At 40.3% G+C, this 106,889-nt stretch overlaps 3 protein-coding genes and 1 long non-coding RNA gene across 5 annotated transcripts; 3 read left to right on the forward strand and 1 right to left on the reverse strand.

Annotated features, from left to right (window-relative positions):
- Positions 1-19,888: 19,888 nt before the first annotated feature.
- Positions 19,889-31,888, forward strand: LOC131222569 (DNA-directed RNA polymerases II, IV and V subunit 11). Its single transcript, XM_058217699.1, has 5 exons — positions 19,889-20,046; positions 20,133-20,222; positions 20,341-20,419; positions 20,518-20,613; positions 31,592-31,888. Exons 1-5 carry the CDS (start codon positions 19,994-19,996, stop codon positions 31,631-31,633), a joined length of 360 nt encoding a protein of 119 aa, XP_058073682.1. The 5' UTR covers positions 19,889-19,993; the 3' UTR covers positions 31,634-31,888.
- Positions 31,889-38,758: 6,870 nt separating this feature from the next.
- LOC131222570 (zinc finger AN1 and C2H2 domain-containing stress-associated protein 16-like) lies at positions 38,759-59,124 on the forward strand. Of its 2 annotated transcripts, XR_009160110.1 has the most exons (4): positions 38,759-39,042; positions 56,911-57,678; positions 58,532-58,583; positions 58,721-59,124. XR_009160110.1 is itself a non-coding variant. In XM_058217700.1 (3 exons), the coding sequence occupies exons 1-2, from the start codon at positions 38,944-38,946 to the stop codon at positions 57,673-57,675; spliced, it is 864 nt and encodes a 287-aa protein (XP_058073683.1). In that variant the 5' UTR covers positions 38,760-38,943; the 3' UTR covers positions 57,676-57,678; positions 58,721-59,124. The 2 variants fall into 2 exon arrangements, 1 of the variants encoding a protein (XP_058073683.1); XM_058217700.1 differs by lacking the exon at positions 58,532-58,583 and having other exon boundaries at positions 38,760-39,042.
- A 9,262-nt stretch (positions 59,125-68,386) lies between these two features.
- LOC131224045 (uncharacterized) lies at positions 68,387-70,873 on the reverse strand. Its single transcript, XR_009160808.1, has 3 exons — positions 70,812-70,873; positions 68,686-68,956; positions 68,387-68,502 (listed from the first exon to the last, which is right to left on the reverse strand). It is a non-coding gene; the product is annotated as an uncharacterized LOC131224045 (long non-coding RNA).
- Positions 70,874-86,811: 15,938 nt separating this feature from the next.
- LOC131222571 (uncharacterized) lies at positions 86,812-92,296 on the forward strand. Its single transcript, XM_058217701.1, has 5 exons — positions 86,812-87,441; positions 87,533-87,838; positions 88,059-88,217; positions 90,113-90,310; positions 91,667-92,296. The coding sequence occupies exons 1-5, from the start codon at positions 87,004-87,006 to the stop codon at positions 92,078-92,080; spliced, it is 1,515 nt and encodes a 504-aa protein (XP_058073684.1). The 5' UTR covers positions 86,812-87,003; the 3' UTR covers positions 92,081-92,296.
- The last annotated feature ends 14,593 nt before the right edge of the window (positions 92,297-106,889 follow it).

The raw sequence follows: 106,889 nt of genomic DNA on the forward strand, positions 1-106,889 counted from the left end.
AAATGGAGTATCTGCAAACTCAGGAGGCTAACCCTATAAGAAACAACCAATTAACAGAAGTTAGCAAAGTCAATAGTAGAGTTGGAATTATGAATATCCAGCTATTCCTTTTGCATCAAAATGGTGTTAGATCTCCATTGTCCTCTTCACATCTCAGTCAAACTTGGATTGCGCTCCAACTCCACACGTTCCCAACTTAACTATAACATCAACTTGTACTTTATTTTATACTTCATACATTCCTTTACTTTGTTGCATTTACTTGCCCGGATTTTAAACTTATAAAACAAAGTTGGGTTTGTATTTCCTTCTCACATATTAAGCTTTCATTTTATTCTGCATAATATGTGCCTATATGGGGTCATTTGACTCTGCGAAGTAAGGCTCTATATATATATATATATATATATATATATATATATATATAGAATCTCCAAACCAAGAAGGTCTCCGAAAAGTTTGAAGCCACTGGATATTAGATTTATACTCTTATATGTAGATGTTCCCTTGTATGATCCTCGTTGGTCAATGGAGTATCTAACCCTTAGATGTATCATGGCATTCACCCGAGTGGTATGGTCTAGATAACTCAATTCCTGATCATAGGAGTGTGATTGATACCTAAAATTGATACATTATCGAAGATGGGTTAGATCCGTTACATTAAGATCTCATATTCTTTTAATCCCAATGGAACCATGACCATCAGATTGGATCACCCAGTAGGGGTATAATCAATGATCTCTCTCTCTCTCTCTCTCTCTCTCTCTCTCTCTCCTTGATAAGTGGTCTGGAGTTGCTTGATACTAATCCGTTATTGGTTTGATCATATCATTATTCGAGCCCCTTTGCATTCTCGATATCCTGATCAGGGCGTGGCTTTGAACCCAAGCAAACTGATATGTTTGTTTCTCCTAACTTAGGCTAGGTTTGCTTGGGCATTGGTCCGATATTCAGATCTTTGAAATCTTATCAAACTATACAACTTCTCCAAATGTCATCAGGGAGATCTTCAAAATTGAAATGACTATGAGAGACAATCTTACTAAGAATATCATAATTAAATATGTAATAGATCTATTTTCTCAATGGATCTCTTATAATCATATTAAGCATATTGTTTCATTAATAAGCACAATAAACATAACTATGTGGCATGTGCTGATTTATTTTCTAAAGACCCAATAAAAAGGCTCGTTTGGGAGCATGGATTTGGAACCCCCTGGATTTGAAAATCTTCTTAATTGTGTTTAACACCCCGGATTGAGAATCAACTTTAATCCAAAAGTAGTTATGCATGGTATATTTACAAGGGCTTGAATTTAACTACTAAATCAACTTTAATATCTCTAATTAGTGAACGTTTATAATATTTGACACAATGGTCGTTTTAAGCCCGCTGAAATATATGTTTTGCCCAAAAATAATAAAATTCCAAGTCTTGAATGGGCCACAAGCACAAAATCATGTCCAAGTGACTAACCAACGATTTTTAACCGTTGATTTACATGGGCAATGTTTGGACGGTGCTGAACATCATATTAAAGTAATTATAGTGATGCAATTGATAAATCTAGTCATTTAGGGACATCATTAGCGGGCCACGTGCCCAATAGAATAATAGTCCAATGACATACATTTACACATGCAACTCTTTAGAAGGATTTTAGATGTAATCAAAGATGTCAAAGTGGATTTCAAACCCCGCTTTGAGGGACACGGATTCAGATTCCCTACTGAACTTGAAGTGTGTACTTAAGTGACGTCACCATGATATGTGGACCTCACCATGAAGTATGTGTTGTATCCACACCATCCATACATTTGGAGAGATTATTCTAGGGCATGATCAAAAGCTCAAGTGGACCCCACCATAGAAAAAAGTGGGGACAATGATGCCCACCATTGAAAACTTCATAGGGCCGACCATGATGTTTATTTGAGATCCAACCTGTTTATAAGTTAACACAGACATGTAATAAGGGAAAATACAAACACGCTTGATTGAAAACTTATTTGGCCCAAGAAATTTTTAATGGTAAGCGTTCAATCCCCACATTTTTTTGTCATGGTGTTACTCGAGCCTTGGATCTACCTCATTCTTTGGATCATGCCGTAAAATGATCTCTCCAAATGTATGGACAGGGTGGATACAACACATCATGGCAGGGCCACAGAACGCGGTGACATCAATTAGGCTCACTACTGTAAGGTTCAATAGCTAACCTGCATCCCTCTTTAAGGGCGTGTTTGATTTTCAAAAGCAGTTGTAAATACCAGGTAAATGGATAATTATTACCCTTTAAAATTCTTGAATTTCGACTTGGGAAACGGTTTCAAAAAGGTTAGTTTAAAATTTTAAACTTCAAGGTGACGTATAAGGTACATCTATTCCGTCCATCCGTTTTTCCACAACATTTCAAGGCATGAGCCGAAAATTGAGATAGATCCAACATTAAATTGGCCCACACTAAAAGAAATAATTGCTCCAGGAAGTTTTTAATGGTAAGTGTTCGATTTCCTTTTTCCTGTGGCGTGATCTACTTGAGCTTTGGATATGCCTCATTTTTTGGCTCATGCCATAAATTTGGCTGGCATAATGAATGAACGGTTTGGATAAGCGATATGCATCATGGTGGGACTCACAAAAATTTTACAAGATTTCGATTTTTAAGTGTAAAAAGGTAGCCGGTAAATTTGAAAAATCCTTGGGGAATTAATTATTACTATATTTATTGGGAATTAAAAAAATCCAACAAGCCCTCGGGGTATTTGAAACCCGATACTTTACCATGCAAGACAACAAGGGCCTGTTTGGCCGGGCAGATTGGATAGGTTTGGATGGTATTAGAGTGGATTGCACGGATTTCAAGGTAATGATCGTTGCGTCAGTGGATTGGTGCAAGATATATGAATATGGGATTGTTGTACCCCGGGATTGCTATATCGGGTCTGTTTGGCACGCCCGGCCAATCCCAGGATTAAACCTTTCAATCCCTTTCAATCCCTCGAACCAAACATGTCTCATGCAATTTTGAAGGGAATAGGGTGGATTGGATGGGATTTGAAGGTAATGATGGTGATATCAGTGGATTGTCTTAAGATCCATGGGATTGCTATATCCCCCCATGTCTGTTTGGCATGCTTGGCCAATCCCGGGATCTATCTTCCAATCCCTTCCAATCTGCCCGATCAAATAGGCCCCATGGGTATTTGAAATCCCCTCAAATCCCTCATATCCATGGTGTTGTACGGATGAGTGCCTTTTCATTTACAAGGAAATATGCAGTGCGAAGGAAGTGTAGAGAATGCAAATGAGGGCAGGTTTGTGCAGACGCAAAATGCGTACTACCCCCGCCCGTCCCTAGCTCCGAACGGGCAGTTCTGTGGGCGGGTCCACCGTGATGTATCTGTACATTCAAACTGTCTATCCCTTTATCAAATTATTTAAGGGCATGTTTGTACGGGCGGCTTTGTAACGCCCCGACTTTTCAAGACCCGAGTACATGACCCGTGTCCCGAAAACCCGAGTGTTAACCTTAAAGGATGGTCAGGTATAATATTTTTCTTTCATCAGAGTAAGCAAATGAGCGTAGAGTGGACAAGTAGCATAAAGGGAAATTTCAAATTTCATTTAGAATATACAAGTGCTGCCTAAAATGACTTATACAAACCAATGTCTCCAACATTAACAAATACAAGAATTACATGATCTAATACATGAGAAATAATAGAAAGCATATAAATATGAGCCGCAAGATCACACAGCTCCTCTAAGCATACAGTCATGCATTCCTGGTGATCGTATCCTGCTCCTTATCAAGTCTGAACATGCATATCACTTAAGCCACCTGTACTACCTGTACGGTTTTATATTTGATGGATGAGTGGCCAACTCAGTGTGAATTCCCCTCAAGATTACACACCGCCGCATTAGGTAAGAAATAGTATAAAAACATATAGACAACCAAAACAGAGTAAATGCAGTCTTGTTAGATGCATGGATGCATGAATGTAATGATCGACCCGGGTAAAACATCCAGACGGTCTGTGCCCCGGGTAAAACATCCAGACGGGCAATGTCCCGGGAAAAACATCCGGACGGACATTGGGGTCGTCACCCAGGGATAAGACTGGTCATCAGCGCAACATTCAGCGTAATCGCAGGGCATGATAATCCGAGTCAATATCATCAACGAATGACTGGTCATAAGCGCAACATTCAGCGTAATCGCAGGGCAAAGTGATCCAAGTCAATATCGTCATTGAATGACTGGTCATAAGCGCAACATTCAGCGTAATCGCAGGGCAAAGTGATCCAACTCATCAAAATATGCCATGTATGCATGATTAGCCAAGTCATTATTAATCCATTTACAACCAGCCAATTTAGGTAAGCTCAAAGGTCACTACGGGGAGCACATGGCCCAGCGTAGGCCGACGGCTCGGGCATAGTGTCCCATTGCCACCATCCCCGGCCCATGAGACTACCACCTTAGGATGTTTAATGGAACCCCATCGACTAGTGACCAATCACATTACAATATATGGGGCTTACCATCGCATGGTTGTACAGAATAAAACATCGAACCCATATAGGGAAATACTAGAACAAAGCCACATAGGGCGATATCAAAGTAGGCCACATAGGGCGAGTATCAGAACTGTGCGATAAAAGACCATCCTTGAAAGCCATTGGACACAACAACCTTGGATGGTAGGCCCACATCAATGGTCCATCTAGACCACCGCTCAATAACCACCAAGTCGAAGGTCCATTACGATCACAACTTGTCAAGTTACATCCCAAGTATGGGTGTACATTCATATGTGGGAATTTTTCACTAATGTACCAGTTTAAGTTCCATAAGCAATCCATAAGCATGAACAGTTACACAGGATAATCATAAAGCATATAATACAATAATTCAATTTTCACTAGCTAACACATGTGATTATAAAGAGAGATATTAATCATGAATTTAAATAACAACTATAACTTAAGCTAATGAGAAGATGGAAAGCTCAAAGGGAAGAATCATCACTAGTCAATTCGTAGAATGCTCCTGGGGGCAAGTTTCCTTGGGGGGATGGTGCACTTACACCACTCATGTGACTCCCTGCAATTTATTTATAATAAATAATGAGTCACCAATTTGATCAGATAAGAATAGGTGGAGGGTAGGAAGACCCTAAACCGAGGTTGTCTTAGGCTGTACTTAAAGCAATCAAACTCATTAAGCACAAACCCTTGTTTTTAATTAAACTGGGTCCAGTCAGGGCCCACTTGTTCACTAGATCAGCCTCATCCTTCTCCTTAGATCCTTAGGACGGGTTCATCACGTAATATACATGTATACATTACATACGTAGCACATAGCATATATATATATGCATACCTTATATATCTGAGGTATGTATCCATGGCATATAATGTATACACCAAATACATAACATCTCACGTGGTATACATGTACACACTGTATACAGTACATATGCATCACACAATGTATCCCTATATCAGTTATGTATATGATATTGCAACCTACAGTACGTACGTACATATATATGTGTACTATACATGTATCACACGAGTTTTGTGTGGACGGTGTGGATGTGTGTCCAGGCACACCACATTCAGACCCGGGACGGTCTGTATCCAGCGTGTACAAAAGTGGGCCCCACACACATGTAGGACTCACCATGCAAATATGAATATACGTGTGTTCCTTCACACTTGTGACATGGGTTCTGAATCCAAACGGTCCATAAGATGTGGAATCCTAAGAAACCCTAGGAGGTAAATTTTCATCATGATCTAAGATTCTGGTGGGCCATAGCAAAGATAAATGCACTTTCAAGGGAAGAAACTGTTTGCGTTAACCATGGCCCACTTAAGTTTTGGTTCAACGTAAAAATGGGAACCAGGGGGTTTTATGAGGTTCTGCTCCAAGTGGACCATTTAGATTTTCCAGATTCATCAGTCATGGGGAGATCTCGAAATTTTGCAGTGGCTTACATGAACTTACATATCTTCACTCCCTGGCGCATGCATGCACAGCCAATTCACTTCACGTGTGGGTACTGCGTAAACATGGGTGTCAAATCCGAACGGTCCATAAGATGTAGAATCCCAAGAAACCTAAGGGCATGAGTTTTCACCATGACCCAAGATTCTGGTGGGCCATAGCAAGAATAATTTCAATTTAAAGGAAGAAACTATTTTCATTCCTTGCGGCCCACCGAAGTTTCGGTTTAAAGTAAAATTTGAAATCAAGGGGTTTTATGAGGTGCTGCTTCATGTGGACCATTCGGATTTCCCAGACTCATCATAGCTGATGAGATCTCATCTTTTTGCAAATCAGTTTACGTGAACTGATTGGCAGAGGAGCGTTCGGCGTCCTCTGCTTCAACGTCCTGGTGCATACATGCACCGTTATTTCACTTCATAGGTGGGACCCACCACATATCTATGTATACTATCAGATATATATTCATATACGTATGTATATATATACATATAAATATATAAAATAAAGAAGGAAAGAAACAAAAGAAATTTCCCCGTACTGGATGTCCGGCACAGGGCCCACATTTGGACCATCGTCCCTGATGGACGGTTCATACATAAATGGCCCATGGTGGCCAAGCACTAGAGCAATCCACCGGCATTTGGTGGGGCCCACGGCCGATGCAGGGCTCACATTTAGGGTCGGCCCACTGACGTTGGACGAGGCCCACCTGCATTTTGCAGGGCCCAGACCGTCAGTCAGCCCACCAACCCTCACGTAATGTGCGTCGACTCTGTTCCCAACAGAGGTTCCGTTTCTTCGTTGTAGGCCACCATCATGGAGTAAATGGTGGATCTGAACCGTTCATCAGGTAGAGGGAGGAAAACCATTCAAAACCACGTTGATCTTTCTAGGCCACTCACATTCACGAGGTCTCTACGGCGGTCGAAAGAAGACCGTTCGGCTACTTTTGAGGCTTGATTACCTAGGTGGGCCACATCATCAGATGATCAAAGCTCGCCCTTCATGGTCAAAATTTCAAGAGGAAGATGGTGGACGGTGTGGATATGCAGCAAGGTGGCCCAGGGTATTCGTACAGGGCCCACCAGCCTTTTAACGTGATTCAGTCCCGAACAGGTCCCTACCTTTTATCCGAGTTTGGCCTGAAAACTAGCCATTATTTGGCATAGTTTGGCCTGGAATATCGTTACCACTGCCCTAGAGTTTGCATCCTAGCAAGGCTTCAGTTGAAACAGCCCTTAGCTCTGAACAGAGCTTTAGTTGAGTCAGTTTTTCAGCCCGGAACAGGGCCATGGATTGGCTCAGTTCTAGTCCGAACAGGGACCCAACGACAGTCTCAACAGTCCGCCTATTGCCACTGATTGGCTTGCCCTCCGAGCTAGTTTCGAAACTCTACAGAGAGCTCAAAACAGACTCGTCATGAGGCCTGTAATGTGGTCTGAAACGGCCATTGTTTGGCTCGTCCCGACGTTACTGTGGCTGGACCGAACCCAACCATTTGCTTGGCATGGTTCCGGTTCAGAGACATATGACATGAAGCTATAAGGAAGAAGAAGAAGAATAAAAAAACGAAAGAGAAGACGGTTCTCTGGGTTTCCTCTCCGCACTCTCTCCTTCTCACTTGGTGCGAATTCAAGGGCTACACTGACCTCATTTTATAGTCAGCGAGAGAGAGATGGACGGCTGTGATCGTCCTTACCGTGGACGGCCGAGCTTAGCCCTTCCCAAAGGGGAAGTCGGTTTCTCTCTCTCTCTCTCCACTGCAGGGTCGGGCTGTTTTTAGGCTAAGATGGACGGTGGCGTTCAATCTCCCTCCTCCGCTTACGAATGGTCGAACGACTATACCGTTTTGATCGTGTGGGTCCCATGAAGGATTTGAACGGTTTACAAAGCTCGGAAAGCGATCATGGTGGCCCACTTATAGGGTTGAAGTAGGTCGGTTTAAAATAGAGAGAGAAAGGCGGGAGATATTTCTTGTTTGCAAAAGGCTTGGTCCAGTGTGGCTCGTGTACCAGCGTCTTTAGTGCACATGCACCGTGTAGGGACCCACTGAGATGTCAGTATCATAATCCATACCGTCCATTGGCATTAGGAACCCTTCATAGGGCCCCTGTCCCATTTCGAGTCGATGGTGAGACCCAGGTGGGCCATGCCAACCAGATCTTGACCCTTAACGGATGATTATAATTGTTATGGTGGTCAGATTTACCCCATATCAATCGTCAACAGTTAAAGTGGCCCTATGAGTTGTCTACCTCTTCAAGATTTCTTACTGCCCATATAATGCTTATAATTTTATTTTATTTCATTTATTTTGTTATGTGTATACATGTATTTATATCATTTTTATATTTATTATTATTATTGTCTGCACACTATATATATAATTCATGATGTGGGTCACACTGTAGGTCATTAGGAGTTAGGACCATTATAAACCAATCCAACGATTGGATTGCCTAGTATTTTATTATTAATAACCCTAGGGGTCCTAATGAATGTTTTAGGTGAGATTTGGGAGTTGAATAGAAAGGATCTTTCTACGGGGCGTTGTAAACTGATGAATGGTGGATCTTGTGATTTTGATCCCTACATTGGTTTCATACAGATCGATTGTACTAAGTAGGTGTATGATGAGATGTCATCACACTTAAGATTATACAAATAAGATTTTCATTTATTTAAATACAGTTTAACTTGTGATAGTCAAATGGACAGATTGATTCCAAATCTTATTATGATGTTGTGAGTTATCATAGTCTAAAATCTAAGGGTTTAAGATGGATATATAGTTTGAGAGTTGTTGGATAGTGATGTGTAAAATAAATTATATGGGTAATTGCATATATGTAAGCTAATTTGGATCTACGTGGTGACACCCGAGTACTAAAAGTATGGGGTGTTACAGGCTTGGATGGGATTGGGTTGTATTAGGGTGGATTGCACGCCTTTCAAGACAGTGTCAGTGGATTACATGCAATCCGACTACATTGCTGTATCCAACGGCCCAGCTATGGCGCGTTTGGATGGGCGGACGACCATCGCAACCCAATGGAGTGATTGTGTTTGAACGGGCGTGGGATTGCTTGCCATCCATGGGATTCATCTACAGTAGCTAACGTTACTTGCAAATTTATGGTTATAACTGCCTCCTGCCAATAGACGGATTGCACTGGGGAAACAGATTGGCTACTCCCCCTGACACCAGCCAATGGCTGGTGGTCGGTGCTCCGTGGGACCCCCCATGATGTATGTGTCTCATCCATGCCGTCCATCTAATTTAACAAATCATTTTACGATCTGAGAACAAAAATAAGTTATATCCCAATCTTAAATGGACCACATTACAGGAAACAGTATTGAATGAGTGTCGACCTTTAAATAACAATTTGGGGCCATAAAAGTTTTGGATCAAGCTCATTTTTGTTTTTTCCCTTCATCTGGGGCTGTACGACTTAATCAATCTATTAGATGTCAAAAAAACAATATAGTGGGCCTTACCAGGATTTTAAAGATGGGTCTCCAATCAATATTGTTTTCATGTGGTGTGGTCCACCTGAAATGTATATACCTCTCATTTTTTAGATCAAGCCATAAAATGGTCTGTAAAAATGGATGAACGGAAAGGATGAAACACATACATCATGGTTTCCAAAGAGCAACGACCACCAGTTTTGAAACTAGTGTTAGGGGGAGTAGCCAATCTGTTCCCTTGCATTGGTGTCCTGCCATCAACAGCATGGCAGGGGAGTCCATGCTCTCTGCGTATTTATTTATTTATTTGTTTGGGTTAGATTGTTAGTACACACCCCATGTCAGTAGACACACTCCATGTTAGCCATCCCCACTAGGGATCGATACTGTGACCTCAGGTGTTGAAATGAGTTATCTCCACTCAACCTGCCGGTTGAGATATGGATCTAGGTGTTCATGGCTACCTTCATCATACTATAACGTATACATCTCTAGTTTATGTGTCAGTCCAAAAGAACAGTCTATAATCAGCAGAAGAAAGACTAAATGTCCATTTAAATTTCCAAAGAAATCATTATGACAAGAACAATAAAAAAATATCCACTTTATGCAACCCAAACAGACACCAAATGAGGACGGTTCAGAGATTTTCACAATTGTTGATCAAAATGTGAGAATAGAAATTCGACAGAACCTAATTTCCAGGCATTTGTTTGATAAAAGTATAATTACATGTATAGATATAAACGAAAATAAAAAAGATAACATTGATCAAATTGTCGTCTATACATGTACTTTAGGCATGAGAAATACATAACTGGAATACAAGGTGAACAGTCTATTCTCAGAAGAACACAACTAGAAAATAAAAATAAAAAATCATAACTATCATCTATACATTGATCAAACTATTGTGTATACATATACTTTATGTAAGAAAAATTCATGACTGGATTCGAAGGAGAACAGTCTATTATCAGAAGAACAGTGTCAAATTAAACAGCTTGCATCTATGCATTCATGGAATTGTCATCTAAACATGAACTAAAAAACACAAAATTTCATTACTGGATTGCAAGGCATACAGTCTATTTCCAGAACAATCCTTCATAATCCATATGACTCGTCTATCCACTTATCAAACTATTATCTATACATGTAAAATAGATTAGCAGAATGTGATTTTTGATAACAGGATTATGATGTCCAAGTGCAAAATCCAGCGACAGCAAATCCATCTGAGATATAGCAACAACAGACAAATCCAGCAATTGATATACCAACACAACAAACCATCTGAGATAATACTAGGAAATCCATGTGACATGTACCAGAAAACCATCTGAGATATATTAGAAAACCATCTTATTATAAAATAAGAGGATACCATAGACTTAATCAAAACAAGAGAAGGAAAAGATTTACAGAAAATGGAAAAAAAACAAAAGTCAACATTCAAGCCAACATAAGAACATCTGAAATATTTTTTTCACAGCAGAGAAAATAAGATCGGAAAATGACTAAATATACTAAGTACCACATTTTACAAGGAGTTAGCTACCTAGATGAAAAATTCATAATTTGATTCCAAGCAGAACATATTATTCCCAGATGAAGGGAAAAATCCATAACTGTCTCGGCTACCGAGGTCATACTATAATGTATACGTCTCTACTTTCTATGAAATTCCAAAAGAACAGTCTATTTTCAGCAGAACAGAAACTAAATGTCCATTTTATTTTCCAAAGAAATCTGTATCTTGTCAGACAGTTTAAAAATAACCACTTTATGCAACCCAAACAGACACTAACTGAGGACGGTTCACAGATTTTCACAATTGTCAAACACAATATGATCCCAGAAATTCCACAGAATCTGATTTTTAGGCATTTGATTGATGAAAGTAACTGGAGTAAAAAACGATGACATTGATCAAACTGTCATCTATACATGTACTTTAGGCATGAGAAATATATAACTGAAATATAAGGAGAACAGTCTATTCTCATGAGAACCAAAGAACGAAAAAAAATATTTCATAACTATCATATATTCACTGATCAACAATTCATATATACATGTACTTTATATTTAAAAAACTTATAACTGGCTTCCAAGGAGAACGGTCTATACTCAGGAGAACGGTGTCAAATTAAACAGCTTGCATCTATACATTGATAGAACTGTCATATAAACATGTACTAAAAAACACAAAATTTCATAACTGGACACCAAGGCATACAGTTTATTCCCAGAACAATCCTTCAAAATCCATAATTGTCATCTATACACTGATCAAACTTTCATTGATACATGTACATTTCATCAGCAGAACATGATTATTGATAACAGGATTATGATGTGCCAGTGTAAAATCCTGCAACAGAAAATTCATCTGATATATAGAAACAATAGAGAAATCCAACAATTGATATACCAACACAATAAACCATCTGAGATAATCCTGGTAAATCCATGTGACTTATACCAAAAAACCATCTAAGTTATACCAGAAAACCATCTCATTATAAATGAAGAAGATACCATAAACTCAATGAAAATAAGAAAAGGAAAAGATTTACAGGAAATGGAGAAAAACAAAAGACAAAAATAACACTAAGCATAAGAACATCTAAAATATATTCTTCTTAGCAAAGAAAATAAGATCGAAAAATAGCTAAGTAGACTAAGTAACGCAATTTGCAAGGAGTTAGCTACCCATAAGCAGGAAAAAGCAAGAATATTCACGTACTACTATAGGCTACAAGAAGCACATGCACAAATCTATAACAATGTGATATTATAATACTTAAAAAACATAAAACAAAGTCGTTGAAATCTGATGACATGTTGGAAATACATCTGAGATATACCAACATATGTAAATTTCATCCAAGATATAGCAACAATAGACAAATCCATCAATAGATATACCAACAATAGAAAATCATCTGAGATATACAAAAAAAACCATCTCAAAGATATCGACATCTATATAAGCCATCTTATAAAATTTGTCATAAGAAAATACAACAATATATATACCCAAGAGAGAAAAATCTATCTGAGATTTAGCAGTGCAAATCCATGTGACATATACCAACATGTATACCATCCATATGAAAGATACACAATGAAAATCCAGCATTAGATATACCAACAATAGAAAATCCACCTCAGATATATCAGAGAATCCATCTCAGATATTCCAACAACAGAAAATTCCTCTAAGATATACCCACAACAAAAAATTAAGCAATAGATATACCAACAACAGAAAACTCATCTGAGATATACCAACAACAGAAAATTCATCAAGAAGGCTTACTTAATCAGATGTATGCAATGAAAGGCGACAACAATAGGAAGCGAAACATCAGGGTATATGTGTTATTGTTTGAAAATCCACCTACGCTTAAATCAGAATGTCAAACATTGCCGTCACAGCCAACGATAAAGGCCGACTCCATATCGGAGGGCCTGTCTTGCCTGTGACGGAGCCGTATACATCACATGCATGCAAAACCACCTCATCCCTCTCAGCCACAACACAGATCAGGCCATACTGGTACATGCAATGAAAATCGAAGTTTACTCATAGCATTTGGGCGAGGAAGAGGACCTACCTCCGCTCGAGAAGACCGTCAGTTCACGATGGCAGCGTCGCCTCAGTTGGTGATGGCCATCGCGACTTGAAACGACTTCTCATAACCCCATTTTCGCGCCAACAGTAATCATCTCCCGCCACCATCTCTTCCTGACCCTCCCGCCAAATCCCAGCACCTGAAAACTAATTCGGATTTCAGCCGTACGATGGACATCGGGAAGGAGAATGGTAGGGAGGAAAAACTCCTATCCAGTGTCGAATCCCGCAGGATTGCATCGTACCACTGAAAACCCCCACAATCCAGTGACCAAATCCCTCGTAATCCAGGGGATTTTATTACCAGTCACGAATCCACCTCTCGTCCAAACAGACGGCTATTCTGACGCTGTGTGATTCGAGTACCCTATCCCACCTAATACGGGCTACTCCAACGCACACTGCCCGTCTAAACACACCCTTAAGCATTAAAACAAAAATGAGGCAAATCCAACGATCAAGCAGACCACACCAAATAATAAACTTGGTTGCATTAAAATTCACAAAGCATTAAATGTTAGTTGCATTAAATGCAAGAGTCATCTATGGTGTGGTCCATCTGATCGTTGGATCTGCCTCATTTTTTGTTTTGATGCCTTAAAATAATCTGAGAAAAGGGATAGATGGTTTGGATGTAGAGAGGCAGGTACATGGCTTAAGTGGACCACAAAGTGGGTTTGAACTTTCACCATTAAAAACTTCTTAGGAGTTGGAGAAGTTTCCGATCAAGCTGATGTTTGTTTTTTCACTTCATCCACGCCTATGTGACCTTATGAATAGGTTGTATGGTAAAATCTATTCACGGTGGACCTTAGAAAGGTTTCAACGGTGGGTGTCATTATCACGGTAGATTCCTTTGGTGTGGTCCACCGGAGCTGTGGACCTTCTTCATTTCTTTGCCTCGTATCTTAAAATGATATGGAAAAAATGATGAAAGGCGTGGATAAAATACTTACATCACGGTAGGCCCCACAGAGTCTTGCCCGGACAGATTACCGGTAGGACGCAATCCGCATCCCTCTGACACCAGCCCCGGAGCTGGTGGTTGGTGCTCTGTGGGCCCCACCATGATGTATGTGTTTCATTAAATATCATTTTATGTCTTTATCCCATAAATGAGAGGGATATAAATCTCAAGTGGATCACACCACAGGAAAACAATAGTGATTGGATATCCATCATTTAAATCCTCCTAAGGCCTGTTGTATTGTTTATTTGACATCCAATCTGTTGATTAGATCATAAAGACCCAGATGAAGGGATGGAACAAAGATCAACTTGATCCAATAGTTTTATGGCCCCCAAAAAGTTTTTAACAGTCGAAGTCCAGTCAACACTGTTTCCTGTGATGTGTTCCACTTGAGACTGGGATAAACCTCATTTTTTGTGTATTATCATAAATGACCTAGAAAAATAGATGGACGGAATGGATGAAAAACATACATCATGGTGGGCCCACAAAGCACCGACCACCAGCTCCGAGGCCGGTGTCAGGGGGAGTAGCCAATCTGTTTTCGTGCCAACTACGGTGACGTGGCTTTAACAAGGGAAGGACGGATTAGATACTCCCCTGCGGCTAGTGGTCGATGCTTTGTGAGAACCACCATGATGTATGTGTTTCATTTATGCCATCAATCTATTTTTCTATTTCATTTTATGCTACAAGCCCAAAAATGAGATATATACCAATCTCAAGTGGACCACATTACAGTAAACAGTGTTGATTGAACGTCCATCATTAAAAACTTTTTGGGGCCATAAAGTTTTGGATCAAGCTGGTTTTTGTTTTTGTTTTTTGTTTTTTTTCTTGTTTTCCCTTCACTTAGGTATGTATAACATAATCAACATATTGGATGTCAAATAAACAGTACAGTGGGCCTTAGGAGGACTTTAATGGTGGATATCTAATCAATATTATTTTCCTATGGTGTGGTCCACCTAAGATTTATATACCTCTCATTTATGGGATCAAGCCCTAAAATGATATGTGAAAATGGATGAACGGCATGGATAAAAGACATACTTTATAAATGGGCCTGCAGAACACCAACCACTAGCTATGGGATAGCCGCAAGCGAGTAGCCAATCCGTGTCGGACATCGGGGCGGTCTATGAGGAAACGGATGGGCTACTCTCCCTGCCGCGCAATAGTTGGTGATCGGTGCTCTGTGGCCCTTACCATAATGTATGTGTTTCATCCATGTCGTCCATCTATTTTTCTAGATCATTTTATTGAATGAGAAAAAAAATGAGGTATATCCCAATCTCAAGTGGACCACATTACAGGAAACAGTGTTGAATGAATTTCGACCATTAAAAACTTTTTGGGGGCCATAAAAGTTTTGGATCAAGCTGATCTTTGTTTTCCGTATGACCTAATCAACATATTGGATGTCAAATAAACAGTAGAGTGGGCCTTACTAGGATTTTAACGGTGGATATCCAATCACTATTGTTTTTGTATGGTGTGGTCCACCTAAGATTTATATTATTATCATTTTCTTATCAAGCATTGAAATGACATGTAAAAATGAATGAACGGAATAGATGAAGCACATACGATATGGTGGGGCCCGCGGAGCACTGAACACCACCCACGGGGCTGGTGGTAGGGGGAGCAGCCAATCCGTTCCCGGTCTTTGATGGGCCCAAGTCAGGACGCTGAAAATGAGTAAAGATACATGCGACGAGAGCGGATTGGATATTGAATGCTTCAATAGCCAAAAGGCTACTGAAGTGACGTGGCAAAATGACATTAGGGGATACCAATTGTCTGTTTCCTTCTAATAAATGCTCTTCCAATAACTCATGTGCAATTTGCGGACGACATCCTTATTTTATCGGAAGCAAAGATAGAAACTGTTGCCAATTTGCGAACAGCTATCCGGTGTTTTGAAACAGTAGCAGGGTTGAAGGTGAATATGGTTAAGTCCAAAATTTATGGAATCAACTTAGATAGTCAGGAGGTTAGGGACTTCACAGAAATAATGGGGTGCTGCCCGGGATCTTTTCCAACTTCTTTCCTTGGTCTCCCATTATGTGTTGGCTTGCCCAAATCTCATAAGTGGGATAAGGTCCTTTAGATATTCCATAACCACCTATCTGGGTGGAAAAGCCGGTATCTTTCCATTGGAGGCCGCCTCACTCTGATAAATGTAGCGCTTTCTAATCTTCCCACTTACTTCATGTCCCTGTTTCGCTGCCCCACTAAGGTCCTCAAGGCAATCGACACCCTCAGACGCAGCTTTCTATAGCAGGGTAAGGAAGATAAAAAGAAATACAACCTCACACAGTGGAGACAGGTATGTAAGCATATTAAAAATGGAGGAGCTGGTATAAAGGACTTGAAAGTGATGAATCAAGCCCTTTTAGGGAAATGGATTTGGCGATTAGGCACTGAAAAAGATTGCCTGTGGAACAAGCTAATCAAAGGTAAATATGGGAGTTCAGAAGGGTGGTGGTGGACTAGAAAATCATCCCTATATAGGGCTTTTGCAATATGGAAAGGTATATGGCGCATGCATCGTGAGATGTTCAAAAGGATTGGGTTCGAAGCTGGCAAGGGAGACTGCATCAGATTCTGTATGGATACCTGGTTAGGTGATATTCCTCTGAAAGACAAATTTCCTCACAATTTTCGGTTGGTGAATAACAAAAATAGCTCCATTGAGGATAATTATTCTATTCTAGCAGATAAAGTAGTTTGGAACATTCAATGCAGAAGAACTCTCAAAGATTGGGAAATTAACGAATTTGTGGAGCTAATGTATTGCATCCAACACGCTCTCCTCTCTCAAAACCGTAAGGACAACATTATCTGGAAAGTAGACAAATCATCTGCTTTATCAGTTAGATCTTTCTTCAAGTAGCTATTGGCCTCTAACATTGACACCCCTATATAGCATCCTCACTTTATTTAGAAGTATGCCATCCCCCCTAAGCTGCATGTGTTTGGGTGGTTGGCTGGCAAGAGTTGAATCCTCACCGTGGACAACCTCAAGAAAAAAAGAATGATCCTTCATAATGTTTACTTATGCTGCATGTCCACTGAAGAAACTGTGGATCATTTACTGATCCATTATCCCTTTGCCAACTCAATTTGGACAGTCATTCTATCTTGTTTCAAAATTAATTGGTGCTTCCCTAAAGACGTGGATACGTTACTCAAGGCCTGACATGGTGTTCGACTAGGCAAACCCCTATCTCGATAATGGCGTATGGCGATTTTGGCGACTTGGTGGGCTGTTTGGATCGAAAGGAACAATCACTACTTTTGGAATGAGGCGAAGCCCCCTCACCTAGTGTGCGCCTTTGTCAAGTGTTTCATTACTTAATGGGCTTCTTATATGGATGGGTTTAATGTTGATCTAGCTTTTTTTCAGGTTTCTTAGGAATTGCTATCTGAGCTGTTCCCTTCCTCCTGTTTTTCTTTCCCTTTTAATACAAGTTATCTTTCTAAAAAAAATAAAAAATGCTCTTCCAACGGAGATCCATTAGCGGATGTTTTTCCGTTTTCTGTTTAGGCCACTTGGACACGCACAGGTAATTGTTTATCTTAAGAAAAAAAGTACGCGGATTTACTGTGAAAGAGCTGGGAACCCAGGCAGGGCCCACTATGATGTTTGTGAGAAATCCTACCCGTCCATCCACTTTTTGAGTTCAATTCAGGACATGAAGCCAAAAATGAACCGTTTCTAGGGCTCAAGTGGGCCAAAAACATGATAATTGAACGCCTACAGTTGAAATATTCATGGGCCACAGAAGTTTTAAGTCATGCTAATATTTGTGATTTCAGTTCATCGCAGTAGGAATAAAGTTATTAACAGTATGGATGGCTTGTAAACATCACCGTCGAACCCAGGTAGATTTTAATGGTAGGAATTTCCCAAACCACACTTTCCTTTAGTACGGCCTACTTGAGCTTTGGATACAGTTCATTTTTGTCATCATGTCCTGAAATGAACTCAAAAAATGGATGGAAAGGGAGGATTTCTCACAATGAGCCCCACCTGGAAGAAATCCACTTCCAGAAAAAAGGTACGTGAAGTTTACTGGTATGTGGCCAAGGGAAGCCGACTGCGTACTGAGTAAACTCTGCGGGGCACCTTAATTTATGTATATTATCCCGTCTAGCCATCCATTTTACAAGATAATTTTAAGGCCTTAACTCAAAACCTAAGCACATAAAAGGCTAAAATCAATCACACCAAAGGAAACAGTGTGAATTGAATTTATATTGTTGAAAAATTCTTAGGGTTCACAGAAGTTTTGAATCAAGATTATATTTGTTTTTTACTTTCATCCATGTTTTTTGATCCTTTGAACAGTTTGGATGAAAAATAAACATCACTGTGGGGTCCGGAAAGGTTTCAACGGTAGAAATCATTATTTACACTGTTTCCTGTGGTATGGTCCACTTGAAATTTTTATAAACTTCAATTTTAGGCTCAATGCCTAAAATTAGTTAGAAAAACAGATAGAAGGTGTGGATAAATCACAAAAATTAATGGTAGGCCCATCTAACTTTTCTCCGTATGACAATTCGATTTCGTGGCCGAGTGGGTTCACGGTGGAAACGGAGAAAGATCAGTTAGGGCCTATTTGGGCGGTGGGATTAGAAGGGATTAGGTGGGATGAAATTAAAAAAATATATAATTATTACTCATAGCATGGGCCTAAAAATGAGGTAGATCCAAAACTTATGTGGCCAGAGAAGTTTTCAACGGTGAGTATTCAATCCTCGTTGCTTTCTATGGTGGGGTCCACTTGAGCTTTAGATTTACCTTATTTTTTGGCCCATGCTCTAAAATAATCTTAATAAATGGGTGGACAATGTGGATATAGCCCACACATTATGGTGGTACCTACACAACTTGCTAACATTGAGTGAAATTGGCAAAGGACCCGATGTAATTCCATTTAATGTAATTCCAAGCTTTTCGATTTCTTCCCGAACATCAATGGAATTGGCACGGAACCAGATGAATCCCATCCCACCTAATCCCTTCAAATCCCACCACCCAAGGATTTGAAGGGATTAGGTGGGATGGGATTCAAAAAAAACATAATTATTATCCATGGTGGGGATTGTCCCCTGCTGCCATGGGATGAGTTTAATGCAATGCTTTGTTAGTAATACGGCGGTACATTGAATGGATATACCCACTATCATTTGAAATTACTGAGAATAACACACGTGTTATATCTAAACCGTTCATTTGTTTTGTAACCTCATTTTATGGCATGGGCCTAAAAATGAGGTAGATCCAAAACTTATGTGGCCCCAAAGAAGTTTTTAACAGTAAGTATTCAATCCTCATTGCTTTCTATGGTGGGGTCCACTTGAGCTTTAGATTTACTTGATTTTTTGGCCCATCCTCTCCATTCTTCCCAAACATGAAGGGGAATTGGCACAGGACCAATGAACCCCATCGCACCTAATCCCATCTAATCCCACTGCCCAAGCACGGATCTAACGGAGCAGCATTTATACCAAGGGAACATGCCATTGGTATCTAACCACTGACCAATACGGAAGTGTTCAGTATCCAATCCGCTCCCACATGCGACTGACTGATGCATTCAAATCTAGATTTTCAATGGCTAGCATTTAAATCTAGCAATCGAAGGTTAGGATCATCGCTGAAGTGTGACTATAGCTAAATAGCTTATTTTCATCAGAAACGGGAATATGGACGGTTCAGATCACATGAACATCGGGCACCAACTGCTGGCGACAGACGCTGGATGCTGATTCGCGACGGAGGGAAAGCGAAATCGCATTATAACAAGAAAGGGCAGAAGACAGAGGAAGAGGGAAACCGCTGGAAGGCAGAGAAGAACCATGAACGCTCCCGATCGTTACGAGCGCTTTGTCGTTCCCGAAGGGACCAAAAAGTAATTTCCATTTAAAAACTTCCCCAACAGCCGATTTTTCCCATTTTCCCCACATTTTTAAAATCTTTTGTTTCCCCTTTCTACAGAGTATCATACGAGAGAGACACCAAAATCATCAACGCCGCTTCATTCACTATCGAGAGGGAAGATCATACCGTTGGAAACGTCTTACGCATGTAGCTTACCTCAATCTCAACCATCCATTTTATTTCCCCATTTTATTTTTAATTTTCAATTTTTATTCACAGCTAAACAGGATTTCATTTTTTATTTTTTCATGTTTTTGTTTTGCAGGCAGCTGCACAGGGACCCAAATGTCCTTTTCGCTGGTTACAAGCTTCCGCACCCTCTCCAATACAAAATCATCGTCAGGGTTAGTTTCGGAATTAGAAATATTGCAGTTCGTGGTTTTGGATTTCTAGGGTTAGGGTTTTGAAGGAATTGATGGTTGCTTACTTCTTATTTTCGCAGATTCACACGACGAGCCAATCGTCACCAATGCAGGCGTATGATCAAGCAATCAAAGATCTAGACAAGGAGCTCGATCACCTGAAGTCTGCATTCGAGGTTTGATTCTGTTTCTCACTGTGTTTTCCCCTTTTTTATGAGCTTCCAAATTCGACTGTTTGGGTGTGATTGAAATATCGCTTTCCAAAATGGGGCTTTTCAATTCATACTCTCGAGTAGTTAAAAAACAGAAAACGCGAAATGGGGCTTGTCTATATTGTATCGGAAAGAAATAGCTCTTTTGTAATAGCAGCAGAAGCTGCAAAAATTGCCAAATGCAGCGTGATATTCATAATGATCTTCTACAATTATAATAACTTTGCTTGGTGAAGTTTTTTAGGCAGTGTTTGCATGTTACCAAATAGAGTTTTGTCGCATATCTAAGCGGGATGGTCCTGTATCCATTCTGCTAGGTCTTGGAGGAAGACCCCAAAAAATAGAATCTGCTTCTTGATTCCCCAAGTCGTGGAGGAGCTAAAAATTGGTACTGTGCCTGTTTTTGTCTCGCCAGAAAATTGGGCAGGCAGAAATGGTGCACTTTCACGAGCCTTTTTGGCTATTTCCAAACATTCTCAGCATTTGAATTTAGTCCAAAGCTATAGAATGAGCGTGGGATCATGAGTCAGATTGGAGCTTACAGCTTTGGAAATTGGAATAGCTCAAATTGACTTTTTGATCTTGGGTCAAGAGTTTCAGAACTCTTTCTTTTAAAATTTACTTGGCTTTATTCCTTATTCTGCAAGTGGAGTTCTGCATGCACTCCCACTGCTGGTCCAAAATCCTTGATAAAGGACAGTTGCGTCAGTTTGCATCTGACGCCAAACTTTGGCTACGAAATTTTCCATGATCTTTACAATCTAACATCCCCAATTAGTTGTATAAGGCTTAGATGGAAACGACGATGACGAATAGGCTTCATCCTGTCACTCTCTCTCTCTCTCATGGTTTTGAATATCAGTAGAAACCAAGTCCACTTGGTATTGATGGGGAAGGAAACAAATCATTGGGCTAGTCACACTTTGAGATCAGTATGAGTTGGAACAATTTTCTGTTAATGCATAAGAAATATGGGCCGTATATCTGTATGGCCCACCTAATGGATACCTAGCATCTTCTCTTGCTTATTCTTTATATAAATTGTATTGGGACTCTAGGTTAGGACTTAAAAGGGAATGTTTTCTTTTGTTACTTTCGGCTGTTTCTGCCTTTTTCCACTTACTATTGATACAAATAGGAGGAGAGGGAACGTCTAGCCCTATCTTTCCTCTTTTCCTTCCTTGTCACAACTCTCCTCTCTTCCCTTCTTTTCTTCTACTTCTAGTTTACGAACTTACATAATATCAAAGCATCTTTTGTCTTGATTTAATCCATTTTCTGCTCTTCTCTACATTTTCTTCCTTCTTCTTGCACTTTCTCATCAATCTTATGCTAAAACTTCTTTAAGAAACCTAGGGTTTTGTTTGTGTTCCTTTTTTTTTTTTAAAATAAATAAATAAATAAATGTGCCAGGTCTTCGTAATGGCCCGTGCATGAGTAGGTGAATGATGTTTACATGATCATCACCTCTTGTGTGGTTATTTGAAGCGTATGGGCCAGGTGCCCTCGTTGGATTTTGTGTTTGTGATCATCATCCCTGCGTGGTCGCTTGCAAAGTGTGGACATGTGGGTTGATTGCCCTCTCCAAGCGTGGTGTGCGCATTGTGCGAATTGTGCAAGTGTAACATTCACCGATTGTTATAGGTCAGCCCGTGTGTGTATGCAAGCCTAATGTTATTCCTCTTTCACTCGTTTTAATGGAGATGAAAAGTGATTTGAAGATTGAATTAATAATTCCATGTGATTTTTTAGGGGTTTAGATAAATTAAATGGAACAGACTATCTCCATTGGTTTAAGTCCATTCAAGTAGTTTTAATGGCAAAGGGAAAATTAAAATACTTGACTGTGGAGAAACTTGATGAGAGTTCCTGAACATATGAACAATAGATCTAATAGAATGCTCTAATTATGACATGGCCGTGGAGTGGTACGGAATCATCCATCAGTGCTAACGTAATGTTTTTGGATACTGCAAATGAAGTGTGGTATGCATTATGAGAGATGTTTTCATTTGGAAAAAAACCTCTCGTATGTACCAATTTTTTAGAGAGATTTGGATTTCAACAAGGAACAAACCTCTCACTACGGATTTGGAAAAGCAACGCTAGTAACGTGAGGAATTTCGGGTGGCTAAATTTTTGTCTGGTTTAAAGTTCGAGTACGAATCGGTTTGTGCACAAAGTTTAGGTGGCAAGGATGTGCCATCTCCTAATGAGGTATATGCACACCTCCAACATGTATCCATGAGGTCTACAAGTAGAGCCAATGATAGCTTGGCTTTTGCGTCATTTATTGGACGAGGTAGAAGCGAGGGTTGCGGCGGCAGGGGTAATTAAGGTGGTCGTAGTGAAGTGAGAGGATATTGTTGTAGAGGTCATGGACATAGGAAGTGCACCTATTGTGGGCTTACGAATTATTCAGTTGGAAAATGTTGGGATCTTCATGGAAAACCAGCATCGGCATGGGCTAATCAGGCATCTTACATCAGAGAGAGTAGTGAGTCTCATTTGGCTAGTTCCACTTCTACAACGCTAAAATCACGTTCCAACCACTAACAATAGTCACGCATGATTAAGATCATTTAACAATGGTCGATGGGCCAATTTGGAAATGCGCATGGTTAAGATTGCCTAACGAGTAACGACACACCTCACATTCTTTAGATCATCTATCTGTCCAATATGGAACACGGTTATGATTAGCTAACAATCGGTCCCACATGGTTAGGATTTAGGATTACCGGATGATTGGCCCAATATGGAAGTATAGATGGGTATGATCAATTAGTGATGTGATCGACATGGTCAAGATCATCTATTGATGGGCCCGACATTGAAATACCCATGGATATGATTGACGAACAATGGGCCACATATGGTTACTAAGATTAGCAACTATGGGCCCTATATGAAAATACAAGTGTTTAGGTTTGACTAAGGATGGGCCTCACATGGTTAAGATTATCTCATAGAGTCACGGTAGACTTTATGGAAATACTGGTGGTTAGGATTGTCTAAGGTTATGCTTAAGATGGGGAAGGAGAAGGAAAATGAACTTTCCTCTCAAGTGAGGAAATTCTATTTCTTAGATCTTAAAATGGAAATTGAAAAAGGCCATTTTCGTGGAACATGAAAAAATGGATATTGATTTTTTTTTTTTTTTTATTTTATTTTTTGAACATTTGAAAAATAGAAAAAACAAAATTGTCAAAATTTTATGTGAAAAATTAATTTCCATAAAAATGTCTTTAGTAATTTGTGTTCTTTTGTACCTTTTCTCGAGTCTAGAATTATGTTGGAAAAAGCAACATTTGGTTCGATTGATGGGTGAAAAAGATATCTTGATTTAATTGATTTGGGTTTTTGAAAATCAAAACCTACCAAGGAGCAAGCAAGGTGTAGTGGTGGGAAGATGTTTTTCGCTCCATGGTGACTTAGTTGTTTGGGCTCCTCCTTGTAGGAGGAATTTATATGAGGATGAGGTGGAGTTGTTGAGACTATTGGAGTTGTTTAGTAAGGTTCGCTCAATGATATCACATAGCGATTCGATGAGGTGGTTAGATGAAAAGTCCGGTAGGTTCTTAGTAAAATCTGTCTACTGAAGATTTAGTGGCGAGTCAAATGGGGTCCAAGGTTAGCCATACAACTTTTGTTTGGACATATGGAGCTCCGCCGAAGGTGGCCTGCCTTTGCTTGGCTTGTGGGTGGAAACAAGGTACTTACAATGGACACGTTAAAGGGGGATGATTCTCTCAAATGTATGTCTTATGTGTAACAAAGCCGAAGAATCGGTGAATCATCTTTTCATCCATTGCAAGTTTGCGTTGAAGATTTGGGAGGAGTTCATTGGTAAACTTGGCTTTCATTGGGTAATGCTAGGTTCCATTGAGGCATTATTCACATCTTGGCATGGTGGAGGAAAAGGGGAGATTGGAAGGAAAGTATGGTGTTTCTGTCTCCCTACTGGAATATGGGTGATGTGGCTTGAAAGAAACAATCGATATTTTTGGAATCAGACGAAGTCCATGGAAATTGGCAAGATGTCTATGGAGCTGGTTAAGGAATGGGTGATTGAAGCTAGGATTATTGGGGCTGATCAATTTTCTAATATTTGGGTGCTTGTCTTTTTGTTTTTGGTTTGTTATATTATTTAGGCCTTAGCCTTTCATCAATAAAATTTTAAAAAAGAAAAAGAAAATAAAAACCCGCCAATCTACCACCCCCCTCTAGACCAAAAATGATGATTTTTTAATAAGAGAGGGCCTTTTACATGATTTAAATGCAAAAGATTAAAAAAGCAGGAAGGAAAATGAATAAAAAAATTCTTTTTATAGTAATTATAGGCCCTGTTAACCGTATGATTCTTGCAGATAGGCAATTTTGGGCTATGATTTGCATCATATATACGTGTGCAATACCTTCGAATTATAAGTTGTGCGATTTTGATGACCTTGCTTATATACAATTTTTGCTAGGAAGCACCTTGCTAGGCAAGCACATGGTCTTAAGGAATTCTTTCCCGAGGGACAATCTATAAGAAGTCGGGGAAGAAGCAACCATGTGTAATGAGATTGACACAAAAGGCATGCATCCAAGGGTTATAGTTGCTTGAGTCCCAAGTGATGGCGTATCTTTTTAATTTTTGTCCACCATGAGTGGCCCTTCATAAGATGGGAGGAAAACATTTACCACTTTAATAGCCATACAAAAAGAAGAAGAAGAGATGTATTCAAGGTGTGCCTAATTGGTACGTAACGGTAAAGGCCTAGGTTGATACGTAACGGCCATGGCCCAAGCCATTATGCGATATGGGGTTAAAACGGCCTAACTGAAAAAAATGAACTGTTGCAGGGCCTAACAGCTGTTACAACTGAGTGTAATGGCCTTGGGATGTTAAACATAGTAACTGGGGGTGTCAATGGCTAGGTTAGGGTCGGGCCGAGCTTTTGTCGAAGCCCCACTCGCATTGTCGAACGTAGGACCAAGCCCAGCCCGTGCCTGTGACGAGCTGAAAGAGTCCAAACTGCATGTTTATGCCGAGCCCGAGCCCGAAAACTCATCTTCTTCTTCTTTTAAAAAAACACGATCTTCCAAAAAAATAAAAATAAAAACCCATCTTCCAAAAAAAAGAAAAAAAATCTTCTTTTATTAATAACCCGTCTACTCATCTGATTACCTGGGCTTGAAGTTCCAGTGGTGCCTAGGCTCTTAGTCGCTTTAACTGGAGTCCCCTCAACAATTCCTCATCTCTTTCTTTTCTCTCCATCTTTCTTCTACAAACATGGCGCTTGAAGTTCTAAAATGCTACATGTACATTCGGGGCATGGTTGTGCCATATCCCATTTCATCTAGCTCTACAGAGCTGTTTAAAATTTGAATTTTTTGAAAAGATAGCAGGCCAGACTGGGCCGATGAGCTTTTGGACAACTAAGTCCAAGTGTGGCCTGCTTGAGAAACGGGCTTGAATTTTAACCCCGAACCAGCCTTTGGGCTTGATATTCCAGCCCAAGTCCGGCCCAAGGCGGGCTAGGCCGGGAAGCCTGTCAGGCCAGCCCGACCCATTGACAGCCCTAGCAAGTACTTTGTTTTGTTATTTCTTCTATTCTTTCTTGTATTTGGTCTCGTAGTAATCCTGCACTTGTCAAAAGTGAATGTATTCTGTTGAAAGAAGATGTAGGTCAAGTGTAATTTCATCTAATGGGATTTCAAAGAAAACTAACACAAAACTCCTAACATCCACTAGTCACAAGATTCATAAGCAAAACTAACTATAATGTGATAGCCCATGCACTAAAAATCTAATAAACGAAAATTTTTAATCATTCATTTGTTTGGCAAGCGGATGGACAAGCCTGGTGTTATCTTCGTAGTTAAAGCCTATTGTCGAAAGACTTGACCTATGGTCTAATTGAAGTTATGGCCTTTGATAGAGTGGAGTGGCTGGAAAGGATTCATGTAGCCCAACCCAAGTTGTTGGGATAAGGCTTAGATGATGATGAGTTCAGCCCATTGTCTAGACAGCTCAGATGTTGTACGCATATGACAGATTGGCACATGCCACCAATGGCTTGTAGCTTAACCTAACCCACCACCATTTGCTGGCGACCATTGCTCGAGGAGAAATGCTAATTGTGCACTTGCGTTACATGTTCATTGCCACACTCACGTAGGGTTAATCTTATTTCTTAATTTGATGTCTACCAATTGCAAGTTTCAAATCATTACAATATTCAATTTCTACGATGTGTGGTCCAATCCTCTTACCTTCAGGTCACCTTGCGGAAGCACCCTCACCTTTCCCTTCCCACTGGTTTCCTTTGCCACCCCGATACAATATAGGCATGGCACAATGGTGGTTTTTATGAATGACTGGATAATTACGCATTGTTTCTAGTTTTACTGGAAATTCAGACTAGCATTTTACTCCATGAAGCCTTGGCTTAATCCAAGTCATGAAGTCATAGGCGAGCATGTGGCGCTCTTAAATTGTATTCAAAATGTCAAGATAGATTCGGAAAATGAAGACAAGTTAGTTTGGATCAAACACAAATCAGAAAAGTTCTCGGTAAAATCGTTCTACAGGTGCATTGATAAAGGGCGGATAAGAAAGAAGAGACCTACACCAATAAGATATGGAAGTACAAAGCTCCTCCAAAGATAATAGGGTTTACTTGGTTAGTGGGCAAGAATAGAGTCCTCACAATTGGTAACTTAAGAAAAAGAGGGATGATCCTCCCTAACATATGTCTTTGTTGTATGTCTAGTGAGGAAACGGCGAATCACCTATTTATTCACTGTTCCTTCATTAGTCACATCTGGAAAGATATCCTTTCTCGCTTTGAAATGAACTGGACAGCCCCTCCCTCGACTGGTACTTTTCTAAAGGCTTGGCATGGCATTTCTTTTGACAAGAAGAAGTTGGCTCTTTGGAGAATGGCGATTCTCGCTGTCTGGTGGGCTGTTTGGGAAGAAAGAACTGATAGGTGCTTCAATGGGATATCCAAATCAGCTGTCTTTGTCGCTTCCAAAGCCAGATTTCTAGTCGCTGAATGGGCTGTTAACGTAGAAAAATTAAAGGGCTGTAATTTGATGTTTTTAGGGTCTTAGTAGCCTGTGTAGCTCCCTCAGCAGTGCAGGCTGCTTTCTTTGTTGTTCCCCTCCTTTAATATAGTATGTGACTTTTCAAAAATAAAATAAAATAGGTGAGCATCTACTGGAAATCTTGGTATAAACCCTTACAACCATTTTTTGGAGCCTTGGTTCGAATGGTCCGGGCTTGATCCAAGTCAAGTCATCTTTGGGCCAGATCTGGGCTGAGCCTTTAGGCTTACAGTTTGGATGGATCCACTGCCTTTGAGGCTCATAATTAATCAGCTGGACTCATACTTTAAAAAAAGAAAAAAGAAAAAGAAAAAAAGAGGCTTTACTCGTGCTTCAGTATTGCTGAGAGCCCCAGCAAGCTACCCCACCAGCCTTCTTATTTGACAATAGTGGGGCCGAGTATTTGAATTGGGGGCTGGCTTTGTTCGAGCCAAATGTCTTAGGTAATGGGTGCCTGGCCTAGGGCCCTTTGTTACAATTCTAAATTATATCACCCTCTAAGGGGAATGGAATCACATCCTCTCATATACACTTCAACAATCTACCATGCATGACCCATAGCTCAAGAAGCTTTTCCCAACTCTAAGCCTCAATGATACAGCACTCTACTCATACACACATCAATATACACATGCACATCCATCACCATTCTACTCATAGTTTTGCCTATGAGCCTTGTGATTAGGGGATGTTAGGAGTTTTGTGTTGGTTTTCTTTGAAGCCACATTTGGCGAAATTACAATTGGCCTGCATTTTCTTGCAACAGAATACTTTCAGTTTTGACAAGTGCAGACTCACTATGAGACTTGAATGAGTACAAGAAAATTGGTAGAAATAGCAACAGACAATATTCTCCCCTTCTCTTAGAAATCATAGATACTAGCAGCACTTAGTCAAATGTTTTTGTTCATTATGTTCAAATGTACATTGTTCTTGTGGATATGGAACGGCATTTCGCAATATACTTCATGAGCAAATGCCTTCAACAATTTTGAAATAGCAAAGTGGAGTAGTATTTTCAACTATACAAGGGACGTGATCATTGGTCAGTTCATGTTATATGCAAGAATTAGGATACCCTCAGAAATCAGCTATCATATTCTACTAAAAGTACAGTTTTTAAATTTCTTTTGTTTTTGAAATGGAATTACATGATATATTATATACATTTCTAATATATTTTATTTCAAATAAAATGTGTCGGCATTTCATTTTGTATCATGCCAACAACATAAATGCAAGATTCGATCAGTCCATTTGTGGGTCATATGTTTGATGTTTTATCTGGAGAAGTAGGTAGGTTCACTGATCAAGTGGGTCCATTTGGCATTGCTTCGAAGAAGTGCATAATTGATCAACATTTAACAATAAACAATTTCCTTAAGATTGTTTATTGAGAATTGCTCGTTAAAAAATAAACATGTTTGACACCCATTAAAAAAGATAATGATTGGCTTATTCCAACCATAATATGCCCACAAATAAAAATTTATGACCATTTCAACAAAAAAAGCGTCTACAATTGGAGGTTATGATTGTTCATACCTGAAAAACAATTGTCCCATTTTAGCAAAAATGTCCGCAAAATCAGATGTTAGGTCATTTCAACAAAAAAGTGTCCACAAAGCAACGGTGAGGAGTGTTCAACCAATTTCATTTAGCATTGTGACTTAGGGATGGTGGGTTACATAATCTTGCGGCTTAGTTTTAGCTGATGTATGCAGCATGTGCTACTTCTGAGTGCTTGCATATCAAGTGTAATACTGTTTAGTATCTAATAAATACCCCTAGATCGAAGAGGAAAGGAACACATTTCAGAGATTGGGCGGACAATACCACATGTGCAACTTTCAAGCGCTTGTGTATGAAGTGTAATACCCTGCTAGAGTAGCAAGAAGATGTGCCAAAGATCGGGTAGACGATGCATGTCAGGGACCTAGGCCATTATTTGGCATGGTATACCTTGAACATGTGGACCAAAAATAGTGTTGGTCTGTTGATCATGTAGGCCAAACTTGTATCGAAAAATGGGCCTTCAGAAAAATGTCCAAAAGTCCGGATTCAATGTGCACGTGTGGCTCACTTGATGAGCGTGCTATCCTGACTGGTAGATGGCATGCTCAAAGTGTGCCCAACATGATGAATGGTCCGGATCTTGGACATGTGTGCTGTTCGCACATAGATCTGACAGTGTTTCACCCCCCTCGAATGAGGTTCGCCTGTTTAGCACAAAAACACTCTTGAAAATGTCTCCAAGCCGCTTCCAAGAAAGGCATTCTTTTATTAATGTCTCCAAGCCACTTCTTAAGAAGCAATTAATGCTTGTCCCTAACCAAATATGCTTAACAATTAATTTACTGGTTACTAACAACAAAGGTTTTGGTAATTAGAATTGCCCAAAATGGTTTTTTTAAGCAACGCGGCGTAAGGCATCAAGTTGTAGGGGTTTCTAAGCACTAGAATTGGAATGCATCATAGGAATTGAGAACTTGATTCATTCTACAAAATCATCAATCATCCGTCATCTCATATGTATGGCTATCCATTTACTGCCATCACACATGATTTCTAGTTAAAGTAAAAAAGCTAAGGACAACCCTATTGGTTACATAATTAATGCAAAAACCAACATGCTAATTCTACAGGTCCACTTGAGTGGCCTAAATTTTTTTTTTTTTTTTTTTTTGGGCCAATGCATTACTGGTCTAAATACTAATTAAAGTAATTAAAAGGAAGCAACTAAATAAAGGTTGAAATAAAGGGCTCGTTTGGGAGCTTGTAATTGGAGGCAAATGAATTGGGAGTAAATGGGTTACATAGTTGTGTTTGGATGGGAGTAAATGAAATGCTTTTGAAATCCAAATATTCTGTTTGGATGGGAGTAAATGGGAGAAATTGGAATGCATTTGAATTTTTTGATATATTCACAGGAATATATGCGACATCCCAAATCAACTTTAATATCCCAACTTAGTGTACATATGCGATATTTAATAGAATGATTGTAATAAGCCCGTTGAAATATATACTTTAGCAAAAAATTAGGAAATTTTGAGCCTCGGGTAAGCCACAAATGTAGATCGCAAACAAGCAACTTGCCAACTTTTTTAACCGTCCATTTATATGGCCATCCTTTGGATGGTTTGGATCATTCTTTTGGTGAGATTTTAGTGATGTAGCCAATCATTGGACTATTTCAAAGTATCATTAACATGGCACATGTGTGGCAGACATGTGCGTAGCGGCACCTTTGTTTACACGTGTGACTCTCCAAGGGAGCTCCAAAAGACATTTCACCCCATTTACTTCCAAATCCTCTCTCGTAGAGAGGATTTCATTTACATGCACATTTACTCCCATTTTATTCCATTTACATGCATTTACTGCCATCCAAACACACCTCAATTACCATTTACCTTCATTTACTCCAAATTATACCTATTTACCTCCATTTACTCCTATGCAAACGACCCCAAAGAGTTGAAACTAGTTCCAACTCTCTATCATAGTTCAAAAAACCCGAAAACTCGACTTGATGTTCATGTTTCATACCTGATGGGATGGTGCTCAATTTCCCACCAGCAGCAAACATGGCAGATGCTTCTTTTGTCGCTTTCATGTTTCATACCCAAAAATAGAAAATAGCTCTATTTTACATCATCAATTGCTATATTAGCTAGTGTTAGATGAGCTACTTTGCCAAATCATCACTACCATTTAAAAGCTGCTTGTAAACTCACCATTGCGTTGCGAATGTATTTTTTAGCTATTTCCAAATCTGTCTATCCTAGATGTGAATTACATGTTGGTTTATTTTATTTTTATCCATTCTGACTCGCAGGATGAAGTGAAGAAGCATTCAAGTGTTCCCAGGGAATACTGAACACTAAGCTGGCAGCATGACTGGAATGACATCTATGAAGCAGATATGGGCCCTTTCTAGTCTATCAGTTGCTGTGAGCCTTGTGAATATAGGACACTTACGTTTCAATTGAAATCCTTTTACAGTTTTTGGTGGATGCTGAAAACCATGATATGGTGATGAAAACTCGAGAACGATGTAGGGGTCTTGTGGTGGTCTGTTGAACGGGCCATTGCAAGGACACGTTTAAAGTTTAAACGTCTTTTCTTGTGTGCAGGTCTTGGTCGATGAAAGTACATCTTATTTGCCATTTCTTGAGCCTTGAGTCCTTGACTTCTGGGCAAGTAGGTCCCATGAATTGGTGATCCATGCGTGATTCTGGTGGGTCTCGCCATTTATGTGAATTCCCCAAAATCCTGTTGATTGAGCAATTCTAAGTTTCTAACTCTTCTAGAAGTTATAAGAAGGGGAGGGGAAAAAAAGAGAGGATGATTCCCATTGGACCAAAACGGCCAAATAGTGGATGATCATTAGCTATGAATCAGGAGGATTTTTGAGGCATGGTCTGTCCATGTCATGGCCCATTGGATCAATGGTCTGGATCACAGAGACTTGGTGCCCATTTTTCCATAGTCATTGTTAAAAGATTTGTCAGGCTTGGAAGACTCGTTCAGTAGTGAGTTGAGCTGGGACTCACCCGAGTCAGGGTTAAATTGACCTGACTTGCTTGAGTTGGGGTGACTTAATCTAACGTACTGGATTGGGGTCCAACCAAGTTCGAGTCGACTTAAGCAAGTTGCCCTGGAGCTGTCCGAGTCTTAAGACCATGCTCACAACAGAGTCACCGTCAGAAATGTTGCAGCATGGGTCACTATCATCTTCGTGGTCAGTTTACCATTTTGCCTGTGCATTTGGGTACCTTGCACTGATTTCTTTTGAGCATGCTGGCTTGGTTGATACCACCTGGCCCAATGAGTAGATGCAACGGTACATCCACGCACGCCTTAGTGGGATTTCACCACCTGTGGGTATCGAACCCAATACCTCGTGTTGAAACCCCTGAGGGCCCGTTTGGCCGGGCGGATTGAAAGGGATTGGATGGTATTAGAAGGGATTGAAAGTTAAATCCCGGGATTGGCAGGCGTGCCAAACAGACTAAGTGACCTGACCTCGGGAAAGAGCAATCCCATGGATCTTAAGACAATCCACTGACAACTTACCAAGGATGTGTTTGGTTAGAGGGCTTGGAAGGGATGGGAAGGTTTAATCCCGGCATTGGCAGGGCATGCCAAACAGACTCGTTATAGTAATCCCGGGATATAGCAATCCCATGGATCTTAAGACAACCACCGACAACACCATCATTACCTTGAAATCCATGCCATCCACCCTAATACCATTCAATCCCTTCCAATCCACCCGGCCAAACGGGCCCTGAGAGTCTACCACTGAGGTAAGGACTGGAACCCTCTTGTTGGTTCTTATCCTTGCCTATTCCCTGGAACTTCTCATCCTTTCAACGGACCCTTGGACCCTAATCAATGTTCCACTTCTCATTAGAGTTGTCTTTGCCATAAGATTATGAATATCCATATCGTGGTATACGGGTGCCTGTCAACTATATCGGGAGCATTTCGGCTGGGCCTAAAAATGAAATGACATGATGTGTTTGGATCTGTGTCAACCACACAAGCCTATATTGGCTGATTTTTTTCCAAAAAGTAAAAAAAAAAACATTGAAAGCTAATCAAGAAAATAGGTAAAAAATGTGCAATATCGAGTTTTATACCAATTGTTTTATACTGTTAACATGTATTAAGTGTTGCATCATAGCGACTTATGGAAAGTTGGTTATATACACACTAATCGAACGCAAAAATCAAGAGCGATTTGGTGGGTTAGGGCTTAATTGCATTAAAATATAACAAAACTAAAATGGAAAAAAGAAGAAGAGAAATTTGAAAAAAGAATGAAAGCTGCATCTATGCCCACATTGGTGATAAAAAGAATGAAAGTGGCGTCTATGCCTGCACGATATGGTCCAATTTTTATTTTTATTTTTAGATCGACCGTGTAAGTGACCCATAAAGTTACAATATAGTCGTAATTGGTTTTTAGAATATTCGTCTTTGGTTTTTGTAGTATAAGGCTTTACACATGGTTTTAAAGGACCGCACTTTTTTTTTTTTTTTTTCACACGCGCACACACCCCACACATGCACGCCGTGGGATTTCACCACTGTGGTACTCGAACCCTTGACCCGGTGTTGAAACTCTGGGGAGTCTACCACCCGGGTATGAGCAAGGACCCAGGAATCCCATGAACATGCCACCCGTGATTCGGAGAGTCCTGACTCGACTCAAGATTGGATGAGTCAATCTGAGATGTCAGGTCTTTCTTTAACCACGGGTCAACCATCTTAATTTACTTTTTAGCACTTTGTGTTATATTTTGTTTTAAAATAATATTAAAATTTGAATTTTCAAATTTTCGGTGATTTCCCTCCATATTTGAAAAGCTTTGGTACTTTTGTGTTGTGGGTTTTGTCCCACATCGGATTTGAAAAGGTAAACTATCTTGTATATAAGATAATTTTTTTGCCTAGGGCTTGAGCCTCTTTCAGGGGGCATGTGAATTTGGTCCTGTGAAGGGGCTATGCCAATAGCTCTAATCTATGCCATTCATCACACGCGCGCGCGCGCCGCGCCGAGCCGAGTCCGAGTCCTTGTGCGCGACGCGACGGGACGAGATGAACTGGGTTGGGGTGCGGGCGCGGGTACGGTGTGTGTGTACTCGCGTGGGTGTGTGTATGGGTACTCGCAGGACTGTATGTGCGAGAGTGTACTTGCACATGCGCTTTTTCGTTTTAAACCAGAGAGATGCGTCCCTTCCAGTTTGTAGAGGGTGCTTATGCACCACTTCAGAGTCTATATAAAGACAACCGATTCCAGTTTCAAATATACGAAAAATTCTTCTCTTATAAAACGCTCTCTGATATTCGGTTTTAAGCATTTTTCTACTGAGTTCATCGTTGAGTCAACTCAGCACTTTCGGATTAAACTGCAAGTGGTTCGAGCCCGTGTATAGTGAGTGCACCGTTGAGACCGGGTCATAGTCGTTGTATCCTGGAGGTCGATTGCTTTGGAAACCTGTTGCATCTGGGACGCTGTCCAAGGGGAGCAAATTCGATTTCAAGCCGAGTGACTCAGTCACGCCTCGACTCAATTCAATAAGTTCTTCTTTCTCAAAATTTTCTTTTTTTGGTTCTCGATTTTTAATAGTCTATTTAATTCAACCAAATATTCCAACACTTTGTCCAGAGAACCATGTCAATGGCACTTGAGGAAATAATGCCGTGACTTCAGTAACAAAAATGCTTCCCTATGTTTTGATAGACGCATCAATCTTAAAATCATCAGATATTCCTGTCCACCATAAGAGCTTGTTTGAAATGAAAAGTTTAAAAATCAATTCCCTTTGATTAGATGTTTACGTTTGGACTACTCTCTGTCATATAATATAGTTTTTATCTTCACTTCTCCACTTCGTCCGCCTAACTCTAAATCTATTTAAAATCTTTAAAATAAAACTAAAATCTTCTCTACTTCGTTGGCCTAATTTTAAATCTATTTAAAATCCTTAAAATAAAACTAAAAATAAATTACAGCCTATTTTTAATAAATAAATAAATAAATGAAATGAGAAATACTAATATTAAAAAGAATTATTAATTTTGACAAATGGGTTGGTCCGTTGGGCCCCACTGTAGATGGACCACGTCCTGATTAAAGGGCTAGGATCTTCCAATCTAGGAATTTAGAGCACATTCGATATCAACAGTTTGGGTGGCCCTGCTTGTGCCAACTGAAAACCCGAGCGTATGGTAGACTCTATTGCCCCTACATACTGAATTGCCCGTGACTATATGGACGGTCACGATTGATGCGTCATCTTACCACTTGTATCATTCGGTTGCCTGAGTGCATTACACGGGAAGTTATTTTATTTTAAATTAAAAATAAGGTATTTATGCACCACAAATGATCAGGTACCGCCCTTGTACCATAAGCTTACCGTACTGCACAAAATTTCCCAGCAATATGTCAGATGTGTAGAATATCCGAGCCTTTCAAAAGGTTGGTAATTGTATAATTGTATAAATATCACCTGACATTAACAGGTCAATACAAGCATCATGTGGGCCATGCCATCAAAACCAATGAACAGCCGACGATCTCTTACAGCAAACAGTTTAGTCTACCTCATGAATGGATCAGCCAGATTTTCACGACAGGAAATATCATGATGGGCCCCACCTTTTGCACGGATCTGATTTCCTACCCAAGTGAAATATTGGCGGGAAAATTCTGCAGTACGGTAAGCTTATGGCAATGGGCAGTAGTACCTGATCATTTTTTTATGCACCCGAATAAAGTCAATCAATAAAATAAGAAAAAAAGAAAAAAAGAAAAAACCAGCGTATTATGCAATCCAGCATTAAATAATAGGAAATGACATTTACACCCGCTTTTCTTAATCATTCACCCTTTCCTTTGTGATGAACTAGTTTTGGTAGAAAAGAAGAAATGGAAAAGTACCAAATTACATTGGAAAGAGGGTGTTTTTTATTGAGGTGGGCCCATAAAATCAGGCCGGTATGATCATCAGGCGGTCCACCTTACAGGGGAATATTGCTGGTTTAAATCAGAACCGTCAATGTTGTGGCTCGCCCGATTCTGATTTTCAAAGCCCGTGATGTTCGTAGTGGGGCCCACAAATTTCATGGTTCACGTGTCATTAAACATCTCACGTGTAGGCAAATGCGATGAGTTGTCCATATAACCTACATCTAACTGCCAGGAGAGGTTTAAGAGGTGATTCGGGTGATAACCCATCACTTGTGATAGATCCATGCCATTTACCAGGTGGGGCCTGAGTTGAACGATTCCTGTTCCGAAAACCAGGCTGGCCGACTCATCATGCTAACCACGAGTGTAAATTGAGTGCGGGTTCTTTCTAACCATCCGTTTTTCTCCAGCAACTGTGGCTCACCTTATGAGTGAGTTGGCCTGATTTGTGGGTAGTGTATGTCCCAGATCTCTCACACGTGCTCCATGTTGGAACGTGTACCGTAATTCTCCTCCAAGATCTCTATCGCTGTAGCTATCAACGTAGAAAACTAGAACCCAAGGAAAAATCATCTCGGCATTTGCGGAATTTGTCTTGGAGCTTACTCTACACGTGCTGCCCGTGGGGCCCACCATGGGTGTGTATGGCATCCAACCCATGCTGAAGGGTCACCCCACCATAAAATTTGGACGGCTTAAAAATCAGGCCGATCACCATATATGGGCCACCACGTGAATTTGGAAAGTTTTGGATGGCTGTCCAGCCATGTGATCAGTTGCTTTCAAAGCAACGGCTAAAAACAAAAATGTTAACCCGTCAAGGTTCAGTCAAGGAAAATTGAAGAAAGGTGATGGCTCCGGCTGTCTGTCGGATACGTCTGACTTCACAAAATGGTCCATCCATGATATAGGGACCACTAGATTATCAAAACGCCCCCCTTTCCATACATGTGGTCCACTTTATGATTTCTGCGATATAGAATGCATTGTGATTATCATGCATTTGAGATGAGTGGAGCCCACACGCACGCGATGTTTACGTAGAATCTGAACCGTGCATGTGGTGCTCCTCCTTATGTTCACTGCATATCCCCAGAATCATCACCGTCCAACCTCAGGTCAGGTGGGACACACCACAGGGAGCACCACGTAGTTAAGGGCGTCAAATGGACCGGGTAACCCGACTGGTCCAATGAGCCCAACCAGGCTTGAACCTACTAACTTTTCCCGTGGACTGTCGACTGGGTTGGGCCTAGGATGCATGGTCTAATTATTTTTCAGGTTGGGTTTGGGTCAAGTCATTTTAGATGTGCCCGACCTGACCCAGCCTCGCCGGACAGGGATTTTTTTTTTTTTTTTTTTAACACGTATGGATAAAATATTCTATTCTAATATTAGGCAAGAATCTACCTTGGATGAGTGGACCACTTGATAAACGGATAAGAAAATTCAATGGAGAAATTTGAAATGATACTCGGCCAATCAAAATTTATTAGTTCGGGATTGGGCCTTCTATGCTAGGCCATGCTGGGTTCATGCCTTGTGTCTTAAGTGTTGGGTAAGTCCTGGGTATAACCTGGCCCAGTTCAAACCCAGTCCATTGCCAACCATGCACATGACAACTCGGTGGACTCCACCGTCTATCCGGAAGCCTCAACGGTGGGTGTCACCCTCCCAAATGTCTCAATCTTTCCCTTTGGTGTGGCCCGCCTGAGTTATGGCTTTCACTGGACGGCTTGGATGGCACTTACACATCATGTTGGGCCCATAAAGCTGGAAAGTACGATAATTACATAGCTCGAACGGGCGCGGCTTCGGTGGATCCGAGGTGAGTGGATCCTTGACTGTGGGGCCACAGTGATGTATGACCCTTACATCCACGCTGTACATCTGTTTTGAAAGCTCATTTTAGATCATTATCCAAAGAATTAAGTAGATCCAAATCTAAGGTGGACCATAACACAGGAAACAGTGATGGTTGAATATCCACCTTTAAAAACTTCTTGAGGGCCACCGAAATGTTTACTTTCCATCGAACTTGTCAATAAGGTCGCAAAGATCCTGATGAAAGGACCAAACAAATATAGGCTTGATCAAAAACTTTTATGGCCCACAAGAAGTTTTTAATGTTAATAACCACTGTTTCTTGTGGTGTGGTCCAACTGAGATTTGGATATTCTTCAATTACGGAATAATGACCTCAAATGAGCTTTCAAAACGGATGGACGGCGCTGATGTAAGCAATATACATCATGGTGGGCCCCATAGTAAGGGATCCACCCACCTCGAATCTACCGCAGCCGCTCCCAGTTCGAACGTATGTGATCATTCCCCTATGGAATCCTGATGAACGGTCATGATCCCGCACATGTACGTGTTACGGCTCCTCTCTCTACCAGGATTAACTTGGGACGAATTAGTCAGTCTAGAAAGTTCCAGGGTTATTTCGGTAATTTTATCCATGCGACTCCCGGAAATTCCGTTCTCTCCCTCTTTATAAAGAAGAACTAGATTTCGTTGAATCCAAACAGACCGCTTTTCCTCACGACTTCCGTTTCCGCGTTTTCTCCTTCACGCGGAAATCGGAAGTTTTCAGACATCGATTCCAGATTTCGGAGGAAAAGAAATTAAAAAAACGCGGTTTTGAATCTGAAAGTCGGTAATTCTTCTTTTCTCCGATCAATTTCCTGGAAATCGAAAGGATGGGAACGCCGGAATTCCCGAATCTTGGCAAACACTGCAGCGTCGACGATTGCAAGCTCATTGATTTCTTGCCTTTCACCTGCGATCGATGCAATCAGGTTCCATCCGTTTCCTCCGATTTTATTTTATTTTTTTCAAATTTCATTTTCTCTCGCTCGTTATAGAAATTCAGTGGACCGATTGGGACTCATTTCATATTTCATTTTATATAATAAAATAAATAAATTTGTTTGAGGGGTAGAACTGCAACTGGAAGTTTTTCGAATTAATTCGATTAGCTGACTACGGTTTCTGTTGGATTTTCTGAAATTTTAATAATTCCGTTGATGTAAATGATATTGCTGGAAATGCTAATGCGTGAATGTAGAATTTGGCGGGACTTCAATCATGTTGTTGCCACGAGGTTTTATGATTGAGAAATGTGGCGGAGAGAGTAGGATCTTGAATCCCGCGGTCGTTTTTGTAGTAACCATCCATCAGGTGGAGCAGAATGTGTGGCCTTAGTTGGGCCCTTTAACATCTAAGGCTGATTAACGAAGCTGCAGAAACATTTCAGGGGAATTGGGATGTAGGATAAAGGGGAATGCTAATCAGGAACTGATTATAACATGTTATTACACTTGAATTGGGAGTAAGAGCAAGTGGCAAATGTACGAAAGATCTGGACGACTCGTCCAGTGCATCCTGCTGTGAACGGGCCATAAATATCAGGCCATTCTGATGATCCCAACACTTGAGTTGATTGGCCCTGTTCCAATTGAGCGATTAGGATCTGCACATATCCCCACTGGAACTTCTGTGAGAAATCAGGGCGTGTAATAAGAAGTGTGTGATTAGGGTTCCTCTATACAATATACAAATGCAGAACTTGTATTACAACTATACTACTATAGCTGTCATGCCCCACAATTTGGATACAAAATGTGCACCCTCATACCCGAGTTATGGTACATGACTCGTACACCAAGTGTACTTTTTTTTTTTTGGTTAGCTTGTTAGTACACCCCACTGTCAGTTCACACTTCACCCACTAGGGATCGATACCAAGACCTCAGTGTTGAAACGAGGTATCTTATAAACTGGCAAATCATACAGTTGCTTGGAGGCATAACTTAAATGCATTCTAAGTTCATTCTAGATGCTGACTATCATACATCCACACCTATCATACAATTCTACACATTTCCATTAACCACGATCATCACATTCTCCGATCACATCATCTAACTGATAACTCAACTAAGTCCACCCGGGCAGACAGATTGTCGACTGCCTGCCCAGGTGGACTGTGCTCTAATAGCCAACGAATGTCTCCACTCAGCGTCTTGATTAGGTTCGAAAGCATATTTTGTAGTCTGGATGTTGAAAAAGCTTATGACCACGTCGATTGGGTCTTCCTCCTCTATATGCTAAAGCGGATGGGGTTCGGGACAAATGGATCAGATGGATTGCGGAATGCATAGGGTCTCCCTTCTTTTCGGTTCTCCTTAATGGCACCCCGAAAGGTTACTTCAAAAGCGAAAGGGGTCTGAGACAGGGTGACCCCCTATCCCCTTTCCTCTTTCTCATAGTGGGTGAGGCCCTGTCCAGGATGCTCCATAAAGGTCAGGAAGATGGTATTCTGCATAGTATCTGTCACGCCCAAACTAGGAAACCGGGCTCATAAAATTCCCGATCGCCGAATTCGGCGCCGACAGCCTCCGTAGAACCCCATTCTTGGCTCCCAGCGCCCATTCGCCATGTTCCAATCCTGGGATGCTACAAGGAGGATTTTCAACATCAGTTTGATTCGCAATAAGCATAACCCACAAATAACAACCAAAAACTCCATCACATTTTCACTATGATCAAAAACTTTACAAGTACAATGAGCATAAAGGGAAATACAATGAAGATGAGCAAAAACTCCAAAATGATCTGCCACGCGTCCAAGCCTTAGCGCTGCTGCGATCCAACGTTACCTGTACGCAACGGTCGTGCATAAGCTTATAGAAAGCTTAGAGGGTGGTGAAAGTGTATGCTCAAGGTGGTAATGCAGTTATGCAGTATCGTAGTAATGCGGAACATGCTGATGAATGCTAAGAATACCATTAGTCGTACCAAGGCCATGCGGTGCAAAGAATGATGTCGGCCATACCAAGGCCATGCAATGCGAAATGCAACTCAAGTATACAAATCCTTATCTAAGTCCACATATCAATACAGCTCAAAATCTGGAATATCACCGGGGTCTAGTACACTCCAAGCCAGATTGCTGCCCCATCGTGCGCAATAAGGTGAGTGGAAAAGACCTCACTATCCGCCTGCCAATATCGGGCTCGGCTCGTCAATAGCGGACCCATTCCTTGAGCTGGTCAGACTCAGCTTAGCTTTGCTCCCTCCTCTCGAGAGGGTAACGCCACACCCCCTTCCAACCGACCACGACACAGTAGAAAGCGCAACCGTCTGGTAATCGGCACTCGACGCTCATGCACCCACTCGGTCTAGACGTTGGAGCAACCTCTTGGTACCATAAGGGTTTAGGGACTTTCACCCAGGGTTATCTATAGCACCCCATGTAGAACAGTATTTCCGGTATCCAACCCTGCCAACCACGATACGTCTGTGGAGGCTACGGCTCTGATGTCGCTAGGGCGTACAGTAACCATATCACACAATGCAAATGCATGAATCACACTATCCAGTCATATAGCAATCCTGCGCGTATCGTGCGCTCATGTAGGGCAACACCCCCTGCACGGGAGCCCCTAAACAATCTGCCTGAAGGCATATGCTATGATCAGTCATTTCTCATATCAAGCATACGTATGATGCATATGATCATGAATCATGGAACTAAACATGTTATATGGGATGGATAATGTTCATAACGAAGATGGGCCTAGACGGCCTACATATTACACGTACGAGCCTAACAATGGCCCTAGGGGAAGTCATAATGCGGACATTTAACTAACACTATATTTGCAATGGGGACGTCAAACCGCCGTTGCTCCCAAGGCATAGCCCATCGTAAAACATCATTACATAAATCATGTTGGGATTGCACATTGCCATGGATCTTAGGTATATCCCATTGGGCCTTCAATACATCAAATGGGCCGTATCATATGGGCCTTATATTCATCAAATGGGCCACATCAATGAGCCGCACCAATGGGCCTTATGTGCATTGCAATGGGCCATAACCCGTAGGCCTTAGAATGCATTAAATGGGCCTAATCTCGTGGGCCTTATGTGTACATCAAATGGGCCTCGCCAATTGGGCCCTATATGTACATCAAATGGGCCTCAACCCATAGGTCCTAGTACATCTTAATGGGCCTTAACCCATGGGCCCCTAATACATCAAGTGGGCCTCGACCCATGGGCCTTACATATATATCAAAGTGGGCCTCAACCATGGGCCACAAGTAAGCTGAGATGGGCCTTAAATACATATCCAAGTGGGCCTCGACAAAGGGCCACAGGTCCACATGAAGGCCCACCACCCATAATATAATATATAATTTATATATATATATATATATATATATATATATATACACACACACAATATTATACATAATATAATATATATATATATATATACACACACACGCGCGCGCGCACACCCACCGTCCCCTGGACGGTGGGGATAAAACACAAATATTATAGGTATCTAATCTGAACGGTCCATGTGATGCGGAATCCCATGAAAACCCTTGTGAAAAATTTTCACCCTGATCTAAAATTCTGGTGGGCCATAGCAAAGAGAAATGAAAATCAAGGGAGGAAACTGTTTTCATTATTCATGGCCCATCAAAGTTTTAGATCAAAGTAAAACTTGATCCCGGGGGGTTTCACGAGGTGCTGCTTCACATGAACGGTTCAGATTTTGGATCCACATCACGTATGATAGACTCTCCAGAGTTTCAACGCCCAGTCAAGGGTTCGAGGGTTCAAGTATATATATATATATATATATATATATATATATATATATATATATATATATACATACATACACACACACGTACACACCCACACACGCACGCACACGAACAGGCTCACTGTGGGCTCAACACCATCATCGCAGTGGGCTCCACCGTCCAGGTGGACGGTGGCAGCAAAACACGTGCATCACTGTGGGCTCCATGTGGGGCCCACCATAATGTCTGATATGCCATCCAACCCGTTGGTAAGGTCAAGTGGACCTAGATGAAGGGTGAAAACAAATTTTACCCTGATCCAAAACTTCTGTGGACCCAAAAAGGGTTTCAGAGGTAGAGGTTCAATCCCACTGTTTCATACGATGTGGGCCACCTGAGTCTTGGATGGACCTGGAATTTGGAGGGTAGTCCACTGACCTTAGGGCTCACCATTTGAACGGATTAGATGGTAAATAAACATCGTGGGGCCCACGGCTAGAGCCATGGGTGGCTGCCTGTCCGCCCAGACGCTGGTGCGCAGGCAGCGCATGCTGCATTTCTGACACAGCAGCTGTTGCTGCTGTGTTTTTTTTTTTTTTTTTTTTTTTTTTTTTTTTTGATTTCTAGTCTTTCTGTGGATTTTACAGGTGGGGTCCACCTCTTGAGGATCCACTCCGTCCAATGGCCCTCTATGCTTCCAGACAAGCAAAACAAGCTCAATATTGGGCATATTTCGTCGTATAGACAATTAGGGAAGGTTTCAATGGTGAAAACTACTATTTGGTATGGTATGCCCCGTTCGAAGGTCTGATTGATCCCATCTTTCGGCTCAACGCCTAAAAGGGGCTTGGGAAAGGAATGGATGGTGTGGATTGCAGACATACATCAAGGTGGGGCCAAAATAAGTGGGCCTCCCCCATTGTCTTGGAACCAAGCCAATATTTGTGTTTCCCAACCAAAACGTCCAGCGTCCCTGGACGGTGGACTGTCTGGCCGAGCAAGGTGGGCCTGCTCATGTGGGCCACCACTGATGGATGGTGTGGGTACAATACACGCAAAGTGGGCCCCACTTGTAGGTGATTTGGATGGAATACATACCTTGTGGTGGGGTCCATTCAAGTGGGCCACACAACCTCCTATCATCACACATAAAGAAAAAAAAAGAGGGAGAGAGAGAGATAGAGAGTGGGACACGCGTGACGGAGGGACCCCGGCACTATGGGCCCTCCCTTGCACTAAATCATACATCAAGTGGGTCCCATTACATGTGGGTCCATGAACTTGAAATCCAACGGTGGAGATCCCTTCTCCACTAAAATAGACGGTCTAGATGACCCTAAGTATGCAAGGAAAATAAACATCATGATGGGGTCCATGGAGAATGGACCCATCATGGAATGATCATGATGATCCAAGTGGGCCATCGGCCACATCTTAGGATCCAAAGTGAGATCCAAACCATTGATCGGTTGGCCTCACTTGGCCCATCTTAAAAACATTAAAAACTACCCTATCAAAGCACCCACCGCTTGATCTTCTTGCTCCCTTGGCTTCCTTAGCTCCTTGTGCTTCTCTTTGATGGAGGAAGATGAGAAATGGATGGCTAAGATGGGAGATCTAGGGATGGAAAGGTGGGCCACACTTGTAGCTTGGGAGATATGGGGAGAGGCTCATACGTATGGAATTTTTTTTTTTGCTTAGGGAGAGTTTGAAAATGAGGAAGAGGCTTGTAAAGGGAGAGAGAGAGAGGGAGTGATGGGTGATGGAGTGATGGATGTGGTGGTGATGGGTGTAAGAGGCTTCTTTTTTACTGTTGTGGCTAATGGTGTAAGAGAAGTATGAGTTGTAAGAAACTTTTTGACTTTTGGAGCTTGCTTGGGAATGGGTGAAAGGTGATGTGTACTTGACATGATGGGATTGATGGGTTGATGTGACATCTTGTAGAGATTTTCTCGGAATTCGCACGTGCAGCGTTTTCCTCGCACCGAACGCTGGCTCACATCTCCCGACCAGGGTATCGCCTCGACACGCGAATCGCGGCATTGGAACCGCGGCGACGACACGGTCGCTAAGGTACAAGTCCTGGGTTGAGTCGACTAGGGTTGACGGCATGAGAATCAGGGTCGCATGCAAATACCGGTTAAGGGTCGAAGGTTGCTGAACTTCGATCGGAAAGACCGCGGAAGCCTATGGAACGGTACGGTCTAGGATACGGGGCTTACAATATCAACATAGAAGGTATAAACAGCCCGGTGTCGCACGTCCAATTTGCGGATGACATCCTCATTTTCTCAGAGGCGTCTCGCTCCAAGATGGATAATCTTCGCAGAGCCATTCGTTGCTTCGAGGTGGTCTCTGGCTTGAGAGTTAACATGGCCAAGTCAAAGATATATGGGGTTAATTTAGATGAAGAAGAAGTTTACGACTTCGTGAACCGTTTCGGCTACTGTGCAGCTTCCTTTCCCTCCTCATACGTTGGTCTCCTGTTAGGCATTAGTGCTCCCCCAAAATCGGCTTGGAATAAAGTCATCCTCAGATTCGAGAAGTTTCTCGCAGAGTGGAAAAGTCTCTTCGTCTCATTAGGTGGCCACTTGACTCTTATTAAGTCCGCCCTTTCTAATCTCCCAGTCTACTTTATGTCTCTATTCAGATGCCCATCTACTGTCCTGAACACCATCGATAAGATTAGGCTCGATTTCTTATGGCATGGCAAAGAGGACAAGAAGAGAATCCACCTCATGGGCTGGAAGCAGGTATGCAAGCATCTCAGAGATGGCGGAGCAGGTATTAGAGACCTGAAGCAGATGAACAGGGCTATTCTCGGCAAGTGGATATGGAGGCTAGGCTCGGAATCGGACAATCTTTGGAACTCCATTATTAAGTGCAAATATGGCAGATCTTGTGGGGATGGTGGACTAATCCATCGTCATCTTATAGGGCTTCGACTATTTGGAAAGGCATCCTCCATCTTTAAGAGGAGGTTCTAAAGGGCGTCGGATTCGAGCTAGGCAAAGGTGATAGGATCCGGTTTTGGAAGGACCCATGGATAGGAGATATCCCTCTCAAAGATGTTTTTTCGTCCATATTTTGGTTATCCCCCAATCAAGATATTTCAGTGGCTGATTGTTTTTCTGTTATAGAAGGAAAATCGGTTTGGAATATACGCTGCAAAAGAAACCTAGAGGTTGGGAGATTCCCAATTTGGCAAAGCTTCTAGACTGCATCCACAACGTCAATCCCAATCCCGAAGCCGTTGACAGAATCATTTGGAAAAAGGAAAAGTCTTCCTCTTTCTCAGTTAAATCTTCCTACTCTCAGCTCTTTCCTTTCCAGATGGCAATATTAGAACCCCATTCAGCCCACGTCTGGTTTTATTCGGCCACTCCCAAAGTAGTGGCCTTCGCCTGGTTGGTTGCCAACAAGAAAGTCCTCATGGTCGACAATCTGGGGAAAAGAGGAATGGTCCTCCCCAATATCTGCCTATGCTGCATGAAGAACGCAGAGTCGATAGATCATTTGCTGCTCCACTGCACTTTCATTTCGATTTTATGGGCTGAGTTTGCCAGCCGGTTCAAGATGCACTGGTGCATACCAGGTTCAGTGAACCTTCAACTCAAAGCATGGCACGGTATTCGGGTCGGGAAGACGAAGACTCAGATCTGGAGAATGGTAATCCTTGCCATATGGTGGTCTGTTTGGCTAAAGAGAAATGATAGATGCTTTAGAAACTCCTCCTCAGCCAAGTCAATTTCCATCAAAGCTTCAAACCTGGTGATCGAATAGGCCACGTACGCTGACTCCTTAAGGGAAGCAGACTTTCTTTTTTCTTGTTGCTTAATGGCTTTCGCTATCTCAGCGTAGCCTTTTCTGTTTTTTCTGTTTTCCTGCTTTAGTTTTTTCCGTGTTTTTTCTTTGCCGTACTTTTTTCCTTTCAATACAATCTCGTCAATTCTCAAAAAAATAAAAATAAAAGATCAACTAAGTCCACCCATTTGTGACTTTATTTAATCATAATTATCAATGACCATTCGACACAAAATGCCAAGTAATAAATACCATAACAATGTCTAATCATAATTGAATAATATAAAGAAACTTTGAAGTTTGTAATTCAACAGTTCATGTCAATAGTCCATTCAGTTAATTTATCGTAGCAAGTTCATCATCGGATAAATATGGCCACCAATCTTGTGAGTCATCCGCCATCTCGGTCACCTCTATATGGTTGTCATTCAACACTCGTCAGCTGGCCAAACCTAGTGAGTGAACCCATCATGGTTCATGCACGACACAATTAAGATAACATAGAACAACCATTAAAGTACCAGAATGCAGGTATGTGTATGAATGCAGGAATGACATGAAATGCATGCATTAAATGGGATGATTGTCCACTTACTTGGGTTGGATATTTGTCAACTAGCATCCCCACTTGGTAGATTTCTACCATATTGGGTGAGCATGGGCAAGGTCTGCATGTGCTCTTTGAGTAGGCTTCCACTATTATAGTGGGCATCCGGTAACAATTTTACCAGGAAAACCATCCAGGGAGATCCCCCGGGAACTCAGGCACGAGGCGTGCATGCAAATCATCTAGAGCGGGCCTCTAGGAATCGGCACATAAGCGCTATGCAATGCATGCTCAATGCACAATACATCGACATACGCAAGTTGTCATATACATCTCTCCATATGAGAGGTAACTCTGATTGCATAATTGTAATGAACACATGTTCACATAAGCAATATACAATAATGGCCGTTTAACACAATCATTCATACATTAATAATTCAACTTAACATGACAATACAACAAACATAGCAGTCATAACTCATAACAACACCATCTTAATCGTAACGGAGACGAGACATGTTGGGATTCACTCACATATACTTAGTAGAAATAAATCCGCAGAGCAGTCGTGCAGGTTTGAATCTAGGATCCCTAATACATAATTTAAACCAATCATGAATTTGATCTAATTGTTCCATCCAACGGGGCCCACTTTTGACCCAATCAAGGTGGTCCTCCTTCATTCATTAATTAGTCTAGGGTGAATTATGTATATTATAAACTTATTAATCCAATTATCACAATTCAGAATCTAACAGATCAGTCCAGGAATCTGTTGATCGAACCTATCGATTGATCGAGTCAGATCGAAGTCCCTCGATCGAATCGATCTCCGATCGATCAAATTGAGAAAATCAGGATTAAAACAATTTGGTTGCTGGACCATTTTCAACATTTTCGATTGAACGTTCGAGTCCGATCAATGCTCCATCGATCGAATCGAACATAGATCAATCAAATTAGAAAAAATCATAATTTCGTAGTTTAAGTCTCTGGACATATTTTGACCTATTTCTATCGATCGAAGCTCCCTTCGATCAAATCGACAAAGGTCGATTATGCTCTGTTACACGATCCGATTTCTCATAGTTTAGGGATTTTTCTTGATTCTAAGTTTTCAAAGATCTAACATACACATAGGTTAAAATCGAACCATCCAATGATTTTCGCACCATCAAGTTAGGGGAAAGTCAAGGCATTGTTTAGATATGGACCATCCAAGATCCACAACCATCATATGGCATATTTTATTATTAATATTATCCTATGATCGCTTTTGACCATCCAACGGTCAGATCCATATAAGATTTCGAGTAAATTCCCAAATCTAACCCAGAGTCAATATGAGTAGTGTAGATTGGGTCTGACACATCAGACAATCCATCGAATCAACAAATATACATAAAGCAATGATCGAGATATAATATGATCGGTAATTCTAGAATTTGGGGCCTTGATATATTATGGCCTTAGGAATCTTATGATTTGCGTGGATTTGAACCAAAACCACTAAGACGCTCCCGTGTCGATCTCTACGACAAGAGATCTCGCCCATAACCCTTCTCCATTATCAAGCCTTCCCACGGATCAAATCGAAGAGCGTGAGGCTGATTTGCCTTGTTCATGAAGTAGATATGAGTATTCTAAGTTAAAAGCACAAGAAAAATAAAAGGGACGGGTTTTGGAAACCTACCGACGAGAGGTTTCCTCCTCAGGCCTCCCACCCCCCTCTTTCTTTTCTCCTTTCCCTTCTTATAGAGAGAGAAGAACCCTAGATCTAGAAAGTTCTTATCCAGATGAGCTCATTTTCCTTATCTGGAAACTTTACTAATTTGCGCAACAAGTTAATTACTACCGTGATAGAGATCGAGCCTTTGACCTCACCCGCAAACTAGAATCGCGGTGGCACGAGTCAATCCTCCAACCTCTCCTTCATCCAAGGGTGCCTCTACTAGAGTGTTAAGTGTTTTGTTTGTTATTAATTACAAAATTTAATTTTTATTCTAATTAATCTGGAATTTTATATGGGCCAAATTTTAGGGATGTTACAATAGCAGCTTTGAAGATGTCCCGCCTCTTACTATTGGGGTTCTCTATGTACATTTCGTTTTCCTGTCACAAGTGTTGCTTGTACATCTCCACTCTTTGGATTTCTTATTGAAATCGGCACTTGGGAAACTTGAAAAGTCCTAGACACAACACAACACTTCAAAATTGCAGGGACAAAGTGTCCTCGTGACACCATTGAGAAGTGTCACATGTTGGACACTTCAAGTGAAGTGTCCAGACTTATTTTCCCATGAAATATTCTTTTCATCCTTTTCAACTTTTCATCATGTAAATTTCTTAGTCATCTGAACATTTCTTGCTCTCTGTCAAACTTGCTCTATTCTCTTGGCTTGGAAGAAACTATTCATAGGAACTCCCTCTCACGCAAGATGTTTTAGTTCATTCTTTATCATAGGCATTGTGGTCTGCATCATCATTATCATCATCTGAGCCTTATTCCAACTAATCGTGGTCCACATCATCACCATCATCTAAGCTTTATCCCAATTAATTGGGGTTGGCTACATGAATCCTCTTCTGCCATTGCACTCTATTAAGGGCCATAACTTCACTTAAACCATATGTCATCAAGTTTTTTCTTACTATCTCCACTCACGTCCTTGTGGGCCTTCCTCTTGCTGTCTTAGAGCCTTTAACTTGTACCAACTCATTCTTTCTAACCTGCGCAGTTCTTGGTCTTGTTGCGGATGACCAAACCATCTAAGTCTAATTTCCCTTGACGTATTACCTATTGGTGCTACTCCTAAGTTCCTTCGAATGTATTCATTTAAATAATTCTAAATCTGTCCTTCTTCTTCTTGCTATTCATCCATTTTGACATCCTCATTTCAGTTATACTCATCCTATGAACATGTTGTTCCTTAACTACCCATCATTCTGCCGCATAAAGCATGGAAGGTCTTATAGCTATCCTGTAAAATTTCCATTTCAATTTGAGTTGTATATGACGATCACATAAAACTTCAGAGAAACATCTTCATTTCTTACACTTCACTTGAATTCTATGGGCAACTTCCTCCTCAATCTCTCCACTCATGAATTATTGACCCAATATATCGGAATTGGTCATTTTGGGAAATTGCTTGGCCAGCAATCTTAACCAATTCCTGGTTTTCACTTTTATTGTTATTAAAATAGCACTCCATATACTATGTTTTAGTTTGACTAATTTTAAATCATTTAGATTCTAAAGTACTCCTCCATAAATCTAGCTTTTGTTTAGGCCTTCGCTCATCTTGTCAATCAAGACCATGTCAGCTGCAAATAACATACACCATGGGATCTCTTCTTGTTATGTTGCTCCAAGTCATGACAAATAATTATGGTCAACAAATATAACAAATAATTCTAAGTCATTTTGTTCTTTTTTCTTCATTGTTCTCTCACTGGGGTCTCTGGTTTTTTCCTGATACAGAAGTGAGTTGCAGAGTATTGTTCATACAAACTACTATTTATTGGGATGTATTGCATGATTTTGTAGGTTTTAGTTATTGATTATTTTTTAGTGTTCAGGACATTGCTAATTGGTTTCGGTTGGTACTAAATGAATGCTTATTTTCAATTGTTTTCTTCTCTTTATTTCAATTTTTTTTTTGGAAGGCATCTTTTCTTTATTTCATCAATTTGTTTATTTATTAAATATGTATTTAAGGAAGTGCCCATGTGCTTACATTATGAGAGTTTACCGCCATGCAAGACACTTTGATAGTTGGCACTTGTGCCACATGTCCAGCTACCATTGCTTGTCACTTGAGGGAACAATGGAATGAATTACTTAATTGTCTATAAGAAATAATAATGTCATTGCAAATTACTTCCTTTTTCCTTATGATGTCCCAATGCAAGTATAGGACATGAGAATAGCACTTTAATTTGGCACAAACCATGTCTCGACTAGTTGTGAGAGATGGATGTTGTTTGTATCTCATTTAACAATGTTTGTTATTGTAGTTACCCAAATGCTTGGAAGTTGAAATGGGAAACGGGAAAGTAAACATAGGTGTTTTTTAGTGAGGAGGAACATTGGTTTTTGTAAAGAACCATGGATGCTCAACTATGGAAAAGGATTGAGAAATGAACAACAAACACCTTTGAGTACATCTTGTTTGTCTTTTTCTGCTTTTCCTTTTTTGGGGCTAGGAGAGTATATGTCCATATCATCCATGATAAATTATCAATAGCATCGGATATAAGCTAGCCATCAAACATTTAGAACAAACCAAACTAACAAACTCTGTAGCATGGTTAATATCCTTGAAGGAATAGGATGACCCATGTTTTCTTTTCCAATGTTTTTTCTTTTTTTTAAAAATGCATTTTTGTTGATGGAAATGGTAGGTAATGTCTAATTAAAGGTCAACAAATGGCATAGAATGCAATCTAACTGAACTAGTGTACACAAGACAAAAAGGCCAGAGATGCAGCTGATGATTTCATGCAAACGCCCCTGACATGAAGTGTGAAACCACACAAACAAGAGCTTGGATGTCAAAGAAAGTCTAGATAGCTCATCTGACCAAATTGCCTTTCCAATCAAATCTGCCTTAAGCCAGAATCTATGAGAAGTGATGCATTTTTGTTCCATGAATTACAGTAGAAATAAGATCCGTGGACAATTGGAGATTAAAAGTACTTTAAATAAGGAAGTTTTTCTAGACTAAGAGAAGAAACAAATTCATAGAGGTGTGACTGAAAAGTCCAGGTTAGTGAGATCACTAGCTATGCATTTGCAATCATTGAGTTAACTTGTGTGATGTGTTTTTCATGTTCGCATATATTATCAAGCTCAAGTGCAAAATTTAGTCGATCATTTATAGTTTGGCAAAGAGTTATAGCATGTTCGTTTCACTCAGCAAAAATTATTAGGTAATGAAGGTCTTGTAAAAGTTTTTCAAAGTATGGCTGGTGCTTATTTTACTTTGCTTGCTTGGGCTTCTCCAGGTGCTCCCCTGTGCCTGTGCTGTGAGTTTTTATTTATGATAGTGGCAATTAGTTTCTTTCTCCTTCCTAAGAAAAAAGAAAAAGAAGAAAAATAAAAATCTTTCTCCTCAGCTAGCCAACTTGATGCTAGCCAATTTAGTGGTATCTGGGTCCATTGCTTGAAACTTCAATGTCTTAGTAGACCATCTGGAGAATGTAGTAAGAGGTTCACAATCTGCAAGTGAAGTGGGTAGATGCCTCCACCCATAAAGGCAGTTGAGTTTTGGTTCCTTTAGATTGGGGGAGGTACTTTTGCTTCTTTTAATTGATTCAGTTGATTCCGATCTGTTCTATATGGCAGGTAGCTCATCACTTTACATGGGTATTTACCACTAATTAGGATAAGTTCTGAACTTCTGTTTGCCTACTCCGTAAACACAATTTGAATAAGTTCTGATCTTCTGTTTGCCTACTCCGTAAACACAATTTGAATAAGCTCTGAACTTCAGTTTGCCAACTTCTTCATGAAGTCACATACTGTCTTGTTACCACTTCGTATTGAGCAAACTCCTGATGAGACCACTCAATACATCATGACTTCGGAAGGTTGTTTTAGAGATATTTACATTGTCCTTGTCCATATTTATGTGGGTAGTTCGATCATTCATTCATTTGATCCTTTAGGGGCAGAGTAGCCACTCTTATTTTAGGATCTATCAGCCCATGTGATTCTGATTATCAAGTTAATAGATTACAACACAGTGTTGGAGTGTTTTCCAGTTTTCAGTAAGCACTTTGTGTCATCTAGATGGAATGAGTCTAAGGGCTCATGATGACCTGTTGGGCTCTTATGTTACAAAGAAGTCGGTGGCCTTCATTTTTGTTCACTTGCATGGTGGCTTATTTTGTAACCATAAAAAAGACAATCCTCCCCCTCGACTTCCCTCTCTTTTGTTCACACCATAGAAAATACATCTTCTTCTATACAAATTTCAAGAAGCAACGGTGTAGTCCTCATTCAACTTTTTAGTGATTTCCTCAAAACATATACATGACTTGTCCCTCTATTGACACCATAAAAAAGACAATGGTCTCAGTCAGAGCTTCCTGATATTACTTTTGGCTTGTTTATTTATTAGGCCTGAAGTTCATAACTGGCCATTGCATTTGTTAATTGGGCCTGAAAATTCAGAACCCGCCCATCCCATTTGTTAACTGGGCCTGAAACTCAGGCATGAAGCTGATTAGATTATCGGTTGGGCCTAAAACTCAGGCCAGGACGGGCCCACATTCAGTCCATCCACCTTAGGCAGAGTTGAGGCTTGAGTTGAGGCCTGTGCATTGGATGTAGGTGGCTGTGCTTAGTTTTAGGTTTAATAACTAATTGGTCTAGAACTAGGCTTGAATTTGTTAAAAGGCCTACAAATTGTTTCAGATTAGCCCAACTTATTTAACATTGTTGTGCTGATTATTTAGATGGTGAGCCTGGTCCAGCCTGACTATTAGTTCTTGGGTTGATCTCGGCCTCTACTTGGGTTCTTGGCATATGGGCTAGAGCTAGGTATCCTTCAGTCTGTCCTAGACCACTTGTAATCTCACTTTGCAAAAATTAGGTGCAAACTTGTCATGCGGCAGACCTGGGCCAAGATGCACACTTGTAGAAGTTCCTAGGGTGATTCATTAGGTAGGGTACACTGTGAACATCCCATGGACCAAAAATAATGTTGGTATGCTTATTAAGCAGGTTAAACCTGTATGAGAAAAATGGGGGTTAAAAATGTCCAACAGTTCAAATTCAACGTACATGTGTGGTTTACTGGATGATTGTACTAACCGTATTTTTTGGTTTATGGCATGTTTAGTGTGCACTACCTGCTGAGTTGCCCGGATCTCTGAAACGTGTGCAATCTGCCTGAATCTCTTACATTGTTCTGCCCCCTCACATGATGGGCCCCTAATTGAATCATGACCCTTGGAACTTCTGCAAGTGCACATCATGGGTCTGGCCTTCCACATGATGAGTTTGCACCCTAGGACTTTTGGAAGTGCCCATCTTGAGCCTGTGCAAACACACACACACACACACACACAAAAGCAGAGAGAGAGAGGGGGTAGGGGAGCAGGGGAGTTTGTCCTAGCACATTAAGAGAAAAGCTTTGGATACTTTGGGAACATGTGATGATTGATATACATGCATACAATCACCGTACATGTTCTTTAAAGTAAATCAACTGAAACCATTGAAATAGTTTGAACCATCGAACCCTCACAGTTGACAATCTTCAACACAGAGGACTGATCCTTCCCAACATTCGTATCCTACGTTTTGACAGTGGTGACTCCATCAACTGCCTTTTCTTGCATTGCCCTTTCGCCCGAGATGTTTGGTCCTCGATCCTGTCCAAATGCCACGTTGATTGGGTGATGCCTGGTTTGGTGACCGGTATGCTCTTCGCCTAGCACGCCTCCAGTATCGGTAGAGGGCTAACCTCTGCTTGGCGTCTGGCAGTGATGACTATCATTTTGGAGATATGGAAGGAGAGGAATAGTTGTTGCTTCTACGATATTTCTACTTCTTTCTCCTCAGTTGCTGCCTTGGTTTTCCATGACATCAAAGATTGGGAGGCTGCTCTCATCCCTGCGGATCCATGTTGATCCCTGTTGTTCTTGTGTTGATATCTCATCAGCTGGATTAGCTTCGGGTTTGTTGGTCTTTCTTTGGTTTTAGGGGTTTGTCTCGAGTTGTATAGCCTCTTTTAGGTGTCTCTCTCCCTGTTTTTCATTGTCTAGAGTTGTATAGCTTCTTTAGGTTTTTTTTTTTGGTTTCTTTTTGTTTTGTTGTCTCTTTGTTTGTTTCTGTTTGCTTCTGTTTCTGGGTTGCTTTTGCTCCCTTAATAAAGTTTCAATCTTCAAAAAGAAAAAAAGAAAGAAAAGAAAACTCATGATCTCAAAATCATAGACAGAAATGATCCTAACTGTCCTGTTGGTGAGAATCTTTTGGAATTTTTTTCTCAGAAAGATGATGATTTTATTAATCAAGGGGGGCCAGAAAAGAATATACAAAAACCCAGAAGCTACAAGGAAACCCACAAGTTACAAGGATACCCAAGAATCAGAAGAAAGCCATTTGTTGAATTCACTAACCTATGTCTATGAATTAGAGGTTGAGATCCTCTAATCAATCTTATTTTGGGACAATGCCCATTTTCAGTGGGTCCTACTATTTTGATGATCATAATGTGCTTTGTGTATGGTTGTTAAGTGCATGCTCATGGCACCTGTCTGCCAGTCTATAAAATTACCTTCCCAATGGAAACCGGTTAACATCCAGTTACTCTTTCCTAGTCATTCAAGGTCTGTGGTCAAGCCTTCAAGTGGTTCAATAGAACAACGTGGATGGTGATAAGATTTTAACACGTGTGAGCATAGCAAACCTCTAGGTTGATGTTTCCTTTTTAAGAAGTTGTCTGTAAGAAAAGAAAGGTGATTTAAAGTGGATATTAGTTCCCAGAAAAGAAAAGAAAAGAAAAGAAAGGGGATTCCAGTATGACAGCATATGTAAGATCTGGGGCCATTTTTTATCACTTTAAAGTTTCCATCGGGCAACTTGGATAGTCTAATCAATTTATCTGGACTATGCATTAGGTTTAGCACACGCTTCATAGGCTTCCATACAAAGTCACACCAACCACAGTTCTAAAATGGATGGTTAAGTAACTTAAAGTGGATGGTCATGACAGCTTATTTAAAAAATAGTTCCAATCAAATATTTGATCTATTTGTTGGCGCCATCATGGATTGCCCATCAAATCAGTGGTTTTCGTGATTTTTTTGCTATCTAAATTGTTAAAAAGCCTTTATTTATAAAAGGGCAAGTTATTTGATACTCCAGCAGATTGATTGATACTCAAGCACTCAGACATTGTCTATGTGCCATATATAACTCAAATTAAATGGTTCAAATTGTGGGAACCATTGTAGAAGGTCATCTTCCAAAATTCAGATACGTTCGAGGTGCGAGTTCTGAATTCTACATATAATCACTTGAATGTTATGCTGGTGCAAGATCCAAACCACTAAACATACATATCACATATGCTAGATGTATGGGGATAAAATTCAGGCTGATCCACTCATCAGATGGTCCAGACTTTGTGAAATAAATGGATGATTGAGAAAAATCTACTCAGATTCTTCCGTCATAATGCGCGTAGCCTCTAAATTTCATGACCAAAGTGTCCTTTAATTGTGTCCCACCAGATGTGTGGATTGGATTCCGTATGCATGTGGCCTATGGGCACATGTGCGCAAGCGCTACACTGACATGACATGGGATTAAACTGAAAGTTGCAACTGCCTCTTTATATGTAGTATAGATAGATTTGCACAAGTGGGCAACCCGTGTGGACTTCCATTGGGCTGTGAAATTGGAGATGCTAAGAAGGGGTGAATCCATAGTTGGTGCCACATATTTGTGCCTCTAAAATCCTCCAGTAAGTTTGGGCATGCTTGTGATAGAAGTTAATAGGTTTTCTTTGCTGCCTTGAGATCTTCATTTTTAATTTCTTGAATTCAATAAGTTGCTACTATCGATGAACCTTCTACCTCATTATTAAGGTAGCCTTTTATTACTGCTGTGAACTCTCTATTGTTTCTAGTACCACCACTGCATTCTTTTGGGCATGCATATGACTTTCAACAATGTTATTCAGGTATTCTGTTTAGAGCATAGAAGTTACACTAAACACCTATGTCCCAATGCCAACCAACAAGACGTCACTGTCCTAGTCTGCCCGCTCTGTGCTAAAGGTGTTCGCCTGATATCTGATCAAGACCCTAATATTACTTGGGAGTTGCATGTTAATACCGACTGTGACCCATCAAATTACCAGAAAGCAACGAAGAAAAAGCGGTGTCCTGCCCCTGGCTGCAGAGAAACACTAACATTCTCAAACACAATCAGATGCAGAGACTGCACCCTAGAGCATTGCCTGAAGCACCGATTTGGGCCTGACCACAAGTGTCCAGGACCTAAGAAACCCGAATCGGGATTTCCATTTATGGGTCTTCTAAGGAGGAGTCAGAAGGATGATTCAAGATCAGTCAACAGTCCAGCTGCGTCGCCCCGGTGGGCTACAAACTTTCTCACTGCGGCTTCGAGTGTTCGTGCATCTGCTGAAGCTGGTATGGCAAAATTGAGTATAGCAACTACCCAAGCATTGCAGAAGGCAAAGGATGGGATGGCGCAGAGCAGCAGCGGTGGTGGACTGGTGGAGGAGTGTGTTCAGTGTCCGGCGAGGTTCTCCACAGTTACAGCTCTGATAGAGCATGTCGAGAAAGTTCATGAAGGTGGTGGCCGAGCCGGTCCTAAGAAGGTAACCATTGATGTCTGTCCCAAGTGCAGTAGAGGGTTCCGAGATGCGGTTGCTTTGGTGGAGCATGTAGAAAGAGACCATGGCGGAACTTCAACTGCTTAAAAGGTATATTGATCACTTTCAAATGATTTCCCTTGCTTGCGGTACTGTCTGTTTGAAATATCTGGTTCCATAAAACTGCTTGTTGGGTTTGGCATTGGACGGCATGCATTCCGGCCAAGTTTACAAGATATAGAACTCTTGCAAGTTTTCTCAAGTGTTCAATTGTTTGCTGTATTGATGAAAATGCCCCTGAATCTTTTGAAAGCAATGATAAATTCTCTCCGCTCTTTGCAATGTTGAAGGTTTTAGTTTGTTTTCATGACATGATGCTGGTGCTGATCAGATGTGAAATGGATTCTATATACGAGGCACTGTCATTTTTCATGATAATGACAGAGACGTCTACCTGCAGTAGTTTCTGTGAGTCCTCTGAAGCACCCATTTTTTTCCTGAACCAAACCAACTTGTTGTTTCTATTTGCATTTCCCAAAATCCTTTACCAATCCCTCCCATATATGTGGTTGCTCTACTTGCAAAAGATCTACTAAACTTCTAAGGTGGAATTTGGTTGAACCTGACTAATCATGGTTGGTTGGGCTTCGGAAGTGTACTTAATACATTTCGTGTCCAAGGCAGCACGGAAAACAGAACCGCGATAAGCGAGCTAGCATTGTCAAACTACTTCCCGCAAAATAACAAATGTGAAAAGAATATGAAGGGTCCCATTCTTATCTCAATAATGATTGGCAGTAGCACATCCAAATGGCCATGGAAACCATCACTCAGCACCACTGCAATATAAGCGAACATGTCTATTCATGTGTCTGTGTTCATGCATGTGTATGTTTTCATTGTTTTACATCTTTTGTTGTGCATATGCACACCCTTATGAACTTAAGGAACCGTTTGCATGCAGCGATGCTGATCGAACTGGATTGTTTTAGTCCTATCCATTTCATTTTGAGCAGGTGATGAAAGAAAACCAAACGTCTGGCTGTGTCCAGATTCCTTTCTTATACAAACAGTTGGTATTCTCCACTGATCCATACAGACCCTCATGTGTCAGAATGGCTCACAAAACCATCAATGTTGTTTCTGTTCGCAGGTTGCATCAGTCCTCTACTATACATCCGAGATTTCGAACCGTGCAATATGACTTCATGCAGAGAAAGCGACGACGTGCAACCATTCGAAGGCCCCACCCATAACTGCATTGCGGTTGTTGCAGATTTTCAAGCTGCATATGTTTGCCTGGAACATTTGCGACTTCACTACCATTGTTTCTCCCACTGGTAATTCACTTACCATTTATACACCTGGGAATTAAGTTAGCACCATTCCATGCCTAAAAATGTAGCTGGTTATACAACTACGGTAACATCACGACCCCAGTGTGCAAAGCAAACGCTGAGAGTTGGTGTGCATGTTGTCTCCGACCATTAAAAAGACATTCTGTAGGAGCTAGCAATAATTAGAAAATGCGAATTTCAGATGGTTCTTTTGAATGCATGTCAGGGTTGTTGGCTCTTCCCATACCTGACCAAAAAAACAAAAACAGAGACGAGAGAGAGAGAGAAGTGTGGCCCACATGGTCCAAAAAATAAAATCAGGGTGCATCCAAGGTGGGGCCCACATGGACTAATCCAAATTACATTGAGCAATTGATGGTGCTCATTTCCAAGATTGTTAAAGCTTGTGCGAATTTACTGGCTGGATCCTTGTGAAAGATTATGAAAGGGATAATAACGATCGCCTCCATCACCACCACCCTCATGTATGGCCAACCCCACATGGTTTAGGTGGTGTCTTTTCCTTTATTTTTCTTAACGATGGTCGCATCCAAAGTTGGGTCATCAGATGAATGAGTCAGATATCCCAGTTGTGGCCAGATGGACGGTGCTAGTGGGCATCTGATCAAGATGGGCGGAGCTTTGGATAACCCAACTCTTACTGGGGAGGATAAGGTACAGCCCTGACCGTGGGGCCTACTTTGATGTATGTATTGTATATGCATGCCATCTGTTTTGCCAGCTCATTCTAGGGCATGAACCCAAAAATGAAGCAGATCCAAAACTCTGGTGGACCACACCATAGGAAACGGTGGTGATCGAATGCCCAGCATTAAAAACCTCTTAGGGCACACCGTTATGTTTATTTGGCATTCAACCTGTTTATAAGGTCACACATACCGGGATGAAGGGAGAAAACCAATATCAGGGCTCAAAGAAGTTTTTAATGGTCCCAATAACCACTGTTTCCTGTGGTGTCGTCCACCTGAGACTTGGATTTGCTTCATTTTTGGGTTCCTGTCCTAAAATGATCTGGGTAAACGGATGGACGGCGTGGATATATGATACATGCATCAAGGTGAGCTCCATAGTCAGGGTCGCACTGTGTTCGGTGAGGCCCGGCCGTACCTAATCCGCTCCCAATCTCAATACGGGCCCAAAGTCAGACCGGCCCTCACCTGTTCTGTAATAGATCCTTCAATTTGAAGCCCAAACCTCCTTTTTTTAATATGGTAATGGGCCTGCGCCTTTTCGGATTAACCATGGGCCCGTGTCACCGGTCTGAGCCACCACCGTTGCTAGGTTGTAATCTTCAACCCCACCACGTGGATCGAGGTCATTTGCGTAGAAGGTCCCACTGCCGATGAGCCATGTGACGAAAGTCTCACAGGGGTCAGGGAACTGCATCATCGATCCATGCTGGGACCAACTAAATGAACGGCCTAGATCACTACGTAAGGAACTCCCCTTGCTCCCATTGAATTGCATGCTCCCAGTCCCTGATGGGCCGCAATCCCAAAATTACCCTGAATGGATGATTCTGACCATTGATAGTGACTGCCGAATATAGGCCATTAAAACTAATTTTCAATGGCTCACATTAAAATGGAAATAACGGTGGTCAGGATCATCCTTTCAGCTTGATAAATAGATCACATGAGGCCAGTTCCTCTACATGTCCCTGTAGAATAAGCTTATTCCACGAGGGGTGCCCCTGGGCCCACTTTGGTGTGTATGGCATCCAACCTTTCCAGCACTGTGGCCCCAACATGGAAGCTGGCTGCCCCAAAAATCAGGCTGCTCTAATCTTTCGTAGTACGTATATAGGATGGACGGTCAAGATCGTCAAGACTATCTCCTTTTTATTTTTACTAGCGTCAGCATAAATGCCACAGGAAAGTCTCTTTACAATCTTAAAAGAGCTTCGCTGGCAAGGCTAGCTGGACAGCACTTATCGCTATGTCCGTTGATCTGGTGGACCTCCACGTGGACGTGACATGGCCCAAAAAGGTGCATTGACTGGAAAACACATGCAACTCAATTGATGCGAGCAGGTAGTGGGCTTTCGGTCCCGAGCATCTCGAAGATGGTACCTCCCATGGGGCCCACCAACCTAAAACTACGAGGAGACATCCTCTCAGCCTTTCTTCTCTTGCCAGAAAAAAAGATGAGCATTGAAGTCCCTCTCCCAGGGCCCACAAGCGGGACTACCTGCTGGGACACGAATTTCCTACAACAACTGTTGTAGGTAGCACGTGCAACAACAAGCTGCATGGGGCCCATCGTGATGTATGTGTGACATCTACTCCGTCCATCAATTTCTCCAGCTTGTGTTAGGATGTCAACCCAAAAATCAGCCTGATCGGAAACTCAAGTGGTCCTGATATAGGAATGCCTAGCATTGAAACCTTCTGAGGACCCCGGAAGTATTGAATCAGGCTGATATTTGATTTTTACCCTTCATCTAGTGGGACTCACCTTATGAACAGATTGGATGGCCTAAAAAATCACGGTGGGCCCAGGAAGTTTCAATGGTGGGGTTACCGTCACCACTATTCCTCTAGTGTGGCCCACTAGACTTTGATATCGGTCTTATATTTCGGCTGACGTGCTAACATGACCTGGCTCAAGTGATGGACGGACTGGATTTCACACACTAATCACAGTGCGTCCCTTTGAGCGTTTTGTTGAGGCTTCCCTGCAACCATTGTTGTACGAAAAGTCGCGTCTCATCCGTCCGTGCGAAAATTCATCGTTTTCAACGGCTCGACTCTTATGATAGCTGACCACCGTTTTGGAAACGATGGTTGCTCATTTTCCTCAGACGTGTCACTCGTCTAGAGATGCCAGACCATTCCAATTATGGGGCAAACGGTGGATAGAACATATCTTGAAATTTTACACTTATCAAGCAATCCTAAGCGTCTAATTAATGCTATCAAATAGTTGGTTAAAGTAAAATAGTATGTGGTCTGAATTACAAATCAGATGCTTCTATCATCTCATCTGTGTAATTTTTGGGTTATGTTGCATCCAACCTTGGTTCAGTGATTTGAATGGTCCAGATTTCTCTAAAAGTATGCCATGTGCACGGTTGAAGGGTCACCACCATTTAATAAAACGGTGCTAATAGCTCCGGCTCCCTTTGAAGATGGGAAATTATCTGATACTCTGGCTGCGTATGAGACTTGATACGCAAGCACTTAAGAATGGAACACGTGGCATAAATTAATTGGAAATAAATAGACTGAACAACTGTGGAAACCACGGTCGTCACTAAGTCATCTACCAAAAATCATATTAGTTGAACAATCCTGACCTCTGATTCATGGGCACTTGCTTATTGAAATAAGACTATTGAATAAACGCTCATCAATCTGCCCAAAATTTGGACGGTTTCATTTGGATTACTCGTATTCCGTGTATGCAGTTTTAATTTTAAAGTGCCTGCGTATCATCCATCCGACCTGATCAGAGTATCAAAGTTCTCTCTCTCTCGTACACACGCACTCACGCTGGGATTTCAAAGTTTTTCTCTTTTGAAATCGCGTGGGCGTAGGAATGAACTTTAGAGCCCCGCCCTATCTTCAAGCGCCATAAGAAAAGGGACCACACGTGCACATTTGGAACATGCGTGGGATCCATCACGTTCCTAAGGGCTAGATATTTCTTAGCCCAGAGATTCGTCCAATCCATTCACCATGGAAACTCAAGCATACGAAGAACTTTACGGTTAAAAAGGTATAACCGTCTACACTCAAACTCCATATCTGGGCCCACCTGATCAATTCTTCATAATCATAATGACTTCATGATAAATCAATTGATATTATCATCTAATGAACGTTCCGGATCTCACTAATCTATCCATGTTCTCATGCATCTTGCCTTATCGTTTAGCGCTTGAAGATAGGGCAGCGAAGAAACAAATCCAATTCGCAATAGACAGCGTACAGGCCAACGTACAATGTCACGTGAGATAGAGACACCTCCGGCCCAAAAAAACGATGTCACGTGAGACGAGGCCTGTTAATGTATACGATACGACCAACAACATACGACAAAACATCCTTTCATTGATGGAAGAAATTTTTTTTCTACATAACTCATTACCTACAAGCAAATGTACCGTAACTTTCAGTACGTACCAATTTTTCCACTGACATATCATTTTTTTGGGAAATCAGTACCTTTTAAAATACACTACTCACTATTTAGATCTCTTTCACTAAAATCAGACTGTCTGATCACTTGGCTGGCCCTAGATATATATCTAGGTAGACTGTCGGTTTTCCATTGATACGAACTGATCTCCATGCAGGGACCTGTTGAGTTCAAAGATATGATTTTATAAAAAACTGATCTCCATGCAGGGACCTATTTTTTTCACGGTATTGATTTCCTATAAGAGTTTCATGTTGGTGGGAAAGATGGTACGGTACCAGAAGTGCAGTACCTTCCCTTATGTGATTGATTTCGAAGCTCCCACAAGCTGAGAAGAAAAATCTCATAAGTAATCCAAACGATGCATCTGTTTTCAAAACGATGCTTCTAACTATGAAGTTTTTACGAATTCAGGTCTACTATTCATTGATATCTACTAATCCCAAAGGTTCGTGTATCCATCCATATATAATCTGGCACACGTGTGGAAGATCGTAGCCGCCAATCAGTTGGGCCCACATTGTAGATTCCCTAGTTTAAAAATCAGGTAAATCCATTCATTTGATGGGCCACAGTGTACAGTTGAATCTTACTGCTTTCTATATTGTGGCCTACCTTTTGAGTGGACTCTGCAAATTTTTGTACCACTGATTTTAAACAGTGGGGTCCACCAGATAATCGGCTTGGATCTAACACGCGTGCTGTCCTGTAGATGGGTTAGAGATTTTGTTTGGTCAACATTGGTAGATGAAACCGTGCCATTAATTTAGAAGAAAAAAAAGGCTATTTAGCAAAGTCTAGAGTTAGAGTCTAGAATCTTTGTTGAGTATATCTAGAGAGGGACAAGTAATAATTACTATATTAGCTTGAGAATTAATCACCTACCTTGGGTTGTATGCTGCACCTCCATTCTTTTGTTGGCTTCTAAGCTTTTGTCTTTATAAACCTTTTTGTTCCTTGAATATAACTAGATTAAGCAAGTGGCATGTTCAAATGCACATGCATGTATAAGATGGACTGAGAAAACTAGGAGACACCTGAAAAGGGAAGAAAAACAGGAGTCTAAGGGTGGCTTGTGGTTTTAATGGTGGGTGGCCCATCTCTTCATGGTTTTAATGATATGGTGTACTTGAGCATTAGTTCTAGATTGTTTTGGGTGAAGATTCTAATATGAATTTAACCATTATGAATTTGGATCCTTTACTAGTCACAAACAAAAATTTTATATTTTCTTGCTTGTAATTGATATACATCATCACCATCGACATTGTCACACTATTGCATTAAATATAGTTTGTAATGATATGGCCTAATGACATTGTAACAAATAAGAAATTACAAAGGATCCAAACTCAACTAATAGATATATGGTACAGATTTCACTTGGCTCAATGTGCTCATAAAACCTTTTTGTTACTGCTGTCAATGCTTGATGTAAGAATTCTATAAGGTGGGCCTTAATTAATCAACGGTCTAAATTATCCTAAGGGTTAGATATATGATGTGATTGGGTGTACCAATGAGCCATACTAAGTTGTGATGTTTTTAGAATTCGTGTAAGGAGTGAGATACTATGACTGTAATACACAAACAATATTCAAGTGGAATTATGATTGCCTATTCATGTGGAGCCATACGAAGAAGAGTTTTGATGGGTCTCAAACTCTTCTGCCCTCAATAACTATAAAACTAGGCTGGATCTCTAATCCAATGCAATCAACAGAAGCAATAATCTCATAAGAGCTTATTTAAGGGTATAAGGAGAGGAAGATTGTGACATCCAATTTATAGCAATGACATCTTAACAAGGAACGCCCTATAATTCTTCAGATCTCCATATCAAATGCATCGCAAGGTCATTTTACAATCCCGCATAGAGTATTACACTTGCTACATGCAAAGAGAGGATAAGTACATGTTACTTGCATCTAAAAATTAAAAAGACGAAAAAATTAAGCTCCATATCAGATGCATAGCAAGGTCATTTTACAATCCTACATAGAGTATTACACTTGCTACATGCAAAGAGAGGGTAAGTACATGTTACTTGCATCTAAAAATTGACAAGACGGTAAAATTAAGCTCCATATCAGATGTATAGCAAGGTCATTTTACAATCCCGCATAGAGTATTACACTTGCTACATGCAAAGAGAGGACAAGTACATGTTACTTGCATCTAAAAATTGAAAAGACGGAAAAATTAAGCTCGTAGTAAAAGCTTAAGCTTTTTGTAGCTAAAATATGAGCTATGCCAAACAACAAGTACAATTTTTAGTTTTTACTACTCAATTTATTTAAAATATCTTAAAATGTTCTTTGAATATTTAAAGTTCTATAATTTTCTAACTATGAAATTAATTGTGGCAACGAAAATTTCTAAAGTTGCTTATGTATATATAATACAGACACACACACACATTCTAGAAGAGATGTGTGCAAAAATGGAGAAGCAATTTAATTTCATTCAAAATGTTTTCAAATATCCTTTGAATATTCAAAGTTTTCTAGTTTTCAAGGTATGAAACTAATTGTGGGAGCAAGAGTGTCAAAAATTTGTTCATGCATATACCATATGGATACATTCTCCACAAGAAATGTGTGCAAAATTGGATGAAAAATACTGTAGTAACATGTTTTGTCCAAGTGGGCCCCACCGGTTTGGAGATATATGTTGTAGCAGTTACTAGGTAACTGTTTATCTATTTGTTGCAGTAGTTGTGTAAAAGTATATCCATCTCTCATGGTTGGATAACTGCACAATGAGGTCTCTTTTTTAAGTAAAAAGAGTTCAATCATACCAAAGAAAATTGATCATCAAAGACAAGAAAAACAGAAAAAAAGTATGAGTTCCCTCAAACAGCACGATTTGAAGTGTGGACCCTTAGCTAGGAGAAGGTTACATACCTTCCTCAACCAATGAAGTCGAATATATACTTCCGGTGGTATGAGACGCATTCAGGAATATCCAATGAAATCTCCATCATTTTTCGTTGCGGGTAGATTGATAGATTGTGAATAAATCGCAATCTAACAACTATGACACTAGAAATGGGTAATAACATGGGATTAGGCAATTAGAAATTATTTTAAAATTGCATACAAGGGTTATAAGTATTTCAAACTATATTGTCTTAATCTTTTGATATGTGATGCATAAAATATTATCCATATTTAGATATCTAAAAATTAGATTTTTGGACATTTATTGGAAGGTTAAAATTGTAATTAACTAAATGATCTTATTTTGAAAAGACAAGTATGCTCAGAATCAAGGTGTAGGGATAATTAAGCCAATATAATATTTAAAATGTAATATAAAGATAGTGGATTGCACAAGTTAGAGATGGACGTAAAATATGGTGGATCCAAATATTACAAGAGACTACACTATGAAAAATAATCTACACTATGCAAAAACATCCAAATTCACTTGTAACCCATTTCATGATTTGATTTTTTTTATTTTTTTTTTGGGTGATCACTAGGTTTACGTGCACATGTTGAACGGATTTGATGCCATTCACAGACCATGTTGCCCTACAATTCTCAACTTCATTATTATAAAAAAAAAAAAAAAAAAAAAAAACTACGGCATTTGATAAATTTTCTCCGAAAAAAAGCTTGTTGGCTAACTTGATTTATGGAAGCATTATTTTGTGAAATTGAAATTGCTAAGGACTTTTCCCATAAAACCCACTATTACTTATTATAAATTAATAAATTATTTTAAAATTTTAAATATGTATTTGTATAATTACTTATTCAAGGGTGTATTTTGGTTGCAACAAATATTGCAAAACTTTATGATATATTGCACTAAATTAAAATAATTGAATAGAATGAAATTTCATGATATTTGGCAATTCAATTGCGAGATCCAAATTTTCGAGGAAATTTTCCTCTTATTTATTATAAAATAATAAATTAGTTTAGAATTTTAAATATATATTTGTATAATTACGTATTTATGGTGCATTTTGGCTGCACCAAATATTGTGAAATTTTCCTAATATTTTGCGGCAAAATAAAAATAATGTTGCATGATATTTGGTGCAATCGAATGCACCCTAAGCTAATTGCGAATTTTTTTTCTCCAGACACTCAATAACGAAATTATTTTTAAAAAAAATTTATTTCCGTCTACTAATCTTGCTTCTTCTATACTAATTGCGTACACTTTTCCTATTAAAAAAAAAATGCACCCTAAGATTTTTATTAATTTCCATTTTAAATCTGTAATAGATGTGCAAAAAGTGAAATATTGAGATCTATATATATTACCATATATAGTTTGTGAGGGAGAATCAAACCCTCAGCCTCAAATCCATATTCAACGGTCTTGGAGTCAACTGGACCTGGCTGAACATCCAGTCGACTTGAGTTTTCAGTTTTTTAAACTATGGAGCTGACTCCACGTGTAATCAGAACCCTTGATCTCGTCCTTTTGTCGTTTACTGTATTGTCAGTCGACAGTTTCTGTCGGATGTCAGCAAGGATGGATTGGAATCCTCGGCAACACTAGTTTCACGCATAAAACACGGAAGTCATATATAAAATCCACTGCGTCCATCAGGTTTAGTCCTCGATTCTAGTACTCTTGGGAAAACAATAGGCTAGATCCACAGCTTAGGTGGGCCACAAAAACAGGAACAATCAGGATGGAGTGACAGCCATAGATTTGTGTAGGGTCACCTTAAAGTATATGTTCCATCAAACACATTAATCAAGTGTAACTCAATAGGATGAATCAAACCCATTAATCAAGTGTAACTCAACAGGATGAAGTATACGAAAATCAGCCTGATCCAAAAACTTAGGTGGGCCACACCATGTGATTTAAAAGTTTTAGGATTAATTTTAGAGCGTTCACATCTCTTTAGCCCATCATAGTTTTCTGTCAAGTTACTATTTTATTCGGGCATGGACCCAAGTAACCATGTGTAGGGGTGGCAATGGGCTGGGCTGTTAGGTGCAGCCTTTTAAGGCTGGGGCTTGTGTACCTAACCTTCGTTTGAGGGTTAGGCAGTCTTGAAATGTTTGCCCAATGTCCGAGGTGGGCCAGGCTAGAGGTTAATTATCATGCGGTTGCTATTGTACTAAAGAATAGACATTTGATATCCGTGTGTAACCAGGTGTAGGGGTGTAGTACACACCCATGTCAGTACACACACTCCATGTTAGCCACCCTGCTGGGGATTGATACCAAGACCTCAAGTGTTGAAACGAGGTATCACTACAAGAAAACTGGTCTTTACCGGCGGTTTTGACCGCCGGTAAAACCCTCAAAAACCGCCGGTAAAACCTTTAGCCACGGTCAGCTAACAGCCGGTAAAGCCTCAGTCGGTAAAGGCTTTACCGGCGGTCAGGACCTTTACTGACAATTGTGCTGGATGCCGCTAAATCGCCAGTTTTTTGCTACACTACCAGAAAATCTGTCAAAAGCTACGGATAAAATCCGTAGCTATAGAAGGTAGCTGACATTGCGACCGTAGCCATTGGTACCGACAATCTGTGGCAATAAAGAAAATCTTTCTTATCGAAAAGTTTTAAAAATAATAATAATAATAATGAAAGATGTCAGATATGCATGCTCATGCTGCACACAAAAAAAAAACCTGCACAACCTCGGCTGCTAAATTTTCTACCCAGGTGCCACTGTCACTTTGAATTGTGTTTTTGATTTGTGCTCCTGCTCCTGCCTCCTAGCTATTCATACTTGCTAACATTTTGAAGAAATAATGTGGGGTGGTAGTACAAAACCAAAACAAAATTCATGCAACGATTGATAAAACAATTCACGTTGTGTGATTGGATGATCCCATATATGCTGTCAGGTTCATTGATTTGTGTGACCACTGCAACTAGTAATTCAATATGGGGTGGTAGCTGGAAAAATTGAATGTAAGTTGGTGAGTCAGATCATGAACTTGAAAAAATCGATCAATACAATTTACCATTGTTAGTCATGAAAAATTTCCCCCGTACTTCAATCAGTCAAAAATTTAATCCCTATAATCTCCCTCACACATAAAGCATATAAAAAGGTCAAGACCTGAAGTAATGTGGAAAAGGGGAAAAGCATAGTAGTTATTTCAATACTAACAGTTTCAATAGCAGTAAAAGGGATATGTTGGATTGCTTCCAAAAGCTAAAGCAGAACCAAACAGACCTGAATTAATCTGTTCAAGATAAATTTCGATATTGGAAATGGAAGAATCTCTATTGCAGTCCAATCCAATTGTGACAGATGTTCCTCTTGTAATCTTTTGCAGCCCACAAACTTCTTTGATCTCATGGTATAGACGGTCCTAGAACAACAATCGGAATTAGAAACATATAAAACTAAAAAGGTAAATATGAAGAGATGATTGAATCTACTAAGAGAGCTACCTGATTCTTGGGGTTAGGCTCTAGTTGACCCTAAAATAAGGTTTTAAATATTAGTAACAGGCTTCAATCACTGATATGATACAGCCCCACATCTGCCTATATCACCCTCTAACTGCCCCTTCAAATGGTGATATACTTTGCCACCCATCTTCATGCAGGTCCATAGCTAAAATTTTTGCATATTAATATTTGTCATATTACCTCATATTAAGTCAGCCCCATGTCTAGCTAAAGATCCACAAGAGAGAGAAGAATACTAGATTAGCTCAACCAATAGCTATTAAAAACACAAATGAATCTCTAAAAATATTAAGTCAGCCCCATGTCTGGCTAAAGATCCACAAGAGAGAGAAGAATACTAGATTAGCTCAACCAATAGCTATTAAAAACACAAATGAATCTCTAAAAATATTAAGTCAGCCCCATGTCTGGCTAAAGATCCACAAGAGAGAGAAGAATACTAGATTAGCTCAACCAATAGCTATTAAAAACACAAATGAATCTCTAAAAATATTAAGTCAGCCCCATGTCTGGCTAAAGATCCACATTTGTGTATTATTTTCAGATAGACATTCGCCTATCCATGGCTAAAGAGCCACATTTGTCCTTTATAATTATTCAAGCCAGATAAGCTCTAGTTGATTATCTGGAGGTATTATGTGCTTTGATTGGTTAGAGAGGACTCTAATTCAAGATTTTGCCCTTAGCATACAGATGTATTCTTCACTTGTTAACTCATCTTCAATTGTTGTTGTTGTTTGTTTGTTTGTTTGTTTGTTTGTTTATTTTAATGCTTTTTTCTTAAGACTATCTTCAACTGGATATTCAAAAGATTTTGGTAAACAGGAGAAACTTGGTTGAGTCAACTTTAGAAAATCACATTTGTTTTCTACTGAAATTGTACTTGGTTACAAATTTTCTATTCTTAACTTCTTAGAATTATATTTTCCAATTTCCACTTCACACTTTCTTTTGTCTAACCAATCCAGTTTAGACATGTTTCATTGGAAAGAGTTTGGTGACTGGTCTTCTTTCTAAGACATTGCCCCTGAAAAAAAGGCATATGAATGCACCAATTGGGAGTTCCTGATTTACCTGTTTGGGAACAGAATTTGATTTCACTATAAAAACAGTTGAATTTCTACAAAATGCATGGAATTTGATTTCACTATACAAACAGTTGAATTTCTACAAAATGCACGGAATCAAATGAATGATATAAATTAAAAGACTAAAGATCTCCTTTATCTTTTGATTACTATATTACAAAAATTAATAAGAAGGAAGAGAGGTAAAAGGCTAAAACCAAATATTCCTACATCAAAAGCAAACAAGAATGAAAAATGTTTACCTACTGGCCCAATCGAATTACATCACCAACATGCAACACAGTGTAAACCGTTTTCTTGACCTGTTCAATGAAAAAGATGTATCCATTTGAAAAACCACGACTTTATTATCAACAAAACTAATCAAAAACGAATCTCGCATTACTTTCTATATAAACACCCAAACCAATTGCCATAACCAGGTGCAATAGCAAATAAATCATCATAATCATCATCATTACAATGAAAATTTCCCATATGTTGTAGCGTTTTTCATATAGGAGCTAGTCAGTACCAGGGCATCACATTTCTGGACATGAAGCCCTTTGAAAAGGTTTATACACAAACATTATCCAAAAGCAAAGAGCTAGAACATGGTAAGCTGTGCTCATTCAACATAACATGGTAAGCTGTCGATAGCATGATACTCAAGTGGAACCCACGACTGAAAAGCATTTCAAGCAACCAGTAAGAATCTATATTTTGTAAAGAGATGATAGTTAAAAGAAGAACAAAATTCAGTCACCAACATCTGCTACAAAGAAATCTGCCATGTAGAATGCCTTCACTCCTGAAAAGCGCATGAAATGCAAATGTAATCAAGACCCATCTCTCATTTTCTGCAGGTAAGAGATTCAAATGAAAAAAACTGAATTGGAATGCTTTTGATGTTGAAATCTGCAGTGATAAACTGATAATTAAGAGGATGCAAGTTTAGTAGTTCATCAAACTACCCAAAGTTGTAGTCTCCCACTGTACATTGAGTACATGTTCATCCAGTGGGCTCATGTACTGCAGATGATCACAGATAATTCATTTGCTGAAGATTATTAGACAATGGGCCACACAACTGATAGACATTAGTTTATGATTCAAAAGATAATAATTAAAGCCAGCCAACAAAAGTCAATTTCTTGTAGTGTATAACCCAATGGATGATAGATTGCAAAGGATTCATTCTTCTCTGATCAATGCTATCCAAATGAGATGCGACAGTTTCCTATAAGTGAAAAAGAAATTTATCAACTCAAAAAATAAAACAAACACACTCCACCTTGGAAAAGACAACCACTTGAAAAGGAAAGGTAACATGCACATGCATCTTGTAGCAAGCCATTAGCAGCAATATTTTCCTTTTGTAGGATTGTAATAGTGGGACCTAAAATAGTATTTGGCATTGCCCACTGACTTTCACTGATGATCAGACGGATCAATTTCAAGTATCTTTAAATCATTCATTCCTTTTGTATAACCATGACCCATTTGACGATTGAACCAGGCCTATGGGTCCTTGAGCCAAGTTTAGGAGCCCAAGCCCTGACCAATGTATTGCCATCCCTAGCTTATGTCACTAGCTATTATGCACTACCAAATAAATACATTTTACCTTCCCAAGTCTATAATCTTCAATTTCTTCAATATCATCATCAGGAAAGCATTAAGATCAGGTTGGGTCCATTAGGTACCTTTTGGACAAAATCCAAATCAAACAAGAGGTAAAGCAATCAAAAGCAGAACATCCATATTGGAGACTGGAATACCTGAAAATGAAGCATGAGCACCTAAAATTAAGCAAACAGATTTAAATGTTAAAGCCAAAAACACCAAGCTCTTTGCCAAATGACCAAAACCACTAAACTGCATGAAGATATTGCCAAATGCAAAGGCAGTCTGAATCCAAGACAAATGAGTACAGTAGCTCAGTAAAATAGCTAACATTAACAAAAGATATGTGATACGTTTGCAGTGTAAGAATATGCTTTAGGATTGAAACATTCTTTCAAAACATTCTACTTTCTAATTTTTGTAAAAGAACCAGATTTTTTTTTTTTTGTAATGTTTAAGGCCATTTAAACCATGGTATATTTTGATCATGGTCTGGTCAGATGGAATTTCAGTGATTCAAATCCGACATCGAGGCATTTAATGCATACACATGGATTATAGAAAATTCAATAGGCAGTACCAACTATATACAATAGCATGTTACTGTTAGTGACATTTATGGGGTGAAATCCTGATTAGACCTGAAATTATTAGAAGAGTCATAAATCTTAACCTATTGGGAACCGTCATGCACCATAATGCCTTACGGCAGAGCAGGTATGCAATTCGAAACATGTTCACCATAACTATTTGGGCTAAAAACATTCAAACAAGGGTGAGAATTCTGCTTTGAAGCCAATGATTATTTGGGCTAGGCCAGGGTTTTTATCTTCTTAATGGCCTAAGAAGCTCACCGGTCATGACTTATTTAAACTCTCCAAGCCTCTAGTACTTGCTAGTTGACTGAGTCAGGTCAAGTTCCTTAACTAGATAGACTGAGGCTGCAACATAATAGATCAAATAAGTAAAACACTAACAACAATTACCATCAAGCATAAGCATATAGGCAACAAAAATGAAACCAGAAATGCATTAGAGGCGCCACACAAAACTCCAAGACAATTTAGGTACAGCTACACTAGTCACAAAAATCTGAAAGCATACTGCTGTCAGAAAGTCCAGTTCCTGGAAGCAACAAGTAGACAATCAACAACTCCTTAAAACATAAAAAATAAAAAGAGAATTGCTCCAAACAACAATTCAGAATAGGTTTTCTAATAGGAAAAAAAATGTATGCATATATGTGTTTTTTTATTTTTTATTTTGCATGCATGTGAATGGACCTTTATGTATACATGGATGAGTTCAAGGTGCATCCCATAGTGTGGGTAAACCGATGACAATGTGCATTTCATTCAAGGTGCATCCCATAGTGTCGTCACATAAATTCTTCATCAAGTAGAAATCAATTCGAATGAGCATAGCTGTTCTAAAACACAACCCCAAACCAACTGGTTCTGACCCATTTAATGGAGGGCAAACCATTAGCACATGGCCCACCTGTAGTGGAGGGGGAAATAGCTATTGAACATTTAACTAGATCCTCATTCCCATCAGAAAACCTCTAGTGTAATTTCACATGATTCATGAGATTTTTGTAAGATTGCGTAGCGACTTGATTCTTTTTGGTCATTCAATTACTAATCCATCTTAAAACGTCATTTTTGAGAAAGGCCTCCATTTTCAAGCCATGAACTCATTTCCTTGGCACAATACAAGGCTCTAGGATAGGTATAGAGAAGGGCATCATTGCCAACTTACCATTCGGCATCCTCAATAGTCATATTATTTGGTTTTTCAATAATCATCAAACCAGTGACTACCACAAAAACGGACACATTTTTCTTCCTGTATTACTTGCTCTTGAAATCTTGACCTTTGTTGCAAGAGAAGTTGCCAATTCCCTGCTTTTAAATGAACATGGTCCTAGAAGTTAAAACATTAAAACATAAGGAGAAGAAAACAAAGTGGAATAAAATAATAACATGTTTCAGAAGCCTATAAATGTGTAGAAGGTTGAGTAATACCTTTCCTTGGGAACTATAATCTACCTAAGAAGAATCAGCCACTGGAATCACATGCTCATTAAGGAGAAGAAAACAAAGTTATAACACAGGCACTTTCAGCATTAGATAAACATTGTTATCTCTATTTCAGTTTCAGTAGAAATGCACACATTTTGCTGAACCATGGACCCCATTTATACAGAAATCCATCACTGTACAAATTTCAACTCGTGCATTGTACAAACAGTTTGGACCGCTGAACCCTCAACCTCATTTGTAAGAAAACCCATCACAGTACAAATTTCAGCCCATGCATTGTATAATATATTGTGCGAAATTACTTTCTGCCTATGTTAGACATACTCAATTCAATGAAGTCTGTCAAGCAGATGAAAAGCTCCACAACATGATGCATTTTATGTACCTAACTAACAAGCAACAAGTAAACAACCCCATCAAAATAGGAATGTTGTTTTACAATATGGAATTTTTATCCAAACTATCTGAATGAAAATTAGCAGAAGTTTCGAAACTGAAATTGACAAATCAGATAATCTTATACATGGAGAATCATCAACAACAACATAGCTGGTGGGAAGATGATGGGCCAGCTCACAGTAATTTCAACAAACACAATCAATGCAGGAATTTATCAAGAATCCGATTTCAGCCATTTTTCATATTGACTTTTCATTAATATTACAAGTGATCAATCAAACAAAGGGGAAGTCTAGGCTAAAAGGATTTGATGGCCAATTAAGGCATCTATGGTAGGAGATTTACTTACATCTGCACCTGCATTGAATATATTCGAGTAATGTAAAAGATTCTCAAACCATCAGATCCATCAGATCTCAAACCCACAAGACAAATAGGACAACTGATTATTCTTAAATGCAAATGAAGGGCCCAAGATCCATAAATTAAATCCTTAAACCAGACAACATGCCACCACATTGACAACAACAAAAAATTCCAGCAATGCTTTCAAAGCAATGAAGTACTAAAACTGAGCAAAAAAAAATCATGAATCAAGTCAAAATGAAATCGAATGGAAAAATAAAGCAATCATATGTGATGCATTGAAATTGCAAATGGCTTAGCATTTATGGCCAAATTGCACATCCATAGTCATAAGCATTTTTAATAGGCTCACTTTTCCACCGAGCAATAGGAGTTATTCAGTACACTTGCTGAATATAATGATCGAAACAAGTGCAATCCAATCGATCAAATTGCTCTGAGGAATTTCATCGAACACCCCATGTGCACACCCAATCACTTGGCCTGCACAAACGGGGCCCATGAGATTATACAACAACATGCTCTGCAGCGGCCAGCTTTCTGTCCTGGCATAGGAATCTGATTCCTGATCAGATCCATCAATTCCTTAAGGGAAAGGGAAAAAAAATCAATTTCAAATACCTGTATATGCAACTGGAAACTATCTGACAATATACCTGGGAACAAACGCATGCTAAACCCAAAAAGGGTTTCAACAATGCAAATCCCAAAAATGGGATTCGACAATGCAAATCCCTAATCAGGTATTCTAAATTGCAGAAAGCAACAGCAAGAAGGGAAAAGGTTTACATCATACTTGAGAATCGAAGATTCACGAGCAGAGGAAGGCCGAACTGCAGCAGAGGAACGAGGAGAGAGAGAGAGAGAGAGAGAGAGAGAGAGAGAGAGAGATGACTAGGATTTTGAGAGGGAGAGCGAGCGGAGAGGGAGAGGGAGATGGAGAGGCAGAGAGAGGGAGGGAGAGGGCGCGCGAGAGGGAGAGGGAGGAAGAGCGAGCGGAGAGGGAGAGCTTGAGAGACTTGAGAGGGAGAATCGGCGCGCGGCTGGAGATGAAAGGGCAGAAATGAAAGTAGATTTTATTTTCTTTTTTTCTTCTTATAGGACCCTTTACCCGCAGATGTTAAAACCGGCTGCCAGCAAACGGTAGCCCCATCAGTCGGCTAAGCTACACTTTCTTGTAGTGTATCTCCACTCAGTCTACCAGGTGAGCTATGGATCTAGGTGTCTAAAATCACTTTTGGATCTAAAATCATACTGTATATTAACATCATTATCTAAGACTAATTGGCCATTTTACCATATCTCATAGGCAACTAGTCGTAAAAGTGTGAGCCAGCCTACCTTAGCTTGTCAATCTCATCCAACCTGATCAGAGTGGTCATTACACCATAAAAGTGGTGTGGTCTAATGTCTCAAAAATGTCTATAACAGGTACTGATGATGCCAATTGGTCCCATTGAGCAGATGTAGTTGCTATCAAAATATGAAAACAAATTTAATTGATTGTTGTACATTTTTGGAAGTTGCTACTCGATAGCATCAAAGGATTTTCAATGTATGTCAATGCCAATGAAGAACCCAACGGAGGTGCATGCAATTTTGTGTAAGTGCACGGTTGACAATTCATTTCGATTTGATATTATATAAATCGGGTGTAAATGAAATTAGGAATGAGATTATGATTTTATAAGTTGTTCCAAATGGTTCAAAGGTATAAATAGGGTTTCAAAGGAGATTCAAGGTTGTTCAAATTGGTAAGATCTGTTATCCCTCTTGTAGTATTGTTTTTATAGTGTATTACTTGTCACTTTATGTAATAATTTTTTTTTCTTGAAAGAATTTTTACACATAAAATTTGGATTGACTTTTTGTTTGATTTGTTTGCCAAATTGTAATTACTTTGCTTGATTATGTTCCGTGTGTTTCCGTGAATCCCAACAAGTGGGGCACTAAAATTTAGGCTTATCCAACCACTATAGGTTTCCACTGTTTGCTATGGTGGGGCCCACCCATTTTAGATTATTCTGAATCCAATATTTATGGTGTATGGACGCTGATGGATTCAGCACACCGGCAAAATGAAAACATCGTGACTTATGAAAAATTGTAGGGCACCGCACATCAGCTGATGTATTGTTCGCTGATGCACATGATTTATTACATGTGGGCCAATGGTTCACTGATTCCAAACAATTCTCATTTTCCAGGTGATCCAAACCGTTCATCTGACAGGGCACATTTTGGGCAACACAGTAGTTGGCGAGCTCATCTTGTCAACCGTTGGATCGATCTGCACAAAGTGGCTTATCATAACCTTACAATTTCTGTTCCCTGTATATCTTGAGAGGAATTGTAGGTCAGGCACAAAGGTTATTACATGTAGGGTTAATGGAGTGATCCAAGCCACTCGTCTAACAACAGGCCTTACGATGTAGTCCACTTGATGTTTGGACTCGTTGCCTGGGTCATTCAACACTAGCCCAGACCGAGTCCCGCAGGAATTCCAAGCTTTTTCGGTTATCCAAGCCGTTTGAGTCGAATTTCAAAATGTCTGTCTCTAGTCTTACCGTTCCAGTTCAAGTTCCTTTTACGGCATAACATTCAATCTCCACCATAGATTTCAAATCCTTACTATCTATTTTTTTGTTAAGAATTTCTTGAAATTATAAATTTTCGAATCTTTCCATTCATTGATTTAGGGCCCATTTTTTAAAGGCGGATTTGGGATTATTTAGATTCTAGTTGATTTGGAATTTTTAGATATGCTTAGATTTAAAATCCTGCCAATCCAAAGACATTGATTTGATGGGGCTCACATAGGATGACCCCATTTTGGAGAAAATAATCTCAACAAAAAGAACCTTCTCAAGCCTTTTACTGCTTCAGAGGAAGTGGTGCACTATCTTGTTCTCGAGAGATCATTTGTTTGCCACCTTCTCATTGCCTACTCATACTGGCTCCGTGAGTCCCACTATGGTGTTTGTATTTTATCTATTCATTTTTTATTATCATTTTAGGACATGAGCTAAAAAATGAGACAGTTCAAAATCTCAAGTAAACCACACCAAATGAAAATAATAGTGATTAGACATCCATCATTGAAAACTTCACAAGAGTTCATTGGGTGATCGTGATCTAATGAATAGTTGGATATTAATTTATTAAATAAATATTACAGTGGCCTGGATAAGTTTTTAATGGTCGGTGTCCGATCACCACTGTTTCAGATCTGCTTTACTTTTGGCTAATTCCTAGAAAATGAGCTGATAAAATGAATGGATGGCGTGTACATCATGGTGGACCCACAGATCACCGTCCAGTTTCGTTTTTTTCTTTTTTCTTTTTTTTTTTACCCCTTTCGGGAGATGTGCATGGACCACCCAGGTGGGGCACATTATTCCAACGCTTTCAATGACTGAACCACGGGCCCACTTTAGTCACTTTAAAACCCAAACGGCGCTCTGCAAGCACTCGACCAAGCATCAATGTATCACGTAATGCCACCCTTCATATTTATGAGGAGTTACTCACGCGGCATATAACGCTTGATGCTCAGGCACTCAGACGTTGTACACGTGGCACATATAACCGCAAATAAAACCGTTTAGATTGTGCAGCCCACTGTCACCAAGTCATATTCCGATTATTAGATTGTTTGAAGAATACGGCCATTTGATATGTTCATTTTTAACCATCTAATAAATATTTACCAATCCAATAATCAGATAATCAAATAAGATTAATTTTTGGTGTATGAACCATCTATAATAGATATCATAATTTGGACGGTTTAATTTGATTATTTGTATGCCACTTGTTCAATTCCTTAGTAACTTCTAGGTGCCTGCGTGTCATCCATTACAGCCGTTCAGAGCATCAAAGTTTTCTCGTTATTTATTGGATGTGCCAATTCCTCAGCTTCAAATTCTGTTATTCAGTAGTAAATTATTCAGAACAAAAGTCACCTCGCCTTCCTGCAACTCACGTAGAGAGAGGAGTTGAATTGAGAGAAGGGAACCATCACATGGTTCCGAGTGTGGGAGCCATGTGGGGCCACTGTGATTTTGTTCTGCGCCATCCAAACCGTCCATTAGATGCATCTAGCTGTGTTCGGCCTTTATACCAACAGCCATCTTGAATTAATTGAGGTAGGCCACACTAAATTAAATAACAGGGAACATAAGAAGAGTAACACCCACCATAGATGGAATGTGTGGTCCATCATGTTATATATATGGAAGGGTAACACCACGTAAACTAATAGGTTTGGGGCATGTTTGTACATTGATCTCGTGTTGTCCCATAAGATTATTATTTGGATAGAGAAAAATCATTAATTGATACTCAGGCAAAGTGTGATGGATGATACACAGGTACATACGAATACTTTTAAATTGCAGATGTATAATACAAGTATTTAAATTAGACCGTCCAAATTATGTGTTCCACGTTAAATGCATTGTTGAACAAAGATTGAGCTTATTTGATGACGTGACTATTAGATCTGTGGACATTTATTGGACAATCCATTAAAATAAAATAAAATAAATCCCAATCATTTTATTTCAACATATAAGCATCACTAATCAGTAGTTAGGATTATAAAAACAATTTGATTTTTGGAATATATAAATGGGCAAAAGTGCATTTTACAGTTTAGCTGGTTTACTTTCAGTTAATTAATGTCAGGTTTACCACTTTGGAGTGTCGAGATATTCTGATTAAAGTATTCATAATAAAGTATGTAATGGCCGTTAGATAAAACTGCTATATGTTACCAGGTTGGAGATTTTGTAACGGTCCTATAACAGTCCTGTAACGAATCATAACAGTTTTGTAACTGTTTCATAACAATCTTATAATATACTTTTTTGAAATATAAAAAACAGACTATAATGACTGATACAGAGGCTGTAATGGCTGTTACGATCACCATTACTGTTTTATTAATTTTTATAACAGTTATTGTCGCTCACTTTATAATGTCCTATAGTTTACCTGAGTTTTTAATCCTTCTCCTTCTTTGTTTTATTTAAATTTTATTTTATACATATCATATCTTACCATGAGATGTTGACAAAAATGGATGGGCTGAGGATTTTTCACAAACTCTACAGTGGCCCCTCCTAGCTTCCTACTGTAGGAAGTGTAAGTGGAAGGCAATGTCGTCCGACCATTTTACGGTTCCACTTATAGATCATAGGTGGACCCCTGACAGCTCAACATACGGTGATTACCATACTCTGATTTTGCCTGTGTATGGAAGCTTTTCTCATTGCAACTCGTACGAGATCCTGACCATTATTCAGGGGAGCAGAGACCACTTCGCACGTGACCTGGTGCAAAAATCAAGCTAGCTTGCTTTTCAGGTGGCCCCCCACGTGCCGCGGGATACAGACTGTTGGCCAATAACAATCCAGTTATACCATTAAAGCTTTCTCATTTATGTATACCATTACCACCGGTATTGATTTATTTGCTCGGATGGTCCCCGTGATGGGGCCACGTCTCTTGGACCTACGACACGTGGCAGTTTGAGACCTGCATCACACACACAAGCTACTCGTGAAGGGGAGCGGATGAGGTGTTACCCGGGTAACACGTTAGTGGGTGTTACTCTTACTTTGGGGGCCACCTTGACAATTTTTTGTTTATCCACACCGTCCATCTGGTTTCCCAGACAATTTTAGGAGTTATTTGAAAAAATTAAGGAGATCCAAATCTAAGATGGACCACACCACAGGAAACAGCGGTGATCGAACGTTCACCATTAAAAACTTCAAAGGGCCAACTGTAAGAAGATATATAATGTTTATTTTCCATCCAACCCGTTGACAATGTCAAACAGATCTGGATGAAGGTAAAATACAAAGACGTTATTGATCCAAAACTTGTGCCGTGAAAAAATATTTTAATGGTTAGTCATCACTTTTTCCATTGGTGTGGTCCACCGAAGATTTGATTCTATTTAATATTTTAAATAACGCATTCAAATGGTCTGTAAAAACGTACGAACGGCGTGGATATACAATTCATCAATGTAGGCCACACATGGTAAGGGTAAAACCCGCACCAGATCCGCTACCCGTGAAGTTTCATGCGGAAGTTAAGTGGAGTTATATTGATATGTGTGAAAAATCCACCCCGTCCATCCGGTTTTTTCATCCACCGTTGAAACATTTGTGGTCCACAGAACTTTTAATCAGGCTAATATTTTGTGTTTTCAACTCATCCTAAGTGAGAATGACCTTATGAACGCTTTAGATGGCATGTAAACAAAAAGGTGGACCTTGAGAAGGTTTCAACGGTAGTCATTGCTATCTTCGCTTTTTCCTGTCGTGTGGTCCACCTGAGTTTTCTATCCAACTCAGTTTTGGACTTAAGCCATGTTATGACCTGTAAAAACGGATGGACAGATTGGATTTCTCACAGTCATCACGGTGGGCCCCACCTATCTTCCTTCCGTAGGAAGTGTAGAAGGCAATACGCGTCCGGGGTAGCCAATACGCGCACGACCGGGGCATGATTTGTCAGGTCAGATAAATGATAAAAAATAACAAACGATCCACCTTCAACGGCACGCACGTATAAAAAACGAAATGATCAAGACAACGTTGTATGTTAAGTTGGCATACAACATTTGTATTTTTCACTTATGCTTAACTTCTGTGTGAAATCCCAGCCGTGAAAATAGTGTACCGTACAATGAAGGTCATGTAAAAGGATACTAGATCAATTCATTCATCAATTTGGCCACACGTATATGTTTGGCTATACCGTCGGTTTCCCACTGATTTACAATATATAGAGTATCTAACAAATGGGTCATCCTATTTTTCATCTTAATTATTTATATGACTTTTATAATCCTTTTGACCGTTCGGATTTGATTGAAAATTATCACGTAAGCATTAAGTGAAAATAATGCGTGTTGAGTTAACATACACCGTTGCGTACGATAATTTCGCAAAAATCAAAATAAGGACCCCGGAACTAGAGAACACAGTACCTTGAAGTAACTCATCGTCGGTCGTAAATTGATAATATAATGATACACACGCCTCACGAGATTTCGAAATCGTTTCTGCCACGTTTCACCGTTCTGGCCTGGGTGCATGCCACGTCACCTATGGGGAATTGGCTCTGAGAGCTTCACGTGTAGGGAATGGAGTGTGATATAATAGAGGTCTAAGATGATCTTCTCCATATACGTGGCAAGGAAAATGGATTGGGACCGATCATCTATGGAGCATTGCCATGGATGGCCCACCTATCTAATACTTCCCCCGTAAGATGATGCATTCCATTAGTTTTAGCCGCTTCTCTTCTGACCGTTCACCTTTAACAAACTTACGTTGTGTTTACCATGCTTTTGAAGGAAAACAGTACTTGGATGGATTGGATCTTCCGACCGTTGCAGGGTCTGTTATATGGTCCACCTATTGTAGGATCAAGTAGATTAGACCCACCTTCCCCTCTATTACGATCCACGACCATCATGTGTTAAATCCACTCCATCCATCATGTAGGATCAACGGTATAATTCTATTGGGAGAAAAATCATTCATATCCACAACTCAGGTGGTCCACACCCCATTGAAAAAGAATAGAGATGTAACGTCAACCGTAGGATTGTGTTTGGGCCCACCATGGTTTGTATCTTTCATAAAGAGTGAACATGAGGTTAGACTCATCGGGGAATGTGCAGAATCAGCCTTATATGAATGTCTTGTGGGCAAAAACGCATGAACTTGTAGGTTTTGGGCACAAGTTTACATTGTTTCCATTGGACTCTCCCACCTAAGTTCTCCATCAGGCTTACCTCTTGCATGTACGGTTAATATAACTGTTATCACCTGATGGACGGAGCGGATTTCACATATACCGCATGGCCTACCCAAACAGCTTGGGTATTTTACGCACGGAAGAAGAACTGGTGTTGTCCGACTATTCGGGTCCATTAGGGTGGAATCCTCACACGATGGTATGAGGATGGATGCGTGAGAGATCGGAGCCATTCATCAGATGATGCCACTGGTACATGTTGTGTCCGGGAATTAAAGCCCAGTTCAATTAGCATGTGGGTCACACGTGTAAAATATAAATGGAGGATCAGGGGTTGACTGATGGTAAGAATTGAGCTGTCAACGGATACCCGAATCCGCGGGTACCTGACGTACACGGCCCGTTTTAAAGGGTGGGGACGTATTTTTCGAACCTAATATGAGCCATTTTATATTTAACCGTTTTGAACTGTTTACTACACCTGTTCCAAATTTAGAAAAATATAGGTGCAGATATTAATGGGGATTCATTTCCTGAGATTGAAAGTAATGGAACCATTGAAGTAGGGATGTATTTTAAGCGGGACAAACTCTTGAAAGTGCAATCCGACGGTGGACCACAGTCACAAATATCACCTCTCAAATGGGCCATATTAACAGATATCACCAATCAAAATGATTCTGGGGTTTGGATTGTGAGAGTTATGGTCCATTACACCTTAACATGGTCGTCATTGCCATCTTCATCATCTGTGCCTTATCCAACTAATGGGGGTTGCTTACATAAATTTTGTTGGGCCGTTCTACCTTGTCGAGCTTCAAATCTTTCATTAAATTCGCTCACACTCTCTTGAGCCTTCTTATTTTTATTTATCGGTGTTACTCTTAAGTTTCCTTTTATACATTCATTTATACCTCTCTCCATTTTTGTTTTTAATACTCATACATCTCAACATTCTCATTTTAGTTACATTATTCCAATTGACATGATGCTCCTTAACTGCCCAACACTCTATCTCATAAAAACATGCTTAATCTTAAAACTATTCTAAAAAATTTCCTCTTCAATTTTGTTAAAATGTAGTTATGACACAAAACATTTTTTTTTTCTTCCGGTTACCTTCTTAGTACACAAAACATTGATGGCACATCCACTCCATCCACTCGGCTTTAATTCTATGAACAATATCCTTTTGAAACTCTTCATGGTTAATGATATCAACAATGGTCATTGTAAGGTATTTAGTAGTGAAGAATTTTTATTAAATTCAATATTTCATTCCCCATATTACTAGATTAGCATTCCATGTGCTTTGTTTTCATTTGACTAATTTAAAACATAAATTCTAAATTATCTCTTCATAACTTGTTGTCATGTTATGCCCATCCCTTATCTCATCAACCAAAACCATATCATGTGCAAGCCGAATAGATCTTATTATGTCTTTGAATGAATATTTGGTTAACTTGTCCATAGCCTTTCACAAATTATATGGGCTAATTGGTGTAAGTTTATAGTAATTTAAAATCACTCATCTCTCTCTTGTTGGTCCTCACATCTATTATTGCTCTTTCACGCATATTCTTAATTATGTTCGTTTATTCTTTTGAAACTCATTTCTTTCCCAAGACTCACTAATTATTTAGGGACCTTACCTATATACTTCATCTAAGTTAATAAAGATCATGTGGAGATCCATCCTCCACTTTCTATGTTTTTGTATAAGTTGTCTTCAAAAATAACTTTAATTCTACTTGTTATCGATTGAATTTGGTTGAACCCACAACTCAACTCTTGTAAGTCGTTAAATATGAAAAATGATGGACAATGGGGGCCATCGGTTGTGGCTAGGGACCCTCTAATACCTAAGTTAAATTAACAAACCTAAGGTAAATGTGACTAGAGTTGAGATTCTTGTGTGTACTTTTTTTCTCAGGTGAAATGATGTATGTATAGGTTTTTCTAGGTAGGTTACTTATATGAGTGGATCCGCTAGATACGTTGGAGGAGCCTGTATTGGAATAAAAATCTGTTCTTGAAAGCGTCTCCAATTTTACCCCAATCGGCATAATTTTCGACTAAGATCTTATCGGATCAATTTTGCTCTTATATGATGCGAGATTCTCTATTGATATTTTTGTTCCAAGGTTAAGGTTGGTGTTCGAGGTTAACCTCGGTTATATACTTTAGTCGAGATAATTAGATCAGTTGATGAATCTTATTACTGCACTTTGAGGACCGATTCAACTAAGCAAAAGAGTCATTCATCGAAACCCAGCTTAGCTCCTTCATTAGTAAACGCATTGGTAGCTCGTGAAGGTTGTTTTGCCGATTTTTGTCATGTATCTCATATGGCTAGTTGGTTCAATTTTTCTCATACCTCTACCTTCATAAGAGGCAAATTTATATTTAAGACTGCTATGACTTTGCATATATTGCAATAGGCCATTGACAAAGTGCAAGACTATGATTTAGGTCATCTTTGAATTGTGGCTCACATGATTAACTATCTTAGTGACCCATACTTTTCCCCACGCTACACAGTGTCATTGTTGAATGTTTTGGCACAGCGAATGCTTTTTCCAAACATAAAAGATTGTGCAACATTAGGCTCACTTAAGCGTTAGCCAAGCTAACTCTAAAGAAGAGAGTATGCAAAAGACTAAAACAGGAATAAAGAATTATACTCATGATTAATAACCATCCATCCTCATCCCCTGCCACTTTTCCTCCATACGGCTAGTGTCTCTCCTACAGCATCTCTAAATCTCCAAAACTCAAAATTAATTGAATTTATGTTAATTCAAAATACTATTGTAATCAATCTTCTTTAAATAATATAAATTGGATCCTCCGTCTGTAAGACATTGGATTCATATTAATTACGAAGCCTTTTACATATATCAGAGCAGAAGTTTAGCTACTGATGGGTGGGGGTCTCATTTTTTTTATATATGACACTTCAGGGATACCATCTCAGTCTTTGAACCTAGGTTTCAGGTCAGGTTTGAGTCAAACAAGGATATTTATATAGTCCGGATCACTCGATGAATGGATTAAATCTACACACGTGCACCCCTTTGACACATACATGGTTTCCAAATTGACTCTCTTATATGTGTTAGGTCACAGTCTTTGTTGGATTCGCTTACCCATCATGTCTTTTGGACCTTGGGTTGGACTGAGATTTGGGTTGGGATCAGGTAAAACAAGGGTATTTATATGATTGAGCTGAACAGAATGAATATATTAGATTACACATGATTTGGCAAAAGTTGCTGCCTTTCTTATAAAAATGCTCAATTCCAACCGGTTGGATAATAAGTTGCCATCCATCCATTGGAAAACTTCGTTGTCCCGTGCGTGCAACATCCAACTCGTTGAATAGGTGGGCCCAACATGACCGTCTCCTTGTGTAAATATTATCTCAATCCACTGAAGAGCTTATCCATTGTGTGTCCCACTTGATTCAAGGGTTCACATTAAATTTAAAGCCATTTCAAAACTCAGGTGGGCTCCGCAGACTGTATTTAGACGCTTCAGGCATGATTTCCCTGGTTTCAGATGGTGTCACCAACTTGTATTCCGGATAGGGCTGATTTTTGGGACGTCGTATAGCCTAAAGGGGACCCACCAAATGCAGGGTGTGGATGTACGACACCCATCTTGGTGGGGCCCACAAGCTCGACCTCGGTTAGTTTTGCTGGCTGAATGTAAACAGTTGATCTAACCATTCCTTTCGCAGTTCACTGATTGGATGGTGAAACCATATCCAATGGGGTTCCATTCCTGGCAATGACCGTTACAGAAGGTGGCCCACCAGAACAAGAATCTCAATCTCCTAGCATGTTCGCCACGTGTACGGCGGCGATAGAACATCAACTCCCACCTAATTTACATGAAAGATAAACCACCAACCCAGCGAATATTCATCATTTCATCTTGTTTTAGCCATTGTTTGAATACTCGGGGGCATTTTAGTCCAAAACGGTCTTCAAATTTTCAAAAAAATAAAATAAAAAGGAAAGCTCATTTAAATCTCCTTTTACAGAAAACGAGAAGCACGCCTGCGTCCTTCAATCTCTTTTATCCTATCCCATCTCTGCCCCTCTCCTATCCGTTAACAAAACCACCATCATTTCAAATCCATCAAAATCCCCAAACCTCATTTTCTCCATTTAAAATCCTAACGGAAGGAAGAAGGATAAGGACAAGGAAAGAGAAGAAAGAGAAAATGTCTGTAAGAAAACCGAAATGGCATCCGCCGCCTCCTCCAAGCCCTAGAATCCTCCACCTCCCGAGACGGACCAGACGCTCCAAAACGGCCAAACCGCCGGCTCTAAAACCGGCTTTCATTGAGCCGGATTCCCGCCGCGACAGCCGAGGAAAGCTCGAAGCGCTCTTCGACCAGGAGCGCATCTTCGCTCGCACGGTTCCGATCGTTCTCTTCAACTCTGCAGACTCAGAACGGAGAGACCGAGTCGGAAACGGTGAAGAAAATCGCCGGAACGATGCCGATTTTGAAGACGAGAAGTGGAGGTTCCAGGCAGAGTTCCTCCGAGCGGAATGCAATTTCCTGCGGATGGAAAGAGAGATCGCTCTGAAGAAGCTGGAACGGAATCGGTTGCAGACGGAAAGGACCTTGCAGTCCGCTGTAGAAACACTTGTCTCGGTTCGTGCCGGGTTTTCCATTTTATTACTTTTTTTCCCGTTGGATTCAGAAACGGATTGTGTAAATCGTCGTGTTTTTTCTTGGATTTTAGGGGCGGAAGAAGATCTACGACGAGAAAGATCTTGGTCTACTGCTGGAAGAGGAGATCGAGGATCTAGAAGAGAAGCTGGAGGAGCTGCAGAGAAGCTCTGGAGTTAGATTCGAGCATCGAAAATGTGGCAATTTCGATAGGCAGGCGTCGGTTCTCCGTCGACGACTCGAGAAGATCGAAGGTGTCGCAGAAGAAAAGAGATGCGTGAGGGAGATCAGGGAAATGGCGGAGGCGAGTCTGAGGATCGAGAGCTCTTGCAGACTCGAGAAGACTTTCGTAACGGATCGGAAAATCCGGTTCGCAGATGTAAGAAAAGAATAGATTCTTGAAGCTTCCACTTTCCGTTCCGTTGCTTACTTCTTCCATTCTTCTTCTTCTATTTTCCATTCTGAGAATGCTTCTAATTCCTCTCTCTTATTGGATTCCGATTTTCTTTTGGAAATGATATTTTGTTTCCCCAGATTTTGAAAGATTCACACCCTTTTTCTACTCTTTTTTTTTTTCTTCTTTTTTTCTTGCATTGAAGGTGGAAATGCTGCGGAGGAAAATGGAAAGACTGTCGAAAGGGATGTTGGAGAAGATGGAGGAGTACGGTTCTTCAATGCTCTCGAGTAACAGTCCGGCCGCCAGCTCTGCTTCCACTTCCAGGAGAATCGAATTTCCGGAAACTGCAAAACGACAACAGGCAAGATACTAAAATTAAAAAGAGCTCTCTGTATCACGAATCAGGATTACCAGCATGTGTCGCTCCTTGAGGTCCACTTCCCACGTGCTGAGATAGTAATATGAACCCTCCATCTTCTCGGTGCCTACAAAAATGATCCACAATGCAATAATCACCCTCAAATAAGATCCTGACCTTTGATCTCTGAACTTGTATGCGGACCATTGAAAATGATATTTTCAGTAGGATGCTCAGAATCACCGTTAAGCATAAGTTCCGCATGGTTTCTTTTATAGATTAGCACCCAGAATATGGACGGTTCGGATCAACCTTTTTCGGTAAGTGGGGCCCAGTGAGGTGACGCATGCGGGTCATCCTACATGAGAAAGAATGAAAATGGGGATTAAATGGTAAGCCGCGGATCTCAGACGAACTTTGGTTGGCGCCGTACTGACGGGGACTTCCAACATTCGGTCCTTCTTTAATAATAATGGAAATGGATTAGATGAATTTGCTAAAATGCGCTAGGGTGTTTATAGCAGGGTACTTGTTTTAGTACTCTGCGAAGCCGTGATTCCCAGCTGTCGAGCAGCGCGGGATCCGTTTTGAAAGCTCCCGGCGCCGGAGTAAATGATCACTCTGGGCGCATTTTAGTCCGTTTGGATGCGCATGCATGGACCGGCAGTTGCCTGCCACTGCTGCTACACCTGCCTCCTTTAACCGGCGCCGGGTTTGAGAGATGTCTTTATCTCCAGGCGTGGACGAGCAATGTACTGTAATCCGTACCCATCCGTCATGTGGGCCCTAGCTTAGATGGTGATGGTCAATAGATTGGGTGCGAATTTTGATCCGACTGTTTGGATCTTTTGAGAAACAGTGGGGATTAAACGCCTGCCATTCCTAATGTTTCTTTTGATGTGGCCCACCTAAGTCTTGAATATGCCTATTTTTGATCTCTTAACGTAGCATATAAGCCTTTGAAACTGATGAACGGAATGGATTTCACATGGACATAGTGTTGGGCCCAACAGAGCTTTGCATTGCACGAACTCCAACACACAAGGGGTTACAGGAAAGTCGCGGCTCGTTAGTAATGGCAGTCAGTCACCGCACATACATGATATTATAATGGCAATTATTTTGCTAATCAAAAGCTAATTAACTAATCAAACTTACTAAAGTAATAATAGCTGTAATAGTAATTAAATATACTAATAAAATACTATAATTATGGTATTACGTATATGAGCTTTGCTAAGCCTATTCACGTGTGCAATAAAGCTCACGTACATGACACACATGTGCCAGCATGGCATGATAGTTCCAATATCCAAACCATCCACCAGAACAGCACCATAACATTGATAACCTAGCCCAAGAATCGGGTTTATCCACTGGTCAGGGGACTGCTTACTGATTGGACAAGATTTTATTGTGGGGGAATATGTGTCTGGTCTACCTGATGGATGGACTAGATCTTGCACGTGTGCAGTGCTGGCAAACGTGTGGCGTGTACACTAGCATTAATTATTAGTTTAATTGTTAAATAAAGGCGAGAAATGCTCCATTGCTGTCGGAGCAATTCATGTAGACCTGACAATTAGATCGATAAAATTATTGATTGGACATATTTTTTTATAAATGATCTTGACCGTTGATATAAAATATCGATGATCAAATGATTCTTATTTGTCAGAGTATCCAAGCTTTTATCTGAGTGCATCTTTAAACGAATTGCTGGATTACCCAACGGATCTTTTGCTAAGCGGATTATCCGATGGGTTCCATGCAAATAAACTGCCATAACTTCCACAGTATTGAGGATCGACCACTTGCGGTGGTCATTCCCGATCCCGATCGCTCCATTTTAGGGTGGTGCCGCTTTCTGTACTGAACCGGGTATTGTGGTCGAGCAGGAAGCGTGCTCGGGGCAGTGTAAGGCGACATTGAGGAAGATCGTGGAGGACGTGCGAGCAGAGACAGAGCAGTGGTCTGAGATGCAAGGAATGCTTGGGAAAGTGAGAGAGGAGATGGAGGAATTGCAGGCTTCCAGGGACTTTTGGGAAGATCGGGCCCTCGAATCCGACGACAAGCTCCAAACCCTCCAAATTGCTGTAAGATCTCCAACCACTCTTTCCCTTATTTCGCGCGCGTGCAGAGAGAGATGCTCACACACAAGTGAGGCACACCACAGAAAAACGACGAACAAACAACCGAAAAACTCCATATTCTCGTGGGGAGCGTGTAATAATGGTTGGATCGACCCTGTGGGGCCCACTGTGATGTATGCTCCTTACATCCACACCATTCATCCATTTTGACAGATCATTTTAGAGCATGATTCCAAAAATGAAGTAGATCCAAATCTTATGTGGACCATACCGCAGGAAACAGTCGTAATCATCCTACCATTAAAAACTTCATGGGGCTCATAGAAATGTTTATTTGCCATCCAACCTATTGATAAGGTCACAAAAACTTAGATGAAGAGACCACACAAATATCAGCTTGATCCAAAACTTTTGTGGCTCATGAGAATTCCTGCAATATGGTCCACCTGAGCTATGGATCTGCTTCATTTTTATTATCCTGTACTAAATGAGCTTGCAGAACGGCTGAACGGCGTGGATATAAGGCATATATGTCACGGTAGGCCCCACAGTCAGAGTTAGCATCTGTGTAGATGTACATAAAGTTCTGAAGTCCCAACTGGTTGGACCACAGGTAAACAGTCCACCAGAAAAATCAGTTATTGTAAAAACCAAAAGCCAACCCTATTTACTCATCAGGTGCGCTATGCTATAGAAAAAGATGCCTAGCTATTAATTAAATAGCACAATATAAGTAGGGTCCACTCAATTAATACGTGTGGCTGAATTTCGTACAAGGAAATCCTCTTGATGGGGATAATTTATTAAAGGTTTAGAGATCCAACTTACAGAAAATTTTAGAAGTTAGTGGGTGGATGATAACTTTGTGGTCCAACCAGTTGGGCTGGACGCTTTAGAGAACATCCCAGCCAGCAAAAAGTTCACGGGATCTGGTGGGTCCACCATGGATACCGTTGTTTTATTTCTTTTTTTAACCATCCAGGCATTTTTGATCTTGACAAGCCAATGGTAAAATATATGCGCTGGTCAGGTTGGGTACTGTTCCACCCAAACCTAAATAGGCCAACTTTCTAGCTATAGCCTCACCTGCTTCCCATTTTGCTTAGCCAAACCTGCCTCAGAAGCAGGTTAGGTCTAGTTGACCCTCACAGAAAGGTCTGAAATTTTCACAGCTGTCCAATCTTATTGGATTATTGGGTAGTGGTGGTGGTCCCCACACCTGATGGCAATCTTATTAAGATTGGAAAGTGATAAGATTTCCTCACTGAAAGATTTCTCTATGACTCTGGGACTGATCGTTTCCCTTCATTTCATTTTCGACTTTAAAATCATTCCCAAGTGCGATATATGTCGTTTCAGATGCATGAGTGGAGACAGAAAGCAATTTCCTCAGAGAACAAGGTAACTCAATTGCAGAAGCAAATCTCGGAGCTTCGATCTGAGCTCGAGCTGGAAAGGTTGAGGACCGAACCTGTCAACAGATCCTCACCGAAAGCACCGCCAGATATTCGGAACACAGACCCAGCACGCAAATCATCAGATTTACAAAAGGAGAAGGAGAAGCGTGTTTTGATATGCCGCTTGAAGGAGAATGCTCTAAGCGGCAAGAAAAACGAAGAGAAGGATGAGAAGAGGAGAGTCCGCTCCTGTGGGACAATCCCGAAGCGCTTGCCGCTGCAAGAAATAGGGAATTCTTCCTCCCAGTTGTTTAGGCAGAACAGAGCAGTGTTCCCTTTGCACTCTCCAGAGCTGTCCAAGTCAGATAGTCCTTGAAGTATATGGATAGGATGGAATGGAGAACTGGGACATTAGGTCCATGAACTTGTCACTGCAGGATGTGGGTCTTAACCCCTGGCTCATGAGGTTCGACCCCAAGTTCATCTATGTACTCAAATAGACTAAATGCATTCTGCAATGTGGAGCTCTGGTATCTTCATATATGTAAGCTTCTTGTCCCTTTGGTATATGAGACGTTGTGGGTTTCGTAGATTTTTCAATGGCCTCTTATGCTTGAAATGCTGCAGTTCTTGATTGTGCTTGTGCAACAATTGCTCATGTCCAAGCCTGACTGCTTTGCTAAATGGGTCCAGTATTCCAATCAATTGGTATCAAATGTATGAATCTTATTCAGTCATTCTACTCTAATCAAGGGCAGGCCTTCAATGAGACCCTAGGTTATCAAGGTCTTTTTATACTACATCCAGACATTACCTTTTTGACTCAATTCATTTTCCAGTATCTTATAAAATGCAAAGGAAGTTATTATTATCATTTTCAAGTGTTTGTTTAACAAGAATTATGACTCTTAAATTAACAGTGATATACATTTGTATAGGGAGCAAGTAAAGCAAATTATAATCATTATATTTTCACCTTAAAAATTTATCATTTTTTCAGTGATTTGAAGTAAAATAAATCATGCATCAAAATCATCATTATAGTCAAATGTAAGTGATGTCATCACAAAATTATAGAAGTAAATAATCATTACTTATTTAGAATCATTTACTATTGTGATTGAAAAATCAAACACTTTCGAGTCTTTTCCTTGCCTTTTTAGAACCTTTGGCATGTTCCGATTTGTACGAACTCAATGATTTTTTTAATTTGTTAACTATAGTCAGCCTGCTATTTGATACACAATGAGATAGTGTTTGATTGTAATTGACCTGTGTAATAGGCTATCTCATTGTGCATGCAGGAGTTTTGTGCTCTCGCTGTTGGTCCTTGGCGCAAACAAAAGGGGCCATGGTTTGGGTGGATCTCGGGATCCATGGAAGTCATAGATCGCTAATTGTGGGGCCAATTGTGATGCATGTGCCTTAAATGCACACTGTACATCCATTTGAATAGCTTAATTTAGGGCATGATCCAAAATTGAAGCAAATCCGAATCTAAGGTGAACCATACCATAGGAAATAGTCGTAATTGAATCCCTACCATTAAAAACTTCATATGGGCCAGTGGAATGTTTATTTGCCATTCAAATTGTTAATAAGGTTACAAAGACTTGGATGAATAGAGCACACAAATATTAGCTTAATCAAAAACTTGTGTGGCCCACCAAAAGTTTTTAATGGTTGGTTACCATTATTTCCTGTATTATGGTCCACTTGAGATTTGGATCTACTTCATTTTTGGGAACCATGACCCTAGCTAATATGTGCTTTGAAAATAGAGAGGTTTCTCTTCCTTTAATGTGAAAAGCGAGGCTGGAAATGAGCTGGTTCGACAGAGTGAGAGAAAGAAGCTGAAACTGGAATTTGAGATTATCCGACAGGTTGACAGGTTGACCTATATGGCACATAAATCATAGTGAACCCCATGGTCAAGAATCACACCCACCCGGGGGATCCACCAAGCGGCGCCCTACAAAAGAGGGTTGAGTCAAGTTGACAGCCAGTGTGAAACTTATTCTATAATTTTTAGCTTGAATCTCATCGATATGATATTTCATGAAATTATATCTAAAACCTCTAAATCTCGTAGTGGCCTACTTTAGTTATGGGATGCTGGGAAATTTTTAGTAAATTCTTCCGTGCTGAAGAGGGACATCAGATGAATGGATTAGATGAAATATAAACACCACAGCGCGACCTAAGCAGTTAATGGTGGGCATCCCATCCCAACTGTTTCCAATGGTGTGGCCAACGTGAGTGTTGGGTCATCACGAATTTTGGGTTCTGCCGTAGACAGGAGGAAATGCACGTGATGGATAGGGTGGATCTCATGAAAGTTATACCCACATGGCTCTCAGTCACCGAAAGTAAGCTAGTATGGTTGGGGGCAATTTCCCATCTAGCGACTGCATTGGAGATCTGTACAACCGTCTGGCATCCAACCCGTATTGAGCCACACCTAATGTTCACCGCACATAACAGCAATAAGTTCAACCCCAGACTCTGGCTGGTCCCACCACCGGAATAATGTAGAATCGTGTCTAAATTCAATGGTTGTCGCACAACTGAGTTTTAGGTCAGTCCTGGCCTCGCCTGATTCATCAACGTATTAGTTGGGAAAGGTTCCTATGGTGGGCGTCCTCATCCCTACGGTTCGCCGTGGTGTGGCCCACCTAAGTTTTGGATTTCAATCTGATTTTTGGGCCCACCTGAGTTTAGTGAAGCTACAACACCTGATCTCTTTCTCCATTAATGTTCCATTACTTGGACGGTCAGGGACCAACGTTGAAATTTTCGTTCCGAATCCAGCTATAAACGTGATTCTGATATAACCGGGTGGAGAAAGATTATGGTAGAGTTTATAAACCTATCTCGCACCAAGTGCAAGGTTTAAACTATGTTTGAAACCGGTATGTATCGCCCGATACGGCACTGTCCAATCAACGAAATGGTATGTATTGGCCCAAAACAGCCAGGCAGTGATACGGATCAATACCGATGGTGAATGATGTGATACGCCAAAGCTGATTTTTAAACCATAGATGGCAGTGGACCCAGCACAGGCATTACATTGTGATGAAATTTCCACCGTTGCAATGTCTGGGCCATATGACAACTATCAAAGGTGGAAAATAATTTTGAGGCCCATAACACACAGAATAATGGCCTGTGTATCACTAGTGTGAGACATCTGAGCAGTGCCTAAGATGGGTCCCATCGAGAAGATAACCATACACGAGCCGGGCCACACCAAGCCTATGTAAGACTCCATCAAGTGGGCTACACATGATCATTGATTAAGATTAGACCGTTGTATTATTCATATTGAGAGATTTACTACACCCCACCACAGTTGTCATCATTGTAAATAAGTTTGGGGCTGGACACTTGAACCATAATCCTTATATACAATTATTAAGCTAGATATGAAAACCTACAGTGTAGAGATCTTAGAGGGGAGAAGTGTGATGGATAAGCTTATAATCCTATTTTCTATACATAGATGTCTAGATCTCTTTACCAACACGAGAGATAAAAGCCCTATTTTCATTGAGAGGTTGTCGTAGAGGTGTGAGATACGGAAAATCAAGATATATGTTGGCTATATAGTATTGAGAATGTCTTTCTAGTGGTAGACTCCTAAGAGTTTCATCACCGGTCTTAGGTTCGAGTATCCATAGTGAAATCCCAAGAAATTGTGAGTGTGTGAGGGGAGTGTGTGAAAAAGATAATGTCTTTCCAAACAGATATGTTTAAGACTATGATATTGAATCTCCATTATTAATGTATAAATGATCCGCCAATTCCGCAATACAGATTTAACAATCTACTCTTCGTTATAACCACACATGTTATTCAATGTGGACCACTGGTTATTTTTATTTTTGAACTTGGAAGCAGTCTATTCTTTTGAATAGGGATGGCAATCCTGATGATCGGACCAGACTGTGGTCGTCCTGATGAGTGGCCGCTTTTATGCACTGATCAGATGCCTATACGCTTGCCAGGTTGGCACGTGTGCCCTATTAGAGGTGATGGTGGGGCGTGCAAACCACTCCGTACCATTTCCACATTTTATAACATTGTCGACGTGACTCCCCATCACAACAAAGAGATGGAGATCGACGCCGTACAGTCAGAAGGGCATAGATCGGATGATCCCTGGCCACCTAAACAGTGGCCTTTAAATCGACCGTGGGAAAGAAAAACAGTTAATGGCCGACATTTAAGTGCTTGAAAACAAAGATGAGTGATGGTTATGGTCTTCTTGAATATGTGATTTATAATTTTATTTTTTTTATAAAAAAAAACATCATCCTTCCATAATGAGGCCCACCAGTTGAACAGTTCGGATTGATGGATGACACTTGTGACCATATTAATCTAGTTTTTGAGAGCGAGGATTAGCTGTTAACCGAGTAACAGCTTAGTGGGTGTTACCCATACCATGTGGAGCCTACTTTGATGAATAGGTTTCATATCCATGCCGTTTATCTGTTTTTTCAGCTCATTTAAGTAGGTTATCCCAAAACTTAGAAGGACATAAAAATCTCTTATGGACCACACTACTGAAAAAAGTGGTGAATGACCATTAAAAGCTTTTTGTATGCTACAAAAGTTTTGGATCAAGTTAGTCTTTGTATTTTCTATTCATCCAGTTATTGTTGACCTTATCAATGGATGGGATGGGATATAAAGAGATCTTCTTACAGTCATCCTTGGAAGATTTCAATGGTGAGCATTCAATTATTACTGTTTCATGTGGTGTGGCCCTTAATTTTTGTGATTGTATACTAAAACAGACTATAAAAATGGATGGACAGAGTGGATATACAACATATGATTAAGGTGGGCCCACCTAGCCGGCGCCCACTTCTTGAGTGGGTCCCACCATCCACATCGCCCCAATCCTTTTGTGAGGCCCATTTAATAGTAACTGCCCAACAAGGTTTGAAACATGGGCTCGTTCTCGAATACTGGAATCCACTGCCACACTCGAGTATGTGGGTCTACCATGTTGTATAGGTAGAATCCACTCCGTCCATCAGTTCTATCCTTTATTCTGTACTCTAGACCCACTAAGAAAAACTCAGCCAGGTTCACTACTTACGTGTGAGCTTAGCAATTTTCGTAGATTTTAAATTGTTTCCATTGATGTTGCCATATGATTTAAATCCGGCTTCTAACCTATATATACCATTCAAAGAATTCCTTCAACCTGATGGATGGAGTGGATTTAACATATACAACGTTGTGGACCCCACGGAGCTTGCGTTTTTTAGGCACTGTATAGAAAAGGTGTGGTAGAAAACCCCGGTCCCGTTTCTCGAAGTGGCCCATCAGTTTATCAGGACGCGGATTGCGTACAATGCTCGGTGGGCCCATCATGATGTATGTATCCGATCCACACCTATTATCCATTTTTTCAGACTTTTTTTTATAGCATGAACCCAAAAATAGGCAGATCCAAATCTGACATGAACCACACTACATGAAATAGTGTTGATTAAACACTTACCATTAAAAACTTCTTAGGATCCTCAAAAGCTTTGGATTAACCTGGTATTTGTGTTTTTTCTTCGTACATGCACGCGTGGCCTAATCAACAGATTGGATGACAAAAAAACATTTCAGTGAGCTGTAGGAAATTGTTAATGGTTGGCACTCAATCTCCAGTGTTTTGTTTTCTTGTGGTGTTGTCGACTGGGGATTTGGATCTCCTCAATTTTCAAATCATGCTCTATAATGATTTAGAAAAATAGATGGACGGATTGGATAAAACAAATATATCATGTGGGGCCCACAGAGCACAACTGACGCTATCAGTAGCGCCACCTTTCTACTGACGCTATCAATACGCAATCCACGTCCAATTTACCAGTTGTTTCACCGATCGTCCAATTTACCAGTTCTTTCACCGATCAGCATTTTCTTAAGCATGTATTGCAATCAGCCCCGTGAATGATTATATCGGAAAGAAGTATTAGTCGAATGAGCTAAACCATCTCTCTCCATGCTTGTTGAATGGGGGCTTTTGATCAGTTTTTTTAACCATCCATTCGTTAGAAAAAAATTGATGGTCAGGATCTCTTGAAGTACCAGTACGGATTCTGGGAACTCCACATTCAGAGTAGACATAGGGTCCGCTGATAAAGGAATAAATGGCACCCGACGTGCACCGAATCCGTTGAAAAGGACATCAAAGTCAACGGCCGGTCGCGCGAACTCGGAAGAGATTCGAAACGGGACGGCAGAAAATGACAATTTCAAGCTTTTTGAAGATTCTATTAAACGTCCGACGTGGCTTGCCTGTAGACGTGGCAGAAAATGACAATTTCAAGCTTTTTGAAGATTCTATTAAACGTCCGACGTGGCTTGCCTGTAGACGTGGCAATCTCCTCTTCTGTTTCGGGCCTACTCATCGAACGGTGCAGAACAGCTCTAGCCCATCACGATACGGAGCGGAATGTCTTCGAGTTTCATATTTGCCTTGAACAAGTAACCCGACTTTCAGGAGAATATTACAACAATGCCAGTCGTCCCCGGAAAAACCGGAGATCCATGGAATCGATTTAACTGCAATCGTTATACCAGAGTTCCTGTGGCCAAAGCTCACGCGGATTGCCTACTGACGCTGCCAGTAGGAGGATAGCTACTGTACAGTGTACTTTGGGCCCCACCATCATGTATAATGTATGTATTTTATCCATATTGTCTATCTATTTTTTTTTCTGAACCAATTTATGGAATGAGCTAAAAAAATAAGATAGATTCAAATCTCAAGTAAACCACACAATGGGAAAATAATAATGATTGAATGCACACCATTAAAAACTTTCTAAAGCTCGCTGTAACATATTGATCAAGTCACATAGACTATATGAAAGGAAACACAAATATCAATTTCATTTAAAACTTGTCACTTCTAAAAGTTTTTAATGGTGGTCATGGTGGGGATTTTCTTTTTATGGCTTGACCGATCGAGTGTCTCGCACGACCGGTCGAGGGTGATGCTCGACCAGTCGAGGCCTAGTTCGACTCAAAGTCCAACAACCAATTGTGTTAATTCTTCAGCGTTACTCGACCAGTCGAGGGGTCTGCTCGACTAGTCGAGGGTGCCGCTCGATCGGTCGAGGACTCTGCTCGATCGGTCGAGGACCCTGCTCGATCGGTTGAGGTCACACAGATTCATGTCTGGATTTTGTTTGGACTATGTAAATTTGAGGCAGTTTTCACAGAGGTGCGAAAATGAGTTTCCTAAACTATAAATATGGGTCTCTATGGCTGTTCTAGGGGATACAAGAGAGTTTTCTAAAGCTTTGCAAAGGTTTGTTAAAGGGTTTAGGGCTATCAAAGGTGAGAGAAAAAAAAAAAAGAAAAAAGAGGAAGCTTGTGGAAGAGAGATTCTGCTCGTAGAGGTGATCTACTTCGCAGTCGACATCTCAGTACTCTTACGTCTTCGTGATCGGTGAGATCTCTCCGTTTTCTTTATTCTCTTATTGTTCTTCCACTTTTGCATGAGTAAAGAAGGTTTGATCCAAGCGAGGTGTGCTTGTGATTGGTTGTAACGTTCTACTTCATAGTGAATTGCTGCTCTGGACTAGGTCCCATGGTTTTTACCTCTTTGAGGGTTTTCCACGTAAAAATCTCTTGTGTTACGTGGTTTGTGCTTTGATTTATTTCATTGCTTTATTATCCCATAATTCTAGTGTTTTGGGGAGGCTAGATCCTAAGGTTTTGTGCAACGGCTCCCAACAAAGTGTTATCAGAGCGTTCAAGTTCGTTGAACGGAGTGGGATTAGTTCTGAATTATGAAAGGTGACTCATCAAGAATGATCAGTCTCAATGGTTCTAACTAGACCATATGGAAGGCTAAGATGGAGGACTTGCTTTATTGTAAGGACTTGTATTCTCCAATTCAAGGCATATCAGCAAAGTCAAAGGATATATCAGATGATGATTGGAATAAGTTGGACCGGAAGGCGGTGGGATTTTTTAGACAATGGCTGGACGATTCCGTATTCCACCATGTGTCTACGGAGACCTCACCTGCTAGCCTATGGTTGAAACTGCAAGAGCTATATGAGAGGAAGACAGCCGATAATAAAAATTTTCTGATAAGACGACTTGTGAATCTCAAGTTCAAATATAGTGGTTCTGTGGTTAAGCACATGAATGAGGTCAGCAATATATTGAACCAACTCTCTACTATGAAGATGGTCATAGACGATGAATTACAGGCTTTGCTATTGCTTAGCTCATTGCCTGATAGTTGAGAGACATTGGTGGTGTCTCTAAGTAACTCCGCGCCAGACGAAAGGGTGTCCATGGAACAGGTAACTGGTTGTCTCTTCAAGGAGGAGACAATGAGGAAGTCTCAGGGGTCTACTCAGCAAGAGGCCTTTATGTCACAAGAACATGGGAGATGAAAGAACAGAAAGGGCGGGAAGGACCGAGATAAATTACGAAGCAAGTCAAGTATCAGGAAGGGTGTTGAATGTTGGAGTTGTGGCAAGAAGGGCTACTATAAGCATGAATGTCATAAGAAGAAGAATGACAAGGAAGGAAAATGAAACGAGAAGGAAGATGAATCAGATTCCACTGCGATCACTTCAGATGATGACATTGTAATTATTCTTTCAACAGATTATGATGTTTGTCTCACGGCTACCAGTCAGGACACTGATTGAGTGATAAACTTGGGAGCCTCGTTTCATGCGACTCCACACAGAGATTTCTTCATGAGCTATAGGTCAGGTGACTTTGGGACCGTGAAAATGGAAAATTCTGGCGTATCGAAAATTGTAGAGGTTGGTGATACTTGTGTGAAGACCGATGTGGGGTGCACATTAGTTTTTAGGGATGTGAGACACATTCCAGACCTTCGTCTCAACTTGATGTCGACGGAAAGGTTGGATGATGATGGCTATAAAAGTCATTTTACTGGTGGGCGCTGAAAGCTCATCAAGGGTTCATTAATCGTGACTAGAGGAAAGAAGTATTACACCCTTTACAAGGCAGGTGTCAGTGTGTGCAAGGGTAGGTTGAACGTATCGAAAGATTCAGCTATTAACATGTGGCACAGGCGTCTAAGCTACATGAGTGAAAAAGGGCTTCAGCTACTAATAAAGAAGCGCCTCATTCTAAACGTAACAAGTATATCTCTTAAAACATGTATTGACTGTTTATCAGGGAAACAACATAGAGTTTCATTTGTTAAATCTGTTTCTCACGTTAATAAAGTGCATGCATTAGATTTAGTTTATTCTGATGTTTGTAGTCCTATGAGGACAAAAACCTTGGGTGGGGCAATGTATTTTGTCACTTTTATAGATGATGCATTTAGGAAGGTTTGAGTTTATGCTTTGAAATCCAGGGACGAGGTCTTTGGTGTGTTTAAATTGTTTCATGTTATGGTTGAGAGAGAGAGAGACATATAAATCATTAAAGTGTATCCACACTGACAATGATGGTGAATACATTAGTAACTTTTATGAGTATTGCAAGTCCCTGGGTATATGACATGAACAGACGGTTCCCAAGACCCCCCAGTATAATGGTGTGGCTGAGCGAATTAATCGCACCATTATATAGAGAATCAGATGCATGTTATATCATGCGAAGTTGCCCAAGACGTTCTGGGAAAAAGCAATGCACACGACAATGTATTTGATAAACAGGTCTCCATCAGCCCCGTTGAATGGAGAAGTACCCGGGAAGGTGTGGACTGGATAAGATCCATCGTACAGTCATCTCAGGGTGTTTGGATGCAGGACATCCGTTCACGTACCAAAGAACAAGAGATCCAAGCTCGATATAAAGATCAGACAATGTGTGTTCTTAGGGTACTGTGATGAAAAGTTGGGCTACAGATTGTGGGATTCGACTGAGAAGAAGCTCGTCAGGAGCAAAAATGTGATTTTCTTTGAAGACCAATGTATTGAAGACATTTGTAAGCCAAAAAAGACGCAACATAGTTCAGGAGAGCTAGAGGATATAAATCCAGTTATTCCTCCCATAGTGCCTGATGATGGGGGAGTACAACAAGGTGCAAAGGACAAGGGAGTTCCTACAGTAGATGGACCGGGGGAGCAGCCCTCACCTAATCCACCTGTTGAGTCATAGGTGAAGAGGTCATCTAAGGACAGACAGCCGTCTGAGAGGTACTCACTGTATGAGTACATTATGCTCACTGATGGGAGAGAGCCAGAAGATTATTATACGACCCTAGCCGACGAGCATAAGGGGGAGTGGTTGAAAGCTATGCAAGATGAGATGAAATCCTTACATAAGAACCACACCCACGATATGGTGAAATTGCTTAAGAGCAAAAAAACTCTGAACAACAAATGAGTGTTTAGAAAAAAGATTGAGCAGAAGAATTCACAAACAAGGTTCAAGGCCAGACTTGTAGTGAAAGGGTTTGGTCAGAGGAAAGGTATAGACTTCGAGGAGATATTCTCACCAGTGGTGAAGATGACATCCATACGGGTGTTGCTTGGGTTGGCGGCTAGCATGGATCTAAAAATAGAAAAGTTAGATGTTAAAACTGCCTTTCTCCATGGTGACCTGGACGAAGAGATCTACATGCACCAACCAGAAGGTTTGAAGTTAAGGGCAAAGAGCATATGGTGTGTAGGCTAAGGAAGAGCTTGTATGGGCTGAAACAAGCTCCAAGGCAATGATACAAGAAGTCTGACTCATTCATTTTAAAGCATGGATATGATAGAACAGAGTCAAACCACTGTGTGTTCACGTGCAAGTCCTCAAATGGTAATTTCTTAGTTCTGCTATTATACGTTGATGACATGCTCATCATGGGTAAAGACATCAAGAAGATTGACAGGTTGAAACAGGAGTTGGGTAAGTCGTTTACTGTGAAAGACTTGGAGCCGGCTAAACAGATCCTAGGAATGGAGATAACTCGTGACAGAAGCAGCAGAAAGCTTTAGTTGTCACAAGAGCAGTATATTGAGAAAGCCCTAGAGCAGTTCAATATGAATACAGTGAAGCCAGTCAGTACTCCACTGGATGGTTACTTTAGATTGAGCGACAAGCAGTATCCCAAGATGAAGGCAGATGTGAATGAGATGAGAAAGATACCCTACGCGTCAGCAATATGAAGTTTGATGTATGTTATGGTGTGTATACGCCCAGACATAACATATGCGATGAGTATTGTCAGCTGGTATCTTTCCAATCCTGATAAAGAACATTGGGCAGCGGTGAAATAGATACTGCGGTATTTAAGAGGCTCATCCAAGTTGAGCGTATGCTATGGTGACGGGAAACTTGTGTTAGAGGGCTACATAGATGCGAATATGGCATGTGATATAAACTCAAGAAAGTTTACATCGGGGTTCATGTTCATGTTCGCAGGGGGAGCGGTCTCTTGGCAGAGCAAACTACAGAAGGTCGTAGCATTATTGATGATAGAGGCCGAGTACATTGCCGTCACAGAGGCATGTAAAGAAATGTTTTAGATGAAGAGGTTCCTACATGAACTTAGCCTGAAGCAGGATCAACACGTGGTGTATTGCGATAGTCAAAGTGCTATATACTTGAGCAGGAATCCAAGTCAGCACTCCAAGTCGAAGCACATAGAGGTTCGGTATCACTGGATTAGGGATATTTTGGAACAAAAGGTGTTACAGCTTGAAAAGGTCCACATAAATGATAATGGGTCAGACATGATAACCAAGGCTTTGCTCAAGGGCAAGTTTGAGGTTTATAGAAACCGGGCAGACTTGAAGAAGGTAAATTCCTCGTGAGTCAGAAAGGGAGAGATTTGATGGAGATTTTCTCCTCATGGCTCAACTGGTCGAGTGCCTCGCACGACCGGTCTAGGGTGGTGCTCGACCAGTTGAGGCCTGACTCAACTCAAAGTCCAATGACCAATTGTGTTAATTCTTCCGCGCTACTCGATCGGTCGAAGGTGCCGCTCAACCGGTTGAGGACCCTTCTCAACCAGTCGAGGTTACGTAGATTTATGTCTGGATTTTGTGCGGACTGCGTAAATTTAAGGCAGTTTTCATAGAGGTGTGGCAAGGAGTTTCCTAAACTATAAATATGGGTTCTTAGGGCTATTCTAGAGGATGCGAGAGAGTTTTCTAAAGCTTTGCAAGGATTTGTTAAAGGGTTTAGGGCTATCAAATGTGAGCGAGAGAGAGAGAAAGAAAAAAAGAGAGAGAGAGGAAGCTTGTGGAAAGGAGATTCTCCTCATAGAGTTGATCTACTTCGCAGTCGACGTCTCAGTGCTTCTAAGTCTTCGTGATCGGTAAGATCTCTCCGTTTTCTTTATTCTCTTATTGTTCATCCACTCCTGCGTGAGTGAAGAAGGTTTGATCCAAGTGAGGTGTGTTTGTGATCAGTTGTAACGTTCTACTTCATAGTGGATTGTTGCTCTAGATTAGGTCCCGTGGTTTTTACCTCTTTGAGGGTTTTCCACGTAAAAATCTCTTGTGTTGTATGGTTTGTGCTTTGATTTATTTCATTGCTTTATTATCTCATAATTCTGGTATTTTTGGGAGGCTAGATCCTAAGGTTTTGTGCAACGGCCCCCAACAGGTCATTCAATCACAATAATTTCCTATGGTGTGGTTCATATGAGATTTGGATATGCCAAATTGATTTGGAAACATGGATGAACAAAGTGGATAAAAGACATACATCAGGGTGGGACCCATAAAGCACCCTCTAGTTAGCTACTTACTAATTTAGTGAGCAACCTGCGTCCCTCTAGAGTCCGCCCTCATTCCGTGCCATACAAAACTGTGGGATGAAATGCCAAAATGAGTCATATGATTCACTTGAGTTTTCCATCCACCTTATTTTTAGGCTCACATCTTAACATAAGCTTGTAAGATCCATAAACCAATGGATGTGATACATGTTGAAGAATGGATGAGGACTCTCCTCTCTATGTTTGTGATTGGATTCAAGACTCCCAACTCTATGTTCATGGTTGAATTAGTTTTGGACACTCTTTTCCTTCTTGTAAATTGTTGTGTTGCACATAACATCTTTATCACTCTCATAATTAGTTGTGTTACATACAACTACTCCCAATACTTATAAATATCACCCTTACTCAATGAAATAATTATCAACAAAACGTTGAATTTTTTACTCATTTATTTCTTTACATTAATGTATCAAAGCAGCTATTTTATCTAATTGTTGATTCATTGCAACAACATGTTATCGCCCCCATGCCTAATTAGATGATGATGCAGCTACTTTTTTATAGTTTAAACTGTTATTAATGTCATCGTTGTACTGTATTTTTTACTGTCACTGGGAAACCAATTGGAAAGACACGTGTTATAGCAAAGGAATGATATTGTAGGCTAAAGATTTTCAAAGATGCTTAAGAGTACATTTCACATAATCACAATTGACAGAATGACAAGGCATGAAGCAGTTAAAATGAATTTAAAAGTTTAAAAAAGCAGTTAACTAAGCGGTCGATAGCCATCAAGGAAGTTGACCAAGCGGCCAATAGTCATCAAGAAGACAAACCAAGCGGCCGATGGTTATATAGGAGCTTGATCGAGTAGACGAGTAGAATGTGATTGAGTCAGCAAGGAGGTTTGAAGTGGTTAATGGTACAAGTGACAACAAAGTCTCTAAAAGGTCGTATAGTGATGAACGATTATAACAACCGTTAGAACGTGGAAAGCATCGTAAATGTTAGGGTAAAGCCATAAATAGCAGGGGAATTCAACAAGAAATGGATCTCATACAAATCTAATCAAACCCAAACATTATCTTTTAAATTATCATTTCAATTGCTAGTTAATTGCATCCCTTAATATAATCACTTTACTATTTTGTCAAGTAAATTATATTTCATAGTGTAATCCTTTACTCTTTGTCTCATGTTTATATTACATGATGTTATCCATAGCAGTAATCAAGTGGCAGTTGGGGAGTATTTGATTGAAACATTGGATTGTAAGTCTTTTCAATGTATACCAAATAAAATGATATGGTTTCACTTATTGATGGATTGTTGGCCTGTATTCATGACATCTGCAAAACTAAATTATGTTTTGATATTAATTTATTATGAATTCTTCAAGTTTCTACATTTCCATCAAACTTACTATTTGTTAGTAAATTAACTAAATATTTTAATGGTTCCGTTACTATGTATTTACAAGACCTGATCACAACAAAGAAGAATAACAAAAGATAAAAGAACATGGGCTCTACTTGTTATACTATAACATACAAGCTTCTTTAAGTTTCAAAAACAAAATTAATAGGGGTGTCAATGGGCTGGGTTCATGCCTTAAAAACCAGAATTTTAAATAGAGCCAGCCTAAGAACAGGGCCTGAAACTATTCAAACTTCGGGCTGAAACCTACCCCAAGCTCGCTTCATTAACAGCCCTAAAAATTAACATTGGTCAGACATAGCACTGGAAATTGGATCATCCATTACGCCTGCCCCCCCCTGTTTTTTTTAAAATTCCTTCAATCAGCATAAAGATTTGTCATTGTGCTAACATAAGCCAATGTGATTTTTAAGCACAACAAAAACTCAAGTAATAAGCCTTTTGGTTTAATTCATTTAGATATTTGGAGCCCGTCTTAGTAGGCCTGTTATTTGGCCCAAGTATTATGTGAGTTTTTTTGGTCACTTCAAAAAATCATATTGAATCTATATATAAATCTATGAATGAGATAAATATTTAATGTTTTCAAGAATTTATCAAAAGATAATTGCTACTTAGCATAATGCCAATGTTAGAATTAGAAAATATAATTATTGGGGACAAAAGATACGGAGTTCGGAGACTCGGACTCTATGCCTCGGGTCGCCAAAGGATGTGTCAGATCCGAGGCATGGTTTACTGAGCCGAGACAGAAGTTGAGTCGGCTCGGACTACACATCAGCAATCCGGGCATGCATCGGGCCGATCTTCTTATCGGATCGGCCAGCGCAAGATAAAGCCTCATCCCGAATATCTTGGGACAAGATCCCCGACCCCGAAACTCACGGGATCGGATGAAGACTGGAGATAGGCACGATCCTGTCTCCGTGATACCAGGAGAGGATCCCGCACACGATATCAGGAGAAGAATCCTCGTACAAATAAATGCTCCAGCAGCTATAAAAGAAGGACCTCCCTCGTCTGGTAGGGTAAGGCAAAAAATTCTATCTCAAAACCCCTC

The sequence above is a fragment of the Magnolia sinica genome, chromosome 13 (assembly GCF_029962835.1).
Source record: "Magnolia sinica isolate HGM2019 chromosome 13, MsV1, whole genome shotgun sequence".
In the NCBI taxonomy this organism is placed as follows: domain Eukaryota; kingdom Viridiplantae; phylum Streptophyta; class Magnoliopsida; order Magnoliales; family Magnoliaceae; genus Magnolia; species Magnolia sinica.

What these genes read in the sequence shown, in the direction of transcription:
- LOC131222570 (XM_058217700.1), top strand. Translation starts at nt 38,944, where the DNA reads ATGGGAACGCCGGAATTCCCGAATCTTGGCAAACACTGCAGCGTCGAC. An exon ending in CCTGCGATCGATGCAATCAG is followed by an intron (nt 39,043 to 56,910) that starts GTTCCATCCGTT and finishes AATGTTATTCAG; the next exon opens with GTATTCTGTTTAGAGCATAG.
- LOC131222569 (XM_058217699.1), top strand. Translation starts at nt 19,994, where the DNA reads ATGAACGCTCCCGATCGTTACGAGCGCTTTGTCGTTCCCGAAGGGACC. An exon ending in GTTCCCGAAGGGACCAAAAA is followed by an intron (nt 20,047 to 20,132) that starts GTAATTTCCATT and finishes CCCTTTCTACAG; the next exon opens with AGTATCATACGAGAGAGACA. An exon ending in ACCTGAAGTCTGCATTCGAG is followed by an intron (nt 20,614 to 31,591) that starts GTTTGATTCTGT and finishes TCTGACTCGCAG; the next exon opens with GATGAAGTGAAGAAGCATTC.
- LOC131222571 (XM_058217701.1), top strand. Translation starts at nt 87,004, where the DNA reads ATGTCTGTAAGAAAACCGAAATGGCATCCGCCGCCTCCTCCAAGCCCT. An exon ending in GGAAAATCCGGTTCGCAGAT is followed by an intron (nt 87,839 to 88,058) that starts GTAAGAAAAGAA and finishes CTTGCATTGAAG; the next exon opens with GTGGAAATGCTGCGGAGGAA. An exon ending in TCCAAACCCTCCAAATTGCT is followed by an intron (nt 90,311 to 91,666) that starts GTAAGATCTCCA and finishes ATGTCGTTTCAG; the next exon opens with ATGCATGAGTGGAGACAGAA.